General features: G+C 42.3%; 1 protein-coding gene across 1 annotated transcript; it reads left to right on the top strand.

The window, feature by feature from the left end:
• The first annotated feature begins 83,875 nt into the window (after positions 1-83,875).
• Positions 83,876-143,141, top strand: LOC126236512 (juvenile hormone esterase-like). Its single transcript, XM_049945877.1, has 10 exons — positions 83,876-84,052; positions 95,006-95,146; positions 108,446-108,605; positions 108,716-108,901; positions 119,128-119,324; positions 119,419-119,590; positions 128,829-129,001; positions 132,179-132,332; positions 133,222-133,357; positions 142,773-143,141. The coding sequence occupies exons 1-10, from the start codon at positions 83,906-83,908 to the stop codon at positions 142,939-142,941; spliced, it is 1,635 nt and encodes a 544-aa protein (XP_049801834.1). The 5' UTR covers positions 83,876-83,905; the 3' UTR covers positions 142,942-143,141.
• The last annotated feature ends 1,038 nt before the right edge of the window (positions 143,142-144,179 follow it).

Raw genomic sequence — 144,179 nt, 5'->3', positions numbered from 1 at the left:
CAGACTTAATATTTCTGCTCATTAAGATGTTACGGGATGAAGTTCTGAATGAACTCGCCAATATAAACATCGACTGCACAAAATGAGAATGAGTGAGAATAGTAAGTACTGTTCATACATTCTCTTCTACACATGTTGGTCACGAATACGGATACATCGCGAGAAACACCTGGTTGAACACAAATACAGACGCTAGCCAAGCCTCCTGTTGGCGCTGTTGTTTTGACAACGAACGGCTCCTATGCAGTGTCCTCGATACGTTGGAAGTGTCACCCGTAGTCAAGACAGTGTTCTGTGTAGCTAGGAGAGCATTATGTCCAAGCTGACTTTCGAAAATGGACTAACTATTGGTGGTTGTGTGGTAGATTCCCCTGTAACCCTGAGAGTCGAAGTGTTTGGTGTTTAAAGAGTCACCGTATCGAAGAGTTATAACGCATAGGGTAAAGCGAAAAAACGCCATCAGCGAGGAAGAAAGTATGTGTTGAGTCATTGTGACAATTGCTCAATAAATAGGATTATAACGAAAACAACAAAAAGATCACTGGAAAACTGAATGTTGCACTCGCGAACCCTGTCAGCCGTAAAACAAAGCGAACCGAGCTCAATAATTTGGGATTGCTGAACGAGCTGGAATTCTAAAACTACACGTCAGCGGTGCAAATGCCCGTAACACGAAAATATGATGCCGAAGTCATAACACCTTGACCGTGGAGCATGGAAGAATGTCATTGGTTGAATAAGTCTTTTTTCACAGTTTCCAACTTCTGTCAGGGTTTCCGTTCCGAGAGTGATAAACGGTGGAGGTTCGACGATGATTTTGGCAGCCATAGCGTGGTATCCCACTGGGCCTAGGCGTACTCTGCAGCATCATATTACTGCCAAGGCTCATGTAGCCATCTTGGCTGATCAGGGCCATCCCCCGGTACAATGTTCCAATTGGTGATGCTGTGTTCCAAAACGGCAGGGCCCTTGTCACATAGCCCCCATCGTCCAAGACTCGTTTCGTGAGACAGAGAACGAATTTTCGCTTCTTCCCTGTCCACCACGGTCACCAGATCTCAGTATTATTAAGCCTTGGTGATCTGTTTTCGAGAGAAGGATTCGAGATGGCTATCAAATATTCACATCACCTGAACTTGACCCTCTCTAGCAGGAATACTGCTGTAAGATTCCTCTGAAAACCATACAGTACCTCTATTACGCATTCCGAAACGACTGGGTTTTGTTTTGATGGCTAGCTGTTTTCCTACATCACATTAGGCATGGTAATACATTTCTCGTGTTTTCATATTTTCGCTCCCGTCCTGCCCCCCGCCCGACCTCCCCCCCCCCCGCCACTCCTCCCCCCACCCCCCTCCGCGCTTCACGTAGATGCCTCATAATCTTGATAATAAAATTACACAAATAATTCATCACAAAAAATTGTACTTCCCAATTGTAGCAGCACACTACGTATCACAAAATCTTTTAGTAGTCCTTAAACGTGTTTAATACGCAGTTATCATTTGCGTAGTAACATAAAATATCTGACAAGAGGCAAAGACGATTTAAGGAATAAAATAGTTTCTTCTGAGCAACTGAATTTCCTCTAGAGAATAATTATATTGCTATAAGATAGTAATAAGATGGTAAAATGTGTCATATAGAAGACAAGTATGTTTCTGTTTCCTGTTTCTTAAGTAACAGTAATAGTGTCGAAGGTTAAAACTTTCCCTTTTTATTTAACTTACTTGTAGCGTCATCTAATCAGAACTACTACATTCGCATTTCTCCCGCCTTTTTCAAATAATCATAGCAAGTAATACTTATTTTATCTTATTTGTTAATTTCTATGAAGTATAATGTTTGTGTTCGTGCACTTAAGGTTCACTGGAAGAGACTGAAGCGGAGCAGAAGAAATCATGTGTAAATCATTGAGGGTCGATGGAAACAAGTGTTACATGAACGCGATGCGAGGGCGTGAATTCGCAAGAGAAATGACTTTAGAAGACTGCATTACAAGTAGACATTGTTGTTTTTAGGGTTAAGAAAATGAAATACAATACTTCATTAACCCTAGATTGCATAGCCTTCGTAAAATGTACAACTGTACTAGGGCATACAACAGGGCATTTGTTTGCTTATTTTGGCATGTAACATACCATCTAACCCATAACCTATAATTTACGACTTCCTTTAAATAAAATATGGAGATGTTAACCTTACCAAGGTTTGGTAGCAATGTAACATTTTCCTCTTTTAGTGTTAGAGGATTAACACCAAAATTTACATTTTGAAGAGTGTTGAGAAAGTGAGTAATAGTTATAATATTATTACTTTTTTTAATTATCATCGTGAAAGACGTCCACAGAAATAATGCAAAAAACTTCATCGTAATTTAAGCAGCAATAAACTCTAAAGATTGATCGGCCTATGATAATGGTTGATGTAGTTTCCATGTAAGTTACCAAATCTGGTCAACTAAAGGGATTTGGAAATTTCAGTCTATAATAGGAAATAGCTCTTGAAAGACTAGTCGATCGATATTTACTTACCATCTACATTATCTCCTTGGTTTATACAAAATATCTGGAAGACAGAAAAGGTAGAGTAATTTCTGTGGAAAAAACTGACGCCTTTGAAAACGAATTTTTTTTATCCCCCATGGATAACACAACGAGCTGAGCACCTAACAGTGTTCAGTAAATTCAGTGTGGGTGTATTGCAATTTCGCAGTATTATTCAGTAATATTTTGCCTGAAAAGGGTAATACTAATTAATTATTCACCGTTTGTCGTACGATTCCAGCGTTACGAAGAATAGCCATGGTCGATACTTCTAGGGGTTGTCGATATTAATACTTAGAGACATTATCCCGAGGGGAACACGTAACTCCGCGTCTTGGCGAACCTACGGCAAGCTTTGGACCGTTTAAAACGTGAGATATCAATAAAAAACGAAACAAGCATAGGGAACGACAACAGGAGCCGGACCAGATCGTCAAACTTGTTCACTTCCTGTGAGATAATTCTTTGTCCAGCTGGGCTGTTGCGAGTGACGCTGCCGACTCCGATAGTGAAGTCGCCGCCCCTACAGCGGCAATAGCAGCAACAGCATTCCATGTCAAGCAGATGTCGCAGCGGCAGTAGCTGTACATCACATTGTGCTGTCATGTAACAATCATCTCTGGCGGACATATTTGATTTCCTCAGGATAGACTTCGTTCGGACGTAATCTTACTTGATGGACATCAAGTATAACAAAATAAAGCCAGAATTATGTCTTACGGTCAACAGAAACTAATAAAATAATGAAATATTGTTATATTTTGACTAAAGTTCAGTCTTGATCACTCATGTATGTTTTAATGATATAGGTAACCGGTTTCGGTTCTTTCTACAAAACCATCATCAGACCCATGGCTCCCTTAGGATGGTAGGCGGAGCTCTCCTCGCTGCTACGCAGTCAACTGATCTACAGATTAATGAAATATTGATTCTGTCATTATTAGGTGTATCTGAAACAGAAGAACATGAGTGCCGTAGTTCACATTTTGTGACACTACACGCTGCCTGCTCTTAGAAACTTGTTAATCACCACCTCTTACCCACACACATTAAAAATCATGTAGCCTATAAAGTGACGTGATATACTTCATTGAATCCGTACCACATCTGTATACAAAAGTACAAGTAATGAAGTATTACGTGAAACGTGAAAGACTATATCATGATAATCATTTGCATCGAAACCAGTACCAATATACTGATGTGCAATCACTAAAACAGTAAATGACGCTGAATACTATATCAGCATTCAACAACTAACGCAAATGACTTAACGATAACATTATGAGAAGCAGGAGGGCTCAATGGAAGCAAATATTCCTAAGAAAAGATGCAACAGAACTCATTGGAAACAAACGTACAAAGGTCAGAAATGAAAACTGCTCCTGTCACAGCACAATGTCCCGAGAAGAGTTAGCGATTCAAAACAAATGAACTATCTTTGCTTCCTATCTGACAGCTTCAAAGACATTTAAATCAAAACACCTTGACACATTCGCGCTTTTTTACTTCATAGTATTAGTACCCATGTCACGTAATGCATTGTGTCAGTTAAAGTAACATGATACATGATGTAAGGTCGTACAACATGACACTTACCATCATGTCATCCAACATGGCATCTGGCATGTCCTGCAATGTGACAGCAGACTTCAGAATGCTGGAGAACAGCAATCTGCCTTCCTTTTCTTTCAGGCTTTATTAAAGCAAATCTAGATTTCGGCTAGTGCCTAGTCATTATCAGTGCTAAAATTACAAAAAGCATAAGTCTGGCGATAGTGTAGAAAGGTACAACTAGTGGCATAACCTATATCGCTTATACACTCCTGGAAATTGAAATAAGAACACCGTGAATTCATTGTCCCAGGAAGGGGAAACTTTATTGACACATTCCTGGGGTCAGATACATCACATGATCACACTGACAGAACCACAGGCACATAGACACAGGCAACAGAGCATGCACAATGTCGGCACTAGTACAGTGTATATCCACCTTTCGCAGCAATGCAGGCTGCTATTCTCCCATGGAGACGATCGTAGAGATGCTGGATGTAGTCCTGTGGAACGGCTTGCCATGCCATTTCCACCTGGCGCCTCAGTTGGACCAGCGTTCGTGCTGGACGTACAGACCGCGTGAGACGACGCTTCATCCAGTCCCAAACATGCTCAATGGGGGACAGATCCGGAGATCTTGCTGGCCAGGGTAGTTGACTTACACCTTCTAGAGCACGTTGGGTGGCACGGGATACATGCGGACGTGCATTGTCCTGTTGGAACAGCAAGTTCCCTTGCCGGTCTAGGAATGGTAGAATGATGGGTTCGATGACGGTTTGGATGTACCGTGCACTATTCAGTGTCCCCTCGACGATCACCAGTGGTGTACAGCCAGTGTAGGAGATCGCTCCCCACACCATGATGCCGGGTGTTGGCCCTGTGTGCCTCGGTCGTATGCAGTCCTGATTGTGGCGCTCACCTGCACGGCGCCAAACACGCATACGACCATCATTGGCACCAAGGCAGAAGCGACTCTCATCGCTGAAGACGACACGTCTCCATTCGTCCCTCCATTCACGCCTGTCGCGACACCACTGGAGGCGGGCTGCACGATGTTGGGGCGTGAGCGGAAGACGGCCTAACGGTGTGCGGGACCGTAGCCCAGCTTCATGGAGACGGTTGCGAATGGTCCTCGCCGATACCCCAGGAGCAACAGTGTCCCTAATTTGCTGGGAAGTGGCGGTGCGGTCCCCTACGGCACTGCGTAGGATCCTACGGGCTTGTCGTGCATCCGTGCGTCGCTGCGGTCCGGTCCCAGGTCGACGGGCACGTGCACCTTCCGCCGACCACTGGCGACAACATCGATGTACTGTGGAGACCTCACGCCCCACGTGTTGAGCAATTCGGCGGTACGTCCACCCGGCCTCCCGCATGCCCACTATACGCTCTCGCTCAAAGTCCGTCAACTGCACATACGGTTCACGTCCACGCTGTCGCGGCATGCTACCAGTGTTAAAGACTGCGATGGAGCTCCGTATGCCACGGCAAACTGGCTGACACTGACGGCGGCGGTGCACAAATGCTGCGCAGCTAGCGCCATTCGACGGCCAACACCGCGGTTCCTGGTGTGTCCGCTGTGCCGTGCGTGTGATCATTGCTTGTACAGCCCTCTCGCAGTGTCCGGAGCAAGTATGGTGGGTCTGACACACCGGTGTCAATGTGTTCTTTTTTCCATTTCCAGGAGTGTATATTACATTACTTACCAGTATTTCAGTTTTAATACATGCCCCAGTGCGTCAGTCTCCTAATGTTCGAGATCCTATCGCGGTTTATTCAAGAACGAAGGTAGGCTTTGCGGAGAACACATCAGCTGCTGTATGGCACCCTCTTCATGAACCACATAATACGTAACATTCATAGTAAAGCAGTTATGAAATCAAGAATACACCAATAGCTAATGAAATAAAATTTTATTCTCTGGACATCGTCAACATATATATAAACATACCTATTGCCAAAACTGCGCTGGTAATTTAGCTAACTTAATGGAACAAAACGAACTTTCTAAGAGAGAAATAGATAACCTTATCGAGCTGCTTACCATAATTTTGAAATTTAACTACTTTAAATTTAATGGAGGCGCTTATTCCCAAAAAGACGGTCTAAGTATGTGGAGATCAATGTCTGGAATGCTGGCTGCTGGCTGATGTATTTATTAATTTGAGATTTAAATAAATATACATATTACTTTTCTAGGTCCATCAATTCGGAATGAAAATGGCAGGATACATTTGTTATGTTTCGCAAAGAAACTTGTTCCGATGGTATTGTGGATTTTACTGCAAACCGCCCAATTCAACATGAGAGGGCATTTTTCAATTTTGCTTTCAATCGGGTGTCCAAAATCCCGTTGTCGAAAGACTAACATGACCGTGAAACGGTAATAATATGACACACTGCAAAAGCAAACAATTATCCATATGACTTTGTAGAAAACATATATACGAACACAGAAAATAAATACAAAAATAAGCTGCCCCCCTTACAAGAATATGGCTTCTAAAGCAAAAGCTAGGTTTATTAGTTTACCTTGTTATGGAAAACTGAGTACTAGGATTGCAACTCTCTTTAGAAAGTACAATGTGATAGTGTATTTTCGAACGACACATAATCTAGAATGTATTCTGCAACATAATGTAGATACGAGGAATCTATTTCATGCTTCTGGAATTTTGATCGCCTGGACTGTGGGTCCTGTTACTATCGTCAAACGCGAAGGAGGTTGGAAATTAGGTTTGGGAAAGACGTCAGTCTAAAGCTAAGATAGCACGCAGAAATGGAGTATAGCTGCTCATTTACTTACAACAAAACATAAGTTGCCGAATTTGACATTTTAATGTGAGGTTACTGCGTGAGTGTGGGAAGGGCAGGTTTCTCGACATCTTAGAAGAGTTAGAGTTCTTTTTCCATAAAAAAAAGATGTTAGCTACAACCTGATTGATGATCGTCATTACGAAAAGTAGGCAGTTTTGGGAATTATTTGAAAACAGCTTGCTAAGAAGTAGTGAATAATCGACCCAGGGGGTATGAAGTGTAGCAGCGTCTGACACAATACTGTAAGAATAGATGGTTATAATATTGTTCAACCTACAGAACGTTTTCATGTTACATTGGTTTAGAAGCATTTACTTAGTTAATAACAGCAATTCAGTACAATGGTATTATTTTACTTAAATTAAAAATCTGTTTAAAGTGACAAAGGGACCAGTACTCTTTACATCCGTTACGGAATGGAAGATCACACCAACTATCTATGTTGTTGATATTTGGGGCCATCTATGAACTATTCATTAAGGAAAAGGAAGCACATACTTCGCCACGATGATTAAGTAAAGAGAAATATAGTACAAAAGATAAATTATTAAATCAAATCAATTCTAATAGTCGCAGCATACATCATATGCCACCAAGTGCTTTGTAAAGATTGAAAATAAAAATTGTGAATCTGACGTTACCTATGTGTTTTTAAAGAACGACAAAACAATTGTCTCACAAGGCGTGATTTTGGCATTTTGTACATCTAATGTTTATTTCAGTAAGTAAGGCAGTAAATTGAGCCATTTTACCAGTAATTTATTATGTGCTATTTCTAAGCTTATTTTAAGTGTTTTAGTAGAGACCAAAACTGCTTTACTATGAATATTACGTATTACGTAGTCCATATAGCGGGCGCCATACAGCCAACCGATGTGTTTTCTGCAAAGCTTTCTTACTTAAACATTAGTGTTGAATGAACGGCGATACGAGCCCGAACAGTAGGGGACTGACATGCTAGAGCATGTATTAAAACTCTGAAATACTGGAAAGTAATCTAATTTATAAGTGATATAGGTTATGCCACGCGTTGTAACATTTTATACTATCACCTGACTATATATTTGTTGAACTTTTGGCACTGATAGTTGCTATTTACTAGCAGAAATCCACATTTGCTTTAATAAAGTATGAAAGAAAAGGATGTTTGATTGCTGTTCCCCATCATTTTGAAAGGCATATCACAGTCGCTGAGTGCATTCCAAATTCTTAATGGAAGATAATTTCATATGGTTCATGGTGTGGGTTCCAATAGTCATGTCCTAGTTCATGAACCACGGGCAACGTATGAGTGGCCAAGTAAGTGGTCCCGACAGTCGGGATACCAGTTACTTTGGAATAAGGCTGGGCATCTCGGACATATTCTGAGTCGTGGTCACCTTTGTGCTCATACGGCAAGGACTATCAAATCTACCGGTTAGTCCCTCAGCCGTTAGGGGTAAGTAAGGCTAGCAACCTGCTTCCCTGGTACTTTAAATTTGATGCTGGCAACAATCAGAGCAAAATGCCTCGGACCTTTGGAGGTGACGGAGTCCCACCTCTAACTGACGTTTTAGCTGTTAGTGACATTCGGGTAAGGCGTGAGAAAGAAGAGGAAGTGGGAGAATACAAGGTGTACCTGTCAGGAGTCAAAGCAGGAATAGCTCAATGGGGTGTAGGGCTTTACATCAGGAAAGAAATGGAACCCAGCGTAGTTGCAATAAGGTATGTAAACGAACGACTGATGTGGATAGATTTGACAGTGTCCAGTAAGAAAATTAGGATTGTGTCAGTATATTCGCATTGTGAAGGGACAGATCAAGATAAGATGGATAGTTTTTATGAGGCACTCAGTGATGTAGTTGTTAGAGTAAAGGACAAGGACAGTGTTCTGCTCATGGGTGATTTTAACGCCAGGATTGGAAATCGAACAGAAGGGTATGAAAAGGTTATGGGTAAATTTGGAGAGGATATGGAGGCCAACAGGAACGGGAAACAACTCTTGGATTTCTGTGCCAGTATGGGCTTAGTAATCACAAACTCCTTTTTTAAACATAAGAACATTTACCGGTATACTTGGGAAAGCTGGGGAACCAGATCTGTCATTGACTATATAATAACAGATCAGGAATTCAGGAAGGCAGTGAGGGACACACGTGTATTCAGGGGATTCTTTGATGTCACTGATCATTATTTAATCTGCAGTGAAATTGGAATTGTGAGGCCGAAAGTGCAGGAGGTCAGGTCCATATGTAGGAGGATAAGAGTGGGGAAACTTCAGGATAAGGAAATCAGGCACAAGTACATAACAGCGATCTCAGAAAGGTACCAGTTCGTTGAATGTAGTCAATTACAGTCATTGGAAAAGGAATGGACAAGGTACAGGGAGACAGTACTAGAAGTAGCTAAAGAATGTCTTGGAACAGTAGTGTGTAAAAGTAGGATGAAGCAAACAGCTTGGTGGAATGACACAGTCAAGGCAGCCTGTAAAAGGAAAAAGAAGGCGTATCAAAAATGGCTACATACTAGAACTCAAGTAGACATAGAAAGTTATGTTGAAGAAAGAAACAAAGCCAAACAGATAATTGCAGCATCCAAGAAGAAATCTTGGAAAGACTTTGGAAACAGGTTGGAGACTATGGGTCAAGCTGCTGGAAAACCATTCTGGAGTGTAATTAGCAGTATTCGAAAGGGAGGTAAGAAGGAAATGACAAGTATTTTGGACAGGTCAGGAAAACTACTGGTGAATCCTGTGGATGCCTTGGGCAGATGGAGGGAATATTTTGAAGAGCTGCTCAATGTAGGTGAAAATACGATCAGTAATAATTCAGATTTCGAGGTAGAATGGGATAGGAATGATGATGGAAATAGGATCACATTTGAGGAAGTGGAGAAAATGGTCAATAGATTGCAGTGCAATAAAGCAGCTGGGGTGGATGAAATTAAGTCGGAACTCATCAAATACAGTGGAATGTCAGGTCTTAAATGGCTACACAGGATAACTGAAATGGCTTGGGACTCGGGACAGGTTCCATCAGACTGGAAAAAAGCAGTAATGACACGAATCTCTAAACATGGAAACAGAAAAGATTGTAACAACTACAGAGGTATCTCTTTAATCAGCGTTGTGGGTAAAATCTTCTCAGGTATTGTTGAAAGGAAAGTCGAGTATTAGTTGAGGACCAATTGGATGAAAATCAGTATGGGTTTAGGCCTCTTAGAGGTTGTCAGGACCAGATCTTGGAGAAGTTTTATGAGTGGAACAAGGAATTGCATCTATGCTTTACAGATCTAGAAAAGGCATATGACCGGGTTCCTAGGTGGAAGTTATTGTCTGTTATACGAGATTATGGAATAGGAGGCAAACTTTTGCTAGCAATTAAAGGTCTTTACATGGATAGTCAGGCAGCAGTTAGAGTTGACGGTAAATTGAGTTCATGGTTCAGAGTAGTTTCAGGGGTAAGACAAGGCTGCAACCTGTCTCCACTGTTGTTCATACTATTTATGGATCATATGTTGAAAACAATAGACTGGCTGGGTGAGATTAAGATATGTGAACACAAAATAAAGCAGTCTTGCATATGCGGATAACTTAGTTGTGATGGCAGATTCGATTGAGAGTTTGCAAAGTAATATTTCAGAGCTAGATCAGAAATGTAAGGATTATGGTATGAAGATTAGCATCTCCAAAACGAAAGTAATGTCAGTGGGAAAGAAACATAAACGGATTGAGTGCCAAATAGGAGGAACAAGGTTAGAACAGGTGGACGGTTTCAAGTGCTTAGGATGCATATTCTCACAGGATGGCAACATAGTGAAATAACTGGAAGCGAGGTGTAGCAAAGCTAATGGACTGAGCGCTCAGCTACTATCTACTCTCTTCTGCAAGAAGGAAGTCAGTACCAAGTCTAAGTTATCTGTGCACCGTTCAATCTTTCGACCAACTTTGTTGTATGGGAAAAAAGCTGGGTGGATTCAGGTTACCTTATCAACAAGCTTGAGGTTACGAATATGAAAGTTGCTAGGATGATTGCAGGTACTAGTAGATGGGAACAATGGCAGGAGGGTGTCCCCAATGAGGAAATAAAAAAAAAAGTGGGAATGAACTATATAGATGTAGCAGTCAGGGCGAACAGGCTCAGATGGTGGGGTCATTTTACACGCATGGGAGAAGCAAGGTTACCAAAGAGACTCATGGATTCAGCAGTAGAGGGTAGGAGGAGTTGGGGCAGACCAAGGAGAAAGTACCTGGATTCGGTTAAGAATGATTTTGAAGTAATAGGCTTAACATCAGAAGAGGCACCAAAGTTAGCACTTAATAGGGGATCATGGAGGAATTTTATAAGGGGCTATGCCCCAGACTGAACGCTGAAAGGCATAATCAGTCTTAAATGATGATGATGATGATGATGATGAGATAACTTCATGACAGTATGTGTCTTTAAAGTTTAGGATGCATGCATCTCCACTCTGCGATACTTCCTATTACAGGTACTTCCCCCACTCTCGGATACTTGATATTGTAGATACATCCCACTCTCTAGAAGCACACAAATTTGTCTCTGTTTGATCTTACACTCCTCACCATAAATGTAACAGGGGGCGGGTTTGAGGAGCCAATTGTGCCCTCGTGGGAAAAACGTGAGGCCCCCCCTCCAGAAATCAAAAATTTATGTAGCGTTTGCCCAGGAAGAAATCGATGCCCAGAAGTATTGTCACCTCCGGAAATTTTTTTAGCATTAAACTGCAAGATGCAGGTGTGCCAACACCTGTGGCTGAGAAAGCTCACTGTACTGGAGAAGTAGGGTTAACTTATAAAAAGGCGGAAATATGTCAAGATATTTTGATTTAAATTCTTTAAACCTGCCAGATAAGCCCGTTCCCTTCTTTTACGTCATTGACTCCGTCAAGATATTCACCTTTCCTGTGCTGTGATAGGAGGATCTTTCATTCTGGTTGCCAACTTTTATTCTACCATAATTTTGACATTAGATCGCAGCAGCTTGTCAACAGACGTATATGTTCGTTGACTCTGGCGGCGAATGATACGGTATAGGTTTTCTAATTGTCTTTCGAACCATGGTGTTTGATTTGGGTATCGTTAGTCTAGCTCCTCTACGGTTACCTGGTGTCTTCGCATACTATCTGATATTTCGCTCCGTATGGCATTTATGTTTGCTGTTGATTTGTGCACTGATGAACTATTTACTGTTATTTTCATATTTATTGTTATTTTTCATATGTTTGTGTATATAGTGTCATATATATACAAAAAATATGTAACTATAAAACGTAAGTTAAAACATCAATGAAAAATTAAACAAAATTTTAGAGAGTTAAACAGGGCAATAAAAATAATAAAAAAGTAAAATATAAAAAAAAATAAAAAAATAGAACCACAAATCTTCTGCAGGCTTGGGGCCTTGATGTGATGATGAGGCTACTGAGGAAGCAGAAGACTATACTGGACATGATCTATCATATCCGCCTGGTATGGATCTAGGTCAGGATCTGTCATATAAGGCAAGTATGATAGATCTAGTCTAGTATAGTCTACTGCATTCTTAGTAGCCTCACCAGGTCACAAGCCCGCAGGATGTTTGTGGTCCTGACTTTTTTTATATTATTATTTTTTATTATTTTTGTTGTAATGTTTTATTTTTAAAATTGTTTAATTTTGTATTCTTTTGTTTAAATTTTTTGTTTTATTGTTGGATTTTATTCATATACGCATGAGGCTGTATGCACAAACATATGAAAACTAGTCATAAATATTTTATCAGTGCACAAACCAACAGCAAACATAAATACGATACGGAGCGAAATATGAAATACTACGCGACGTTTATGATAATAACGTACGTAACTTGTATGTATTGTGTAGATAAACTTATGGTATGTCCATATTACAACGATAAATTAACTTAAAAGCTTTTTATCTCGCAAGCCGAACGATTCGCGCAATAACTAAGAAACTGTTGAATAGATCATATCTATTTAACATCTCTTATCTTAAAATTCTTATCATTGTTTATTTTATGTATGATAGAAAAAACTGACGTGTATAATTTTGGCGCGAAATATTGCAACAACCAATTCGAATTATGAGTACGATAGGCTGAAATAAGCAGAACGGGGAAACGATCTATGCACGACAAAATACTATCCACTTTTCAGTCATGTGCGAAAATTGACGAAATTAAGCTTGTAATGTCCGAAAATAAATTTTCTATTAGCGAGTATAGCTGTTTTGAACAAAAAGCACAGTGAAACATTAGCTATTGCTTAGAAATAAGGAGACTTTTTTGTAGCAGATTTTCGGGTTAGTTTAATTTTCTCCGTAGTCATCGGTAAAGTTTTCGATTCTCGATCAGACATATATCATTTTTACAGGGATGGACATATATCTGGTTTGGTACATGCACTCTTTTGCACGCCCAAAGAGTTTTACATCAGTTTAAACTAATGATGAATAAAATCTTTAACGTATAAACAACGATATTATAGTCAACTATAATTATATGCAAATGCAGAGCTTGAAACGCAACGCATTTTTAAGAAACGCAGTTTCATGTGCAACGGTGTGATTTTCTGCACGTAAAACCCTAATGAGGCAAGATTTTTCCAGACGCTTCTTGTAACTACCGTAAGAATATATTTTTTATCATCATCTGTATCAATTTAAAACGTCACAGCACGTGCGGCTCGCTTGAAACGGGATTTTACGTGCATTTTATGCGCAACTCTAGACTGTTGTATCATGGCAAAGGATAAAGCTTTCACAAAACAGCAGGGCGATCATTAATTACAAATATTTGTCTACTTTCTTACAAAATTTGAACTGGTTCCGTCAAGTTTAAAACATAGAAGTGGCGTGCGAGAAAAAAGCTTATAAAAATTGGATTTTTTACGCAAAATCTGAATTCAGCTAGATTTTTTGAAACGAGTTTTGGGTTTTATCGTAAGTATGCAATTTTTTGTTATTTCATTCACTTTAAATCGTTTCTACGCTTTAAGCTCTCGTAAGAACGAATTTTTTCGTGCTATGTTTAGCTCTACTTTAAACCGCCGTATCTTGAAAACTGACACAGATTGCTGGATAAAAAAAATTTCTTTTTGACTTTATCTATTAATATACCTCCGTGCAAAGTTCAAATAGTTTCGTACAAGTTCAAAGAATAGAAGTGGCTCCCAGAGAAACGTGTTTTTTTGCTCGTAAAATCCAAACGAAGAATGATTTTTTTCAAACAGTTAACATTACTTTAGACCAAGGTCAGATACACTAGTGGACCAAACGTGAACCGTCAGTCTCTCTCTAATCCGCAGTTATTTCAGTGTGAGTCCTCTTGCCCGTAAAATAAGAACCAGGTTGACTGTTTTTACACGTAAAATACGAACGATGCACCTGCAGATGGTACCATAAACCGCACATTAACTTCAGTCCACTTAAAATCTTTTGCAGGAGGGATTAATCGATTGGCGCAATTTTCCTGGGCGCTTGCTCCGGTTCGTCATGAAAACCTTGTTGCATACACTCTACTGTAGCTACAGTAAGACCGATGATCGGTGGCGGCTGACTCTGAATAAACGAAAAATTTTTTACCCCATGTTCTTAGCTCAAATAAGACTGAGCACCAGGACGCCCCTCCCCGGAAACTGTGTTTCTGCGTGCGGCCTCTCCATACATACTTCCACGCTGTAACGGTAACAGAACGCTTTCCACGCCTTCGTTCACGGGTAAGGCTAAAAGTAGGTGCTCCTTATGTCCCTTGAAAACTCAACGAATCTGCTCATCACCAAATGATGACTCATTTTGTAATTTATTAATTGGAGATAGAAATGAAACGTTGTAGAACTCAGTTAAGATCAGTGTAGCTGTCACCGATTATACGGTCACCCCTGCAACCAAAAGAAAGGAAACAATGTGCCAACGAAACTCAATTGGCTTTCGAATAACTGGTGCATATGTTCCTTCTCATTTCAAAAACTAAATAATTAAATAAGTAAATAAGGAATTGATGTTGATTTACCAACATGAGCAAACGCTCTCTGCAATTAAGAACACAATATCGAAACATTGTACTTTATATAAAGTGAGAGGGTGACATCGATAACGATGACAACACTAACAATAGTTAGGCTAAGCATTTAAGTTCTCGAAACGAAACTTTTTACGAGTGTTAACTTGTAGAAGAGGCATTGTTAGTGTTCTTAGGTTCTCTACACATACGCGCACACACATGCGCGCGCGCACACATACACACACACACACACACACACACACACACACACACACACACACAGGCCGCGCGGGATTGGCCGAATTGTCTAGGGCGCTGCAGTCATGGAGTGTGCAGCTGGTCCCGGCGGAGGTTCGAGTCCTCCCTCGGGCATGGGTGTGTGTGTGTGTTTGTCCTTAGGATGATTTAGGTTAAGAAGTGTGTAAGCTTAGGGACTGGTGACCCTAGCAGTTAACTCCCATACGATTTCACACACATTTGAACATTTGAACACACACACACACACACACACACACACACACACACACACACCACAATACTAAACCATTCACTTATACAAATTTTCTCAAGTGCATTTACGAAAAGATACAAGGCAAATATTAATTACACTTGTATCACAGTACTGCCTTTTTGAAGAGCTACCCTCTGTCGTTAAACTACAGTATCCCATAAAAAACCTAGTTCTCTCATTATTTCGACTGAACGGTAAGGTTGAAAGACTACATTTCTGTCATACACCCTTTTTAACCCGAGCACCTGGTTCTTGGGGTCTTTCAGTCATCTTGTTCCCTTTGGGCTCTCGTGCATATTGTAAATTACCCGCTTTTCCCTATAGCTTGCCCCATTTTTATCAGAAATTCGAACATCTCGCACTGTTTTACACTGTCGAACCCTTTTTCAAGGTTCGACAAATCATATGAGCGCGTCCTGATTCACTGTAAGTCTTGCTCTCATTATCAATCGCAACGTCATACTGCCCCTCTGGCGCCTTTACCTTCTCTAAGGACAAACTGATAGCCATCTAACCGAGCCTCAGATTTCTTTTCCAATCCCTTTATTATTCTTTTCAGAAACTTGGATGAATGAGCTGTTAAGCTGATTGTAAAGCAGTTCTTGCACATTTAGGCTGTTGATGTCTTCGGAATCGTGTGGATGCTGTTTTTTAAGTCTGATGGTATATCACCATACCCATACATTCGACACATCAACCTGTAGAGTCATTTTTTTGCCGTTTCCTCCAATGATTTTAAAAATTATGATGAAATGTTCTCTTTACCTTCTGCCTTACTTGATTCTAAGAATTATGAATTTTAAATTCTGATTCTCAAATTGGGTCAGTTATCTCTCCCACATCGATTGATATTTATTGCAGAACTCAGTCTTTTTCCTCTCTCGCTTCTACTACTAAGACCATATTCTCCCGTAGCCCTTTCATCTACTCCTTGCCATACGACTGTACTCCAACCCCCGTGACTATTAGATTTTCATTTCCCTTCATGTACTGAATTACCCGTTTGTTATTCTCATATACTTTCTCTATCTCTTCCTGTTCGACTTGCGACGTCGGCATGTGTACCTAAACTATCGTTCTCAGTGTTGGTTTGCTATCGATTCTTACGAGAACAACGCTATCACTGAACTGTTCACAGCAACTCTCTTTCAGCCCTACCTTTCTATTCATAACTAATCTCGCTGCCGTTATATTTTCTGCAGCTGCTGATATTACCCTATACTCGTCTGCCCAGAAATCCTTGTCTTCTTTCCATTTCACTTCACTGACCCCTACTATATCTAGACTGAGCAGTTACATTTGCCTTCTCAAAATTTTTTGCTTCCCTACCAAGTTCAAGCTTCTGACATTTTGCCCCTCGACTCATAGAACATTATCCTTCCATGCATTTTCTCTTGGTCATCTCCCCCTTGGCTGTCACCTCTCCGAGACCCAGATGGGAGACTATTTCGGAATCTTTTGCCAATGGGGAGATCATCATGATCCTATTCCAATTACAGGGCACATGTCCTGTGGATACACGTTATGTGTCTTTAACGCAGTGGTTCCCCTTGCCTTCTACATCCTCATGTCGTTGATCATTGCCGAGTCTTCCGCTATTACGGGCAGTTTCCAACACCAAGGGAAAGATAGTGCCATGATCCTCTATCCGCTCCTCCGTCCTCTTTGACATGGCCGTCGGCTGAATGAGGGTGATTTCTTATGTTGTAACTCTTCAGTATATCTGTTCTGTTAAAATTTATCATAACAAGGTTTTAAAGATTATGAGGATTTAGCAGCGCACAGGTGTTGTGGAATGTCCTGTAAAGACAAGACTTTTTGTTTTGAGCTTTCGATTATCAAAATTAGATTGAGTAAGACTCATGAAAATTGCATATTTATACAACACGGGTACGTAATTCATGCAGCATTTTTTGTTAAAAAATCTTGGCTTTGTTTATTGTTATCAACATTACCGATATTCGATGTCACTTGAGTCGTTTTGTACCCGCGCATTCCTGCTGGTCGTTTAAGTTTATTATGACATAATTAATTGTAGATTGTTTTCTTACATGCCATTCGTTATTGTTCTGTTTTTGTTTTTCATACGCAGAACAAAGGAATAAGAAGTTTCCACATACTTTTTTGACTGATCAATCATTACACGTAAGACGTCAGTTATCACAATAATTTCCTCGTCTTTTTATTCATTGTCATTTCCGACGTTATCTCATAATCGAAATGTGACACATCCTGTACACCTGCTCAACTGAATAATACGTCGTTCTTTTGCGTGAGAAACTTTTTCTCCATCCTGATTGACATCTATCTGCTGCTTCTCAACAATTTCCCTATTAATGTCAGCTCTCTTATAACGGAACCCTGCAGCTTTCTTCAGTTTATAAGCAGCCGATTGTCCAGGAAAACCTCCTCATTCCTTACCTTATCTGTCCACCTTTTTTCCAAAGTTCTTCTTTGGCATCATATTTCAAATTCCCCATTTTTTTTCTCATACGCCTGTGTTTCACTACCATACTATGCTGTGCTCCAAAACAACATAAATTTCTTCCTCAAATTGTAGGGAAGCAGCCTACTCACGCCTTATAAAATTCTCATCAGTCTTTCCATTGTGTACCAGCCTAGTCCGCTGTAACTAGCTCTGACGTCATAAATGTTGCGCAATATTTTAAAAATCAAGTAAATAACCTGAAACGTTTCTAGCATGTCAGGAGTAATACTAAATCAATATGTGTTAAATATCAGTTCAATAACTTTAACCATATTCGAAATTTGGACATTTTTCTGTAAAAATCATTGGCGCAACAGAAAAGAGCTAGAGACTTAAAAAATTTATATTTAGATTCCTTTTTCATAATAATTTAATAGAAACAGTACATTGAATCTCACAAATTAAAATTTTAGTGGAAAATCATGATTTTCTGGTTTTTGTCATAAAAATTAAGGAAGCAAGATAGATTAAGTACGCTAATAAATAAGGCTAGGCTATTTAAATTTAAGTAGAAGGGAGATCCGCTATAATCATATAGATGTGAGAAGTTTCAATTAAATAACTATAAAACTATAGCGATAGCGTATCTCCAAAGGGCAAGTTCAGAACTCGTCTACTGCGTGTAGTGTAATTAAATTAATTCTCTCGCCCAAAATATTTGACTTAGCCACGTCAGACTTTTATTATGATTACTTACCTGTGTGCTGAATGCACATTTAAATTGAAAGCTTCATCGGCCATCAGCAAAGGAAGCGATGATTTATTCAATAACTTAAAGTGGTGCATTAGTAGCCCAGCAGCTAATTGGGAGAGCCGATTTGATGAGGCGTTCCCTTAGCCGTCCGCACTGCGGCTTTATACACTCCTGGAAATGGAAAATAGAACACATTGACACCGGTGTGTCACACCTACCATACTTGCTCCGGACACTGCGAAAGGGCTGTACAAGCAATGATGACACGCACGGCACAGCGGTCACACCAGGAACCGCGGTGTTGGCCGTCGAATTGCGCTAGCTGTGCAGCATTTGTGCACCGCCGCCGTCAGTGTCAGCCAGTTTGCCGTGGCATACGGAGCTCCATCGCAGTCTTTAACACTGGTAGCATGCCGCGACAGCGTGGACGTGAACCGTATGTGCAGTTGACGGACTTTGAGCGAGGGCGTATAGTGGGCATGCGGGAGGCCGGGTGGATGTACCGCCGAATTGCTCAACACGTGGGGCGTGAGGTCTCCACAGTACATCGATGTTGTCGCCAGTGGTCGGCGGAAGGTGCACGTGCCCGTCGACCTGGGACCGGACCGCAGCGACGCACGGATGCACGCCAAAACCGTAGGATCCTACGCAGTGCTGTAGGGGACCGCACCGCCACTTCCCAGCAAATTAGGGACACTGTTGCTCCTGGGGTATCGGCGAGGACCATTCGCAACCGTCTCCATGAAGCTGGGCTACGGTCCCGCACACCGTTAGGCCGTCTTCCGCTCATGCCCCAACATCGTGCAGCCCGCCTCCAGTGGTGTCGCGACAGGCGTGAATGGAGGGACGAATGGAGACGTGTCGTCTTCAGCGATGAGAGTCGCTTCTGCCTTGGTGCCAATGATGGTCGTATGCGTGTTTGGCGCCGTGTAGGTGAGCGCCACAATCAGGACTGCATACGACCGAGGCACACAGGGCCAACACCCAGCATCATGGTGTGGGGAGCGATCTCCTACACTGGCCGTACACCACTGGTGATCGTCGAGGGGACACTGAATAGTGCACGGTACATCCAAACCGTCATCGAACCCATCGTTCTACCATTCCTAGACCGGCAAGGGAACTTGCTGTTCCAACAGGACAATGCACGTCCGCATGTATCCCGTGCCACCCAACGTGCTCTAGAAGGTGTAAGTCAACTACCCTGGCCAGCAAGATCTCCAGATCTGTCCCCCATTGAGCATGTTTGGTTCAAAATGGCTCTGAGCACTATGGGACTCAACATCTTAGGTCATAAGTCCCCTAGAACTTAGAACTACTTAAACCTAACTAACCTAAGGACATCACACACACCCATGCCCGAGGCAGGATTCGAACCTGCGACCGTAGCAGTCCCGCGGTTCCGGACTGCAGCGCCAGAACCGCTAGACCACCGCGGCCGGCAGCATGTTTGGGACTGGATGAAGCGTCGTCTCACGCGGTCTGCACGTCCAGCACGAACGCTGGTCCAACTGAGGCGCCAGGTGGAAATGGCATGGCAAGCCGTTCCACAGGACTACATCCAGCATCTCTACGATCGTCTCCATGGGAGAATAGCAGCCTGCATTGCTGCGAAAGGTGGATATACACTGTACTAGTGCCGACATTGTGCATGCTCTGTTGCCTGTGTCTATGTGCCTGTGGTTCTGTCAGTGTGATCATGTGATGTATCTGACCCCAGGAATGTGTTAATAAAGTTTCCCCTTCCTGGGACAATGAATTCACGGTGTTCTTATTTCAATTTCCAGGAGTGTATATAAGAACGCTGCGCGAGGAAGCAAGGCCCCAGTTCTCTCCAGACGCTGAATAACACACCATCTGTATCGGGAGTCGCGTCGCGTCGGTATCATTGCTATAAACAGCCTCGGATGCCGTATTAAGTTACTCGGGTTACGCATAACCATGAAATCATTTTCAAGTGAAGTGTTAATTCTGGGATGACTTTAATCATCTTTCTCCAGTTTGCGTATTTCGTATTTTCACGTGCCGTCGCGGGACAGACATTCTACCATTATTTAGCGTGGCGTTTGATGAGCATATTCATCAAATTATGGCGAGCATTCTCTTAAACAGTTAATTTGGACAGTTATAGTTGCATCAGCGCATTAGACTCTGAACTGCTCTGGTAGTTGGATTGTGTGGTTTCTTTCAGAATATAGCGAACATTTTTACACGATCGTTTTTGATTATGAATCCCAGACAATCTCCTAATTCCTCAGAGCTATAAGCTGTAGCTATAAGTGTGTTTCTCAGATGAAGTGGGCACTAGGAATTCTAATTACAGGCTTCACATTTTGCTAATCACTTTCTGGTTGCCAATATTGTAGTTAGAGAGCCAGTGTTGAGAACGGCAAAAGACAGCATAAATAATAGGAACATTTATATAACAATTAATTCCACCCGCCGCCCCACATGTGGTTAATCGGCCGGGAAATGCATCATTTCTGCAGTTACATTACAAACCAAACATTATATAACAGCATAAAATCCACCAGCCGCTCCACAATTGGTGCATCGGCCGGGAAAGAAACTGAGTAAAGGTGAAAGTGATTTTTAAATGTTCAGTTTCGGGAGTGAAATGCGACTCGCAACTGAGTAATAGAACTGTGATAGTGTTACGTGTGCATGTGGACGACGCAATTGGATTAACAACGCACATGGATAGACGGAGCTGGCACTGAGTCTAGCGGCACTGCCGGCATCGCGAGAAGCCAGTTGCGGACCTCGCAAACACACAGCAACCGTCGGAGTGCCGTCTGTAGTTCAACGCGCTGCGTCGCATCAGTAATCCTGGTACGCCGCGCTGGCAACGCCATACGTCGTGCAGAAGGAACTAAGTTAAGTGAAAAGCTGTTAAAAATTTTACTAACCTGCACTAAAAGACTTTCGGCGATGGAACCGCCAAAAGAAACTGAGGTTAAACTTCAATCAGAATCTATGACTGTTGAGGGAACTGTAAATCCAGACAACAGTTCAAGTTTAAATATGCATGAAAATAGTTATGTTAAGGTGGAATATGAAGTATTGTCTCCTGGCAGTTGTATAAAAAGGGGCAGTGATTCAATAATAGAGATTCCTGTAGTAAAGCAGAAATTAGAAATTGTTAATTTATTGGATGATAGTTTATCTGATGAGTTAAAAACGAAACAGTCATCAGAGGTGGTAGAGTTAAAGAAGGAGAAGTTAGATATGACTGATCAATCAGATGTTTCATTTAGTTTTGATGATTCTGGTGTTGGAGCTAGTTTTTCGTCACCTGAGTGCGATAAAAAGCCAGTTAGTGAGCAACCCAAAGATACTGGGGATATGGATTTAAATGTAATATTACTAGCAATAGCTGCCAGTAATGCTAGAATGACAGCTGAATTAAAATCTGATATAATTGAGGTAAATAACAGGATTGTGGCCAGCCAAACCAATTTTAATAAACGGTTTGAGGCAATGGACAATAAATTAGAATCCAATAAAGCTGAATTAGAAACTTCCTTCAAGGCTAGTTGCAATAAGTTGAAAGAGGATCTGGACAGTTTGAATTATAAAATTGATTACAACCATGAGGATATTAAGAAAAAGGTTGCTCAACAATTTTCTGAAATGTATAAAACAGTAAAATCCGAAGTTGCTGAGGTTCGCAAAGACTTCCAAATGGAAGATGCGAAGCTGGAGCACAAGTTAACAGAAAAGATCGAGGCGGAATCTGAACTGTGCCCAGATAGGTTTAAAGATGTTAATATAAAAGTATACATATGTCAAGCAGAAGTAGACGCAATCAAAACTGATACTACTCATATTGTGCAAAGAGTAGATAATGTTGAAATGAGAATAGAAAATATTAGTACTAACATTGCTAACACTGAGAGTAAAGTAGCTTGAGTAACTTCTGGTAATGGTAGTATGCAACAAGTTGTAGCTGCAAACGCCGCTTTTATTGGGTGTCGGCAGTTCTTGTGGTTCGATCCAGATAAAAATATCCACCCGCTAGATTTCTGGAACGATTTTGAAGATGTGATTCAACCAACTTGGTCTGAACGAGAGAAAATCTCATTTATTAGAAGCCATTTAGCAGGTGACGCCATGCGTTGGTCAGCTGATGTTATGTAGAAGTGTAAAACAGTAGCGGAATTTAAAACATCTTTCATTAATGAGTATTGGTCTAGCAATGAGCAAAATGAAGTGTTGAGAGAATTTTGGAGTGGAAAACGCTTCAATGCAGGCAAGGAATCCATTAAAGAGTTTGCTAGGTCATGTATCTCACGTTTGTCACTTTTGGCCGAAAAGCTAAAACCTGAAATGGTAATACTAGGTCTTGAAGCCAAACTGCCATGGTATTGGCAAACTAGAATTATATCTGCCCCTAGAGACAATCTGGATCGTTTCATTGAGTATTTGGAACGTGTAGAACGTGTTGCTGCCAATGAGGAGCAAGCACGTAATAACAGAAATGCTAATAACACTAGTAGTAATTTTAAGAACGAGCAGAATGGCAACGTAAACATCAGAACAGTAGGTGTTCGCCATCCTAAGAGAGGTAGGAATTGGAGAAATAATTATCAGAACCAACAATGGCATCCAAATGATAGTAATTTTGTTTCGAACAAAATTATGCAGGTAAACAACAGTGCAGAAAGCAATGCGGTGCCAGTTAACTATAATGCAAATAAAGGAAACAGTAGCAGGCCGAGGCAGGAAAACTAGTTCCCGTCTATGAGGACACTGGCACTCATCAGGCGGTTACTTTTCCTAAGCCAGTAATTACAGTAATTGGTAAGACAGATCGGAATACTCAAACTGAACATGTGGATGAGGGGTCGGTAGCATCTAAGGATACAGTAGAAATATTAGATCACTCACAGTATTTGATAGATACCGTGTTGGAGACGCTTTCTAAGTGGGAAGAGGAAGAGAAAGCGCAGCAGTGTAACTGTAGGGAAGAGCTACAAAATACTGAATTGTCAGGTGAAGAAGCAGAAGAAATTCATGCTTATATTTACGATGCGGATGATGTGCTCTTATCTAAAGTGACTGTGCATGATGTTGATACTGTACTAATAGATTTAGGACAGGAGGTAAGTGAGAATGTAGAGGATAGCCTGTTGGGGGTCGATGAAACCAGTAGCTGTGACCAGTTGTCACTTGAGAAGGAACCCGACGATAATAGTGAAAGTGGTTTAGCTGTAACTAGTGTTATGCCCGGTCTGGATGCGCAGAATCGCTCAGACTACAGTAATTTTGGTCATGTTCAGCAAACTAAATGTAATGAAGTCGTGCGGTGTTTCGATTTAAAATTAATAGACCGACTGGAAAAGGCAGCTGAAAATGTAATTCAGGAAACCCCTACACACTTTGACCTAAATGTAATGAAGACAGATGTCGATCACTTTAGTTGGAGATAAATACAAAAGGAACTATTGGATGAGTTTGAGGAACCACCTGTACAAACTAGAATAAGCCACCCTATAATAATAGTGACTATGTTGGGTATCAATGTACGTTGTCTCTTAGACAGTGGAAGTGAGGTGAGTGCGATATCTCAGTCCTTCTTTGATGCGTTACCTGGTAAAGACAAGCTTACAGTAATGAGGGTATCAGGACTAAGAATAATTGGTGCTACCGGCAAGGTGTCAAAAACGGTAAAGCAAGAAGCTTTGCTGCCCTTTAACATTAATGGTAATTTAATTGATCATCCCTGCTTAATTGTAAACAATCTCAGTATTGAGGTTTTAATTGGCATAGATTTCTTGTCAAAATATCAGTGTGTTGTTGACTGAAAGAAGCCAGTTAAAAATGGTCTTGCCGATAACCGGAGTAATTACGGTGCCTTTTATTGATAAACATGTAGTAACTAATGATGAAACTTGGGAGCTGCCTATACGAGTTCTGAAAAATAGGAGATATTGGGACGAATGTGTTAATCTTAGTAAATACCAAGGACCTTTCAGGGTCATTGGAAAACCACATGTCAATGCATATAGGCTACAGTACCCTAAGAGTAAAAAGCTATTAGGTCTCAGGAACGTGATCGACCTAAAGAAGTTCATAGGTAGTGATTGAATTCTGTAGGGAGGAGGTTGTTCTGTAACCTCTACACAGTGTGGCAGCTGTGCAGTCCCAGCTGTGTGAGATCTTCTTTCCTTTTCAGGTCTCACTCATTCTTCATCTTTCCTATCCACCAAAGTTTCGACTCCTTCTTTTCAATACAAAAATTTTCCGTCATGGCTATCAAGCCATGAGTTCTGTAACCATTCTATCCACCGATTAGTGAAAAAAAAACCTACTGTGACATAAACAACAGAGAAGTATGACGTAATTAAGATACAAAGGTATTTGAGTAACAAGTATGTATAGAACCCTGGTAATATTGTAAGTACAAAGTTGTTGTATTATTTGAAATGGTCCACAAACAGTAATTTAAAAAGATATACGAATTCGTGTTCAAGCAGGATCTGAAGTGGCAATGAGACCTATTGTATGCCGTAGAGCTAACTAATTAATAGTAAAAGAGATTGCTTAGTGTTATGAAAAATATGCAGATAAGTTGTAAAAATGAACGCACCTTGTGTAGCAAGGAATGGCAGTGTAATAGAATTGAACCGTGTTTGTGGTTGAGACGTGAAGGACACCTCCCTGAAGTATTTATAAGGTTGGAGCTAGCCGTTATTTGGTGTATTGTGTGACAGGACACACTTACACGTATTGAGGCTATGAGTTGAAGGCGTGAATGCGACCATAGGTACCCTTATGTTAGATGAGACAGAGCAGCTCATGGTGTCCTATAGGTTTAAGGAATTTAGCATTACGCTCGTCCATAATTACTTAATGCACTTTAGTGGTAGGTCGAGAGAGACTACATGTGGTTTCAGCGTCCGATCGAGTGGAAATGGATTGCCACGTGAGCAAACTGATCAGCTGCAATACACTATAGATATGAAATAAATGTGCTATCCTATGCTTTAAATTTTAATGGAGTATTACTTAAGTTCATACACTAGCAAAGTAAGTAAGTACATAATGGCAGACGTGAATTATTATTTATACACTCCTGGAAATGGAAAAAAGAACACATTGACACCGGTGTGTCAGACCCACCATACTTGCTCCGGACACTGCGAGAGGGCTGTACAAGCAATGATCACACGCACGGCACAGCGGACACACCAGGAACCGCGGTGTTGGCCGTCGAATGGCGCTAGCTGCGCAGCATTTGTGCACCGCCGCCGTCAGTGTCAGCCAGTTTGCCGTGGCATACGGAGCTCCATCGCAGTCTTTAACACTGGTAGCATGCCGCGACAGCGTGGACGTGAACCGTATGTGCAGTTGACGGACTTTGAGCGAGGGCGTATAGTGGGCATGCGGGAGGCCGGGTGGACGTACCGCCGAATTGCTCAACACGTGGGGCGTGAGGTCTCCACAGTACATCGATGTTGTCGCCAGTGGTCGGCGGAAGGTGCACGTGCCCGTCGACCTGGGACCGGACCGCAGCGACGCACGGATGCACGACAAGCCCGTAGGATCCTACGCAGTGCCGTAGGGGACCGCACCGCCACTTCCCAGCAAATTAGGGACACTGTTGCTCCTGGGGTATCGGCGAGGACCATTCGCAACCGTCTCCATGAAGCTGGGCTACGGTCCCGCACACCGTTAGGCCGTCTTCCGCTCACGCCCCAACATCGTGCAGCCCGCCTCCAGTGGTGTCGCGACAGGCGTGAATGGAGGGACGAATGGAGACGTGTCGTCTTCAGCGATGAGAGTCGCTTCTGCCTTGGTGCCAATGATGGTCGTATGCGTGTTTGGCGCCGTGCAGGTGAGCGCCACAATCAGGACTGCATACGACCGAGGCACACAGGGCCAACACCCGGCATCATGGTGTGGGGAGCGATCTCCTACACTGGCCGTACACCACTGGTGATCGTTGAGGGGACACTGAATAGTGCACGGTACATCCAAACCGTCATCGAACCCATCGTTCTACCACCATTCCTAGACCGGCAAGGGAACTTGCTGTTCCAACAGGACAATGCACGTCCGCATGTATCCCGTGCCACCCAACGTGCTCTAGAAGGTGTAAGTCAACTACCCTGGCCAGCAAGATCTCCGGATCTGTCCCCCATTGAGCATGTTTGGGACTGGATGAAGCGTCGTCTCACGCGGTCTGCACGTCCAGCACGAACGCTGGTCCAACTGAGGCGCCAGGTGGAAATGGCATGGCAAGCTGTTCCACAGGACTACATCCAGCATCTCTACGATCGTCTCCATGGGAGAATAGCAGCCTGCATTGCTGCGAAAGGTGGATGTACACTGTACTAGTGCCGACATTGTGCGTGCTCTGTTGCCTGTGTCTATGTGCCTGTGGTTCTGTCAGTGTGATCATGTGATGTATCTGACCCCAGGAATGTGTCAATAAAGTTTCCCCTTCCTGGGACAATGAATTCACGGTGTTCTTATTTCAATTTCCAGGAGTGTAGTTCAGCATAAATACACTTCGATGAAGTAAGTACATAATTGCAGATGTGGAACTGACACAACAGCAGAGAACCAATGAATGGATTTAGTAGTCAACTAAACGTAGTGTGTTTTGAACACTCAGAACTATTACCACAAGTTACTCACATGTACAAAGGAGCTGAGAATACAACTACTAATCAAAATATACTCATACTACCTGTAAGAATAAGGTAATCAAAGATGAGTCAGTTAAGTAAATAAAATACAGATTTGTCAGGAATGTACCGAGCATTGGTTCAGTGTTCCGGCCCAGAAATAATAAATTGAAATTGAATAGAATTTATGATTGCCTCACAGTTCAATTTTCAATCCGTGCACTTTGCTCTTGGTCTTCCATTCTTATTGTTCCCTCTTGGTTCTTGTACATGTTGTATATGTACCCATCTTTCCCTACAGCTTACCACTATTTTTCTCAGGAATCGAATATCTTTCACAATTTGACATTGTCGAACGCTTTCTCCAGGTTGAAAACCAAATCAACGTCTCTTGACTCTTCTTTAGTTATGCTTCCTTTACCAGTTGCAACGTCGGATTTTCCTCTCTGCGGCCTCTACCATTCCTAGAGCCAACTAATCATCTAAGACATTCACAATTTTCCTTTCAATTCCTCTATATATTCACCTCTTAAGATGACTGAGCGATAATTCTCGCACTTTTCGGCTCTTGCAGTCTTCGGCATTGTGTGGAATTTTTTTTTTTTCAGTCAGTTGGTATATCGCCATGTGTAGACATACTACACACCAACATTATATTTGTTTTGTTGCCACTTCCCCCAATGATTTTAGAAATTCTGATGCAATTTAACCAATCTCTTCTGCCTTATTTGATTTATTTGATTTTAAGACTTCCAGAGCCATTTTAAATTCTGATTCTTATACTGAATCCCTGTCTCTTCTATATCGACTCGTGTTTCTTCTTCAGACGCGGCATCGGACAAGTCTTCCTCCTCACAGAGGCCTTCAGTGTACGCTTTCCACCTACCCGCGCTCTCCTCCTAATTTTACCACCCTTGCTTTTAATTTCAGCCAATTTCCTATAGGCTGAGTCCGTTTTTGCGGCAATCATTTATTTTTCGGTTTCTTCATATTTTTCATGCCCCATTTTGCTTTTGCTTCCCTGCACTTCCTATTTATTTCATTCTTTAGTGTGTTGTATATCTGTATTCCTGAACATTCCTTTTGTACATCCTTCTTCCATCGATCAGCTGAAGTATTTTTTTGGTTATTCATTTTTTTCGCAACTACCTTCTTTGTACCCATGCTTTTCTTACCAAATTCTGTGATTGCTATTTTTAAAGATGTCCATTCCTCTTAAACTGAACTGCCTACTGAGCTGTTCCTTATCGCAGTATCTGTAGCCTCAGAGATCTTCAAGTGCATGTCTTAATTCGTTTGTGCTTCCGTATCCTCGTTCTTTGCGCTTTGTTTCTTACTGGCTACTCTCTTAAACTTCAGTGAGAAACTAATTTGACACCTTATATCGACTTTTACGTGCTCAAAAATTTTGCATATCCTTCAGTACTATCCGATGGGATTCCGAGAAACCTTTGATGACAACGGAGACACTTTACAGTATATTTCTCCCTGCTACGTCACTATATAAACTACGTTTTTGGCTCACAGCCGTGCATAAAAACAGCATTTTTCCAGAGCTCGTATCTCGAGTTCTCTTATTGATAGAAAGCTATGGTCACGTGTTTTGTATAGCCTTTGGGTTAGGTACCATTTGTATACCCAGTAGACAGATTGTCTTGCCCTAACTATCCTACAGTACAGGGACAAAGTTTGTTATTAGACAGTTCCTCCTGCTTAGGCAAACGGAGCAAATCTGATGTTTCTTTTTACATTATATGTGGTTTATAATACACCTGAGGGGACGCCTGGAGGCACCATTTAGTTCACGGACGTTTCCAGAGAAAACCCGAAAAGCGTGGTTTTTGTGCACCAAAACCGAGTCACGGATTACAAGACGGCGATATAAAACAAATGGCTGAAATATTTACTATATATTTATAAGATCGGGATCTCAAATAATCTTGAAAATTTTCTTGATATCTTTATCTGTTTCCGAGATACAGAGGTTTAAAGTAACGATCTTTGTTCGCATAAAATACGCAAGTAATACCCCGTGTGAGGCGAAAAGGTAGTTTATAAAGTATCATAGCATGGAAAAAATATTTTCTTAAGTATCTCCGTTGTCGACAGAAGGGTTCTCGAAAACCATGTCATTGTAGTGAAACATATGTAAATATTTGAGCACGTAAAATCGGGTCTGAAGGGTAAAATTAGTTTTGCGTTAGTTCGATTTCACATAAGTAAACTACCAAAATTTTACTAACTCACTAAGTTCTTTTCATGTGAGTGACATTCTCGGCAATAGTAGGGAAAAGGACACCAGCACAAAAATGCTTCTACCGGAGCGCAAAGAAGTCTAACATGCGGCTATTTTAAAAGACACGGACTGTAAATGGGGTACCGGCTGCCTCATTCTATCTGCCTCAGCACCTTTAAAAAAACATATTCTCTCTTTTATATGCTGGGAGAGGAGAGAATGGTAGTCGGAAAGAGACAAACCATGCTAGGAAAAGTGTGAAGGAGACAGCACGAATGGGAGAGGAATAAGAAAAGGAGTAAGTGGAATTGGGTGAGGGCCAATAATGATGAGAGACAGAGCCTGTTACGCGACAATGAGGAAGAGAGAGATACAGTTACAATGGCAAGAGGCAGCAGCAGTGTGAAGGAATGAATGAGGTGATAGCAATAACGGAGAGCAAATTGGAGGCGGTGACAGTGAGAGGAGACAGTAGTAGTAGCACAGAGCGAAAGAGAATGGACGTGTATGAGGGACTTACAGTGATGGGCTAGTGGGCGTGGGCGGTTTACAGTGATCGGAGCTTGTGGGAGTCAGAGGTGTTTTTGAGGTTAAAAAGAGCGCGAAGACGTTCGCATGCCAAAATTTTTGGGTACATTTTTATTGGTGCCGAGGAAGGTAGAAGGAAACAGCTAGTACATCGCATTTCAGTGGGGGTCTTTTGAAACAGGAGTGTAGTAGCCGTTTTTTTGCTCCGATAAGAATTTTTCCCACTGGTCTTAATATAATTCGTAATATCGTTGGTATAAATGCTTTTGCTGCTACATCTTTCGGTTTAAATAGTAATGCTAGCCCTTATAGGGCTGGTGTTAATTGCGCTCCTGTATACCACCTAGCAAAAACGCGACGCATAGCTGATCAACCATTGATGCCACGAGGTTGATCCTGTTCAGTGATGTCATCTAGCAGTCGTGGAAGGAACGAGAAGATCCATTGACTAAGACGCTAGCCTTGCGTTTAACGCTTGCCATCATAGAAGGATGAACTGTTGTGGGTTGGTGTACTGTTCACGACGAGATGGAAGATAAATTGAGACTGGGAAAGGAAAACGGCCGCGTTCTTTTCGGAGGAAGCATTCAGCGTTTTCTTACTGCAGAACAGGTCACGTCAAGGGCTACCCACACACACAGGAGTCTACATTCAGTTGTGAGGCCCGCTTAAGACGGATCTGCAATCCTAATGTTCAGAAAGTCCGTGCACTGAAAGCAGAATAGATTAATAGCGACTTCTCGTCAACATATTCTCGCCATCGTCAGCCATGGCTGAACGTTCTCAGTCATATATTTTCCCTGTAGTTGGTAATTTGCTGGACTTCGGCCGTTCACTTACGTGATAAAGTGAAACATGTGAAGATGTCGTTTTGATGTTGTTATACTATACTGCAAACAGTTTCAGTGACTCAGTACACAACTAAGCGTCCGTTAAGGCTTCACAGAAACTGGTTGCAATATAATAAAACATCCATTTTATTACGTCAGTCATATATGGCTTCAAGTCTGAACTAAAAAAAAAAAAATCCTTCTCCTCTCTAACCTGAAATCCCCTGCGGTGGAACTATTTGTTGCTTTTGTTTAAACCACCTCTGTCCTATTTCACATAGAATATCTGCACTTCTGCATACTAAGTACACAACTGTTTCAAGCGTGGTAGTAATGTACACGTTATGATGTGTTTCAATGGCCAAGATGCGTTATTTTATTTACTAATTTAAAGATGTATGTTTTAAAGATTTCGTTACTAGATCGTACAAGTTTCTACTTCTTTTCCTCAAGGCTTTGTCTCGCATCGGTGGACGGTCGGTAGGGTAAATAAAGGATGTGGCCCGGTTAATTTAAACGGTATCGGGATGCCCTTCCCGTCGCCGCTCCACGACGGGACGTGTAGTCTTACCCATGCGAAAGTGAGCGAAAGCTTTCTAAATGTTTGTGTGTAACTGCAGATACTACCCTGGTATTCACGTACTTGGAGTAGGAAATCGCCTAAAACCAAATACGGGCAGGGCGACACACATTCTCGTGAGTTTTTGTAATCACTATTTTGATCATACAATGAACATTTTCACGACCGAATGCCTTAATTGCTGACGAATCTTCCGGGATGTATGGGCTTGGTCAAAGGAACATTCCGGTTCCTGGCGTTTCGTCCAAACCTGCGCTGCACATCTTTGGAGCTGCTCCTGGTGGCGCTGAGTCTTGCCGGCGACTTCCGCCAACATTCAGCGTCGCCGGGAGCAGCTCCGAAGATGTAAGACTCATCAGCTACTAATCATTATTTTGTGTGTGTTCTACATGCACTATGGGTAGGGCAGTACATCTTTTCACTCTGCAGCTCTACATGCTGAGTACCCAACTCTTTCGGCTACGGCAGACATGTAGGCGCTATGGTATTTGTCTGTTGGCATCAGTTAATGTTTCGTGTACTTATTTTTAGTCGTAGCACTCTTATGGTATCATCGCTAGCCATACAACTTTTGCGTGAGCTTTTGTAATCACATTCCTGTGGGAAAGCAGTGACGACCTTTCACTTGTGCATATGTGAAGTACCCTTGAGCATCGGGAGTGTGAGATTTCCCCTCCTTTGCTAGACGTACTCCCCATTGTGGACAAGACAAGGTCCCGACTTACGAATAAAATAAACAGCTTAGTAAAAAATTAAAGTATGCATATATTTTTACGAATCCGCCCAATATTAAAAACAGTTATGAGGTAGTGCAATTGCTTTCCAATACTCAAATTCCGAAAGACGTCGTTTTAGCATCACTTAAGGTAATCAGGTTATACGCCAACCTACTTATCTCAGAATGTCTCGACATAATTAGTGAAAAGCTCATTAGATCTAGAAAAATATATATTGGGTAAATAGCAGAATTCACTGAGTTACTTGATGTGTCACATAGCTACAACTACTTCGAATTTAATAATAAGAACTATCGTCAGGTGGAAGAACTTGCTATGGGGAACACCTTAACAGGTGCTTTAGCAGATATCTTTGTCAACAACGTAGAGAATAATTTTTTGATACATATACAGAAATGACAGAAACAACTATATACTACATAAGATACGTTGATGATGTTGTAATATTGAAACTGACATAGAAGCATCCATTGCTGCCCTTGACAACATGCACCAAAAATGCAGTTTACATTAGCTTCAGAAACGAACAGATCCATAAGTTATTTAGATCTAACGATCAGTAAGCGTAAAGGAAAACCCAACCTCTGTATTTGCAGAAAATCAGCAGTTTGTGACGTTATCAATAACGCTGATTCATGTCGTCCAGGAAGATGTAAAACGAGTTTTCTTACTGCTATGACTCACAGGTTTTTAAAGCTTCCCATTTATTCAGCAAATATAAATAAAGTATAATCCATATTGAGTAAAACACCCATTGTTAACAATTATAATGAAAATGTGGTAGATCAAATTTACAATCAACTGAAAAAGACAGTCCCAAACTAAAATAAAAACCGGACACCAAAGAATAATGGTATGCGACACAAGTAGGTAAAATTGACGTATAAGGGACAAATACCTGATAACTTCGAGCATAGGTTTCGAAAATCCAACGTTACATTAGCATTTGCAACATCTAACACATTGAAACCAAGAATACGTCATCAGATTGGTGAGAAAAAGGAAGACATCTACACAGCTTCTGTAGTATACAAAATGAGGTCTAATGACTGTAATAAATTTTTTAGGGCTAACTGGGCGTTCGTTTTCCATTAGATTTGGTGATCGCATTAACACACAAAATGAAACTGCATTTGGGACACGCATGAAATAAACTAAATATGAAATGACAGATATTCGACAGAGTATCAAGGTGATACATAAAGTACCGAAACGAAGGAAGTTGGACCTCTTAGAGAGCTTCAGATATATACTGGGAATAAAAGGTAACCACTTAGAATACTGAATGACCAATTAGCATCTTACCAAAATTTTTTTAGCATTTTTATCGATTCACAATTCGACGCAAGTCACATTTCGCTTTGGTCCTATGCGTTTCATTTACTCCCACTCATTCATCTTGTATCTCAAATATCTTAAAATGCTCATCTAGATGTCAAGCTACAATACGTAAGTACCCCCGTTTATCTGTATTCACATAAATAATGTAACTTATTATAAATATATGCGTCCTCAATTTATGGTACACAGAGCCCTTTCATATTCGATTACTGTAAATAGTGCAATGTAGTATAATTGACACAATTCTGCTCTATTCGTGCAGTGTACAATAATAACATTACACTTACTATAAATAATAATAATATTACACTTACTATAAATATACTGAAAACCTTTCCTACTTAAGAAAATCGGTTAATGCTTACTTTTAACCACAACGACGTAGATTTCAGTCTACAAAGCCTGTTTCACCACCTTGAGGTAAGCATTTCAACATTCTGCATCTCACAAGTCATGTAAACTGTACGATTGACGCTTAGTAATCATCATGCATGGGAATACATATGTCTTCCACACACTAACGTAACTGTTATCTTCAAAGTGGCCACCTACAGAGATTTCGTTCTGTGTCTTGGAATGTTTTGTAATGGCTGTTGTTTGTACGTTTGTTGCCGCGCGGTCTTCAGCGCCTTGTCACGGTTCGCACGGCTGCCTCCGTGGGAGGAGTCCTCCCTCAGGCGTGGGTGTGTTTGTGTTGTCCTTAGCGTAAGTTAGTTTAAGTTACATTAATTAGTGTGTAAGCCTAGGGACCGATGACCTCAGCCGTTTGGTCCCAGAGAACCTTACCACAAATCTCCAAACTTCCACGGTATAGCTCTGAGGTATAACGGATATCCTACGTCATATATAGTTACGATAATACATAGCTGGATTTCAAGATATAACTGTTCTAATGATTATACCTTACACTGTCTTGATTATATTTTACTGTTTTTCACTAAGACGTTGGGCGCCGTACCAGATTGTATTATACTGAAACTATAAGGGCCACCGCCATAAGTGCCTGTTTCTATATAAATTCATAAGAAAACTGTACTCTTGGCTGAGAAGTGCCCTAATGTTTACTGAAACATTAATGACACTTTTTATGGTTCTGTTATAACGCTGGAATGTGAACATATGTAGTACGTTACTAGTCATGTACCTGCCACTTTCCTCACTTGTAATTCCTTATATCCTTGGGTACTTAATCTGTGTATTGTATTATAGAATGTGTTACTGTCACAGTACTTCTCTGTAAATTATTTTAGCATCACATCTTGATAACCACACTGTCTAGTTGTTATCTAGACATCGAGTGACATCGTTGTCATCGATAAACAAACTTTATATCAGCTGGAAATTGTCTCCTATTATTTCCTTGGTCTAGATTTCACACTATTATAGCTGCACAAGAACATGTACATGTGCGCATTAAATTAGTAACGTAGACCGCGGGTTAACGCACGTTCCTTCCGAAATCCATTACTGTAATATACTAAGATGCTATTACATTTTTGCTTTGTTTTGTGTGTCTGTGTTACATTACAAGTAAACAATTTCGTAAAAAGTTACTGTAACCGGAAATTTCAATACGATGTCTACTTTAACACGAAAAGTATAATACATGATATTACAAGTTGTAAAGTAGGCATTCTGCCATAAGCCTATTAAATAAAATAATCTCATACAGTTATCAACACTGTGTTCCACTTACGTCGTTCATTTAGCCTCCATCAAATATCGTTAACAGCCTTATTAGAAATAATTTTCCGGTCTTACATACTGACGAAGTATTTTTACCATGTGTATTTTCCATTTTATATAACTGGCATTGTACTGTTTCCCACTTCAAAAGATTCAGTTTGTATTCTATCATATGCTGTTGCACGCACGTTTTCAAGAACCTTGAAAATATTTATTACTGTCTGTGAGACTGCTGTCATGTGGTGATACTCCTCTGCATTACTCTTTTGAGATGACTGGTTGTTCTTCAGTATGTAACCGACAGCCAACTCCGACACATGCGGCAATTCTTGAGGTGCCACATTTGTATGACACTTCTTTGCCGTGAAGACACAGTTATATTTTATAATTTTGCAATCACTTTTTATTATGAGGTAGTGCTATCTTAGGCACGTACTGGAATTTTTATATTTACCGTAATAACTTACACAACAGTAATTTTGTTTTATTCATAACTGTAGTCTGTGGGTGCGTCAAAAAGGACTTACGTAAATTCGTTACTTTACGATGATAGCTACCGCAGTGTAACTATTTTTGTAATTTTTGTGATCTTTCAGATATGAAGATGGCAGCTTAGTCCTGTTGAAACTAGTAATCCAATGTACAAACACGCGGTCAATCCAATAAAAAAACGTATTAGAAGCTGGAACGAAATTTTCACTCTACAGCGGAGTGTGCGCTGATATGAAACTTCTTAGCACATTAAAACTGTGTGCCGAACCGAGACTCGAATTCAGAACCTTTACCTTTCAGATGCAAGCGCTGTACCGACTGAGCTACCCAAGCACGACTCACGACCCGTCCTCACTGCTTCCATTCTGCCAGCGCCTCGTCTCCAGCTCAAAAAATTCACAGAAGCTCTCCTGCAAACCTCGCAGAACTAGCACTCCTAGAAGAAAGGATATGGCAAATGTCCCGGGTTCGAGTCTCGGTCCGGTACAAAGTTTTAATCTGCCAGGAAGTTTCATATCAGAAGCTTTTGTTATATTTTATTACAAGAAGCATCAGCACTGTCACATCATCATTCATAAAGTTCGGAGAACTATCACCAAACCCTTGAATCTTCATTCCTCATACCACAGAGTACTGTTCAGCATATCGTGCTCAACATGCTCTGAGGCATCACTGACGTATTTGATTAGTCACAGGCGCTCTGGTCATTCAACCTATGCTTCCATATTTCCACTTCTATTTCACAATCAACAGGCGCTCTTTCAGCTCCAGCCTGTGCTACCTCTACTCCTATTAGCAGTTTCTCCTGGTCATATTTTTTCCCTTCAGGTTTGTTAAGTTCTTTCGTTATGATCCCTGGATCTTTGTCCATAATCCATTACACTGGTTACGACAGTTACCTAAGTTTAGAGCCCCTGCCTCCTAGCTTAGAGGCTTGACTGAGCTTAGCGAGACAGTGAGCGGTATACCGATGACATCATGGCCAATGACCCATCTCACATCCGTGCGGTATCTCTTTTCTGTTTTGATCCGATGAAAAGACAAAAAATCTTATCATAAGACAGTGATGCAACTGTGAAACACCCTTTGAGTCATTGGTTTATCCAGTAACACATATCCTACTTAACTAGAGGAAAGGGCACGGATAGGAGAGGAAAGAGATCGCTGCAGACACAGAAAGAATGAGAAAAAGCTCCTCAATGTCTCAGGCACTCGGTGGACCTCAATACACATATCTGCTAGGGTAGATCCCGGGAGGATTCTTGTCTTACCTACATGACAAGACTTCTATTAATAATTAACGCCAATACTTGTCTCCTATTTATATTTGCCCGTACTCTCCCAGTATCATAGGTGCGCTGCGTCTTAGCTGAGCGCAATCCCAGTCTGCGACGGCTCACCTGAAGATGACTGGCAGGTGCCCAGTTGAAATATCGTGCGAAGTATTGAACGACGACCGGCTGCAAGCCCGAAATTTGTTTTAACAATCCGTACACTGTCTGACGTAACGCTTTCTTGGTGTCCACGTCTAGCATACCACGTCACTGGACTCAGTGCATGGAGCCACTTTATCTAAAACCATATGATAGGCTTTCTAGGATCGTCCATCAGACGTTTTCCTGGAACTACAACTGCTTCTGTTCCAGATATGACAGTGTATGACAAGGAAATGCGAAACATGGCAGACACGCACCTTTCTGTGATTTATGCAGCACACACGGTCAAGATTTACAAAACACGTACTAGATTCGTATGTGTAACAAAAACAATAGGTCCAAAGATATTAAGTTACAAATGCTGTATTGAGTGTATGTGAACTTTAAAGTACATCTTCGCTTAAGCGACGGAATTAATGTAATGGTCGAAACGAAAAGTAAAATTACTTACAATGAATTCTAATATGACATTCTTCTGAATGGCTAAGATCGCAAACAAATATTATACACAAACAATGAAAGATATATAGGTGTGAAATATCTAATAAAATTTCATGTGTGTTTCATTGCAAAAAGATAAGGTATTTATAGAGTGAATAGAGCCAGCATTGAACCAGGTATTAGGTGACTAACAATGTGTAACCTACAACAAAACATATTTGCTTTTATTTTTGTTGCTAAAGCGTTGAAACTGAGTGTAAACATCGAATATAAAGTTGCATTCTATAACATAAAAAGTATTATCGTATTTTCTGTACTGATTAATCAGTTATAATACAGGAGGTAAGTTGTAATTTTAGTACATTGAACACAATCAACGTTCGACATGGGTATTGTATGGTCTACACTTCATTCTGTACAAAAGCTAAACAATATGTGCTTTTCGATACAGTCATAAAACGTAATTTGAACGTGGAATCTAAAGTTGAATTCTGGGTTATGAATATTAAAGTTACACTTTCTCTCTGATATGACATTTATGGATGTGTAAAAAATCCGAAACCTATTGTGACTTAATTTACAAATACTTTTTAAGCCATACTTGTGGCTAATTGGTGTTTAAATTATAAAGACTACAGACGGTCATAATTTTTTGAATTATCCGTGCAAACCATGTGGTTATTCTTCAGAATCATTCTGATTCAATTCTGCAAATTCAAGCGGCCCGCCAGAGACGGTGTCACCAAACGTGCTCTTTGTTTGGTTTCCTAAAACCGAATCAGAAAGAGATTCCAAAATTCGGACATGAAATTGTAATGAGGATTAAACGCGAGCGAAAGACTGGGTAGCCTTGTGCCCTATCATCTGCGACGTAAACCGACTGACAGAAACTGTATGTGTCTGGCGACTTGGATTTGCGCACGCGACAGCCTGATTGGCCAACTTTAATGTCAGTTAACCCGGAAACGGTGCCACGTACTGAATTTATTTCTTAACAGTTATTTCTCATCGCAATCTACCCTGCAACAGCTTACAGACTTTTCAGATTATTTCTGACCACCCCGAATATACCTCATGTTGTGGTTTCCGTGGTCCCCTGTATTTTGCGTTACAATTGTGTTTCTGTTATAGCTTTCCATCTGCAACCATAGAGATCATGAGGTAGAAAGCTATTTACAAAAAAAAAATAAAAATAAAAAAAATAAAAAAAATTTAAAAATGTTACGACGAGGGCAGTAGCGGTAAGCATTATTTTATTGTACGTGGGAGATTGTATGTGTGTGTGTGTGTTTGTGTGTGTGTGTGTGTGTGTGTGTGTGTGTGTGTGTGTGTGTGTGTGTGTGTTTGTGCGTGTGTGCGAGGCTGCACGCTGCTGTGTATGCCTGGGAGTAAGAGTATGTGAGAGTGAGTGTGTGCCGATTTTTCTTTGTGTGTGTGTGTGTGTGTGTGTGTGTGTGTGTGTGTGCGTGTAGCGAAACCTATACAAAAATATTCAAGATGAATGTTTCCCGTCTAGGTCATGTTATAAGACTTATCTAGGAGGTAACTGCTTTTTTGGAATTATAACTTCAAGCCTCTGTTTTAGTGTGCTACAGGAATTGGATGACTTTTGATCACCCTTTCGTCTTAAGCTCAACAAGTCCGAAGCGAAATCGTGAATATAGTAATTATTTAGCTATTTTGACGTAATAATTTGATATACAAACTCGTAGCTCTTCGTTGCGTCTTTTCCGTCACCTTTAATAACCTAATCTGGCAAGAGTCTATAACTGATGAACAACATTCATGAATTAGCAGTACGAACTTTTTCCTTTCACAGATTTCTTCCAATAAATCTCAGTTTGGCATCTGCTTTTTCTACAACTGATTTTACGTGGTCTCTCATTTTACGATTCTCTGAACGCAAGTTCTTCGACATTTACGTACTTCAAGCCAAAGGCTTAATCGAACAGCAATGTATTTTCCTCCTACTTATGCGCAGTACGTAATAGGTGTTTGTGATTAGAGCCAATTGAGAGTCCATGCATCGAGCAACGATCGCGTGTACATCTTGGTGCAATACAATATCTTTCCGATAGACAAGAGTTTGGGTACCAAGGGCCGCTTCATGGGGATCATCAGTTTATCTATAATATCGTCTGCACATTCTGTGAGCAATAACTGTCTTCAAGAGCGACTTCTTGCCACGTCCTTAGTACTTCCATATCCGACGATTAATCTCACTGTTGGAATACAAACAGCGATAAATACCCCATATTGTTTATGCAGTAACTGTATTGGACCTAAGGTTATTCTCTTTTGTTTTCAGGTCTTGTGTAAGGAGTGGAAAGAACAGACACCTCCCAAATAGCCTCCATTCGTAGCATGTTATGGACAACAGTATCTTAAAAGTGAACTGAAATCTTGTGTACATTATGACATACTGATGTCTTAACAATGTTCCATTCTTCCAGTTGAAGAATACTAGGCTTAATCAATGAATGTCAAGTATAGTTTCCTTCAACTTTCAGCTTGGAAGTGAAAGTGATGCCTGAGTCTTTCCCAGAGTGACTGATGAGAGATATATCTCCGCTAACCGAGTTGGGTTACACAGCCGGAAATGTTTCTTTTATCAGTAACGACGGGTATATGTTCTAGATTAAACCACATCCACCTGCGTGGAGCAGATGTTCTACAGCTTACGTAGGTTCCGAAAGCTCTGTGAGAAAACAGATTGATTACTCAGTATGCTAACCTTATTAAAGACATGACAGTATGTTGTCATTAACACGTTACAAACTGTTTGGAAGCCAGAGAGTGAGGAAGCCTAATATCGTCGTTCACAGTGCCTGATGGATAACACTATGTATGTCGTAGAAATATTGTGCAGAAGAACAGGACCGTCAAAATGGGCCATATTAGCTCACATCTTTTCACTAGGAAGTATTTTTATCAATGATGGAACCGGGAAAAATTTGTTCTCCTCATAGTCCCATAATTACCTACCGAGGTGCAGCTTATCTAAAAAAATCTCAGTGGCTTGAAGATTCAGTGTTGTTAGCTGCCTTCACATCTCTAGCAAGTACTTCTGAAGCCCCTGGAAGAAGCACTGGACGTCTATAGCATTTATTGGCACTGTAAAGTCCGAATGTATGGAGATGCGAGACGGTTAGGGTGCGGTCCTATGTATGTATCATTATTTTCACTCTACTTGTGGTAAGGTCCGCATTTAGACTGGATATAACACCCTTGCGGGTTCTCAGTGTATTTCCTCTAAGGATAACGTGTCCCATGGGTCTTCAAGTGCTTCGATTTTACATTACTTCCTGAAGCAACAACCTAGTAGTAGCATAAAGAGGTGAATAAGTATGATACCCCAATGGCGTTCTATGACCTTCAGCATGTAATAAAGTGTAGTTAACTTTTGATATTTGTATTTCCAGTGGTTAGCTTTTGACTCAAGGATTATCGCTGCAGTTTCGTTTTTAAAAATAAAATGTGAACTTTTCGATTAAGCCCCCATTTCATCGGTCTCACATTTCAGCCTTGGCCTACCACAACAACTACTGCAATACTGCAAGTTACATGTTACAATCAATTGAACGTTAGCACCTGTTCTTCAAGTCTAGTCTCCGCAGTGAGCTATAAATTTTCACAAACATCCCCTGGATCTTATCATAAATCTTGACAAGAACGTACATTTCACTGCTCCAATTCACAGCTGTGCTGCACACTTCAGTTTGAGATGACCCCAGACTGATAAAACTGGTGCGAAAAGATGAACTTGGGGGCAAAGGTTTCGGCCCTACTCGATCTCTCCATCTCGAAGCATACTGGTGTGTTAGATCTATCACATGAAAAGCAAAATGTGGCCATGCCCAATTTTACATCTACCACATTCTCCAAACATAGCCGATAGGTGAAATTGTTCCCAGTTAAATGAGGACTTACACGAATATTTTTAATTAGTTTTACTATATCTCATACTGAAGTCAGTGGCGGGGCTTAAACACAGATTCGGAAATGTCTTGCTAAAATCTCATTTAAGGGATTTTTTTTCCTCTGTTGTTGAGTACTATCACCGATGCCCATTTTCACTATTCATTACGGCTTGTAGATTGAAAACGAGTTCATAGAACTGCTACTAATACACCATCGCTAAGGTCAACAACACAAACTCAGAACTGGAGAACTAAGCGCTTACGTGAAAGTGCGTAGAATTAAGTGTCTTCATACGGACTTCATGGTACAATTATTTTTGAACTAGCTGGGGTACCCGGTTTCGCTCAGAAAATTTATATGAGATTGTGTGGTAGTTGGAGAAAAGGATAAATTTTACATTATAAGAGGTAAAGAAATTTTATTAAAAACCCGTTCTAACTATTTACGATACCCGTTAAAGTATAAGATGTAAAAAAATTATTGAAAACATATTCTGAATATTTTCTGTACTAGTTTATATACATCATTTTTCATTTTATTACCCGGGGTATATATGAATAAATTTTTCGAATTTTCTGCTCGAGAACAATCTGCGTATATCTGATCGTCAAAGAAACAGGAGTCTTTGAGCTTGCTGCCGCAGTAGTCTGAAGTTTGTCCTTGCGCTTTGTTAACTGTAAAACTGTAGGCTAATTTGATGGGAAATTGCAGTCTTTTAAACAGGAATGCTAGTGGAGTAAAGATCAGTGGTATTCTGGGGGTAAATAGTGTATGTCCTTTGTACTTTCCAGTCATGAGTTCGGCTTTGATGAAGTTATTCGATAGATGTTTGACGATCATCCTTGTTCCATTACACAGTTTTCGTGATTTGAGATTTCTGAAAAGTATGATCGGAGATCCAATTTTTTATTCGAAGACACTGTAATGGCATTCCTAGTACTTGCAAAGAGTTTAGAAATTCTGTTAGGAAGTTCGCATTTGTTCAACGTTTACCATCGTGTCGATCGATTTGTGTATTGTCTCTTCACCAGGAATTTTCTTTCGAATATTGAAGCTGATATTGTCGACAATGTTATCTTTAGATGCCAAAATTGCACTTCCAAATAGCCATTCCGGATTGGTATTGTTGTGAATTGTGTTTGGATGAATTTTGTCGATGAGTTCGTTTCCAGCTGTGTCTGTGTAACAGAAACCACTGTTGAGTTTAATAAGGGAGGTCGTCTGGGAATTAGGATATGTGACTTCGCCTATTTGTAAAGGTTGTTGAGCAAAGTTTGCTGTGGTTTCGTCTTTCGATAGTTTATCTCTCATATTTTCTGTTAGTCGCAGTATTTTTATGTGTGGCTAGAGATGTGTCTTTTTTACGTATACACTGATCTCGTCTGCTGGTAGACCTATTGACATGAGGATAAGTGGCAGTGCTTGTCAAAAATCTCCTGAGAGCCTGAGTAGAGCTCCGTCCATAATTTCAATGTTTCCTCGCAAGTCTTGTAACTTTCTATCCCCGGGTGCAAGTGGTTCTTACGTTCCACTGTGCATTCGTCTCATAAGATAATTTACCTTGTTTTAGAAGCTCACCACGTCCAGCTGTTCTTGGGATTTACATACTGGGAATTGTTCCCTGGCTATATTCAGCGATAGTTATAGGGCATAATGGGCAGTTCGTCCTCCTTCCATGTGTTTGGCTGCAATGCTGAATGATGCCAGTGCAAGTGCGATGTGTTGTTTAGCTCGTATTTCAGCCAGCAATAGGTTTATTAGAAACGTTTTCCCTGTGCTGCCTTGAGCGTCCAAGTAAGAAATTCCGTCTGTGGTGTTGAAGATCCGGTCCATGACAACGTTGTAAATTTCCTTTTTGCGCTCATTGAATAGTGGTTTTAATTGAACAATGTAGACGTAGTTTATTCATGTTGCGGCGTTTTTCCCTTGTAATTTCGTAGTTCAGCACACTGATAGCATAGTTTCGTGATGCTTGAATCCCAGATAGTACTTAAGTCTGGTAGTTTATTCCTAAACATTTACCTTCTAAACGAATGAGTGTTTCAACGAAAATCTCGAAGTTAAATTCAGTGGTGTCTTGAGGATGAACTTGTCTGATTTGGTACGGTATTTCATCACTCATATTCTTTTTCAAGGAGTCCCATAGCTTTTTTTAGATTCAATTGTTTACATGTTATTAGAATTGTGGCGAATAAGTCTCTTGTTCGTTCAGCTGCGGCTGTGGGTACGGCTTGTTGTACTGTTATGGTACAGTGGTTGTCGTTTTCCAGTATTCCTAAGCGTCGGCATGCTTCTCTGTACGTTTGACATAGGTAATCGTCAACAGTCCTGAGATCTGCGAAGCTTGTTGTTTCCCGTATTTCTTGTAGCAAACAGCAGAAGATGAAACATTCGGGCGTTGTTCCGAGGGACCGTGTAGACTCGGATCTGTGCTCCACTTTCCATGGTTCCTGGATGATGTTCTACTGAAATTCCTTGTTTTCGTGGTCGAAAGATTTTTCCTGCTGTGTTCCATGTGTAATAGGTAGGGACGTCGACACATAGTAATGTTTTCGCGAATAGATCCATTTGGCACAGTTGGTAAAACGCTGTTAATGTTGTGTTCTAAGGTGGTTCGCTTGCAATTTTTGTGGCGGTGTCTTTTGTGAAGTAAACTCCCAGTCCATTCTCCAAATGAACCGCTAAATGTTCGACAGTTAGTTAGCGTTCGTGTGTGGGAAAACCGAAAATCTGCCACCCTCTTTCGTTACTGTTGATGTATCTTCCCATTTAGCACACGAGGATGTCGGTGTTTCTGTTACGTTGTTCCATGTCTTTTGCTACTAGAAATACTGCCAAGTCACTGCTTTTGTTCACAAATTTGCAACGTATTTCATGGATTTCACTGAATAGCAGTATTCAATTTTTTATGTGTGTGTGTGTGTGTGTGTGTGTGTGTGTGTGTGTGTGTGTGGCACATATCTATTTCCACTTCGTCACCGCCTCGTGTTCGTTTTTTTGCTGTGGAGCCATCGTCTTTGGGTGATCGTTTCTGTATTTGGAATAGCCATCGACTTCGGTTTGTGTGTCGTCCAAATATGGGTTTGCTTACTTTTTTTGTGCCGGCCGGGATGGCCGAGCGGTTCTAGGCGCTACAGTCTGGAACCGCGCGACCGCTACGGTCGCAGGTTCGAATCCTGTCTCGGGCGTGGATGTGTGTGATGTCCTTAGGTTAGTTAGGTTTAAGTAGTTCTAAGTTCTAGGCGACTGATGACCTTAGAAGTTAAGTCCCATAGTGCTCAGAGGCATTTGAACGATTTGAACTTTTTTTGTACATTTTCGATCACACGTACGTGGAGAACTGGGGTTTAATGCAACGAATGGTCCTTGAATCATTTTTTCATTTGAATTTCGAAGATTTACGGATGTTCTTGCGGATTGGAAAATTCAGATTGGATGATTTTGTCCATGGGATGGATTCTGACTTGTAGCCATATGAGATTGCATGAGTGAGACAGTCCTCGTTTTTTCCATTCGATTGTGAACATCCAGCGCATAACGGTTCCAAAATATGGTGTTTTGTGATGATTTTAATAATTCTCGTGTGCTTTTGTCGAAAAACTGGGGCTATTATGTCATGTCGATGCATGGTGGCTTGTCGGTATCTAAGTTGTTCTTTGATTTCTGGCCATGAAGAGTTGCATGTGAATGTTATGAAGAGCTCACGTCGTCCGTACTTTCGTGTGTCGGTCATCGCAGCTTAAGTGTATTCGTGCATGTGTCTCGGACTTCCTTTGCATGATGATGGTAGGATTACCACTGTTCGAAAGTCGTCAATGTTTCCGTCATTTATGACTGCATCTCGAAGGTGGAGGTATGCTTCCGTGCGTACTTTCCACAGTGTTTCAGAATACCCCACAACATCGGAGAGTGTTCTGGAATGTTCCACAATGGTATGGGATGTTCCAGAATATTCTGGAATCTTTACCAATATTAAAGACTATTCCCGAACATTCCGGATCATTGAGGTACAATCGAATACTGTCGAATATTCTGGAATGTTCTTGAGTATTCTCGAATGTTCTGGAATGTTCTAGAAATTTCTAGAGGGCGAAACATCATAGTCTTTATATCTTCAAAAGCATGATGTTCAGGTAGAAACGGGACCCTTTTTCACAGGTAGAAGTTAGGAGGCTTCCACATCATATAAGTGCCTTGGTCGGAGCGGGATTCGTTTGTGAATTTTAGCGGCACGCGCATTGTATACTTACTTTTATAATATATATATTAATTTATCATATACATCGTATTCCCGAAGGCATTTCGACAACTACTCAATTTTGTACATACTGTGTCTGAGCTCAAATAACGTGATACTGCATTTGAAATGAAGCAGTGACATTTTATATTTGCCTACACGTTCAGGGACGAAAAAACAGAAACCGCAAAAACACAACACACTACCATGACTAATACGGTGTAGGAAACCCATTCGCATATGAAACAACTTTTAGTTATTTCGGTTTGGTTTTCAAGGGACTCCTTCTGCTAACTAAGGCCAAATTCAGGTAACGATGATGGAGATGGATATCGACCACACATGTTTCTTTCCAAAGTAGACCACAAAGTTGCAACACTACTGAGATCTGGTGACTGTGGTGGTGACCAGGTAGGCGACAGTTCATAATCGTGGTAAAAAAACCGGACGATGCGATTTGTGTGAACGGGGCCCTGTCGTCTTCGAACACAGCATCACTTTTGGGAAACGAACATTATAACATGGGATGGATATTACACCATGGGATGGTCGTGCAATAACTGGCATTAATGCGAACTTGCCGAGTAACCATAGGTACCATGGCATACCGTGATACGGCTGCTCAAATCATCATCGAACGCGCGCCATGTTTTACTTTTGGGGTTGTAAAAGCGGTCAGAAGATGGAAACACTAAGAACTAAAACACCTGCTCATATGACTTTCTTTCATACGCCTATGGCTTCGGCAGCAAGTTTCCTTGTCACGGCCGGCTGGAGTGGCCGAGCGGTTCTAGGCGCTACATTCTGGAACCGCGCGACCACTACGGCCGCAGGTTCGAATCCTGCCCCGGGCATGGGTGTGTGTGATAGGTTATTTAGGTTTGAGTAGTTCTAAGTTATAGGGGACTGATGACCTCAGAAGTTAAGTCCTATAGTGCTCAGAGCCATTTGAACCATTTTCTTGCCACGGACGGACATTTGCATCACTGATGGTGGTTTGGGATTTTCAGTTCTCCCTGTAGTTCCCAGCTTATGGCACACCTCTCGGTGTTAGTGTTAACAGGGTTCGCGAGTGCCACATTCAGTTCTGCATTAACTTTTTCAGCTGTTGTCCTATTTTCCTTCACAGTCCTTTTGAATCACCATCTGTCGTGATGAATCAGAACATACTTTCGTCCGCGTTGTGACTTAGCGGACGTTATTCTGCTTTCCCTGTATGCGCTATAAATCTTCCGATACTGTGCCTGTTCAAGACCAACCACTTTGGCTGCTTTGGTTACGGAAGCACCCACAATACGAGCACCAACAATTTGTCCACTTTCGAACTCACTGAGCTCCGACATAATGCTATCGCAACTGTACAGAACGCTGTATTGACCACGACTGATACTTACAACGTGAGAGCGTACATTCAGCAGTTGCCGTTCGTGATCAAATACAACATCGCAAACTGCCGGCTTTGCTACCATTTTAATTATGCATGTCTCGCAGAGTGCCGTATTTTTGTTCAAACCCTGTAAAATCCACAAAATTTACTTACTGTCTCCTTAATTTTCACTGTGCAACAGTGCATTTACATACACCAAAACCGAGCGAGGTGGCGCAGTGGTTAGACACTGGACTCGCATTCGGGAGGACGACGGTTCAATCCCGCGTCCGGCCATCCTGATTTAGGTTTTCCGTAATTTCCCTAAATCGATCCAGGCAAATGCCGGGATGGTTCCTTTCAAAGGGCACGGCCGACTTCCTTCCCCGTCCTTCCCTAATCCGATGAGACCGATGACCTTGATGTCTGGTCTCCTTCCCCAAGACAATCAACCAACCAACATATACCAAAAAAAGTTTTGCATTACCCCAGTTCCAAAAACTCTTGAAGACAGACGTTGACTAAGGATCTTGCATCATAGACACAGTCCCCTTGACTGTTCAGAGATCTCACTAAACCCAAAGGGGGTCTGACAGCCGATCAGTTCCAGTCATTCCACCAGGAAGGAGGTCACGGCTCGTGTTCTCTGTAGCTCAACCATGCCTAGACCGTCAATACCGCGGTTCGATCGCGTCCGCATTGTTACTTGGTGCCAGGAAGGGCTCTCAACCAAGGAAGTGCCCAGATGTCTCGGAGTGAGCGAAAGCGATGTTGCTGGGACTTGGAGGAGATACAGAGAGACAGGAACTTTCGATGACATGCCTCGCTCAGGCCGCCCAAGGGCTACTACTGCAGTGGATGAGCAATACCTACCGATTATGGCTCGGAGGAACCCTGACAGCAACGCCACGATGTTGAAAAATGCTTTTCATGCTGCCAGAGGAAGTCGTGTTACGATTCAAACTGTACGCAATAGGCTGCATGATGCGCAACTTCACTCCCGACGTCCATGGCGATGTCCATCTTTGCAACCACGACACTGTGCAGTGCGGTAGAAATTGGCCCAACAATATGCCGAATAGATCTCTCTGGATTGGCATCACATTCTCTTCACCGATGAGTGTCGCATATGCCTTCAACCAAACAATCGTCAGAGACTTGTTTGGAGGCCACCCTTTCAGGCTGATGAACACCTTAGACATACTGTCCAGCAAGCGCAGCAAGGTGGAGTTTCCTTGCTGTTCTGAGGTGGCATTATGTGGGGGCCGACGTACGTCGCTGGTGGTCATGCAAGGCACCGCAACGGCTGTACGATACGCGAATGCCATCCTCCGACCGATTGTGCAACCATATCGGCAGCATATTGGCGAGGCATTCGCCCCTCCCCCCCCCCCCCCCAATCGTGCACATCTTGTGAATGACTTTCTTCAGGATGACGTCATCACTCGACTAGAGAGGCCACCAGAATGTTCTCCAGACACGAACCCTACCGAATATGCGTGGGATAGGTTAAAAAGGACTGTTTATGTACGACGTGACCAACCAACCACGCTGAGGGATCTACGCCTAATCGCCATTGAGGAGAGGAACAATCTCGACCAATAGTGCCTTGATGAAGTTGTGGATAGTATGGCAAGACGAATACAGGCATGCATCAATGCAAGATAACGGGCTACTGGGTATTAGAGGTACCGGTGTGTACAGCAATCTGGACCACCACATATGACGATCTCGCTGTATGGTGGTGCAACGTGAAACGTGTGGTTTTTATGAGTAATAAAAAGGGCGGATATGATCTTTGGAGAAAGCAATGGGTGGCCGTTTCTTACGTGTCTACTCTATATCCAGAATCAATGCACAATCCCTCATTTATTCCGTACCTGTCCCACGCCCCGACGAATTACTAGCAAATCTACCTGGGGTAAATCTTCTTTCAAAATAGGGTTCTTACACACTTTATTTCGGATATCATTCAATGAAGCATTAGTAAATATAGTGGTGATAAATGTATTCTTCATATGTCGTTTTTCTATCAGCTGCAACCTTTCAAAGAAATCTAAAGCTGCCTACAGAACCAGTTCTTTCGCATAAAAATTCTGTTCATGAAGTAAGTGAAACAAAAAAATGTTTGAATTCCTAAGCCACCAAACTGGTGAGGTCATCGGTCCCTAGACTTACAGAATACTTAAACTAACTTAAGCTAAGAACAACACACACACCCGTGCCGAGGGACGAGTCGAACCACTGTCGTGAGAGGTGGTGCAACAAGTAGAACCAGACAGTAACAAAGTTATGATTCAAGGGACATAACTCACCAAATTAATAGAGGAGGCCTGCAAAGCAACTTGCACTGATGCAATGTTTTTTGTGCTACAGTCTGTGCGAAGGATATCTACACAAAAGAACTTGGCTTTGATTGGCAAATTCACCACAGCTGCAAAACACTAAAAAGCTACGATATTTTACAATGGAGACTTTTTGCACATGCACACAAACAAAACACTGTAAAACTTGACTGAGAAGAAAGAGTGTATCCATCAAGTGGATACGTATTGCGATAGAACCTGAAAAATAATTGAAAGAAAATCAAAGTTGTCGTCTTGTAAGTCAAATGTTACTATAGGAAAGAAACTGTTGCCCGCTATAAATGTTACATAGTATGCTGTCGGAAGTTAACTATCGGGCGAAATGCTGATGACTTACAACAATCGATCACGCTCGTTTCGAAGTCAATGTCCCCGTAACTTCGAAAAGCATACTTGATACCAATAAAGCAGTAGTAAATTACCTAAAAAACGAATAAATCCAGTGTTCGTTCACCACAAAGAAATGTCCAGTCTGAAATTATTTCACCCTCTTCTACTGAATGGGGCGCTAATCACTTCGGTTAAAAAGAATGTACGATCGAAGACGAATCAAACACTTAATGACGCAAAGATTTCAACAGCAGTCGAACCCCAAATCATATTTGAAGCTAAATCAAAATGCTCTGCAAGAGGTTGCTATCAAACTGGTTTGTGGTTATGGTTGTATACAGGATCACACTGGCGTACGAGAAGAACCCTGAAGAATTTCTTCGTGACTAGCAATCCCGTATTCTTTGTAGTGCTCATGACGTAAAGCAACAAAAAACCTATGCCATTTCAGCAGCCAAGATGTCCGGGTGTAAATGTGAAAGCTCGTGGATCAGTCACAGTCAACACCTTGTTGTGATTATACATTTACCATCGATGGTTATGGGATGGATGTTGTTGGACACCAGAACCATCTTTACCTACGGCTGATGAAAATTAGCAGCCTCTGCCACAACTGCTGCAAATTCTAACCAGATGTCAAGTGTGGCACAAGCCTCAGTATAACGCCACTGCAGATGAGGCGGATAGATGCCTCATCGGTCAGGCTCCATTTCCTCTGCTTCACCTTGTTTATAGTTGTGCAAGTAATACCCGAGAAGTTGTGGTGACATGCAACTGACTCAGAAGGCAAGTTTACCAGTGGGCGCCAGCGCTGCATTACAGTTATCAGCACCTCTTCCAACTCCATCTATCAAAATGGCTCTGAGCACTATGGGACTCAACTGCTGAGGTCATTAGTCCCCTAGAACTTAGAACTAGTTAAACCTAACTAACCTAAGGACATCACAAACATCCATGCCCGAGGCAGGATTCGAACCTGCGACCGTAGCGGTCTTGCGGTTCCAGACTGCAGCGCCTTTAACCGCACGGCCACTTCGGCCGGCCTCCATCTATCCCACCTCACTTGCATGGTGAGGCCTAGCACAGACCAGATGAGATTACGACGGCATCAGTTCTTGAAGAAATCAAAGCAGCTGAGTTATTAATATACAAGGGGCGTTCAGTAAGTAATGCAACAATTTTCTTCTGAAATCAGGTAGGTTTTATTCGGGATTCCCAAGCAACATATTATTCCCCACTCTTTTGGCTACAAAATCCTATTTTACAACTCAATATCCGTTACATGCGACGGCCTTCAGCTACCTTACTGGGAGGACTTCTATGCCCACAAGGTTTTACTGGTCGACGTCGGAGCCAACGTCTTGCTGCATCAATAACCTCCATATCATCGACATACTGTTCTTGCGGAGAGCGTCCTTCATGGGCCCAAACAGACGGAAGGAACGAGAGAAGGAGCGAGATCCTGGCTGTAGGGTGGATGAGGAAGCACTACACGACCTTACTCCGATGATGACAGACGCCTCGCCCTACGACTCACCGTGCTTTTTTTCTCTGCCAGGTCTCCGTAAACATTCTGCAAGAATCTATGAATATCTGCGATACTCTGTTTTTTCGCCAAGGAAACCCAGTAACAGGTCTCTGCTGGGAACGCACCTTCGTTGCAGACGCCATTGTGAAAGCTACATACAGCGCCACCACCTATCGGAGCTTCATGAAGCTATAGGGGCTGTAGCGGGAACATTCCACAACAAATACCGAACTTTTTCAAGCGAAATTGGCCGGGAAAAAATGTGTTGCGTTAATTATTGAACGCTCTTAGTAATATGAACATCTCACTTGATTATGCTGAGCGTTGTACACGCTCAAAGCAACAATGCATCTAAGTTAACTTTTCGCGTACTGTCAGTCCTTGACACTGTTATGATTTGGTAACTTATACTATCCCACGATTCTAGTCTTTGATGTTCTGAATTCAAACGACAATGTGAAATATTTCAGTATCTCCATCGATGTTGACAGTGGAGGGACACACAGCGCAATGTCCTTTTGTTATATAAAGCATTAATGGCATCCTCAGGCTCTACTTTTTTATGTTGGTTATTCATCTAACATTTCGGAACACACAGCCTGTGGACAGTCATCAGAGGTATGTGGAAAACCGATTATATCTATATCGATTCAAAGAAATAAGTACGAGCATATATAGCCGATAACCACCTGTATTAATGTTAATAAGAAGCGTCATAGTTGTGTCTAAAGCACATTCATTCGTCTCAGCTAATTTCATTCAATGAACATCGACATGAATCATCTGTGGATCATCGAGATTATTTAACCAACGGTAATCTGCAACAGCCAACTTCCCCAGCTGAGGCCACCGTGTTTTATCTTTCAACGAGAAGCGATGACGCACGTCTATCATCTTTACTGGACCAGAAAGAACGTCATAATCCCGAAGATGGAAGTTTTTTCCATTAAGAACTTTAATTTCAAGAGTTAAAACTAAATAAAGAAAAGGAAAACAAGAAGGAAATGTTCAGTAAAACAGCATTTTTTGAGAGAGAGAGAGAAAAAGAGCGGTATGTGAAGGGAGATGGGAAACCAACGAAAAACGAGAAGACCCTCACGCTTTTGTGGTGGCGTTCGACTCAGAGGTAAGCTGATTCGAGTTCTGGTGGTGGAAAATTTTCACTGCCAGTATTTAGCCTGCAAGAGGTGGATAGGTGGTGCTGTAAAGATCGAAATCACAGATCTTCACGCCAGTGCCCTGCATTAATTTCCTAGCCTCGCCGCAGGGCCTCATGAACCGAGCTCATGACACTGCTGATCCGTTCGCCAGATGGGGACGTTAAGCTTGGCAGGTTCCTTCGCGCTGTTCGAGGGGAGTAGGCTTTCTACCGGTACCGGGATGCACACACTCCCTTCCCTTCATCAATAACAGCACAAAACCAGTACCACTCTATAAAAGCAGTCATCACGGACACATACCTGACACCTCACAACAGGTTGGAGGAATGCAACGGCAAACCACCTCCACTGGCGCCGTCCCTAGGACGGCGATGCAAGATTCATGTGTCTGCCACTCACGCTCATTTCCTCAATGTACGACTACTTACTTTTTATTTCTGCTATAGCCAAAATTACGTAGTGCCAATACTTCCCTGTCAACAGAAAGTTGAAACAGATCCTGTAACGTACCAACTACGCTCCCGTATCATGTTTCGTACCGTATGTCTTGAAAGGGAAACGTTTTCCAATAGCTTTACGTAAAGTGGTAAAGTTATGTGACAAATTACCAAATTACCAGCGACAGTTAAATGCTTTGAATCGATGTGTATACGACTGATTTGCCAAACACATCTGATAACGACACTTGTATTTGGAGATGAGCTGTATGAATAAGTAGTATCAATAACGTGCAGCCTGACGAAGTAAATAATCTTTCATATAATAATTCTCATTATTTCTTACCATAAATTTTGCGGTGCTTACGGCAATGTACTTGCCTATACCTGAAAGACTATCCTGTGAACGTCAGTGAACCTTATCAGTGAACGCACTTGTGCAATGTTCAAAGGTTTCCACGTTATCGACTAGGGAAACGTTCTTTGAAGTTCGTGTATGAAGTGCACTAATTTCTTCAGGAAATAATGCTATCAGTATTGCGCATATTATCTCGTTTTCATGGCTTCTGGTTTCATCTTCTCTCGACTTGAGGGCTCTTTGAACTAGTATTTACGAATATAGTTTCGTTACAAAAAAGGGCACTGAAAAGAAATAATGCATCATTAAGTGAAAACAGTATTCACGGTGTTTCAGCAACTGTTGATCATTATCGGTGTAGATGTAGATAAAGATGCACGGCATTCGGCAAGTTCGGCTCAGATTGCTACGTCTGTTTTACAAACATAACAAAAGCCTATCTTTACTGATGTGGGCAACCTACACGAAGTTCTGTGTCCTGTTGGGATGGCTATTTTTTTCATAACTAACGAAATACCATTTTAATGTTTGGCTAAATGTGTAGTAATTATTGTAATTATGCATCTATTGTTAATCCCTTTTACTTATTTGATGTTTTTGTTGCAATGTAATGTAAGATATGAATTTGTTTTATTATCTGGTATCAGAGGTCCCATGAGAAATGTCGCATTTTTAAAATTTCTAATAATAACAGTATTTGGAATAAGTAAAGTCGTTGGCATAAGGGTAGTTGCGGGAATATAGAGAAAGCGCCTTTAAAAATGAAATAATAATCATGAATTTATGCGATGTCCTTGTGTGTACATGTCCATACACATAATTTTGAACAAAATTCTTTACAGAGCATTACGATATCTTGTGTAATAGATATTCGACGCAAAAATGTAATCTTCCTGTACTTTTCGTTTTTTCATTTTCTGTAAGAAACACAAAAATGTTAGTTGATTTAGTTAGCCCCGAAAAGGCTACATAAAATTGTCCATGAATAAAGAAGGGATTTAGTAAGCAAAATCCAGCTATTTGAAGACTCTGTCCGTGCGACTTGTGTATAGTGATCGCAAATGCAACTATAATAGGCACCTGATCTCTTGTCAACTGAGAACATGTTTGGGACAGGTGATGTTAAGTTTATCCGTGGTATTGCATCAGTTTTCCCGGCGTCCATCAGCGGAGCATTAATTGTTAACAGGGGTCCATGAGAGACTTTCGTGCTTTTACAATTGTAAAATCTGACAGTATTTGAAGTAAGGGTAGTCGCTGGGATAAGGGTAATTGGCAACAATGACAAATATGTTTGTCGTTTTGGGAAAAGAAGTTTGTTTAGAAAAATCAACTTGTACGACGGGCTGAGCTAATGGATTACAACAGTCGTCACAGTTATTATTTGTGACAATTCTATACCCAAATTATCCGGTTTATAGGTACATACTGCAAAGAAAATGGTATTTATAACAATAAAATATGAAAATGGAGTCTCTTATTCGTGATCAATAAGTGAGCGTCATAATACACTCCTGGAAATTGAAATAAGAACACCGTGAATTCATTGTCCCAGGAAGGGGAAACTTTATTGACACATTCCTGGGGTCGGATACATCACATGATCACACTGACAGAACCACAGGCACATAGACACAGGCAACAGAGCATGCACAATGTCGGCACTAGTACAGTGTATATCCACCTTTCGCAGCAATGCAGGCTGCTATTCTCCCATGGAGACGATCGTAGAGATGCTGGATGTAGTCCTGTGGAACGGCTTGCCATGCCATTTCCACCTGACGCCTCAGTTGGACCAGCGTTCGTGCTGGACGTGCAGACCGCGTGAGACGACGCTTCATCCAGTCCCAAACATGCTCAATGGGGGACAGATCCGGAGATCTTGCTGGCCAGGGTAGTTGACTTACACCTTCTAGAGCACGTTGGGTGGCACGGGATACATGCGGACGTGCATTGTCCTGTTGGAACAGCAAGTTCCCTTGCCGGTCTAGGAATGGTAGAATGATGGGTTCGATGACGGTTTGGATGTACCGTGCACTATTCAGTGTCCCCTCGACGATCACCAGTGGTGTACGGCCAGTGTAGGAGATCGCTCCCCACACCAAGATGCCGGGTGTTGGCCCTGTGTGCCTCGGTCGTATGCAGTCCTGATTGTGGCGCTCACCTGCACGGCGCCAAACACGCATACGACCATCATTGGCACCAAGGCAGAAGCGACTCTCATCGCTGAAGACGACACGTCTCCATTCGTCCCTCCATTCACGCCTGTCGCGACACTACTGGAGGCGGGCTGCACGATGTTGGGGCGTGAGCGGAAGACGGCCTAACGGTGTGCGGGACCGTAGCCCAGCTTCATGGAGACGGTTGCGAATGGTCCTCGCCGATACCCCAGGAGCAACAGTGTCCCTAATTTGCTGGGAAGTGGCGGTGCGGTCCCCTACGGCACTGCGTAGGATCCTACGGTCTCGGCGTGCATCCGTGCGTCGCTGCGGTCCGGTCCCAGGTCGACGGGCACGTGCACCTTCCGCCGACCACTGGCGACAACATCGATGTACTGTGGAGACCTCACGCCCCCACGTGTTGAGCAATTCGGCGGTACGTCCACCCGGCCTCCCGCATGCCCACTATACGCCCTCGCTCAAAGTCCGTCAACTGCACATACGGTTCACGTCCACGCTGTCGCGGCATGCTACCAGTGTTAAAGGCTGCGATGGAGCTCCGTATGCCACGGCAAACTGGCTGACACTGACGGCGGCGGTGCACAAATGCTACGCAGCTAGCGCCATTCGACGGCCAACACCGCGGTTCCTGGTGTGTCCGCTGTGCCGTGCGTGTGATCATTGCTTGTACAGCCCTCTTGCAGTGTCCGGAGCAAGTATGGTGGGTCTGACACACCGGTGTCAATGTGTTCTTTTTTCCATTTCCAGGAGTGTATATAGGTACGAAGCTGGGTATCCATTGTGATCTTTTGCCTATGATGGTTGAAAGTCTCTTTAATATTAAAATTCTCCATAAATAAGTTTAACCGCAAAATAGGTATGTAATGTGTTAGAATCTGGCTAAAAATCCTTTCTAACGATACCTGATTCATCCCTCTACGGTTAATATGTGTTGAGAAAAAGGAATGTTGACTTGAGAAATAATGTGTATGATAAATTTAATTTATATAAATTGGGTGTAAAATATAATTTTATACGCTTAGGTCCGATAAAAAAAATCATCTCTGCTAACATTTTGGGAAAGTAACGAGTGAAAGCAGTTACTCTGTGCTTGGACTGGGTCATGTAATGACGGACTGGTGCTAACGTGGCGTTAATTAATCGAGAATTTCACGGAAGTTCAATGTTAGAAGTATTTTAGAGCAGTGTGGAATATGGTGGAAATTGGAGGACTTTAAGAGGAAAAGAGAAGTACCCAACTGGGACGGAGGACGCAGGTAAGCGTATAGAAGCGGGAGGACTTTCCTGAAAACTATTGCTCCTGAAAACTCCAAATTTCCGAGAAGGAATATGACTCTAAAAATTCAGCAGAGAAGAGGAGCTGCAAGAGGGAAATATTTGGAATAAAGAAGAACAACAAGGACTAATATTTTCAAGATACATAATTTGTGAAGAATCAGCAGAAAAACGGGAGGGCAAAACAAACCACATGCCGAGAAGTAGAGAACCTGAGGGGAGAACCTGAGACAATCTCATCAAAAAGACGCCATTATGTTGTGTTTTCGCTGTGACAGTGCACTCAACAATTATCAGTTTGGTTTATATTGAGGAGAGATTGCGAATGACGCAAATACTAAGAACTGTACTGCGGAAAGTGAATGTTCTCAATTATTTCATGTAGTAAAAGACAGATCTATAAACACATTTGTCAAAATTAATTTAGTCTCGTGTGATGGTCAAACCACGCAGTTATGTGATATTAAAGAGACGAGGCAATAGTCAAATATCATCATGCGGTCATCTACTGTTGGTTATATGTAAAATCATGCGTATTACCCAACATAATTCAATTTCCCATCTTACTCTAAAATAGTTACAATTTTTAACAGTGAGAGTTCCACACTCGTACGATGCATCGGAGTGACAGAGGGAATTTATTAGGCATTATTTCAAATTCCTTTTCATTGACAAGATAGCGACTGTTCTGTTCCTGCAAATCGTAAAACATCTACAACAAGGCGACACCAGAGCTCATCTGCAACAGTGGCGGCACCTGGTGAGACAATAAAGCCTTCCAGTGATGTATTTAATCCGCCTAACATTGTTTTTGCATTAGTTAAATACGACCAAGAAGCCACCTCTGCTGCACGACAATATTTTGATAAGCATTTCTCCTCTCGTGGTCTGCCTGTATCGCTTTCTATCCAATGGCAGCCGTAACAGTTTCATCCAACAGATCCACTTCCTCAGCATAAGAGCGGGAAAACTCTATTTTATAAGTGAATGCCACATTATGTGCAGAACAAGTTTGTACAGACATATGTTTGACAATGGTCTTTCAGAATGTTAAGCTAACCGTGAACACCATAAGATCTTCAAGGAGATTCGTGTAGAAGAAATTAGTCATACCGCGATCTAACCACTAGAATATTTTAACTTCAATGACAACAGCCACGGAAGACTGCCGAAATAAACAATTTAGGTTTCTGTTTAAATTCTGTTTGGAATCCGGCTCTCTCCCTTGTCAAAAAACAGAGGGACAGAGTCAATGCTACCTCACCTGCGAATTTATAGTCTCATTATCGATAGCTCTGACTTTGGTCATCTTTGATGGCACTAGTGTTCAGTGTGTGTTATCTTTCCTGCTTCAGTCCGAGAACCGAGGTTTTAAATTTGCATGTACGCCGCCTGTCCGTTGCAGTTTGTCTTGAAAATGGCGGGGTGTTCTCCCGCCGAAATATCGGCGGTCGCTGAAAGTGTTACCTGGCTGAATTCCCGGAAGTTATTTGAAAATTTTGGAATTAATTGCTAATGTCCTTCGAGGGTGATGAATCTTGTTGTCATATTGTTCTTGCTATGGTAATGGGAAGATAAAAGATAATTACTGTATCTGATTGACAGTAAGTTTCAATGGGAAAATAAAAGATAATTAATGGAACGAATTAACAGTGACTGACGTTCGCGAGACACGATGCAGTTACCTTATCTAGAATGCGTTATCTTCTCAAGTCGTTACATCATCATGTGAGTAATTATGCTGAATAGTGTGACAGAGGGGTGTGATTATTTAGAGCTCTTTAAAACACACATCACTTTGGAGTCAACTTCGATCACAGGTTGCCGAGAGCTACATCTCTGGACTTACAAATTCCTGCCTATCACAATTCATTCTCCGACACAGTTATGTTCACGTTTCCAGGGTAATAGTAGAAACCATTAAAGGTAGTCGACGTGAGAAGATAACTTTTCACCACTTTAAAGAGTTCTCTACATAAACTTAAAACAACAGAAAAAAGATTGTAAAAAAGCAGGACCATTTTGCACTGTCCGGTAAAAATGATCTGAAAAAAAAATTTTAACTAATAAAACGGCGTCACAAATTCGCCAGAAGCTACCGTAGCGGGTATGTATTTATGAACAGCTAGTTTCAGTCAGGGGATCATCTTCATGTCACGGATATGGTTATATCAGGTTAAAGGGAGGTAGCTTGGTCTCAAACACACTGGTATCCCAATTTAAAGCAACAAACCGCTATTTTCCCTTCCAGTGACTAATTCATGATATAATCATACAAACTGTCAAACAGATGTCCGTACAATCGTGTTGCACGGAAGATGGCATTCCGGTCAATGGACAACCACGACAGCGAAGACGTCAGGGCACCCATCAAAAGGATAGTATTTGTTGGGTAGTCCCACATCCACAATCGCTGTGTACACAGTCACCGACGGTACAGTATGGTACAGAGAAAATGCCAGCCAGACTCTGCAGTGGGGAGGCATAAGAAGAATGGAAGGAGGACAGTTGCAAACTGATGAGGTTGGATGGATTAATGTGAATCGTTCTGCTGTTTCTCGCCGGCCGGGGTGGCTGAGCGGCTCTAGGCGCTACAGTCTGGAACCGCGCGACCGCTACGGTCACAGGTTCGAATCCTGCTTCGGGCATGGATGTGTGTGATGTCCTTAGGTTAGGTTTAATTAGTTCTAAGTTCTAGGGGACTGATGACCTTAGAAGTTAAGTCCCATAGTGCTCAGAGGCATTTGAACCATTTTTATGCTGTTTCTCGGATGTGGCGACAGTGTATAGAGACCGAAACTGTATTCCAAAGACCAGGGAAGGGTCGACTAAGTGTGACATCAGAAAGAGAAACCATTATTTGGTTGTAAGGATACAACGGAACCACCTTAGTACTGCACGGCATCTGGCATCTGCCCTCGCCGCATCCACTGGACGTGTTGAATCGAGGAAAACGCTGTACAGAATGCTTCGGCAGAGTGGCCTTTACTGTCGGACACTTGCTGTGTGTGTACCTCTGACTCATCTTGACAGAAGGGAAAGTCTAGAGCGGAGTCATCAACATGTAACGTGGACGGTCGAACTGTGATCTAATGTTCTTGCCGCAGATGAACCCCGATTTGGTCTGGGGAGTGATTCGCGACGAATTCACCTCTGAAGCGAACGTGGAATACGATTTCGGAACATAAACACCGTGGAAAGAGACCAACATCGAGGAGGATCTTAAAGGTGTGCGCAGGGATTATGCTGAACTCTGGAAGAGATCTTTGCTAAATTGTCCACTTGAATCGGTAAGGTTTAACTGCTGTCAGGTATCGTGACTATTTCTTGGGACCTCATGTGCTGTTGTTGCAAGGCCCTATGGGCCCAGACTTAGTATTTATGGACAATAGTGTACGACCTCATAGAGCAAGGCAGGTTGGTGCTTTCTAGGGAACGGAAGATATTGCAACATGGCGTGGGCTGCTCGGTCTTCCGATCTGAATCCCGTAGAGCATGTCTGGGATGCACTGTGGAGACGGGTTTCATCACGCCAGCGTCCACCAACCACTCCCCAAAACTTGCCAGCATCTCTGCAGGAAGTATGGGCGTTATTGCCTCAACATGAGATTGATGGCATCATTCGCTGCATGTCCCGTCGTTGTGAGGCTTGTGTTGCTGCCATAGATGGTCGAACCCTATGCTGAGCACATTAATCAGTTGTCGGAATGTTTGTGCTAATACGTTAAGTTGGAAAAGACTAAGGATATTTTTGTCTACCGTTACTCATTTGTAGTTCTTTTCGCTCTGTATACGTTACATTGTTTCTGCTTTATAATCACGTGTTAATGCTGTTTTATGGCAAAATAAACGCATCCTTGCAAATATTCCGTTTGTTGCTTAAATTTTGGACACTAGTGTATATATTTATTGACCCCATGGATGCGTTTCTTAGCCTCATGTAAACATATCCGTGACTCGAATATAGCGTTGTTTCGTGCCACTATTCCGCAAATACACTAAAGCTCTGCAGCACTGTTTACAGACAATTTTGATGGCAAGTCTTTTCGCGACGGCCACTGAAATTCTGCCACATTTGCTCCCGTACAGAGGAAACACTTATTGAGCGGCAACTCTTATCAGGCATATCATCAGAACAAAAACTCCCGCTGGATGTTTGCTATCACTTGACAGAATGTGATGAAATGATTGATTACCGTGACAAGAGAAAAAAGCCCTCATTGGCGGTACCTTCGTATCTCAAGGAGCAACAGTCTGGCAGTTGATATGAGGTTATAGCTGCACTGTGTTCCCTGTGGTACATTGTTTTTTGGTCATCAGTCTACTGACTGGTTTGATGCGGCCCGCCACGAATTCCTTTCCTGTGCTAACCTCTTCATCTCAGTGTAGCACTTGCAACCTACGTCCTCAATTATTTGCTTAACGTATTCCAATCTCTGTCTTCCTTTACAGTTTTTGCCCCCTAAAGCTCCCTCTAGTACCATGGAAGTCATTCCCTCATGTCTTAGCGGATGTCCTATCATCCTGTCCCTTCTCCTTATCATTTTCCACATATTCCTTTCCTCTCCGATTCTGCGTAGAACCTCCTCATTCCTTACCTTATCAGTCTACCTAATTTTCAACATTCGTCTATAGCATCACATCTCAAATGCTTCGATTCTCTTCTGTTCCGGTTTTCCCACAGTCCATATTTCACTGCCATACAATGCTGTACTCCAGACGTACATCCTCAGAAATTTTTCCTCAAATTAAGGCCGGTATTTGATATTAGTAGACTTCTCATGGCCAGAAATGTCTTTTTCGCCATAGCGAGTCTGCTTTTGATGTCCTCCTTGCTCCGTCATTGGTTATTTTACTGCCTAGGTAGCAGAATTCCTTAACTTCATTGACTTCGTGATCATCAATCCTGATGTTAAGTTTCTCGCTGTTCTCATTTCTACTACTTCTCATTACCTTCGTCTTTCTCCGATTTACTCTCACACCATACTGTGTACTCATTAGACTGTTCATTCCGTTCAGCAGATCATTTAATTCTTCTTCACTTTCACTCAGGATAGCAATGTCACTCAGCGAATCGTATCATTGATATCCTTTCCACTCCTGAACCTTTCTTTTATTTCCATCATTGCTTCCTCGATGTACAGACTGAAGAGTAGGGGCGAAGGCTACAGCCTTGTCTTACACCCTTCTTAATACGAGCAATTCGTTCTTGATCGTCCACTCATATTATTTCCTCTTGGTTGTTGTATATATTGTATATGACCCGTCTCTCCCTATAGCTTACCCTTACTTTTTTCAGAATCTCGAACAGCTTGCACCATTTTATATTGTCGAACGCTTTTTCCAGGTCGACAAATCCTATGAAAGTGTCTAGATTTTTCTTTAGCCTTGCTTCCATTATTAGCCGTAACGTCAGAATTGCCTCTCTCGTCCCTTTACTTTTCCTAAAGCCAAACTGATCGTCACCTAGCGCATTCACAATTTTCTTTTCCATTCTTCTGTATGTTATTCTTGTAAGCAGCTTCGATGCATGAGCTGCTAAGCTGATTGTGCGATAATTCTCGCACTTGTCTGCTCTTGCCGTCTTCGGAATTGTGTGGATGATGCTTTTCCGAAAGTCAGATGGTATGTCGCCAGACTCATATATTCTACACACCAACGTGAATAGTCGTTTTGTTGCCACTTCCCACAATGATTTTAGAAATTCTGATGGAATGTTATCTATCCCTTCTGCCTTATTTGACCGTAAGTCCTCCAAAGCTCTTTTAAATTCCAATACTGGATCCCCTATCTCTTCTAAATCGACTCCTGTTTCTTCTTCTATCACCTCAGACAAATCTTCACCCTCATAGAGGCTATCAATGTATTCTTTCCACCTATCTGCTCTCTCCTCTGCATTTAACAGTGGAATTGCCATTGCACTCTTAATGTTACACCGTTGCTTTTAATGTCACCAAAGGTTGTTTTGACTTTCCTGTATGCTGAGTCTGTCCTTCCGACAATCATATCTTTTTCGATGTTTTCACATTTTTCCTGCAGCCATTTCGTCTTAACTTCCCTGCACTTCCTATTTATTTCATTCCTCAGCGACTTGTATTTCTGTATTCCTGATTTTTCCAGAACATGTATATACTTCCTCCTTTCATCAATCAACGGAAGTATTTCTTCTGTTACCCATGGTTTCTTCGCAGCTACCTTCTTTGTACCTATGTTTTCCTTCCCAACTTCTGTGATGGCCCTTTTTACAGATGTCCATTCCTCTTCAACTGTACTGCATACTGCGCTATTCGTTATTGCTGTATCTATAGCGTTAGAGAACTTCAAACGTATCTCGTCATTCCTTAGTACTTCCGTATCCCACTTCTTTGCGTATTGATTCTTCCTGACTAATGTCTTGAACGTCAGCATACTCTTCATCACTACTATATTGTGATCTGAGTCTATATCTGCTCCTCGGTACGCCTTACAATCCAGTATCTGATTTCGGAATCTCTGTCTGACCATGACGTAATCTAATTGAAATCTTCCCGTATCTCCCGGCCTTTTCCAAGTATACCTCCTCCTCTTGTGATTCTTGAACATGGTATTCGCTATTACTAGCTGAAACTTGTTACAGAACTCAATTAGTCTTTCTCCTCTTTCATTCCTTGTCCCAAGCCCATATTCTCCTGTAACCTTTTCTTCTACTCCTTCCCCTACAACTGCATTCCAGTCACTCATGACTATTAGATTTTCGTCCCCCTTTACATACTGCATTACCCATTCAATATCCTCATACACTTTCTCTATCTGTTCAACTTCAGCTTGCGACGTCGGCATGTATACCTGAACTATCGTTGTCGGTGTTGGTCTGCTGTCGATTCTGATTAGAACAACCCGGTCAGTGAACTGTTCACAGTAACACACCCTCTGCCCTACCTTCCTATTCATAACGAATCCTACACCTGTTATACCATTTTCTGCTGCTGTTGATATTATCCGATACTCATCTGACCAGAACGGTACTGATCATGAGTTAGAGCTTCTCTTCAATACTTTCAATGGTTTACATGAAAAGATTTCCTTCACAAAAGAACTTCAGAATGAAAAAGGTGAACTTAACTTCCTCGATTTAACAATTTCTATACAGAATGTTCCTTGATTTTAACATCTTCCGTAAGGAAATGTATTCAGTTAATGTCATCCCAGCTGACTCAACTCATCCAAAAGCTCATAAACTGGCGTTTTTTCATTCTGCCATTCACCGTATGGTAACTATTCCTTTGTCACCTGCCGATCAACAAAAAGAATTGATTGTCATCAAAGCGATTGCGGTTAATAATGGGCACAATCAGACTGTGATCGATTACTTGTTCAGTAAGAAAACTTCCCAAAAGTGTTCGACTTTGAGCAACAATCTCCCCACTGATAGCAAAGAAGCTAAAAAGTTTATTTCTATTCCTTTCTTGGGTAAAATATCGTATAGGATAAAACATCTTCTAATGAAAAGATATAACTGTAACGTCTCCATCTCTACATTTAACAGTTTAAAAAGAAATCTGGTACATTCAGTAGGGATTGCCGGCGATTGGTTTTCCAATTCAGGGGTTTACAAACTAACCTATAATAACTGTCCTTCACATTATATTGGTCAAACAGGCAGAGCTGTGAAAACAAAATATAAAGTTCACCTATTAGGTAAAAAAGGAGCGAATATACACAGCTCTACTTTTCCTGAACACCTCCTGATAGCCGGTCATACGCCTAAACATTTAGAAGACACTGTTATCTTACACAGAGATGACAAACGGCGTAGATTAGATCTGTGGGAAGAGTTACAAATTGTCAAACATCTAGAGCTCAAGGACGGTAATATAGTGAACGACCAGTTGAACCTTGCTTGTAGACAATTTTTCGAAGGCTTTAAACCTGTACTGTTTATGGTATAACATTAATGCTGCTAACCTTAGTGGTTTATTTCCTCGGGAAGCTATGATGCACCTTCAATGCTTTAAGCTCACTACCCCTTATGTAATGTGGTTTTCTCACGATGTATGTTTGCCACTACATCCGCCCTTATGTGATTTTGTCTGGCTCTACAACTTTGGTTTCCCTGCGAATGTGTATTAACTGGATTGTGCACCAGTGTTCGTAATTCGTCTTGACAAGGGCCATTATTCTCAATTTTAAAGTTCTGACATACATACCGTTTGTGGGCTTCACTAATATAGTAATGTAAATTTTATATTTTGGCTGTATATGCCATTGGGCGTAATTCTCTCGGCGTAAGCGCCACCTGCTTTTTTGATGCATAACTACATTATTTGTACCAATGCTCCCATACTGTTATAACGGGAGTGTTTAATGCCTTCCTCCTTTTTTATTGTTACTTTATCTGAGGACATTATTAATACTGATATTTTACGCGTTGCCTTTGTACGCCGATTGGCACATGGTTCTCGCCATGAGCGCCACCTGCCCTGGTCTCAGAGTAACTACGCTCGCCGATTACACTCAGTCGGTTGTGAGCTCTGCAAGATCCATGTACTAATTTACATTTACGTGACAAACCCTAATTTTAGGGCTGTATTTCATTTTTGACAAATGGATCTATGCCGACGTTTGTAAAAAAGGCGATGGTACATTAGTCCTTACTAATGTAAAATTGTAAGTACCAGTCGTCGTTATCATATTTCTGTAATGCAAGAGCTCTCTAATTTGTCTTAAAATTTATTCTTGGCTTATGTTGCATACTCTTCTAATGTAAGCTATGATGTTCATTGTCCTTAGGCCACCTTCTGAAGAAGACAAATTTATATTTGTCGAAACCTAGGTAAAGAATTCTTTATCCATTGCAACTGGTCGGCTGTATATAATTTTATTACGTGGAACCGTTGCTGTTGTGCAGCTATGTTTAAAATATTGACTTATCAGCCTACCTAATATTCAACATTCTTCTGTAACAGGACGTCTGTTTTGATTTTCCCACAGTTCATGTTTTGTTGTCATACAATGCTGTGCTCCAAACATACATTCTCAAAAATATCTTTCTCAAATTAAGGCCTATGTTTGATACTTGCAGACTTCTCTTGGCCAGGAATGCTCCATTAGTCAGTGTTATGGGTGTAATGTCACCATCTTTGTATATATACATCCATGTGATGGAACTTCTAAGTGTGTGAGTGGTGACTTACATTATGTGCATATATACTCACAAAAAGTGTATTATACAGTTTTCGCTGCTGCAAAATGATAAACAACCTGCACTGGAACCTAATGGCGTGGATTCGTCATTGGCACCACCACCCCAAGAAAGTTTCTTCAAGAGGGGAAACAAAACACGAAATGTAATGTAAAACGTAAACTATCCGTCTGAAGATGAACCTATCGGTTCGAAAACGGTTTCGGCGCAATTTAAATGAATGAAGAGCATTGTAAAAAGTGTCTGGTGGCTGTAATCTTTTGTCTAAGAATCAACCTACATTTTGTACACATCCACGGGCTCAAAATATCAGTTTTAGACAAAATAGCAAACAGGAATGTCATTTCCTTTACAGCTGTTGGCGCAGAGTCGTAGGAGCGTGTTCCAAATTTCCGTTGTGTTGCTCTCGACACCTTTGTGGCCAATTACGAAGTTGAAGAGATGTGGCCAGCGGCGTTCACACAGAAGGATGGCTTGTTGATCGCTCTGTAGAAGCACTGTTCATTCACAGCCCATAGACAAGATTCTCCGACAGTCCACATTCATACTAGGTTAGCATAATATTTCAACCGATTGTCAGAGCGCAAACAACCTCTTCAATTCCATATAAACACAGTAACCGTCAATATAAGCTTGTTTCTCCTATTGATTAATTTTCCGTTAGATAGTATAGAGTCAAAGCGCAAACATCTTCAATTTCATATAAACTCTGTAACCATCAATATAAGCTTGATTTCACCTATTGATTAACTTTCCGTAATGTAGTCCACGCGGCTATCACACGAGAAATAGCCTTCATCCAGTTCAGAATATTTCGGTGGGGATTCAACACATGCCACGGATAGCATCCAATATTAAGTTCCTCTTCTCACAATTGTGAATTCCCCAAATAAGTATGTAAAAAAAGTATGAAGCGAATAACTTGAACACATTACCGCAGCGGAAAGCAACGTTATGTTTTGTTCGGCTTGCATCACTTGTCCTCGGTGAATTGCACTTTGTAGACTAGGACGGAACTCGGTTCCGTGAGAACGAAAATCGACGTCCGGTACTGTAAAGTTGTCGAGGCTGCTTTTTTTAAACGGGCATTGGCAAATTTAAGGTAGATTGTACTCAGTGATACACTTATGGTTTAACAGTCGTCCTTATAATGTTTGCATACATTGAAAAGAATTACTAACGAAAGAACAGCTTTACAGAGAGTTAGGATACAATGAGTGCTGATTACCTGTAGTTAGTGCTACGCTGCCAGTGTGATAGTGATGTGACCAACAGAAGAGTCGTATCATTGACAGCTGTGAGAATTTGACTACGTGGAAATGGTGATGCGTGAGTTGATCAGCCGAGTGTCTAACGCCCGACAAATGGTTCAAATGGCTCGGAGCACTATGGGACTTAACATCTGGGGTCATCAGTTCCCTATAACTTAGAACTACTTAAACCTAACTAACCTAAGGACATCACACACATCCATGCCAGAGGCAGGATTCGAACCTGCGACCATAGCGGTCGAGCGGTTCCAGACTGAAGCGCCTAGAACCACTCTGCCACATCGGCCGGCTAACGCCCGACAGCAAGCAACGTTTCCCTTTGGTATGTCAAAGTATATATTAGACTCGATCAACGGTGGACATTTCTCTTCTCAGGTAATTCCCTTACTAACTTCCAGATCTGCCACGATTTAGTGAGAAACAGGACCATGAAATCATCTATCAAATCGCTGAGAAAGAAATATATTCGTGAAAGCGTCTTTGCCTGAGGCTGTAAATAGAAGAACTCACATATCTCTTTGTCTTTCCACCACGAACTCTGGCAGCAGTGGCCTCATGCCGGAGGTGCAGGTGTTAATTCTAGAGACGACAAACTTCAAACACTTAGGGTTCACGACATCAACGAAAATCAATCCCATCCAGTACAAAACGTGATGAGTAACGACCAAGTAACCCAGAGAGCTTGTTTCGGGTATTTTCGCATTCCTTTTTCCTAGTTTCTATTTGAATCACGGAACGAACTGTTATCAGCATCATAAACATATGGCTCACAATTTTAGACAAACAGTTTTTAAATTAAACTACAGAACGTAGGTACGTTTCAACATTTTATTTCGGTAGTTCCAATGTGATACAAGTACCTTTGTGAACTTATCATTTCTGAGAACGCATGCTGTTACAGCGTGATTACCTGTAAATACCACATTAATGCAATAAATGCTCAAAATGATGTCCGTTAACCTCAATGCCTTTGGCAATACGTGCAACGACATCCCTCTCAACAGCGAGTAGTTCGCCTTCCCTAATGCTCGCACATGCATTGACAATGCGCTGACGCATGTTGTCAGGCGTTGTCGGTAGATCACGATAGCAAATATCCTTCAACTTTCCCCACAGAAAGAAATCCGGGGACGTCAGATCCGGCGAACGTGCGGGCCATTGTATTGTGCCTCGACGACCAATCCACCCGTCATGAAATATGCTATTCAATACCGCTTCAACCATACGCGAGCTATGTGCCGGACATCCATCATGTTGGAAGTACATCGCCATTCTGTCATCCTTCCTCCCATAATGCCGTACCATACATTAACCCGCCAAGGTCGCTGATGTTCCACTTGTCGTAGCCATCGTGGATTTTCCGTTGCCCAGTAGTGCATATCATGCCGGTTTACGTTACCGCTGTTGGTGAATGACGCTTCGTCGCTAAATGGAACGCGTGCAAAAAATTTGTCATCGTCCCGTAATTTCTCTTGTGCCCAGTGGTAAAGCTGTACACGACTTTGAAAGTCGTCGCCATGTAACTCCTGGTGCATAGAAATATGGTACGGGTGCAATCGATGTTGATGTAGCTTTCTCAACACAGACGTTTTTGAGATGCCCGATCCTCGCGCAGTTTGTGTGTCACTGATGTGCGGATTAGCCGCGACAGCAACTAAAACACCTACTTGGGCATCATCATTTGTTGCAGGTCGTGGTTGACGTTTCACATGTGGCTGAACACTTCCTGTTTCCTGAAATAACGTAACTATCCGGCGAACGGTCCGGACACTTGGATGATGTCGTCCAGAATACCTAGCAGCATACATAGCACACTCCCGTTGGGCATTTTGATCACAATAGCCATATATCTACAAGATATCGACCTTTTCCGTAATTGGTAAACGATCCATTTTAACACGGGTAATGTATCACGAAGCAAATACCGTCCGCACTGGCGGAATGTTACGTGATACCACGTTCTTATACTTTTGTGACTATTACAGCGCCATCTATCACAAAGCGAAAAAAGTGGTCCAACTAAAACAGTCATATTTCTTTACGTACTACACGAATATGTAATAAAAAATTGGGGTTCCTATGTTAAAAGCGCAGTTGATATGCGTTAGACCTATGGCAGCGCCATCTAGCGCGCCAACCATACCGCCATCTGGTTTCCCCCTTCAAGCTAGACGAGTTTCGTTCTTTGTCATTTTTTCGTTTGATGCTTATTTCATGAGATATTTGCCCCGGTCACTATCAGTGGACCACCCTGTATATATATGTTGTGCGTAATCACAGTGTGAAGCGTCGTGATTGTTCTCTGCGAAACTGACACGTCCCATTTGACCTTTCAAATTTGTAAGTGTAAGGTTTGGATTTAAAGTTTTAGGAACAGTGTTTTCTTTTTTTAGATTATGTCACAAAAGTAGCTATGTTCCATTTTATTAAGTTGAAACATGTATGTACTCAGTACAGCGATGGCGAGGCATGACAGAATCTCTGACCAGAGAGTTATTTATCGTTGCTTGTCTGCGCTTGACCGCGCGAGTGTTCAGTTGCCAGTTGCACTCTTGTCTGCAGTAGTAGTCAGTCGGTAGTTGTGTGTAGGAGAAGTCGGTAGTAGCTGTAGCGAGTGGACGGTTGTACTGAGCGGGCGTCGACATGGGTCTCTGGTCACGGTTCTGGACAAGGTATATAGTTATCGAAGGTAATGAAGCAGCATGGCGCTCAGCTAATAACATAAATTAATTGTAATTAATTTGTTCAAGAATTTGCCCCAATAATAATTTTTCTACAAAGTAACCTTTTTAAAGAAAAAGATTCATTTAAAGCTAAATAATATTTCCTATGCATTCCCTCCAAGAATCAAAATTAAAAATGGCCAGCATTGCACGGAGCTGTGCCGAAAAATAAGAGCAGATATAGATGCAGTTTACTGAGTTAAGAATTTTGTTTTTTGTGTTCAGATTTAATTATTGCACAGGGCCGTAGGTCAGCACAGCTGCCCTTATAAAATTTATCAGGTTCATCTTAACGTTAATTTTGTGGGGACTTAACATTTTTGCACATTTTTATTATCATTGAGTTTTATTACTGTGGGAAGCTAACATTTGGCACTATTTGCATTTTTATTCAATTATTGTCATTTAAAATTTTGCGGGGATTATTATTCGCTTTTGTGGGAAGACAACATTTGGCACATTGTCATTGTCTTATATTCTTGCGGGGAGATTACAAAGAATGGTTTTATGTGGTACGTCCTATTTACAGACGTAAACTTCCAAAACTGTCACACAGAAACCATTAGGTTCCGCGTTACAGTATTTCATCGCAAAGAAAGTCCTCGGAGCTAAAATATTTAAGTAACACCTCTTTCCTACGGGATTTTATCCGGATCTAGTCAACAAACAGAAACGATACATCGGAGAACAAGTCGTCCAGAATGTTCAGATAGCAACTGCTCCTTATAGATACAAAGCACCAGTGCTCTTACTGGAAGAGGAATTTCTCGAGAACAGGCGGTAACGGCAGTTCCCTGGAGATACAGAGCACCCGTGTGCTTACTAGAAATACCAAGATAATAATGACTCAATCAGGTTGACTCACTGGAAGAAATACCATCTCACCCACCTTTTATCAGAAATCTAACAAACGACGGATTTTTCTGTGAAACAAATGTCCTGGAATTGAATCTGAAATTACCTAAAGATAATTTTCGTTATTGACGACTCGTTATCAGAAATGGAGCACAAGCTTGGTTTGAATGGGCATGGGAAAGTAAATTTGTTATGGGCTTTTTGAAGGAAACATTTCAATATTCACCTTTAGAAATACAGGATAAAACACGTAGAAAGTTTGTGTATAGCCGGAAGGAGATCTGATAGTGACTCGTGTCCTTTATTGTTTTATCCAATGTCAAACCTCACTTTGAATGCAAGACAGTTCACGTATATGGTGTTAAAGCTTCGCTCAAATGATTGATAAAACATAAAAAATTTTAAGTCGTAGGTACTGTCAATACTTTGCAGCTGAGACTGCTAACGCTAGTCACCCCCAGCTCGTCCCAGATTAACAGTGTCGAAGCCCTTGGTGCAAAATATTATCGTCGTAGCTATGTACTCTAATGGAGAAGAGAAGTGGTGATATATAGTTTCTCGTCGCCGGATTAAGGACCTGTGTCGTCATTTACAGCTGAAGCATCTTCAGGCTATCTAATCGAGTGAAACAGTCAGAAGTCAAATTTTAACAGGCAGAACCATTTAAAGGACTGCTAATGTATTTTCTGTAGAAAGAACAGCTTTACTGGCACGCATTAATGGGGAGTTCCTAGAAATGAATCTTTCCTTGATCCAGAAGGAAATTATTTAATGAACTTTAATATCCCAGAGTGATTCAAAGCTAATTGCAGAGATTGCTGATATCTGTTCTGTAGTATAGATGACGTCGTCGTCACAACGACGGCAAGGAAATCAAATCAAAATAACTCCGCAAATGTCCTCACGTGTTCTTGCGTGGCCAGCAAAGGCGATTCACGAAACTGCAGTACCAGAGTTCGATCCTTATGCTTGCGGAACCAAAGAAAGTCAATTCCATTTAGTTTTTTCAATGGTCTCACCTAAGTTGCCTATAAACCTACTTGTTGACTTCCGACTCAGCCCCCCCCCCACCCCCCGCCCCACACACACACACATACATACATACAAACACACGAGAGCGTGCGTGCGCTCGCTCTCTCTGGAAGATTCCACCGTGTCTCTTACTTTCTATAAAAACCAAAAACTAGGAGGAAGATTGAGATGGATGTGGAATTTTACATTGCCTGACAGAATAAGATTGAGAATTTTTCTGCGGTAGACGGTGTTCACAAATTGTGCTTCACCCATGTGCTCTTACCTAGTATAACTAAGGAACTTCACAGCCAAATTTATACACCGCTGGCCAGTGAGATTGCAGTACCAGGTAAGATAGTATATGAGGAAATTGTAGTTATTGTACAATATAATACAACAAATACAGTACATGATCAATCATGCAGGTGAGTTAAGGTATACGTGGTGCGAAATTTAGGATACCGGGTGATATGTCTGAGAGTAAAATGGATGTAGATAGGACCGGTACGAGAACACAAGCGACTTACAATTTGGCGCCCCCTGACCTCCCTCTTTTTCCCTCCTTTAGTTTGATCCGTGCGTTTCCACTATTAGTCCTGGTACACACTCTACAAAAATCTAGCGCCCCTCTCATCTTCTCCCCCCAAGCAGTGGTACTAATTGTGAAACTGATCACAGCTGTGGTGCCCCTGGCGCCGCCCTCCACTCGGCGCAGAATACGTTGGTTTGTATTGCTTGGATCTTAAACGAGCGCTGGTTATCACTCGGCTGGGTACAAAATCCGAGTCTGGGTGAAACATACAGTATCGCACAAAGGTAATTTGCATTTTAACTAGTAAGTTGTTATGCACGTTTATCTGTATGCGGAATCAGAACAAACCCGTTGATCAGACAGTAGACTGCTTGACTTCGCCGCAGCCGGCCGTGGTGGCCGAACGGTTCTAGGCGCTTCAGTCCGGAACCGCGCGACTGCTACGGTAGCAGGTTCGAATCCGGCCTCGGGCATGGGTTTGTGTGATGTCCTCAGGTTAGTTAGGTTTAAGTAGTTCTAAGTCTAGTGGACTGATGACCTCAGATGTTAAGTCCCATAGTGCTCACAGCCATTTGAACCAGTTTTGAATTTCGACACAGTTACGTGTATTGATTTCTGAGTGCAGCTAACCATCGACTTTAGCCTTAAGCGGTGTTTCCAATGCGTTAATAATTATTTTGTAGAAAGGGAAGATAACAAATATCCTAACTACGTAGAGCAAATCTAGTTTTAATAATTTTATATATTTACAGCAATGCCTAAAACTGAAGAGTATTCAGTAGATTTCAGATGAGCTGTCTTAACAGCGCTGATTCAACGCCAAACTCAGTCCTCCCTTGGAACTTCGCTATAGCTATTGAGTATTTGCGCTCCGCTTCAGAAAACGAGGTGTACGGTAAAGAACAATGCACAAAGTGGTAGTCCAAAGCAAAAAGAAGATAGGACATCCAAAGGCAATCAATGGCTGATCCAAAAATTCCGCCCGGGCAATACGTGATGGTCTACAGGCCGTGAAGGATCATGTTTCGACAGTTAAATGCCGCTTAGCAGCTACAGATCTGAATAGCAGGCGACTTTCTGGAATACCTATGGTAAATGAGAAAAATAGGAAGAGGAAACAACAATTTGCTAAGGAGGATGTGTCACGGACCATTAAAGAATGGACACAAAATCTGTGGGGTAAAGAAACCAAGATTAATCTCTTTTCCTCAGGCGACTTACAGAACGTTCGACGGCCGAAAAGCAAGAGGAACGATTAAGTATCAAGTAGCTACCATGAAGCACAGAGGAGGAAATACCCTGGTGTAGGGCCGTTTCTCACGAATTGGTGCAGATACTCTCATCGAAATTCATGGGGCAATGGATAGTATGAAGTGAGGTGACATTTTAACTGACCATGTGATACCTAACGGAACTGTCTTCAGCATGGTAACGATCCGAAGCAGACTTCTGGCCACTTGAAGATAGCCCTGAAGCAGCACAAAATAAAGCGATTTGAGTGGTCCAGCCAAAATCCAGACTTAAAACCTATAAAAAATCTCTGGGACCAGCCGGGCGCATTCTACAAAGAGTTGTGTGAACAATGGAAGAAGATTCCTCAGGCGTCATTGTCGGGGCTATGCAACCAAGTGCTAACCCAAGAACATCATGAATCAAGACTTCATTACTCTTTACCTTACGTCTAGTTTAACTAAACGTTTTTGAACCTATGTAATTTGTTCATTTGTGTTTTATTATTGGTGCAAAGGTTAAGAAAGTAAAACAAGCGTAAAAACACGCCCTGCCACTCCTGTGCTCAGGGCTGCCGCTGGCCATACCATTATTGGCCAAAGAGCCTCTGTTGCCACGCCAGGGCTCATTACTTGTAGCAGATTAATCAACCCAGTCCCGTACGAGTTGGGGCATAGCATGTGCGTTCGTACAAGAGGGTCAATGGCCGGGTAGCCACATTTTAACTATATATGAAAGTTGTATCTGTTCCCGAAAGAACAGATAACATTGTGCAGCTTCTCTAGAATCAAATAATAATTAAATCGACACCCCAGCTGCAAACAGGCGTTGATATACATGATTGAGTACATGTTGAGTGTGATGGGGAAACATCTATTAGGAACACTACGAATGTACCGGTGTGGACATGTTGGGAATGTGGGACTCGCTGGGAGCGTGCAAGGGATAAGTCCCTGCAGGCGCACTGTCCTCTGTGTCCTCGGGGGCTCAGATGGATAGAGCGTCTGCCTTGTAAAAAGGAGATCCTGGGTTACAGTCCTCGTCGGGGCACAAATTTTCATGTCCCCCATGATGTATATCAACTCCTGTTTGCAGCTAGGGTGTTGATTTAGTTATCATTTCATTCTAGACAAGCTGCAAGGTCAGCAATGGTATCTGTTATTTCGAGAACAGATTCTACCTTCATACATACCTGTGCAATATCCTTATTACGGTGCAAGTGCCAGTCGTGGTCAGAGCGCTGATCCGTATAGTCGTGAGTACAGTATGTCAGAGTTAGACTTCGAATGTGGGCAAATTGTTGCTGCTCGTGTGCTAGATGCTTCCGTAAACAAGGAAGCCAAAGCGTTTGGTGTTTCAACAGGCACCGCAGACAGGGAAATCGGAGAGACATAATTCACTAAGAACCTAGTGGGACGAAAGTTTGTGTTGACTGATCGTGATAGACTGTCATCGAAGGGAATTGTGACGAAAAAGAACATGACGGCAGCTGCAAGAGTATCTGAAGCATTAAACATCGCACTCGCGAACCCATACAGGAAATAAAAGTCTGACATTATGTGCAATGCTGCGGGTGATATGAATTGTTATATTATTCTGAAATGCCAGGTTCGCCAAGATTGTTTTGTAAATCATTTTATTGATTACCGGTGTCATCATCGGATCTTGTAACAATTAACAGTAATTAATAATCTTTACAAACATGCAAGTCACATAGGGATGTTGCGTCATTTTACAATTGAATGTAGCAAGGAACATCAGCAAGTAAAAATAATACGCAACAAATATAAAATATACATCAGATTGTGCTGATGTGCTAGCGGACCCGTTCATTTACGTTTTACGTTTCGGTATCTTATGTTTGACATGGTCATGTTCCTCGCTATCTTTCATTTGTAAACGGCGCAACATCACTATGCGACTAGCACGTTAATGTGTTACAAGATCCGATGATGACAGCACAGACCTGTCGAAATCGGTAATCAATGAAAAGATTTACAAGTGTCTTGGTGAGCCTGATATTTCAGAATAATGTAAAAGAACCTCGAAGGGAGCTCTATAAGCAGAGAGTTGCACGGCGAGTTGGGATTGTAAAACACTCACCAGTGGTGAAATTGCCCGTAACAGAAAAACGTGGTGCCGAAGCCGTAAAACACGGACCATGAAGCAATGGAGGAAAGTTATTTGCTCGGACGAGCCTTACTGCACACTGTTAGCAACATGTGGACGAATTCACGTCCGAAAAGTAAAAGATGGCAGGGATTGAATGATGATGTGGGCAGCCATGTCGTGGAATTCCGTGCGCCCCAAATTACCCGGCAAGGTCCAATTACTGCCGAGGACTATGTTATAGTTTTGGCTGATGAGTTCCATCCAATAGTACAATGTTTGTTCCCGTGTGATTACACTGTGTTCCAAGATGACAGGACCCCTGTCCGCACAGCTCGCATCGCCCAGCACTGGTTTTGTGTGCGCGAGGACGATCTGTCGCCTCTCCCCTGGCCACCAGTTCTCAGTATTATTGGGCCTTTGGAGAGAAGGCTGCGTGCTCGCTATACAGCTCTATCATGGTTAACTTGCCACCTCCATCACAGTTAACTGAACTTGCTACTATTGTACATGAAGAATGGTACAAGACAAGCAATTATACATTCTGAGGTGACTGAAAGTTATTTTGAATGTCAACGAATTTGCTACACAGTATTAGGTAATGACTTCCATACTGTCGCAGAAGAAGCTCAGTAGCACAGTCGACATGGTGTAGCGTTTATAAAACTAGACTTATTGCATGGAGTGTCGTCAGTTCAAAACTCGTCTGGACTGTACAATTTTATTTTCTATATTCAGTTCAGTACATTCTACAAGAATCCACAAATGTCAAGAATCATTGTACTGGAATGTTCCGTAACTGTATATATACCACATGTGTTCTAGCCGGAGGCAGTTCGCTCCGCGCTCTTGTATGTGCAACATGCTGAATAAACCTGTCTTAATTTAACTTATTGTTCGGCATTCATCTAATTACACCTTCTTCTACGTGACATTATTCTGGTGGAGACGCTGGGTATTGGAACTTGTGATAGCGCACGTGATCGACAACACAGTGGCTCCCATCAGGCCACGACAGAGCCGATGTTTACGTGGCGAGAACCCCGAGTTCGAGCCATATTCAACAGATCGCAATCTATCTGAGACAGAAGAAGAAGAGGACGTTACGATGACAACAACTGTGCGCCACCACATGAGACATCTTTCCGGGTTCTCTGGTGACGATGGCCAAAATATGTGGCCGAAGGTATATGAGCGTATAGCCAAATTTAACAAATGGGATGACACCGTGTGTTTGGCTAACGTATTTTTCTACTTGCATGGCACTGCCAAGCAATGGTATGTGAGCAACGAAGAGAAGTTCACAAGCTGGAAAGTACTCCAGGCGGAACTGCGCAAGTATTTCGGCGACACACAACGACAGAAGTGCAAGGCGGAAGGGAAATTAAAGTGCAGAGCACAGCGGCCAGGAGAAACTACATGCAAGAAGTCTTGGAGCTGTGTAAAATAGTGGATCCTAGAGTGAAGGAGGAAGATAAGGTTGCACATTTCATGAAGGGTGTTGCTGAGGACGTGTATCAAGCTCTACTCCTGAAGGAGGTTTCGACAGCAGAAGACTGCATAAAATAGTGCCAGTATATCGAGACAATGCATCAAAAAATAATTACACGCAAGAAGTTTGAACGGCTTCCAAACGTCGTATCGATGTCTGTGATGGAGGAAGCAACTGATTTCACAAGTGTTCTTCGTTATACAGTGAGAGAGGAAGTCAAGAAGGCACTTGGATTGCACAACGAGCAAAAACCCGGGGCGCTTAAAGAGGTCATAAGGGAGAAAGTTGAACAGACATTGAACCCAATCTCTTGTCCTTCATTTCCGTTTAAAACGGTGAAAAAGTCGAGACCCAGGCGGAGTTACGTTCCTACAAAACCGCACGAGGAAGCTATTTGAGCACCAAGGAAGACTGACGTCTGGAGGGCCCAGGATAACCAACAAGTATGTTTCCACTTCGGACGACCGGGACATGTGGTGCGCTATTGTCGAGAAAGACGGCGGATAGTTGATGACGCCCGCGCCAGAACACAGCAGACCGACCTTAGCCGACGCCAACTCTAGGACGACGAAGATGAACAAGAATATGTGAGTGCAGGACGACGTAGGTCACCATCGCTGCAAGCTAGCCACTGGAGAGGACGCTCCCCAACACGCCGATGAAGGTCTCCATCGCCGTTCAGAAGCTCCAGTCGATCACCTAGCCGCCGCAACATGGATAACTAAAGGGTGCGACTTTCCTTGGAGGTGAGGCCGCGGAAGAGAAAAATCCTCCGCCATCGATAACTACAAAAATGATAGGAAACCATGTCGGTATCCTCTTGGACGGCCGACCAGCCCAAGCTCTTATGGACTCTAGAGCATCATATTAAGTCATTCCGGAGAAGTACCGTCGCCAGTTGAAGAAAACCCTATTCGTCGACAACAAAAGATCTCTGCTGAAGGTGCCTAATGGGTAATATGTAAAACCTACAGGAAGATTTATTATTCGTGTGGGTATAAGTGGCCATACAAAGCCCTTAGAATTCATCGTCCTACATGAGTGTAGTCATGACGTCATTCTCGGATGGGACTTTTTGAAAGCTTCTCAGACAATTATAGATTGTGATCGCTCGACGATTATACTAGACGAGATGAGAATCTGTGGACAGGAAGACACGCATCAGAGTGAGTGGCGGCTTTGTGTGCTGGATGAAGTGGTCATTCTTGCACTCTGCTCTAGAAAGGTAACTGTCATGTGTCTTGCCTTGCCTCAACCCATGAATCTTGTAGTGGAAGGTAAGAGAAACATACCACTGAAGAATAACTTGGTCATCCCAGCTTCTGTCGTCTCGTTAAAGAACTGATTCGGTGAATTGTGGATAGTCGCCGAGAACTGCAGGACCTTCCAAGACGCATGTACGTAGCAAAAGCTGAGCCGTTAATCGCAGAACAGCTGAGCGGCATAGAAACCTCCCATGCCGAGTCTGTGATCGAAATTAGCGCTACGAGACAAGATCTTCTAGCTCGACTATCACCAGATCTCTGCAAGGAACAACAGAAGAAGCTACTTGACACTCTTCATGAGTTGTTTGAATCCTTCAATCCACAGGTGAAGAGCAAATCGACGGTGAAGCACTGGATTAGCACTGGAGATCATCAACTAATAAGCCAGAGAGCATATCATGTGTCAGCAACGGAACGTCGAATAATTCGCGACGAGGTAGAGAAAATGATGAAGAATGACATCATTCAGCCTTCGCAGAGCCAATGGTCGTCACCAGTGGTTCTCGTCAGGAAGAACGAAGGCAGCTGGTGCTTTTGTGTTGATTACAGGAAGCTTAATAACTGAAAAGGACGTTTACCCTCTTCCACGAATTGACGATACACTAGATTGTTTGAAGGGGGCTACGTTTTTCTCAGTCATGGACATGTACTCGGAATACTGGTCAATCGAAGTAGATGAGGCTGATCGTGAGAAAACCGCATTCATCACCCCTGAGGGCCTGTATGAGCTTAAGGCAATGCCGTTTGGTTTGTGTAATGCACCAGCAACTTTTGAACGGATGATGAAGTGGACGATGTGTCTTTGTTATTTAGATGATATTATTGAGCCATGCACGGCTCGTGTTCAGGCCACTTACTGTTTGTCATCTTCTATTACGGTACTGCCACCTCGTTTTCTTATTCCATTTACTAACGTCACTAACTTCCTGCCTTACTTGTCCATGAGCAGTAGTAACAGCACGTATCGATAAGTGCACTGTCGTACCATCTCTGCAGCGACCGATAGTATTTCCGGGTCGTCGTGTGTCTGGCAGTCAGTTGTAGACGGACCAGCAGTGCAGTCAGGACGCAGCAGCAGTGAAGTTGGGGATGGAGCGCCGGTAAGGTGCGGACAGCCTGTGATCGCCGACCGTTGGCGACACACATGAACTGTCCGACTGAGGGAGATAGGGGTGGGACGACCGTTGGTTGGTCGTCTCATCGGCCGACGTATATTTGGTCCTTTCACCGTTTCCGGGCCTGGGCACTCGGTCGGTTGGCTTGGAGCAGCAAGGAAGTTTCTGTCGCGTGTGCTCTGGCTGGGGCCGCTGGCGGTGTGCACGCGCGGTTGGAGTATCAGGTGCTGCTAGTGAGTGCTACGAAGTTCGTCGGCCATCGATCTTGGACATGAAAGTTGAGATGTCACTTAACCTACTATAGAGCCTCAACTGTTTACATTTCTTCGTTTGATCCTGGTTGTTGCTTTTGGGACATTCCCGTGAGCAACAACATGTGTGCATTCAAGTCGGTCAAGATTCCAGCCTTCTTCCTGCGGAGTTTAAGTTGACTTAGTTTATTCCCTGTTATTGAAGTTTACCAGCGGTATTTTCTGCCTTGTGGCCGTTGACGATCCTATTACCTGCCCTGCTCGTCGACGTAGTTTTCGGCAGTGTATTTTCCTCGTCATGTTGTTGCTGTCCAGCACAGTGTGTAGTTTGATGGCTGAGGTGTTATTGATCGTTGTGGGCACCAATATTCTTTGTGTCGGTGTAGTGAAATCTTGTGGTCGTTTTGCTAGTTGCTTGGAGCAGAACTGATGTTGTTCATTGGTCGGTCGGCTGTCTGTTGGTTGGGTTGCCTTCAGATTAAGAAGTCGTTGGACAGGCTGCTTGTCTCACCTAAACCGGCGTTAATGTTACAATCTCAGGCCGACCCTTGGAAACTTTCGAGTGCCGTTCCTTGTGTGTTACATAGTCATTTATAGGGGCCTTCAGCCGAATTTTGCATGAAATGTTTTAAGATAAGGCCTTCTGCCTTTTGATTGAAACTCTCCTTTTTGCTTAATATGCGCTTCCAGCCAAGTTCCATTAAAATTAAATTGCTAAGGCCTTCGGCCTGTTTAGATTGAAGATTTAGAAAACATTTTTGGGTGAAACCTCCAGAAGGACCTTGTATTTCAATTTCTTGCTTAGGCCTTGGGTCGTGGATTTTGAGTGTGGCCTACAGCCGACCTAATGTTAATCAAAGAATGTCGATTTAAGTTTTGAGTGTTTTGCATCCTAGTAATACTGCGTGTTGATAAAAAAAGTTTCTATGTTGAGTGCAACTGACGGCAAATTATTTGGGCCCCTTTCACAACCTAATCCGCTGTGTCCTGCTAGCCCAGACATTTCAATTATAGTGTTCTCAGAGACATTTGATGGACATATAAAAAGACTGAATGCCGTTCTTAAGTGTCTCCAACAAGGTGGACTGAAACTAAATCCAAGAAGGTGTCTCTTTGGAGCAAAAGAAGTAAAAATACTTGAAAACCAGAAAAGGTGAGAGCTATAACGGAATTTCCTATTCCTGAAAGTATTAGAGATGTGAGAAGATCTTCGGTTTATGCTCTTATTACACTCGTTTCATCAAAGATTTTTGTATCAAAGCAAGACCACGCTAAACGTTGTTAGAAGATGATGCTAAATTTATCTGGGGTGGTGTTCAACAATATTCTTTCGATATGCTGCGAAAAGCTCTGACGACTGACCGTGTACTTGGTCTGAACTACACACAGAAGCCTGTGGGTATGCGAGCGGTTTGTTCTGGTGCAAATTTCGGATGGAAACGAGAACTTTATAGCCTATGCTTCTAGGACACTTACAAAAGCCGAGGGCAACTACTCAACTACAGGAAGAGAATGTCTTTCTGTCATCTGGGCCATGTGCAAATTTCTACCGTATCTCTATGGAAGGCCGTTACAGTTGTTACAGACCATCATTCACTTTGCTGGTTAACAGGCCTTCAGGATCTAACAGGATGACTCCCCAGATGGACACTACAAGAGTATGACATTACCATACTGTACAAAAGTGGGAGAAAAGACCAAGATGCCGACTGTCTCACAAGAAACCCTGTGCAAGACCATCAAGACTTTGATGAAGATAGGGACTGTCTCGCTGCACTCCAGGATCTCTCTCCTGAACATAAGAAGAACGCCAAGATATTTCAAATTAAACTTGCCTTAAATCTGTCAGAGGATGTGAAAGGACAATTTAAGATAGTTAATGGATTAATTTGCAAGAAAAACTTTGCTCCATTTGGAAAGAAGTGGCTACCAGTGATTCCTAAGCACATGTGCTTAGATGTTCTACAAAAATTCCATGACACACCTGAGGCCGGACATTTAGGATTTATTAAGACATACAATAGGACCCACAAGAGATTTTTCTGGCCAGGTTTATTTAGGAGTGTCCGGCACTATGTATCACACTGTCGAGGAGGAGAAAGGCGGTTTCTCAGAAACCACCTGGCCCACTCATACCAATTCCGCCAGCGTGTGGGGATTGACCGCCTCGGACAATTTCCAACGTCTGCTTGCGGTAATAGATGGATTATTGTTTGCACTGCTTATCTGGGACGCTATGCCATTACAAAAGCCGCGAAAGCCAACTTCATCGTGGAAGACATTGTATTAAAACACGGTGCCCGAAGGTCGTTAATTACGGATCGAGGGGAAGTTTTTCAGTCGAATCTTGTGACATAGGTAAACCGTTGGTGCAACATTACTCATCACATGACGACTGCCTACCATCCGCTAACTAACGGGCTCACTGAACGCCTTAATAAGACCTTGGCCGACATGCTATCAATGTTGAGCAGAGCAACTGGGATGAGGTGCTACCTTTCGTGACGTTTGCCTGCAACACCGCCAAACAAGACACCACAAGATTTACGCCATTTTTCCTGGTGCATGAGCATGAGGCGACTACGACGATGGACACTCTGTTTCCGTTAAATCCTGACGACGAGGACGACGACTACATCGGCCAGGTTTTAACCAGAGCTGAGGAAGCTCGGCTGTTAGCTCGACTTCGCACGCTGCAGGATGATGAAAACGATCGCTGATGGTAAGACGCGAGCCACCGCCCTGTTGTGTACCAGCCTCGTGACGTAGTCTTGATATTCACTCCTGTTCGGAAGGTTGGTCTCTCTGAGAAGCTCCCCAGGCGCTACTATGGACCTTATGAGGTTGTAAGACAGTTTTCTGATGTTACTTATGAAATTGAAGATTTCGACCCCGACGTAAGACGACGAAAGATCAGAGATACGGTCCATGTCCTGCGAGTGAAGCCCTATAAGGATCCTGCAACCCAGGGTAAATTCGAAGTTCTAACGACAGGCAACAAGCGGACAGGTGACGAAGAGCGTAGCGGCAAGGGAAGTTCTAAGAAGATCACCGCCAGGGCGAGCATCAGTCATCGGGAGTCGGAGTATGCAGGACCGATGACTCGTTCCCGGACTAGAAGGACGGAACACCGAGACGCTGTTCTCTTAAGGACGGAGCAATGTCGCAGAAGAATCTTCGTAGCACAATCACCATCCTGTAGTGGTTCTGGTACCAGACTGTTGCATGGAGGGTCGTGTGTTCTAAACTCACCTGGCCTGTAAAATTTTAGTTTCTATATTTGGTTCGAGTACAATATAGAAGTATCCACAAATGTCAAGAATCACTGTACTGGAATGTTCTGTAACTGTATATATACTGTATGTGTTCTAGCCGGAGGAAGTTCGCTCGGCGCAAGTGCTGAATAGACCTGCGTTAACTAAAGTCCGTCATTCATCTAATTACACATTCTTCTACGTGACAAGCCCTGCATGTGTCCTGGCTTTACGATACTGTCCTCTCTGGCACTAGTCACATGGGGCGACTGAAGAATGCGTAACGTTGAGTGTAGCCCTCCTACATCCATCGATACTGTATGGATTCTCAAAAGACCATGATCCAGCAGCTGTCTAATTCCGAAAAGTGGAATAGTTCCGTTTACATAACATTATCTTCCCACAAGCAAAAGATGTTCACTAGCGTTTTCTGAGTGAGAACGCCCTTTATCTAATTCTTTCCTTATCTTCTGTATGTAGATAAAAGCATTTTATCTAGTTTGTAGTGTTTTACTGAAGTGCTTATCATTGGGATATCCAACTATTTAGCACAATTTATGCCATAATAATGTTTATGTGTTTTACAAGTTTAAGGGCCAGTAGTTCTACCATAATACTGACAACGTTAATGAGCATAGACTTTTATTTAGTAAAACCCACTGTCTTAATTCATCAAATTCGGTATGTGGATTACTGTCACAAGAATATCAACAGCGGCGGATACACTAAAGCTGAAGCAGATGACTAAGATGAGAGTAAGCTAGTGACGTGCATGCCATGCACTTTCCGGGCCAGCGGTAACCTTCGAGGAATGGATATCTCACTGATAACGGAGCGGTGTCCCGCTATCTCACCCACACTGGGCGCGGCTGGCTGACCACCGGGTCAGACGGCCGGCAGACATGGCACGAGTAGGAGGCGCGGTGACGGTGACCATCCCGCAGGGCACGCTCAGGGGCCGCAAGGCCAAGACGCCCTCTGGCCGGCCCTACAGCGCATTCCAGGCCATCCCGTATGCGCTGCCGCCCGTCGGCCCTCTCAGGTTCAAGGTGAGCACACGTAACAACTACAACTACATTTACTACTATCCAGTAGTTTGGTAAAGCTATAGTAATCTGTTAACGCACTAACGTTTTGAGTCATATCTCCCCTGGTTTGGAGTGACTCGCCACTATTTGTTTTCCTGTTCCAACCTCTTCATATCAGTTATTACTGAAATACATTCAAATTTTTGTTTTATAAAATAATTGTCCTCTACAGCTCACTCTAGTACCATGGACATTCCTTGATGTCTAAACATGTCCTATCCTCCTGTCTCTCCTTGTCAGCTTTTCCAGATGTTGTTTTCACCTCCAGTTCTGCTGGCAACCACTTCATCTTATCAGTCCACCTTTTTTCAAACATTCTTCTACAAAACTACATCTCAAACGTTTTGATACTGTTCCGCTTTTCCCCATAGTCGATGTCTACTTATCATAGCCTCTCTTGGTTCTCAGTACGCTTAAGTATGGAGGCTGCTACGATACAACTCTCAATGCTAGTTTATCTTGTAAAAGCCTCTTTATCTCTGTGAAACTGGTGCAACCAATATCCATTCAAACCTGCATACTGTAGTATGCAGAGAAGTACTCTCTCTACAGTTTTTACGGACATTTTCCTCCGGCATCAAACTGATGATTCCGTGATGCTACATCATCTGCCCTATCACCTAGCTCGAATTGTGACACAAATCTGTTTTCTTATCAGCTCGATTCGGTTCCTATTCGTAAGTTATCCGCTCTTCCAACTTGCGCCGCCTCCGCAGCTGAGTGACCAGGGCGGCTGTATACCCTGCGATGGGACACGCGTTCGATTCCCGATATTGCCAGTGAATTTTCTGTTATATCCTAGCCAGTAATGCCAACCGAGCCCGCTGCCAAAAAGGTTGGCAGCATCAAAGTCCGGACGCCGTCCGCATAAGCAGCGCCAGCGATGCAGGAAATCGCCGCAAGTCTGCGCGCGCCACCGCTGGCTTCTGGCTTCTTAAGCGCTGGAGTCGCGAGCGCTAGGACAGTTCTGGATTCGCCGCTCAGTTGTAGACTCTCCACCGAATTGTGTACTTGCTAGTCAGTTGTGTGTTCATCGCAGCAGAGTTGTTGTTTGTCGTCAGCCGACGCTGACCTAGCCGCACCGACTCGAACTAGACAGATTTCTGTAGACCATGTTCACCACTGTGTTCTGTATCGTCGTTAATAAAGATAAGTACCGACTTTCATTTAATCCGAGTGTTTGGGTTTTCATCCTTCTGTTCACTGTTCCAGCGGACCGGTCGGCCCGCTATTAAAAGTGTGGCGGTGACTTCGTAGGCCGTTTCTACAGCGAAGTGTTGTCGCTACGAAGGCCGTCACAAAATTTTCTTTTGATAGAAGGACTGGCACCGTGTACCCACAACCTCATTGGGCCAGTCGAGGAACTATTCGACCGATTAGAAACGGTGTCAAGGTCAAGAAACACGACAGCGACGGGAGAGCGGTGAGCTGTCCACAGGCTCGTTCCAATGACGGCTTTAGCAGAGGATGACAAGGCGATCCGTCGTGCCCGCTTAGCCCGTCTACGGTTACAATGGGCAACTTTACCTACTTACCCATTTAACATGCAACGCACTTCTGTAGCTTCATATTTCAAAAGCTTTAATTTATTTACTGTGTGGCTGTTTATCAACAGCGTTTCACTTCTATACAAAGCTAACCACCAAATTTTCGAAGATTTAATTTGTATTTTCTGTTACCAAATTTTTTCTTTTTCAGAATCATTTTCTTACTGTTATCAATTTATATTTTGTATCCTTTCTACTTCGGCTGTCGTTAGTTATTTTTCTGTTCATACATCAGAACTCATAAACTACTTACATTGTCGAATTTCCTCACCTAAATCCCTCATCACCTGATTTAATTCACGTACGTTCTATTAGCCCTGTTTTACTTTTATTGAAGTTCATCTCGCTACATTTTTTCAAGTCCCTACCAATTCCGATCAAGTGATATTCTAGGTACTATCATTCTCTGACAGAGTTACATCGCAATCACCAAACTTCAGACTTCTGATTTCTTACCCCTCTCTAAATTTCTCGTTGCTTTCCTATGCTACTTGTTCACTACACGGGCTGAATAACATTGGGGATAGGCTACACATCCATGTCACTCCCCTATGAACGAATGCTTGCCATTCATTTCTTTCCACTCTCTCAACTGCAGTCTGGCTTCTGTACAAGCTGTAGATAACCTTCCGCTCCAAGTATTTTATCCTTCCTGCCTTCAGAATTCTCCGCAGTATATTCTAGTCAACGTTGTCTAAAGTAATCTCTAAATCTTCATACACTGTAAACGAGGGTTTGCTTCCATCACTCAGTATTCCCTGATCAGTCGTACAAAATTTGACTTCACCGATGTTAAGCTCATCACGAAGAACGCTGTCTAACGCAAAGGCGACTAGGCGTATTGGCAACAGAGGATTTATTTCTCACGAATTGTGTACAAGGCGATAAATCTCTCTTCCTTCCCTTCTTCTTCTTCGCTCTCGTTTACATTTACAAACTTGATATCAAATCGATAATCCTCCGCTCGTTGTCTAGAACGACAATGAGAACACACTTGATGTGGTTTGGAAAGCGACCTGCCCACGTCTTCCCTCTTCTCAATACTTCATCATTAACTTAATTCTACAGCTAATCCTACTGCTTCAGATCATTTTTAAAACTGATACAAAAGATGAGGTAGATATTCGATGTATAGTAAACCAGAAAGAGACAAGGTAAACGAAAAAAATAAATGAAAGTTGTGAGACGGCTATGAAACAAAGCATTTAAAGAAGGAATTCGCCGACAGCAGTATAAGACATGTCCTGTTTCAGAAGACAGTTTGGAGGTTCAGGATCGTGATACAGGCTACTGAAGCAGATGGACTAAGAGGAAAGGAGAGAGTACAGGAAAATCTAAGCCGCAGTGATCAACTGAATTTTGGTGCTGAAGGGTCGGAATCGAAGCATTTGAGATGCGGTACTACAGACGAATGTTGAAAATCAGGTGGACTGATGAAGTCAGGAATGAGAAGGTTCTGTGCAGAATCGAAGGGGAAAGGAACATATGGAAAATACTTACAAGGAGAGGGGACACGATAATAGGACACCTGTTAAGACATCATGGAATAACTTCCATGATATTAGAGGGAACTGTAGAGAATAAAATCTGTAGTGGAAGACAGAGATTCGTATATATGCAGCAAATACTTGAGGACTTAGGTTGCAAGTGCTACTCTGAGATGAAGAGGTTGCCACGGGAGAGGAAGACGTGGGAGGGGGGCCGCTTCAAACCAGTCAGAAAACTGATGACTCAAAAACAAAAGCTTTAGAAAGAATTCAATAAATACATTTATTATGTTCAAAATACGATAATATAAATTTTTCAAACGACAATGCCTCTCTCAGCAACAGAATGTACTCGTAACATTTTAGCTCAAATGGTTCAGGTGGCTCTGAGCACTATGGGACTTAACATCTGAGGTCATCAGTCCACTAGAACTTAAAATTACTTAAACCTAACTAACCTAAGGACATCACACACATCCATGCCCGAGGCAGGATTCGATCCTGTGGCCTTAGCAGTCGCGTGGCTCGGGACTGAAGGGACTAGAAGAGAATATTTTAGTCTCAGATTAGTTCTGTATTGGAATTTACAATGAAGTTTATCATCCAGAGACCTCTTATGTTTCCCAAATCGTGGTTAGGACTCACTTTCTTGGATTTTTCGTCTACACTCTCCCAGATAGGACATATAAACAAGCTTCAAAACCTCAACTTTCCATTAACAAGTGCATGTCTTACCTTATAAAGATACACAGAGACATTTCTGCAATGGCAGGAAGACTGAAGTTCCAAATCCAATCCAACTATTATCGGTAAGGTCTCGCTACATTTTTTCTCCATCACGCTCTCAAGAGTCCCACTCAGAAAATCCTTCAGATGAATCTTCGTGTTATAAAAATGGAAAACAGTTACAGTCCGACATGCGATTGTCAAACAGGAGACGTGCGCTGTTCCGGGTGGATAACGATTGAGGAGGTTAACGACCATGATACGGAAGGAAGGAAAGTATCACTTCAGGGGCCCGTAGACGAGGGCATCCGCGGCATTAGCAGAGCGGTCTAAGGCGCTGCAGTCATGGACTGTGCGGCTGGTCCCGGTGGAGGTTCGAGTCCTCCCTCGGGCATGGGTGTGTGTGTTTGTCCTTAGGATAATTTAGGTTAAGTAGTGTGTAAGCTAAGGGGCTGATGACCTTAGCAGTTAAGTCCCGTAAGATTTCACACACATTTGAAACTTTTTTTTTTTTAACGAGGGCATCGACGACGCCAGCAGACACGGGATTTCATTACAAACAATACCCTCTACATGGCCTACAAATTTAATGATCGCAATTTAAGGAACTCATTTGCTGCATTAAAAAATTGACAGGGAACGCAAACCCTCAGCTGAACGAGTATGGGACATGCCATCAGCTGTATCCTTTGAAAAGGAACCAGCCGGGTTATGAACTGAAACATTTCAGAGAAACTATCGAAAAAAAATCTGAACGGGCAGATAGGAATTGGAATTTCTCTTCACCTGAAAGCGAGTCTGTTGTTTCCTTCGAACTGGTCGACTGGAAGTTTATGGCGGACCATAGACTACGACAGCAAGGCCCAGGCGGTAGATCGCAGTTTATATTTCAATTAGGTCGAGCGTCGGGTCGAGTTACTATGTGTTTTCAAGGTTCGTAAAAACGTTTGAAACCCATGTCTCTTCCAGTATTCACAGGCAAAGATTGTGGAAAACACCACTATACTTAATTTTAGGCACGTGGACCATATACAATCAAAAACACTGTGTTCAAGAACTACGACTTCTATTAAAAATTTATTTATTATTATGTAAACACGAACAACCGGAGCTACACATATTCACTAAAAGAATGTAAGTCCGATATTTCTGTTAGGGGTTCAGGATGGTGTCTATGTTATAAGCCTAAATGGTGGAAAGTAAACTTATACCCTATGTTACGCTCTTTATTCTCTAGTTCTCTCTGTATCTCAATATTTTTTTGTTTCTTCTTTTCTGATTTTGCTGTGATATGCATTCTTGAAATTTCCATAACCCGCCATGAAAACGAGTCTCAAATCATCTCACTTCGTGTAACACTCTTCTCACGAAATCGCCTCACGTAGGGCCGGATGACGTAGACAGTTTTTCTTACCATGTGAGGTGTATGGAGGGGAAAAATTGCTTCTTGCCCTCTACCCACCAAGGTCAACTTTTAAATATATTTCCAACCAAGCACAAAAGTTCATTGCATTTGAAGTCAATACGAGAAAAACAGAAGAGGGAGTAAATGAAAACAGGACGGGAGAAATGATACTGTGCCGATAGATGCAAGTCGAAACAAGTAAATGGCATAGCTTCAGAATCACTGAGCTGCTTTGAGAAAGCCAGCCACGACAAATCTGATGAATCCAATATGCGAAGTAACGGATGAAATAACGTCAGATTTAAGGAAGAATGTGATAATTCAAATTCCTAACAAGGCTGGAACAAACAAGTGTGAAAATCACCGAACCGCTGACTTAATATAATGGTTCCAAAAAATGACAAATTATTCACAGAAGCCGACCTCGGGGAACATCAAGTCTGGGTTCTGAAGAAATGCAGGAACACGTGAGGTCATAGCCTACTGACCTTACGACCTATCTTAGGAAACAGACTGAAGGAAGTCAAATCTCCGATTGTACCAGTTGTAGGTTTAAAACAGGTTTTTGATGATGTTAGCTGTGATAATTTCTGAAATTCTGCAGGTAACAGGAGTAAAATACAGTGACTGAAAACTTATGTACAACTAGTGTAGAGACCAGACAGTGGCTACAAGTGTGGAAGGTCGTGAAAGACAATCAGTAATAGAAAAGGGAACCTATAGAATTGTACCCTCCCCCTCGTGTTATTAATTTGTAAATTGAACAAGCAGAAATTTGGGAAAGTGATTAGACTTAGGGGAGAAGAAACAAAAGCTTTGCGCTTTGATGATGACACAGCAATTCTGTCAGATACGGCAAGGTACTGAGAAAGCTGTTGAGTGGAATGGATAATGATTTGAAATGAGATTGAAAAAAAGTGCATCAACAGAAGTAAAACAAGGTGTTGCAATGTTGTCGAATTAAAGTGACGCCTAAGGAATTAGGTTAAGAAGTGAGACAATGAAAGAAGTCAATAGAATAACTGAAGATGGTCGAAGTTAAGAGAATATCAAGTGCAGACTGACTGTAGTAAGAAATATGTTTCTGAAAGAAGAAATGTGTTAGCATTTAACACAAATGTAAGAATCTGGTAGTCTTTTCTAAAGGTATTTGTATGAAGTGCGGCTTTGTACGGAACTCATGAAAAGAATCCAAATTTTTGAAATGTGGTGCAACAGCATAATGTTGAAAAATAGATGGGCATCTGCTAGGGGCTTTCAATAAGTCACACAATACTTATTTTTCTGCACCAGTGTCAGCTTAAAAAGTGCGAATTTTTTTATGTGACATCGTAGAATATTATTGCTACACTCATTGTAGTTTCATGGAGATCCGACAGGTTGTGGTGCTACACGCTGCCTTCAAAATGGCGTAACGGAGGTACGATCCGAGCAATCACTGAGTTTCTTTTTGCGGAAAACCATATCGTCACAGATATTCATAGGCGCTTGGAGAATGCCTCCGGAGACCTGACAGCGAACAACAACACGGTGTCTTGTTCGTCGAGGTGTCTGTCATCATCGTACTAAGGTCACGAAAGCCTGTCTGTAACGTCCCATTCGGCCGTACACAACTGGAACTTGTGGACTCTCTCGTTCTAGGCGATGGACGGAACACCTTGCTACACAGCAGCTACACAGCAGCGTTCACGTCCTAGTCCACCAGTTGCGGTACTCAATAGTTGTGTTCCGGCTGGGTTCCTCGCCGTCATAAAGAGCAACAAAGGATCATCTGAGCAGAATTGCTTCCACGTCTCGAGGCTTAAGGTGACACTTTTATCGAACTTAGTCTAAGGCGATGAAACATGGGTTCATCACTTCGAATCGGAAACAAAGCGGCATATCAGCTCTCCTCCGAAGAAAAGTTCAACGCCGCATCATCAGCTTGTAAAGTCATGGCGACAGACTTCTGGAACTCTGAAGCGGTTATACTGTTTGATGTCGGCCCTCATGATGCAACGACAAAATCGGAAATGTACCGTGATACCCTCAGGAAACCGGAGAAATTATTTCAGCGTGTTTGTCGTCATAAAAATGCAAACCAAGTTCTCCTTCTTCATGACAATGGAAGGCCTCACACAAGTCAATGCACCCGAGAGAAGCTCACAGATCATCATTGGATTGTTCTTTCTTATCCTCCCTACAGCCTGTAGATGTCAGCTGCTGACTTCCTTCTGTGTGGTACAATGAACGAGGCACTCCACGGAAAGCAATTCCTGGATGTCTGGGAGGTTACTGATGCAGCGAGACGTTGGCTCCGACGTCTTCCAGTAGAGTGACACCATGCAGGCATACTGGCTCTCCGACTAGGATGGCATAAGGCCGTCGCGTTGAACGGAGATTATGATGAAAAATAGGGTTTTGTAAAAAAAATGTTCAGATGTGTGTGAATTCCTAAGGGACAAAACTGCTGAGGTCATCGGTCACAAGACTTTCACAACACTTAAACTAACTTATGCTAAGAACAACAGGGAGGATTTGAACCTCCGACGGGAGGGGTCGCGCAATCCGTACCTGGCTCCTCAAACCACGCGGCCTCACCACGCGGCAAGGTTTTGTAAGCAGAAGATTGGGGAATAATATGGTGTACTGGAATCCAGATTAGAATCAACTAGATTTCCGGAAAAGTTGTATTACGTCACTTATCGAACGCTCCTAGTAGAACAACTAATGAGGAGGTACTACACCAGTTTGGGGGAAAATTATATTTGCAGCACAAGAGGCATCCTGAACCATAAGGAATTTTCAGTTAGATAATGGCGGGATATGTGTGTTTGATGGGGTCAGCGGGGAGGGTAGGGGGGGGGGGGGGATTGCGGAGGGAGTCAAACTCTTGAATACAGTAAGCAGGTTCAGTTCGATATTGGTTACAGTTAATATGCACATGATAAACCAGTCTTCGAAAAGAAGGCAACGAAACATTAACAAATGTCATTACAATCTCTTCGTGGAGTTGACTTAATTTTCCTAACTGAGCCTGGATGTTACTGAGGTTCTTCGGAGGCATACCTTGTAGGTTTCACTGTTTTTCGATTTAGTTCGCAGATCTGTTATTATCTTAAAAAGTATTTTTCGTGTACCACCAGTAGTGAATAGTTGTTCTCTCAGCAAATAATCAAAAAGACAAAAGTGATGTTATTATCCCATAACATGGTTGGAGAACATCACTGTTATTACTTCAGCCGGTTCTTAGAAGGATATTATTCGTTTTGCTAACGTTGAGGAAGGAAAAAAAACTACCGAATTCAAATACTAGCTTCTTAAAGCATTTATTCTAGTTTTCTGGCATTAACGATTCATCACCTGCAGGATATCCGCTCCATTGCCTGAATGGTCAGCACGTTGGAATGCCACGCACGGGGACCCGGGTTCAATTCCTGGCTGGGGTGGTAGATTTTTCTCCCCTCAGGGACTGGGTGTTGTGCTGTCCTCTTCATCATTTCATCCCCATTGTCGACGCGCCAAGTCGCCCAATGTGGCGGCGCACTCAGTAAGACCAGCACTTGGCGGCCTAACTTCCCGCCTGGGAACTCCCGGCTACTGGCGCCATACGATCATTTCCATTTCCTACCTGCTAGATATTCTATGTGTAATTCAGTTTCAGCATTCTTTATCTAGGAACAGGCAATATTTCTCATCTCTTGATTGACTTTTTCTAATTTAACTAGCCGGCAGCTGGTGGCCGAGCGGTTCTGGCGCTGCAGTCTGGAACCGCGCAACCGCTACGGTCGCAGGTTCGAATCCTGCCTAGGGCATGGATGTGTGTGTTGTCCTTAGGTTAGTTAGGTTTAAGTAGTTATAAGTTCTAGGGGACTTATGACCTCAGCAGTTGAGTCCCATAGTGCTCAGAGCCATTTGAACCATTCTAATTTAACTAAAAATTACGTGTAGTAAGTCGTTCGACATTGTTCAGGGAAGTGAACAGTCTCTCAGCGTAATGATAGAAGTACACTTTGGAGCACAACAGAGGCACAAGTGACCACAAAGGGCGTATCTTCAGACATGTTTCAGCAGAATATAATTACTTGCCTACCAAATGTAATTAAATTCTCCTCGCTACTTACTTTATAGAGATAATGCCGTCTCCTGCTATGAACCTGTCATGTATTCTTGCTTTATCTTATCAGTTCACATGTTGGATAACGCAGAAGTTTACGATGTGTTTTTATCGTTTCCTCATGACGGGAAATAGACGTCTTTCCACCTGACGCTTGCAGTTTTGGTAATCGTTTCATTTTTTAAAAGTCTCTATTTTAGAAAACTGGAAATTGGTGGTCAGATCCTATGGGACCAGGCTGCTGAGGTCATCGATCCCTAAGCTATCTTAAACTGACTTACGTTAAGGACAACACACACACCCTTGCCCGAGGGAGGACTCGAACCTCTGACGGGGGCAGCCACGCGAAACGTGGCAATGCGCCTTTAGACCGCGCGGCTACCCCGCGCCTTTGTATTTTACTGTGGTTGCTTAGCGCCAAATAAAGGGAGCCAATAAGTGATAAAACTCTTTCTCCGCGATTTTGTGACAGTTAAATAATAAGAAAGTGCTCATAGTACTTAAGTTATCAAACGCTCAAAGAGTTCAGACATCGAAAAATACTACTAAGAAGGTACAATGTAAAATTTCGGATACAACACGCTGACTACAAGGTGAGCCGCTACACTCATTGGGTCGGTCTTCCGCCACTGCGATTCTTTCCATAAAGCCCAAGCTCTCTATGACTGGTTCTGCCAGACACACGCCAAGTCCAGTATATTGATGCACTAATAAATAACAAATAAACAAGTTAAATACGATAAGAAAATGATTGCAACCTAAATACGAAATTGTGTTGTCAACACAGTGCCTAAACTAAGTTGAATACTAGCTGTAGTATTTCGTAACTGACATGATGGATTTGTATAAAATTATTAAACACGTGTACAATGTAGTGACAAAAGTCATGAGGTACTTCCTAATATCGTGTCGGACCTCCTTTTGCCTGGTTTGGAGCTGCAACCACATGGCGTGGACTCAGCAAGTCGTTGGAAGTCCCCCAGCGATATGTTGAGCTATATTGCCTCTAAAGCCGTCCATATTTGCAAAAGTGTTTCCGGTGCAGATTCTGTTCACAAACTGACCTCTCGATGGGATCTGCCCAAAATGTTCAGCAATACGACCAAAACAACTGCACGGGTTACCATAGTCCAACTTCAGTTCACGACTTCAGCCTGTTTCCCCCTTCTCAAATCGTCAGGTTTGCCGAGGCTCTCTAGTATTGGGGTGGCACCCCAGATTTGCACGTAAATGAGCAATTCGCCGACACCTGGCAAGCGAATTTCAGTATTAAAACATCTTCCCTGTACGAAAATATACGTAAAGCATGTCCAAACTAACATTGCATCGTAATTCGGAATTACAAAGGCACTGCAGTGTGGTATTTATCCACTGACACAGGGAAAGCGACTTTCAAGTAAAATGTCTCCCCTGTACGGGAATATAAGAGTACATATCGTAGACGCTCGGGTAATGACGTATGGAGGTTTTGATCTGACCGTGAGTCATCCACGGGTAGCCAAATGGTAGGGCGACAGCTCGCGATAAGCAGCAAATCTGGGATTCGAGTCCCGGTCCGGCACAAATTTTCATAGTCGTCAATCCATTATACAGCAGGTGATCGTCCATTTCGAAACTGACAATAGATTTCATGTACTTGTTTTCATTTTTCAGTCTCCAGAACCACCAGAGAAATGGAGTGGGATACGAAATGCAACAGTTGATCCTAACGTGGCGCCTCAGATTAACGCATTTTTGGATAACCAGTACCAAGGAGACGAGGACTGCCTGTACCTCAATGTGTACACACCTAAGGTAAGTTCCAATGATTTTTGTTATTCACTGAAGTTTCTCATACTTTTCACTGCAATCTTTAATTCGAAATTCTCTGTTTGCGAGTCATCACTAGCTATAACAGTTCCCATATGACATATCAGTCGTGATGTAAATATTGGCTTTCAGTTGATTTCGACAAAATTAATGTAGAGTAATATACTGAGATATATCAGATGGTCAGTAACTCCTTTCTTTATTAGCATAAAGGTAGACATTAATTTTCCACCCGTGAAGTAAGTCTGAAAAGGTTACGCAACAAAATCTCCTGTCCAATAAAACACTGCTTGGTCATCATGACACGTCATACTACTTTGTAAAAATGTTGTAGTGTTCTGTAATAGGATGACCGGAGCAGGTGACATGGTTGGGTTGTAGGGCGTGGCTGGGTAGAAGAAGATGGCTGTTTTTAGGAATCTTCCTCTTTATTGTTGATTCTTCCAATATGTTTTCCGGTAGCTGAGCCCCACCACTCGTGTCGTGGTGGAGACGCGCTGATGCACGCAGCCCAAGGAACGCAACGCTGGGCTCAGTCAGTGGCTATACAGGCGGTAGGAGGTTAGCAGCATGAGGCCTGGCCCATCTCGCCCCCTGCAGACATGGTGGCTCATGACGACGCCGGGAGTCGCCGGTGCAGCAGCGGACAACGCCTTCCACCGGCCGGTCCTCAGGGACAGCGTCACTGATGACGACGACATAACAGAGACCGAACGCCCAATCGGTCGAACCGATACCGACACCCACCTCTGATGCCCTTAAATAGTGCAGACGGCTGCTGAATCCGCCGGTTACGCGGCGCTGTGTTTATTAGAATGTTCTCAATGAGTTGGGTGACGCAACCGCGACACATGCGGCCCGCGCTTGCGTAATTCTGCTAATGCTGCATTCCGGCTGTTGATGGCTGCCACACATGTACACACATACCGACGCTCGTTGCAAAACTGTGTCACCTGCGCCGGCTAGCCTTCGTCCGCCATCTGCCGTGAGGCTGGCGCATCACGCACTGAGACACTCTAAATCACAATTTCTCACTATATTTCCTAAAAATAGTCCCTTGTGCTCTACAGTTCTTATAGGCCACAGTCCACGTCTCCAGAACCGCATTCTTCTGCTTTTGAACACGTCAGAAGTTACTAATTTCCTCGCAATACTTTGTGTAGTGAGTTAAAGGTATGTTCAAAAGGGATCACATCTGTATGACGCACTAGCCACGGTATTGGAGAAATACCCACCTCTTTCAGCATGACATGCGGCAACTGAGTTCTGTGAGGCTGTCCATATGGATGAAAAATTTAGACAACGGTGGTCGCAATACAGTCCAAAAGGAAGCGGTCACGCTAAATGACTTTGCAGGTTCACGATATCCTCGGTCAATGCTAGAATCATCTGGGTTGGGGGGAAGGGGAGGAAAGCGTCAGCCGTGTCAAAAATAATGGCACAGTGAAGTGTCGTTTCCGACTGCACATTGTGTGGGAATCACCGTCCCACGAAATGTGGTCGCTCCATTGACGTCCTTTATGTCACCTCCTGAGGCCTCTTCGTGTCTTTTGGGAGCGGCAATGCGTCTGAAACATTTTTCTCGCCCACCGATAAGAAACAGCGTGTCTTCTACACTGGGAATCGCTACTCTCATCTCTATAGCGTAAACGTCAACAGGAGGGGTGAAATATGGATAAGAGGGTGTACGACGAAATTCCCGTCGTGTGACACATCACCAGTGCCGTTGGGCAGAATAGTGCCGAAATTTGGTGCAATGTGACATTATTAGTCCATCTGCAGTTCACATGAATCTCCGAGCTCTGTCCTTATTTTCGCATGTGTCGACACGCCGCTGTTTGAAGCGTCATTGTGCCAGAGGGTGACGCATTTCGTTTTTGCACCATTACAGAGGAAGCACATTGGAGCCAAATTTCAGGCATCTGCGTCGGAATGCAAGACAATTCGAAACGACATCCATTTAATTGTGTAGTGCAGCATATGCAGGTTGTTCGGAAGCTCCTGTTACAAACTTCTAGGAGCTATCTAATGAAGGGAGTACATAATATTTTGACGACGAACCCATGTCCTGCAACGTAGAAGTTATAGGCGCTGAAGACTAAATGTAAACGGTTTCTATGAAGATTTTACAAACTTTCTAGGATGGTGGAGACGAATAAATGTATCAATTTGAGGTGAGGTTCCGTGGTTCGGAACTGAATGAGTAGAAAGCTACAAGCGAAAATCATTCTGATACCTCTTACAGTGCAGTAGATGCACCGGTACCGTTGTTGCTAAGAATGTACGATAAGCAACTGTCAGACGTGGTAGTATGGTCCAAAACAAAAAAAAAGTCTAGTAGACGTGGGCTCTAGACTGCATATCTGAGGGGCTATGAGAATTTCTCATCTTCGGTGGTGTGGAACACATCTCCTCCGCTGAAGAAGATATGCATTATAGAGCTCACGTCTACTACACACTTTTTTTCTTCATCTGAAAGTTGTGTACCCTGCATTTTTAACAACAACAGTACCGGTACATCTATTCCACTGTCAGAGATATCACACCGGTTTTTGCTTATAAATTTCGACTCTTTCGTTCCCGAAAAGTGGAACTTTATCTCACATTGATACATTTATGTTCCTCCATCATCCTTGAAAGCTAAATCACCTTGTATATACATATATTTACAGGCACAGGCGCCTGTAACTGATGCTCTGTAGAGTCGTTTGTTGACGCGTCCGGTCATATAATATTACGTAATTACTTCCCTCTATTAGTCCTAGAAGTTTCGAACGGGAATTTTCCAACACCCTGTATTGCACAAGTGTTGTTGATACTGTGGCGACGATTCTGCACTGAAAATAATACCTCCAGATCCGTTTCAGACGACGACTCCTGCAATGTCGGAGCCGTCATCGGTAGGTTGGTCTCGTGGTGTTGCAGTTCCTGAGTGTGCACGACCACAAACCCCTCGACATTGACGTATTAACGGTGTAGTATCTTTTGGTTAATACGACGCGCTACACCGTGGCACTCGTGAATCAGTTTCTGATCATTGACCGAGCGAGGTGGCGCAGTGGTTAGCACACTGGACTCGCATTCGGGAGGACGACGGTTCAATCCCGTCTCCGGCCATCCTGATTTAGGTTTTCCGTGATTTCCCTAAATCGCTTCAGGCAAATGCCGGGATGGTTCCTTTGAAAGGGCACGGCCGATTTCCTTCCCCATCCTTTCCTCACCCGAGCTTGCGCTCCGTCTCTAATGACCTCGTTGTCGACGGGACGTTAAACACTAATATCCTCCTCCTTCTGATCATTGAGCGACGTGACACAGTTATTCACACCAAAACACAGTCCCTATGGTGTTCGAATCTGATATCGTGCAAACGCGTTGATGCTGAATGACCGGAACACCACCTGAGTAGGAGTGCGTCCTTGGCCGAGGGGTGGAAGCTCAGGCTAGCAGGCGGCAGAGGACGAGTAGTGCATCCTCTTCTCTGGAGTGCGGGATGTACTTTCCGATGAGCGCTGAGTGAAATAGTTCGTGATGGGGCCACCGAGGGGACCAGTATGTTGGCAATAACGTGCTGAACCCGGCAGCTCAGGAGTTCCCTTGTCCTAGGGGCGAGGTCGGTGGGCGAGCTGCACTTCTTACCCCCCACCACCAATGTCAGCGGAGCCGGTCCGGGGCAAGAGACGGATTCCCAATCTTTTTCGCTTGTCTAATTTCAATATGGCTGACGAAGAGACAAGCGATTGTGCGGCTGGAAGGGCATCTAAGCTTTCTGCTCCCTCCCCACAAGGGGGCCTGGGGCAGAGGAGAGTGTCACTGAGAGACATGCCAGGATAACATAGTACCTGGACTCCAATTTAAGAAATTGTAAGGTAAGCAAGCCTGAGAAATGAACTCACCCCTTGGGCTATTGGTCACACAAAGCTCGAGGGACGAGTTGAGGAGACTGAGAAAGAAAACGAAAGGCTGCGCAAGCAGCCAATCAAACCGGGGGACGGGTGGCCACTCAAGCGGCACCCAATCCTCAGACGACCAAAGAAATGATAGTTAAGGTATCGCAAAGACCGGACACGGCTTTCTTGAGACCCTTGCCCTGTCAAGATACGAAAACGGTTCAGGAAATATTTACGACAACGATAAACCCTGCTAAGGAGAAAATAAGGTTCAACAAAGTCAAGGAAACAAAAAATGTGATATAGTAGTCGTTGAAACACAGTAAAATAAAAACAAAATACTAAATAACCAAAAACTTTGTAGAGCTGTTAAATGCAAACCAATGAAAAAGAAGAATCCCCTCGTTATAATGTATGACATTCCACTCACATTGGATCAAAATGAGTTATGTGAAACTATAAGGTCGCAGAATTTTGACGATATGAGCACTGAAGATCTTAAGAATGCATTCAAGCTGAGCTTCAAAACCGGACGTAGAGAGCAAGACTTTGTACACCACGCTACTGAAGTTTCAGGGAAAATGTGGAGAAAGCTTACGGCTATGCGCAAAATATACATTGATTTCCATGCCATAAATTACGGGACTATTTGGTGATGCCTCATTGCCACAATTGTGGAGACCTGGATTACATACATAAGTACTGTGATCGGAATCCGGTTTGGTCCAGGCGTGCAGCGGAAGACGATATAAAGAAGAACTGCACCAAACCTGGAATCTGTATTCCCTGTACGAAGAGAGGCAAAAAGACATGTAACGCCACTGGGAGGAACTGCCCCACGTACAGGATGTCGGAGCAGAGATTAATATGTAGAACTGATTATGGCTGAGGCCACAACAGCACACAGGATGCCAAACAGAAAACCCCAGTGCGAAAGGAGAAGGGATGCGGAAAGGGCCCAAGGTTTAGGCAGTTCTTGAGAATGGTCGCAGAAGTCCGAGCACGAAGGGTGTAAATGGTGGACACTCGCATTCAGACCGACCCTTGTGAACGAGAGGACGCTCCCTCTCCCTACCGCCAGGGCTGCAGATTGTCAGAAGATCGGGCAAGGCGAGACGGGAGTCCTGTTGTGGCGGGCCGACTAGTGTTTGTGCTGGAGAATACAGCAGAAGAACAACCGGTACAGATTAGTGCTGTTAGTAACACGAATGTCGACACAACACCAAGTCAACTTAGGAGACTGGAAGTAGATCAGTAGATAGTCAGAATCTACCCTAATATTGAATACTCTATGCAGTTATCCCGCCTGGAGTAGCCGGCTGTTCTGATCACAGAACTAAGACATGTGGTGCGTATAGGACACAAGTACGGCGGTTGTATGGATGTGACTAGGTGGTTGTTTAGGTTAGAGCGTCTCAGAAAACTACAGAAAGGGAGTGAGTACGGAAGGGTGTAGAACAAACAGAGGAAAGTAAAGAAATGGTTCTAATGGCTCTGAGCACTATGGGACTTAACATCTGTGGTCATCAGTCCCCTAGAACTTAGAACTACTTAAACCTAACTAACCTAAGGACATCACACACATCCATTCCCGAGGCAGGGTTCGAACCTGCGACCGTAGCAATCCCGCGGTTCCGGACTGAGCTCCTAGAACCGCTAGACCACCGCGGCCGGCAGGAGAGTTCTACGGACATTTTTTATAAAATATTTAAATTATCTAGTAGGTATAGTCGGAAGCTTCTTCAGGTTGCAGAAGGCCTATAACATTGTTTCTAGAAAACCTGCAACACCAGAGGACCGTAATGCGGCAACTCCTGCAGAGGATGGATGACTGACTCACGCACTAATAGTTGACACTGGAATCAATGTAACGTGTTACTCATAAATAGCAAAGAGGTCCATTACTGTGCGAATAGACTGTTAGCTACAATTCAATGGAAATAGTAACAACCGAAAAGTACCTAGTAATAACAGTTCGTGTCGATTTAACGTGGACTGTTCACATATAAACAGTTGTAGGAAAAGAAGACAGTCTGTGATTCATTGAAAATTTCTTAACAACATTTAATGTCGATTTTGTACTCCACTGGTCCTAAGAACTGGTTAGAGTATGTCACCAGCGTCGTTGATATTCTCTCATCTTCATACAATATAGGCTTTCACAGCCGGCGTCTTCTTCAGTTAAAGCTCCCGGGCTGAGAGGTTGCAGTCAATGTACAAAACTGCTTCCTGACGGTGGATGTCGACTTAGCGCCAACAGAATGGGAATCGATTATTTTAAAAAGAGAAAGGTGACGCCATCCAGAGATAGTTGCAGAGTCGGCATCACGTAACGTTTGGTGGTGCCCTCTACGCGATTTATAAATGCGAGAGCCCCTCAAGCCTCGAAAGACGTTTCCCCCAGATGGAGATGAAAAGTCCGGAAGCAGTTTTATACATCGATCACGGCCTCTCAGGACGGAATTTTTAACTGCAGAGGATTGTGTAGTCATTTTCTACTCGTGCTGGGTGTGCGAGAGTTATGGTAACCGTGCTTGCCAACCGAGTAGTCAGATATTTGTGCTCAGATTTTTCGCCTTCTTGAATAGAACATCATCCTGAGTTATGGGATGGGAAACAAAATGAGCGCAGACGTGTAGTCGAGAAGGCTGTAGTTGATTCTACCTTCAGTTGCCCTGTACAGTGACGGTTCCTTTCTACCGGTGGATATCACGCCGTAAAGCGGCCATCACTTGCGCCAAGGCTTAATCTGCTGTTATCACTAAACAGCGTTACTTTTCAACGTTTAATCTTGTGTAAGGAAATTGTATGTGCTGACTGCTATTCGTTGTACTCGTCTTTGTCTGTGTTGTAAAGCTGAACAATGCAAGTGGTATCATAACGAAAACGATACCTGATGAAATGGGTCACCAAATCTGGAAAGGTGTAAGTATGTGACAGTATTTTAAGTAACTTGAACAAATTAATGAGAAATGCAACTTTGTAAACTAAATAATCGACACGATTGAGTTCTTTGTTGTGTAATGTAGTGCTAAAATGTGTGGCACCACAGCACGTGACTTGCGCTTCCGACACACAAGATAACAGTAAAAAATGCTACATAAATTAACCTAACGAATTCTGAAAGAATAGATAACCAAAAAATTTCTATTAAACTCCCGTATTAATTTACGAACGCAGTCTGACTGAATAAATTTCCAAATAATGTGTAGTACACCCGTGAATATGTCTGCACTGTGAGAAATGTCACTCTGCACTGTGAAAAATAAAACTGCCTGTATTTGAAATGAAATCTGAACTGAAATTCACTCAGCCTGATATGGTCATGAATTCTGAAAAGCAACAGCTAACAATAAATGATCGTACTACTTCGACTGTGCTATAGCTGGCCCGAAAAAATTTTAATAGCTTACCCGTGTCAGCGGTAACTTAATGCACTTCGAAGTAAGGAACTTAAAATATGAAACGCCGCAGCAGGTAAGCTAAACAGGAGAGAAGAAGCCTCGCGGCGCGAAATGCAGGGATGTGTAACTACTCTGAACAGATCACGCTTCAGTTTTAAGGGACTGTGTTCTACTTTTGTGATGCGGCGATACATTAATCAAAAAATGAGAAATTCTGAGTTCGCTACATAAATGAAAGTTATTTAAGGTTTAATAAAGGTGTATTAATACAGTGATTTTTACAAAAATTATCCTTTATAAAAAAAGTTTCTTTGCCATGAAATTTACTGCAAATGGTAAAGGAGTGGTAAAACAAACTTTAGAAGCCATGTGAACTGTTAACTTTAATTATTCTCTTCTGAACAATGAACTAACTAACCTAAACCAATAATTAAAAATTCCATGGAAAAACTTCACATTTACATCTACATGATTACTCTGCGATTCACAATTATTTACCAATCAGAGAGTTCCCTGAACCACCTTCAAGCTATTTCTTTACCGTTCCACTCTCTAACAGCGAGCTATGATTTCTCTTCTATTACTATGCTGATCGTTCCTCCCTATATAGGTGGGCGCTTACGAAATATTTTCACAATCTGAGGAGAAAGTAGGTGATTGATATTTCATAAGAAGATCCTGCCCCAATGGAAGACACCTTTGGTATAATGATAGCCACGCCAATACACGCACCTGTCACGTCGGTAGCACTCTGTCCTCTATTTTGGTATAGTACAAAACGAGCTGCCATTATTTGAACTTTTTCGTTCACCTCCGTCGATCCTCTCTTATGCGGATCACACAGCAATACCGCATAAGAGGACGTACAAATGTAGCGTAGGCAATCTCTTTAGCAGACATGTTTCATTTTCTTAGTGTTCTGACAATAAATCGCGGTCTCTGCTTTGCTTTATCCACAACTTTACGTATGTGATCGTTTCAGCTTAAGTTATTTGTTATTGTAATCTCTAAGAATTTTGGTGAATTCATAGCCTTTAGATTCATGCGATTTGTGGTGTAACAGAAATTTAGCGGATTCGGTTTGGTACTCATGTGGAAGACTTCACACTTTTCATTATTTAGAGTGAATTGCCACATTTCGCGCCACACCGATATTTTGTCTAAATCGTTTTGAAACACGTTTTAATCACCTAATCCATTATAAGACGTTAAATGACAGCATCATCTGCAAGCAATCTAAGAATGCTACTCAGATTATCTCATAAATCGTTTATGTAGATCAGGAACAGCAAACTTCCTATAACACTTACTTGTGGGAGGCCAGGTATTATCTCTGTTTTACTCGATGACTCAATTATTACTAACTGTGGCCTTTGCGACAGGAAATCACGAATCTAGTCGCACAACTGAGACGATAGTCCATAGGCATGCAATTTGATTAGAAGTCACTTGCGAGGAACGGTGTCAAAAACCTTCTACAAATCTAAAGATACGGAATCACTTTGATATACCCTATCGATAGCACTCATTACCTCGTGAAAATAAACAGGTAGTTGAGTTTCCCAAGAACAGTATTCGCTAAATACGTTTTTGCTGTTCGTCAGTAAATCGGTTTCTTTGAGGTAACTCAATATTCGAACACAGCATAAGTTCCAAAAGTCTACTGCAAATCGACGTTAGCGATATGTTTACGGATCTTTGAGCGAGCGATCGGTTGTATTTGATTGCTACATAAGGTATTGTAGCATCAGCACACTCTGAAAGGGACCCGGTTGGTGTACAGGCAGAACCGGAGGCCTTCGCTGTATTAAGTGATTTAAGCTACATTACTACACCGAGGATATCTGTTTCTAAGTTACTCATGTTAGCAGTTGTTTTTGATTCGGATTCTGGAATATTTACTTCGCCTTCTTTGGTGAAGGAATTTCGGAAAATCGTATTTAGCAACTGCACATTAGTGGCACTGTCATCAGTAATATCTCCATTATTGTCGTGCAGTGAAGGTATTGATTGTGTCTTTCCATTGAGGTACTTTGCAAACTACCAGAGTCTGTTTGATTTTTCTGTTACATTTCGGGACAGAGTTTTATTGTGGAAAGTATTAAACGCATCTCGCACTGAATTTCGCGCTACATATCGGGCTTCTGTATAATTACACCAAACTTGAGGGATTTACATCCTTCTAAATTTGGCGTCCTTTTTTCGTGCTTCTGCAACAGTGTTCTCACCTGTTTTGTGTACGATGTGGGATCAGTACCATCTCTTATTGATTTATTTGGTATTTTTCTCTTAATATCGGTCGATTCTAATTCTTTGAATTTAAACAGCATCTGGTCTACGCTAACATATTCATATTGGAAGGAGTGGCGACTGTCTCTTAGGAAGACACCAATCGAATTTTTATCTCACTTCTTTAATATCTGTGTTTTGCGTTTACCTTTGGTAGCTTTGGATGTTATGGTGTTCAGTCTCGTTACAACAACCTTGTAGTTGGCATTCCCTGTATCCGTCATTATTATCCCCATTTGCTCACGATTATTTGTTGCTAAGAGACCAATTTTGTTTTCGCAATCATTCACACTTCGAGTGGACTCCATAACTAAATGTTCAAAATAATTTTCTGAGAAAGCATTCAGAACAATTTCTGACGAAGGTTTATGCCTACCTCCGGTTTTAAAGACGTATTTTCGCCAACATTTTGAGGGTAGATTGAAGTCACCATCAACTGTAACTATACGAGTGGAGTACCTATTCGAAATGATTCAAGCTTTCCTTAAATGTTCAGTAACTATATTATCTGAGTCGGGGAGTCGGTAGAAAGAACAAATTATTAATTGATTCCGCTTATCAAGTACAAGTATAACCTTTACCCTTACTAACTCGCAGGAGGTATCTACTTCGATTTCACTACAAGACAGATTACTTCCGAAAGCAATAAACACTCGATCACCAACACTGTTTTGTCTATTCTTTCTGAACACGGTTAGATCTTTTGCCAAAACTTCGGCTGGACTAATTTTCGGCTTTAGCCAGATTTCAGTGCCTATAACAATTTGAATTTCAGTTTTTTTTTTTTTTTTTTTTGCGCTGGTTCTTTTTGAACGTAGCTGCTATTGTTTATAACTCCAGCTCCGTTTTCGATTGTCTTGAGCTACAGCCATGCAGTATGTTTTGATTGAATAAACCGCCATTTTACTGTGTATTACTGTATTTACCTTCTGTACTGGCTAGATTTCGGCTTTTATGCCATTATAAAGTACAATACAGTTACATCTTAAAGGCATGTGTTAGTCTTGTTTACCTGCTTTGGAATTCTTTGGACAGCATCTAAGAACTTTTGGTATTGTACTTGACAGTTGCATAAGAGCCGAAACCTAAATATTACAGATGATAAATGCAGTAATACAAAGTCAAATGGTGGTTCATTCACTAAAAATTATTTCTTTGTCTACTTTCCCCTGGCAGTGGACATGCGGTTCTAGGCGCTTCAGTCTGGAACCGCGCGATCGCTACGGTCGCAGGTTCGAATCCTGCCTCGGGCATGGATGTGTGTGATGTCCTTAGGTTAGTTAGGTTTAAGTAGTTCTAAGTTCTAGGGGACTGATGACCTCAGATGTTAAGTCCCATAGTGCTCAGAGCCATTAGAACCATTTCTTTACTTTCCTCTGTTTGTTCTACACCCTTCCGTACTCACTCCCTTTCTGTAGTTTTCTGAGACGCTCTAACCTAAACAACCACCTAGTCACATCCATACAACCGCCGTTACCCGAGTAGCCGCTTCCTGCTTATAGTGGACTCCTGGCCTATTTAATGGAACCCGGAAACGCACGAGCTTTTGGCGCAAATCGAGAAATTTGCTGTCTACACGGTCGCAGAACCACCTGAGCCTCTGATTGAGACCCTCCAGTCGACTGTGTACCAAAGGACCACGGTTGGTTCTAGCTATGACGCTACACATGGCGCGCTCCGCCTTCATCCCGCAGGCAAGACTGGCAGTCTAGCCGCACGAAAACAATGTGAATCTTTTCCAATCTAAAGCGACGCACGTCGTTTGTTCCGACATGAGCCACCACCTGCAGTTGGCTGCAGCGACACACATCGTTTGTTCCCACATGAGCAGCCACCTGCAGTTGGCTGCACCCTGTGCTCTTCATGGCTTTTGTAAGCACGCTTACCACATCTGGAACGATTCCCCATGGATGTACACAGAGTAATAACTGGCTTCCTTCCCCACCTTGGCAACCACATCCTTAAGACCAAATTACATTGGATCTCCCTATTACCAGTAGATCCACCGTCTGTGAATGTCCAGACCTTTCAGGCCGAGAGGCCTCCTCTAGAACAGGGCAAGCGATTTGATCTGGTTCACGGACTTGGTCAGCCATAGACAGCACACAAAACCTGTCTGTCAGACGAATCGGCGTGGCCCTCTGTCTCTTTTTGTACCTGTCTCTCTCTCTGGAGCGACCACCCAGTCGCCCATAGGTGTGGGGTCAACCTCAGTACTGGCAGTAAGCACGGCAGTCACATCTGTGGACTGATCAGGGGAATACGTGAGAACTGCTGGACGCTTACCAGATTTCCACGTCCCCCCCTCCCCTCCCCCCTTTGCCACGCAGTAAAGCCAATTGGCAGCAAGCTCAAGCTGTGTGACAAAGTCAACTGCCAACAGCTGTGCGCAGAGGGTCACCACCGCAGCTTTCATCTGAACGCAGCAGTCACTTACACTATGCAGTTACTAGAACGGTGGACTGTGCCTTGTAAGCAAACAAACACGCAAGAACTCGAGGGAGTAAACTAGTATACACACAGATAATTGAAAATAAGTCGTTCATGTTTGAAGCTCGTAAATGGAATTCGCAAACAGTGTACTCACCATATCTGCAACAGCAATGGCAAGCGGGCTCTCTCATCGACGGTGTAGCCTTCTGTTATTGAAACACATCATAACCGTGCGCAACCAGGCAGTGCAACAACAACAACATTACCTCAGATCTTCGCTTGTCAAATTAATCTTTACCTAATCATATTATATAATTCGTTATCATGTGTATCTTTTCTCTGCAGCTAACTCAGACCGCTCAGTAGTATAGACAACGTGACTTACAATAGTAATTAGTTCTAACAATCAAGCCTAAAAAATTTTGAAATGTGTGTGAAATCTTATGGGGCTTAACTGCTAAGGTCATCAGTCAATAAGCTTACACACTACTTAACCTAAATTATCCTAAGGACAAACACAGACGCCCATGCACGAGGGAGGACTCGAACCTCCGCCGGCATCAACCAATCCAATTGAGTCTTTTAGTACATCATTACAAAGGAATTCTGATAATCATCGGCGTTGCCTGGCTTCCAAATAATGTTTCCCGGGGATCGTAATAGACATTCTGGCTTCAACGATGGTCTTACTTTATGCTGTATTGTCCTGCAATCACCGAAGGTTGATAACGTAAGGCAGCACGAATCTGGATTCCATAGGCATGCGTTACAGGATGTGCCATCTGTGCCTATAGCTGACTATCGGCACCACCTCTGATACACAATGGATAGATATCCACCTTGTCTGTCAGAACTTCGATTTCTCACTGTCCTCGTTGTGTGCTGTCGTTAGAGGTGCATTAGGACGCACAGATGAGTAAAACTGATCCTCTCTCGTTCTAAGAATTCAGAACTGTGAACACTCTGACATGTGTGCGTTCTGCTTGTTAGACGTGCCACACTTTCTTCAATTGTTCAAATATGTGTGAAATCTTGTGGGACTTATCTTATGGCACTTAACTGCTAAAGTCATCAGTCCCTAAGCTTACACACCACTTAACCTAAATTATCCTAAGGGCAAACACACACAACACCCATGCCCGAGGGAGGACTCGAACCTCCGCCGGTACCAGCCGCACAGTCCCTGACTGCAGCGCCGCAGACCGCTCAGCTAATCCCGCGCGGCGCCACACTTTCTTCAATTGAGATATTTCATGTTTTTTGTCTTTCAGCTTCCGACAACAGCCAATGCCAAACTCTTTCCAGTCATGGTGTGGATTCATGGAGGTGCGTTTACGATGGGCTCTGGAAACTCGGATTTTTTTGGACCTGAACACCTGCTGGAACACGATGTTGTGCTGGTGACAATCAATTACCGCTTGGGTGTACTAGGTGAGGCAACTGCATTCTGCTATGTAGACGCTATGTGGTTTATTACAACTGTTGTACAAGACAATGACACTGTGCTCATAAGACTATGTTATCACCTATTTGTCTTGCAGGTTTCTTATCAACTGGAGATGAGGTGATTCCCGGGAACGCTGGTCTCAAAGATCAAGTGATGGCCCTCAAATGGGTCAAGAATAACATCGCCAACTTTGGAGGAGACCCACAGAATGTCACAATATTTGGCGAGAGCGCTGGCGCGATATCCTGCCATTTGCTACAAATCTCTCCTGCAGCTAAGGGTTTGTCGTTATAACTTTCTGCTTTCCTAGCTGAAATGGGCATTTATTCATGGGTCAGCCCTTGAAAATTTCCTTAATATGCATTTCGTCATGATTCGACGTGGCGCGAAGTCTCAGGCGCTTATCAATGTGTCTGGTTGTGCATTGGTAAGATACTGGGCTTCTTCTACGTTGTATGGTGGTTCGAATCCCCGTACGGCAAACCAGGTTAAGCTTTTCTTCAATTTTCGTTAATGGCTTAGGACAAATGTTGGGATGGTTCGTTTGATAAGATACAGCGATTTACCATCCCTTCGTTTCTTATAACCATCTCAAGCCTCGTCTCCAACGACTGCATTGTTGACGGACGGTCCTTTTTTCAGACGCGTAGGTATCAGACTCATCGTGCTACAAACGATGTGTTGCTTGCGAGCTAAATTTTACTACTTATTGCATCACTGATTAGTCAACAAATGAGTTACCGACAAATAAACATAAATTCTTGCCCAGGATGCTCTTGTAAAACGGTCTTATAAGGACCGACAATCGCTTGGCTCAAATGGTTCAAGTGGCTCTAAGCAGTATGATACTTAACAGCTGAGGTCATCAGTCCCCTAGACTTATAACTACTTAGACCTAACTAACCTAAGGACATCACACACATCCATGCCCGAGGCAGGATTTGAACCTGCGACCGTAGCAGCTGCGCGGTTCCGGAGTGAAGCGCCTAGAACCGCTCGGCCACAGCGGCCCGCTGACAATCTCTCTTCGAGCCGAAAGACAAGGTTAAAAGTGTGACCACTTCAATCAGTTCCCAGCGGGACTCATCAGCAGAAGCAGAGTTCTCCTCAAGATAGCGTACAGTTGCCGCCGAAATATTGAATCGAATTGATTTTACGATCCGGCAGCAAACCCGAAGAGACTTTCAAGACTTATTACGCCGGGAAAGCCTATGATGTCAACTAGTGATAGAATCGCAGCAACACTAAATGAGCTAAGAGTATGTTGGTCTGACAAAAGGACACGAAAAAGTACGTCCTTGAAAGTCAAGGTACCACATCTAATTGGCACATAACTTCCAGAGAATTCTCCATCTAGATAAAACACGATAACAATGCCACACGTCACACGAAAACCAGAATGCGTCAGGTTCCCACGGTAAACCGTTCATTCGTTTTAACTTGTCCGTCTCTTCCGACAAAACTATCTCCAGGTAGTAGCTCCGAGGTCTAATGGGGGCCTCTGCCGACCAATCACTTGCGCACTATCCATGCTGCAACACCGATCGATGTGGCGCAGCGGTTAACAAACTGGACTCGCATTCTGGAGGGCAGTGATTAAGATCAACATTCGACAATCGAGATCTAGATTTTCCATCGTTTCCCTAAATACGAGTCCAGGAAAATTCTGGGATGGTTCCATGGAAGGGACATGGCTGATTTCCTTCTCCTTTCGTTACTAGCCTGAGCTGGTGCTCAGTGTCTAATGACCTCGTTATTGACGGAACATTAAGCTCTAAGCTGCCTTTATCTGTTTCTAAGAAGCACACGCCACTACAAAAATTAAAAAAAAGCACTAAGCTCCATGTAAACTTTCAGTACCGACATAACATCTTTCGTATTTACTCAGTATCAGTAACATCCGACTTCAGAACATGTAAAAGTTTCAGTTATCGCCTACGTCCAAGAGGGTCTACAGCTATCCTCTTACATCTGGGATCACAGACCGATCGACGCTCGTATCTCATGACCACCAAGTATCTCGCAAATTGTTTTTCACTCCATAACTAAACAGTGATTGACTTTAAAGACAAACGCTGTGTTGTTGATTTGTTACCCCTTTTTCCAGCAAAGAACACTAGTCTTGTAAATGCTGTCTACTTTCAGAATTTTTGGAACTTTTATTTCCCACTTACGCATCATCGGTAGAAAGCTTCTGACCAGTATGTGAGCTTACGTCGAGACCAGTAGCTTTCCCAATAGTCTGTTACAGGGTAAAGATCTCTTTTGTGATGACAACAACATTATAGTCAGTGAATGAAGTAAAACTCCCTGCTGATGGTGATGAATCCCTCAACGAGGTTTACTGTTGTAACCGCGACCGGAACGGTCACGGGGTGGCCGTGAACGAAACCGCGGCGGGACCGAACAGGAGCGGCCCGAGAACAAACAAGGGCCCGAGAACAAACAAGATGGACGAACTGGAAACGATGGACACGCACAACGACAGACGAGTGAGCAAGACACCAAGAACAACAACACGCAAGAAGCAAGCGAAAACCTCACGAAATCAACAATGTCCACTAGTACACAGAAATAAGCAGAGTAAACACGATGTCTGTTAGCGAGATGTCGAGAGACTCACGCGAATATCAGGCTGCCTCGCTGAGTGAGAGGCAGGCGCTTGAATACATGGTAGGGTACGTCACGGGCCATTAGCGCGTGCAGCCATGGCTTACGGCGCGACGGCTGCAGAGACCTCTAGTGGTAATCCAGGTCAATGCCATCTGGCACGGATTCGAAACCCGCAGCGCTCGGTACCAGATTTGCTATTGGGCAGTGTGCAATAAAGTGACATTTAAAATAAAGAAAAAATTCTCTGGAACATCAGTTTGAAGAGTGAAAATGACACTTTCAAAATTTATGTAGATGATACCTCCACAAACTCCGAAACATATTTCCTAGGAATGGATTCTGATTACCATTTGAACTCATGTGAACACACAAAGATACTTGGAAAAAAGAATCTTATCAAAATGAAATGTCCTTGCTGTCCTGTCTTCAGTTTGTAAAAGCCAGTGTCTTTTAAGTGTGCAACATTCGTACAAGTACTCAGTTCTTACCTATGTAACTTCTTCGTGGAGAACATACACCCAAACTATGTACACATTTGTCAAAAAACAGAAAGGGGACTTATAGTAAGAAACTACAACAATCGCATTCAGTATAAAGATATGCTTAAAAGAGTGGGACCTTAGCTGCATCAGGGGAGTACATTTACCACGTACAAGTACTCAGTTCTTACCTATGTAACTTCTTCGTGGAGAACATACACCCAAAGTACATTTACCACTCAGTGATGTACATCAAAAATAGCTCATGGAACAAGATCTAAACTGAAGTTACGTTTACCAAGTGAGAATAAAATTCAAAACAGGGCTTTCTAGCAAGGAATATAATTGAACCGTAAATATTTGCTGGTGAGATTAGAGAGATTACCATACAATTTCACTGAGAAGAAAGCAAGTTTGGATGTGGCTGTAGAATATTTTATTGCGTGCACTGAACGGTTCTTTAGGCAAAGCAGAATAAGAATGCGGTAACAATTGTAGCACAAAGAAATAGCAAACAGCTCTGTTAAACCATATCGCGCCACATTTCGACAGTATAACTTCATTTTTCTCTCCTGTAATCTTTACGCCGAAGCACTGAAGTGAGTAATACTAACATCTAATCTCTTTCTGAGATCAAAATACTACTCGTTAAATAAAGACGGTGACTCAGTTTTTTAGGTAGACAAGTGGGAAGCTGAGGTACTCGAAATGAAAACCAAACATGATCGTTACGGTCCTGTTGTCAGCGGACAGTTTTTATATAGTGTGCCCAGTGAATGGTTTTGAGAAACGGATGAACAGTGTATTATTAGCTTTTTACATTCTGAACTATCTTCATAGTAAGAATATATAAAGAAAACAGTATTGCACAGCAGTGATAAATCGAACGAGTTCGTACAAATTTCTTTAATTGGCAGCCCTTTTGTTCAGGTAGTGTAGAAGCAATGATCCCCCAAGGTGGTCATCCTTATCTGTGATAAACTGCTCCAAACCAATTCGGGGACGTGTCCTACAACAATGCCAAACTAGACCTGTAAGTGTGTTAAAGCTTGCATGTATGAATTACGTTTTTGAGATGAAGTGATGGCACTTTGCGGAAAATACAAGAACTGAGGGGGTGCTTAAAAAAGTTGCAAAAGCTATAAATTCTAACTTGATCTTCAGGAAAAGGTGTCCGATACGTAACGGTAGCTTTAGCTTCTGACTGTGCAACAAACAAAACAACGAAAGCAAGAGATATTCTCTTTCAACGCACTATACGAGTTTATACGTCTTCTGGAATGTCAGATGGTCCGAGAGCTACGAGGGTTGTCCAGAAAGTAAGTTCTTGTCGGTCGCAAAATGGAAACCACAGTGAAAACCAGAAACGTTTTATTTACAACAGTTAGGTACACCTTCCACCTACTTCCCTACATAGCCGCCGCTCCAACTTCGAGAGTTGTCATAGTGTTGTATCAACTACCCAATATTCTCATCCTAGAAAGAAGCCGCCTATGCTTTTGGCCAGTTATCTGCACTGGTCTGCAGCTCGTTGTCTGTGGAAAAATTTTGTCTTCATAGCCAGTGGTTCTTGTGAGCAGAGATGAGACTCAGGGGGAGCAAATTAAGGACTGTATTGTGGGTGATCAAACACTTCTCATCGAAAAAGCTGCAGTCGCGTGTTCATTGCCCCTGCAGTGTGCGGCCGAGAATTGGCATGAAGAAGGAACTGCTTGACAGTTGTGTCATGTCGATTGCACGACACAGGCGAAACCTGTAACCAGGCTCTCATACTTGGCGGCTGACGCTATTCCCTACCCATCTTTACGTGGTCACTGGTCACTCAGAACCTGAAAAGAGTGAAGCGACATGATCGACGAGCACACTAGAGACACTGCCCAACACATCTGTGCAAAGATTTATGGGATTTTCCCAGTGGTTTCCATTTCGCGACTGATAGGAACTTTGTTTCTGGACGACCCTCGTATTATGGTAGTATCATTCGCTTTCCCGAAACGTAGCCATGTTTGTAGACCGAACCTGTGTTTCTCGTCGAATGGGCGACTGCTCACATGCTGAAAACATTGAACTGTGTTGTTGTTGGCAAAACAACCTGCTTACACAATTTTTGTTGTCGCTGTACATACCAACTCCAGTTAAATTACATTTTACTAAGTCTGAATAAGAACCATGTATGACACGGATACTCTTCATTGGCACCATCACGAACAGGTATTTGCTTATGTTACGTATGACATATTCACCAATCTCTGAGTACTCGATGTTACCCACGTACATATTCATTTCAGTTCTATTAATCAATCTTCTCCTTCCCCTCCCCTTTCTGTCCATCTCCTCCTCGCCCTTCCCTCTGCCCAAGTCCTCCAACCCCCCAATTCCCTGTTCATCCCTCCGTGCCATCTGCTACTCCCCCCTCCATCTCCTTCTTTTCCCTATCTATGTCCATATCATCTGCTCCCGTCTCCCTGTACATCTTCTTCTCTTCCGTTTATCTTTCCTTCTCCTCGTACCCCTCTCGCCCTGTGCAGTACTATGATATAATTTTGTAGGTATATTCAGCGGAGTATTTGGGTACTGTCTGCTAAATCAATGCGGTAGTTTTTTTACGCATATCACAAGGAAACCCTTGAGTGCGAAGTCGTAAAAGGAGAAGGATGTTCATGGCATTCGACGCCCCACATTTTGTCTACCAAGCAGCCATAATATCGGGTGCTAATGGCACGGGGAGAGAGACTGGAAGTATCCAATGGTGAGCACAAAATGAGGCTACGGAGCGTAGGTGAACTGCTTAGTGGACGAGTAAGTCACGACAGTACTTCAGTGCTAGTGGTGTTGATAAAAACCAGACCAATGGCAACGATAAACAAAGCAAACGTTGCATTATATCTACAACAATAGTTGCCGCAGTTGCCATTTCGTCAGAAAGGAATGCTAGGAATTTCGCAGAGTGAGAAAGAAGTGACAAATGAACTATTAGCGTATTTGAATGATGAGTTAGTGGAACTGTGGTATCGTATAAGCTCGGCTGTGCAGACAATTTACATTGGAAGGGTAACGATGACGATACCTCAATAACAAGCGAAACTGATAGTGAAACAGGTGTCTAGCCATGTAGTTCATTATTTTTACCGGATATGGAGCCACAAATCCCGTCTGCAGTGAATTCGGTTTCGAATAAATCCGCAGCAATATAACGTGTGGTGCATCAGAAAATTACGAATATTGAAGAGAGAACAAGGTCCACATGGTACAAAATCTTGTGTTTGTACGTTTCAAAGATGCGCGACAGTTTACAGAATGTGCATGAAAATGGCCTACTACGTCACGCATATCAAATTGCGCGGTATAAATTAGTGATTTCGAGAGAATCAATGGATGATTGCATAACTTCAAGCAGTACTCTGGAATTCGAAGACGTAAGATAACGAAATTTCAACAAAGCGTCAAGTTGACGATGCACAGCAAACTGCGGAATCGGCCTTGAAAATTTGTGGGGGAGATAAACGAACTTATCTCATCGTTCAGTAAGGAATTGTTTTCGACTCCGATCGGTGGATATATGAAAACGAAATGTATGTGAAACTAAACCGGGAACCCTGGAAAGTAGAGGTACCAAGAGAGTTATATCAAGAACCCATTCGTATGCAATTATGCTGACCTTTAATCTCAGGATGGTAAGTTGGTTGGAAAGTTATTTATTGCGCAATGAGAAGCTAGAGATGCTCTGTTCAATACGCTTCATTCTTGCATGTGTTGTCTTGCAAGGGCAATAGCGAATATTTGCGTCACAGCAAGCCTGCGAGAATGGGTGTAAGAGAATTACAACTGTGGTGTGAGCACTGCTTTTGTACAGTAGCTGGTCAAAATAGCTTGACTTTGCTTGATTTCTGGTCTGCGTGTAAAATACATACCTCTTCAAATTATCCCTTCTGAAGAGACAATGACATTGCAATCCATACCATCTGGAACCACTGCACAAACTCAGATGTTTGTTTTTCTGTGCTTATAAAACTTATTACGGCACTATCTGCAGCTAGTCAGTTTCACGATAAGCCAATGGCCGAGTTTGTGGAGTGCAATACATACGTCAGATAGACGGTTGATTTCTGCAACTCTCGGACACTCCTGATGCAAATGGTGAGTTATTAGCAGTAAATATCTGTCCTGTCATAATTCCTAACACAGCACTTTCAAATGAGCCTTTATACAGACTTAACATGCGACCTCGCTCTGAAGGAGGTTCCTTGTTTATGTAGCGTTATATCTCCTACACTACGTGCCATTCGGCGATATAATTTTGCACACAAATTCAGTGCTATATGCGAACACCGTCTCCATTGACAATAAATGTGTGTGTGCGTGTGTAAGGGAGGGGGGGGGGGGCTGTCAGCCAGAAGAAGTTTTGTAGAAGTCTGAAATTGTGAGTAAAATTTGTTCAAGTCAGTTAAGTGCTCTAGTTCTCAAGCACGGGATGAATAAACTCTGGGTATGCGCGCGTCATGGCGTGCATTTCTTTTTACGCCGATACTAACCTCCTTGACAGTTATTTTATTGTCACTCGCATAGCGATGCTTTCCATACAGTAAGTGACGTGTGTACCAACTTCAGTTGAAACTGGTCTAGTGGTTTCTTAGGTAATGTGGAACATACGTACTCATAATTTTTATAATATGTTAGAATAACTTTATTCGTTTCCAATATTAACGAAATATAGCCTATACGGTGTCCACATATAAGCTGAAATTACCGGTGAAAACCCCATAAAATCCATCCTGTAATTCTGGAGATTAGCGTGTTCATACAGACGTACAGACTGAAAAAGTTTTAGTAAAACATCAAATCACGGTATCTTTTCTCTGATCCAGTTTTGACGGACTGAAGCCGATATGGTACACCAAGCTACACTCGGTTACTTGCTAAGACCGCATGAACATTCGTCTTGTAGCTTTGGAGATTAGTGTGATCATAGACAGACAGGTACGACTGTTTTACAGATTTGTTGTTAGTTTTGATATAGATCTGGCAGACAGTATGAAGATACAACGTGAAAAGCTTGTAGAGGTATTACAGGATACGTTGTACTAAGAAATATCTGTTAAGAAAAAACATTTGATACAGAGTGCCCTTTCCGATTTAATTAGCACTGAAGTTAGCCAATCACTTCGTTGCGCGCGCAAATCCAAGCGGCCTGTCAGAGAAAGGGACACCAAAGGTGTTATTCGTTTGGTTTCTTAATTTAAAGTTATCACTTCCGAAAAAGGCACATGTTAACGGGTAATGAAGATTGAAGAAGTTGTAACTCGCGAGATCGCAGATGTATGTGCGTTACCCCGTTTTACCGGGTGCAACTGCTTAAATTGGCGCGCACGATGACCCGATTGGGTAATTCCAACGCTAAGTAGCTCTGAAATGTCGGAACGTATTGAATTCTTTCCTTAAAAATTATTTCTGAGGACAACCTCCCTGAAACACTCTTACAAGCTCTTCAGACTGTTTGTGTCTAAAGTGTGTGTTACTGAGGTCGGTCTCGAAAAGGTGGAAGGTAAGGAGATAACTTCCCTTCATGGACGAAGTCATTAAAGACGGTACACAAGGACGTGGAGCGAAATTAGTCACATACGTTTCAAACGAACCACTCCGGTATTAGTGTTCAGTGATTTACAGGATCATAGAAGACCTAACTCTGGATTGCTCAGCGCGGACTAAACTTCCGTCCTCCCGGAATGCGAATCTGGAGTCTTACCATGGCTCTGCGTCTCTTGATGTCAGTCCAGCTATGTACCTAGGAAAGAAAGTTGACGTCAGCATGTGTTTCACTCTCTAGTTCCACTTTGAAACATTTAGAGAAATATTCTTCGGAGCCCCACGACAATATGTCACGAATGCATAGTAGTGCAGGTTTGATACGACGTTTATAGGTTTTAAATTGTTCTACTTACGGAAAGATTCTGGCGCCAACTGGCGCGTTTCACATATGTTATGATAATCATAGGGCACCAAAAGCCCATTTCCCAGACCTTGGATCACCATATCTGCTCTCGACAGTGAAGAAAGCAATCTCATGTGACTACCAATTCCAACGAAAGGAGGTCTGTATCAGTAACCTAATGCAATTAGTTGCAATTTTCCGTTGTGTTTATTAAATATCGAAGAAATGTTAAACAAAACATTTAACTTCTAAAATTATCCGTACCAATTCATACAATTCTCCCAAACACTTGCTTCAATTGTAAACAAAGTTAAAGCTAACAACCACGGAACAATAGTTGAATTCATACACGCTGCGTTTGGTACATACAGGAAGGACCTTCATTCTAATTAATACCCTTTATATATCACAGAAACGATAAATTAAATTCCGTCTTCTTTTAATTCTCAGTGCACGAATTTGATTTCAAAACAATAACATTCATGAAACTAAATAGAGTTTCACGTTATTTCCAAGCAGCTAAAATCTGACAACATTTCACGTAATAAAGACCTAAGTATTCATTTTTATGTGAAATGACATTGGGATCATTCAAGAAATTTTATGAACTGTCTGACCGTTGTCTAAACTTCCTGTACCACTGCGGCAATTAGTAATTGTTGTAAAGTTAGTATAGGTTGTCCGCACTCCATAAACAAGTTGTTGTCAATCTGACTGTCTTCTAAACGACTAAAAGCCGTAACGAAGTGAACTCAAAGCAATATTATTCCAATAATTTTGAGTCTTGTATGAAACGAAGACAATGCCAGATGAAACAGGGGCCATCTTGTGGCAAGCTTGATCATACGCGTCGAGTCATTTTTAATGTGCGCATAGTCTGAAAACGGAACGTTCGCCCATGTGCCGCGACTCAAAAGTAGAGGTTGATTGTGTCCCGCTTGGAGCTGCAGGGATGGAGGTTCAGGCGACTTCGTATTCAGCTCGCAGAGTTTTTCACGTTTAAGAACTCTCCCGTGATTACAGTACTACTTTCTCACAAGACCCGCCATGCCAGGTATCCAAACTTTCAATCTGCTAGATTGTTTTCTTTTGTGTTCAAAGTGGCTGACAGAACATATTTTGGAGAATGAATGTTCATTCTGTAACGAGATGTGTCCGAAACGACCTGACAGACTAAAACTACGTGCCTGACTAGAACTCGAACCAGAAACGCTTGTCTTTCGCCGGCAAACACCCTACTGACTTTACTGTGTGCGGTACTATATGTCAAGCAAACTATATGTTTGCAAGCGATGCGAAATGAACAACCTCAGGAATCTCTATCAGATGATCAACTGATCCTAATATTACTTTCACGAGAGTGTCTCGCGGACTTTAAACATACATCAATGAATAGTTGTTCAGTAGTGTAATCTTTTGTTTATTTTTTATTTTATTTTATTTTATTTATTTATTTATTTATTTATTTATTTTTTTTTTTTGCAGGTCTATTCCATAGGGTTATCTGCCAAAGTGGCGTGGCGTCTTTGGAGCTGGTGTCGGCTCCTATTAAGGACAGGACGTTTCGCCTGGCACAGTCCCTCGGCTTCACGGGAGACAATTCAGAGGAACTACTGGCCTTCATGAGAGACCAGCCAGCGCAGAAGCTTGTCGAGAATGTACTAAACGGCCTGACCAAAGAGGTGGGGTAAATGTGTCCAAAATTCGTGAAGTGTTACTACGAATGAAACAATACGTTTGTATTCCGCACTACTGTGGACTGTCTCTGTCGACTAGGAAAAGCAGAGAATGCAGTCGCTGATACCTTTTCCGCCAACCATAGAACCGGACAGCGTGAAGGACGCAATCATCACACAGGATCCCATGGAAATCCTGAAGAGCGGCAAGTTCAACAAAGTGCCCACCATCTTAGGTGTGTGCTCTCGCGAAGGAATAGCATTCATTCGAGGTAGGTACACACGACACAGCCGAGAGAACTACTGAATATATAGACTATAACTTAGTGTCTGATAAATGACCTGTTCGAACGATAAAGTACTGAAGATTTATCTTTATAATATTCGAAAATGTAACATATCATTTGTTTATAAATAGTCATTGGTATTCGCCTCTTCTTATTGATACTGTTGACAGAGGCAGTTTTCTCTCATGTCTACTATTCACTATATGTCTTAAAAAAGAAGGGAAAATGTACTTTCACTATATGATTGTTGAAATATTTTTCTCCCTCGTCATAACACTCTAATGCAGTCTGAAGTATTTGGGAAAACGAAGGAGCTCATAATCAAACCTGTTCAGAACACTGTGCAAGAATAAAGAATCACGTAGCACTGCAATTATAGTATTTTCCGAAAATTATTTTCAGTACCATATGGATCCAAACATGATCCCTTACACGTCTGTGTAGTACAACAAACCTGTCGCCGCTAGATTAATTACAGCTATTAAACGAAAAGTGAGACGATACTTTTAGTTGATAAGTGCAAAAAGAAGATGACTGAATTTATCTTCATTATCACACGGATCTAAACATGTTCCCTTAGACGTCAATCTACTAAAACAAATCTGTCACCCGCTTGATTAATTATTGTTATTACACGAAAAGTGGGAAGATATTTTTTGACGAGAGCGAAAAGATGACTGAAAACGAATTGAAGAGCCAACAGCAGAGCAGCAGCTGTGAGAGGAATTAATCGAAAATTTTTATCAGACAAGTTTACGTAATTTGTCGAAAGCCTTGCGACAGTGAAGGCCAGCAAGTGAATGGAAAAAGGTGGAGGTCACTACAATCACTAACAAGGATCTGAGAACAGGTGCTGTTTGCCGTCAATATGTTGTACACCTCTGTTCATTATATTTAACAGCACGAGGACCAACAAATAAAGAAATTTTACTTATTTCGCAGACAGTATGCCACGAGGAATATGTTCATATCCATACCTGATCTGATGATACACAGGACGCAAAACGTATTACCCATAGGTGCCATCTCTGGCAGCAGAAAGGCTCTAACACTATTTGACTTCGAGTCGAACTGCACTGGGATGACACAATTACGTTGTTCCATTCTTGTTCAACTCTATGCTAGTCGGTCAATCGTAGTGATTGTCGATATTGGCGTACCAATCTCTCACCAACACACAACCAGATGTTTTCAGTGGGTGAGAGATCTCAAGAAAGTGCTGACAAGGCAACAATGGAACAACTTTACGTCAAGCTATATCAGGACAACTGGATTTATATGGCATCTAGCCTTGTGACGTCACGGAGATCTGGAGGATGGAGCACAGCCGTTGTCTTTAACGCGCCAGAATTGTAGTAGCTGTTATCCTACTTATCGGCTTTGGGACCAGAGGCCATGGGGCTGTGTATTCAGCAGTACACTATAAACTCACACTTCCGGTCTCGTATGACGACGCCGAATGAAATCTGGAACGTATTTTATTCTCGGAGCCTCACCATTAGGTTACGTTCTTCGCGATGCTGTACACAGAATAACGACTCGCCTTATAACCTTTCCTCATATACAGAGTACAGTCTGTTGTCATAATGAACACCGAAACAATGGAACTGCTAGCGCTAGCCTAATTTGCGTGATTCCATTTATGTAACCGTTGCATTTTCATAGAATAGTCCCACTAAATGGAGCTCTTCCAATCACCTCCATCACAGTGAAAGAAATTGAATATCATGTTTGTAGGGCCTGCTATCGAGTAGACTGGTCGTCTGGTGCAAGTTCTTTTTAGGTGACGCCACTTTAGTGACTTGCGCGTCGATGGGAATGATATGATGATGATGAGGACCACACAACATCCAGTCCCTAAGCGGGGAAAATCTCCCACCCAGTCGGGAATCGAACCCGCCCCCCTGCGCAAGGCACTCCGTCGCGCTGACCAATCAGTTATGGAGGCGGACCCTGACAGTGTTTTTACGTGATTATTTCGAACAACAAATCTTTTCCTGGAAAAACATAACACGTTTCATTAACTGTTTTTTTTCTGAAATTAATACAAAACTTATTACTTCAAATATTTTTGCTTCTTAGCATTGCTCCTCAGTACTTACACTAAGTGATATGCTCTAGCAGTTCACCACTAACTAATCGCGTAATATTGATTTTTTTCTCTTTGTTATGGCATTGCCACCAATCATCAAACGTAAATTTAGCCCAGGTCTTCATACATTTTCTTCCCTCACTACAGACGAAAGCAGTGTCTGCAAAGTATCTTGATGTATTGCAGACCATATACGATAAATCGTTTGTACTATACACAACGTTAGACGCTTATTTCAGCGTACGAGTATAAGCTTGTTGCTAGTAAATTAAAAAAAATCACATTTCACGTAGTATTAGTGAAAGAACTAGTGAACATTGACGATAATTTTGATGCTACAGTATTACCTTCAGTGACCACTGCTGTTTACACTGTAAGATTCGTTGTGTTCACAATGAATATTACCATGTAGTGCCCTTAGATGATATATTACTGTACCATTCACTGGCATTACACCTAATGGATATGCTTTCTCCTTAACTAAATATGAAAAGTATTTTTTGCGAAATTAGTATTTGCTTTATGTCAAATTCACCAATTCCGATATGTTTTCTGCATTTAACAACACCACTTTCACTATCTGAAAATTCTAACTGATGCAGTCTAAATATAAAAATTCCAGTATATCAAGATAGGAAAACCCTATTATCTCTTTGGAAACAAATCATTTGTTCTATATTTTAGACCACAAACTGACACATTCTGTAATCCGGTCAGTCACAACCAATGTTACTGCAGCTGGAGATTTTCTTGAAATATTGCTTATAATTTCAAGCAAATAAATACGAAAAATTCGAATTATAAGTCTGTTACTGTTTCTTAAGAGGCTCTTGATTAAACACAAACTTTACGGACTACAAAAGCGTAGGTTTTCGCAGCCGGTGTCCTTAGCAGTAAAGTTTTACTTGGAGTGTAACCCTGTCAATATCTGATATAACTACCGACCTTCTGAATCATGTAATTTGAAGGGTTACTCTGATGAAAACTGAAAGCAATGGCTGCCATAACGTCGGCAGTTTTATCACAACATGACGGTATAGTATATTCACAACAATTTCATATAATAAAATATATTCATTACGGCCTGATCTGTTAGTTGTTTGCTTAAATGCTCTGTGAACAATGTTTTACACTTCAGTGGTGCTTCATTAACTTAGCTGTCTCCACATTCCTTGCATTTTCATTCACACAGGGGCTTTTAACTTTCACTTTTTCTCATCACTTTTGATATCACGTTGATGTCCACCAATTTTTTTTAGTTGACATATTCAGTGAAATATTTTAAAAAACCCTCTTCTTTTATAATTGTTTTAGGAAACTTTTATAGAGACTGGCAGTACATTTTTTGCAACAGAAAGTTCAGCTGTTAGAAATATGTATTCCATAGCATCATTGTGATAATTTTCCACTAGGATGTCATGAACCCACTAGTGGGTACTCTTTCGTAACTTCTGTTTGATCTTAGTTAAGGGGACATATATTCCATGCTTATCCCTTGGATATAAACCAACAGAAGCAATTTGTTAAACGAAATACAATATACAAACACAACACTATTCTGTCATCTGGTTTTCCACAAAACATGAGTCATTGACTGAGATACTTTTACCTTCTCAGCTGTTACGTCTGAGAAAATACCTTACCTCGTCGGCACTTGGACTGAAGGTTCTTGAGTACTGAAGTTTCTACTAGCATTAAATTATTCTTCTACTCATGTAGATTGTGAATATCAGCATAACTCAGATCAAAATATTTTTAAGTTACATGCCTTTCCGAAGTCACTTATTCTTATATTTTGTAGTTAATCTTGTAGCTTAAAGCTTCTTGAGTTGTTCATTAGAGAATGAAAGCAGTAGCGGAATAATATACATCCGAGACACGTAGTCCTGCTTGTTCATGCAGGTAGCTGAAGTTGGTTTACATCTGCAGAAACTTCAGCTTAATGTTTCAATATTACTATCCCTTGTGTAACTTTTCTGCACTGTAATGTCCTCTTTTGAAATGGAACAAAAGGCTACGGATGTGCAATATATGTGCAAGTGCGATACAAACTAAGTGAACTGCACCAATAAATCAGAAACAGATTCACCCAACATAAAGAAGATCGCACAAAAGTGCTTCGAGACCAACAGAAGCAAAACGTGTCCCGATAAATATAAAACCATTGAATTTGTTCCTAACGATGATACTTTTACGTAGGAAAATTACAGCTAATTTCAGCAATAATCGAACCGGATGCAGAAATAACTATGTTGTTAGAGGGTATGTATTTTAATTCCTTGAGTGTTTCGTCTTCTGAAAGATCAGATACAGACCGCCACGAATTCCTCTCCTGTGCCAACCTCTTCATCAACATTTGTTGGTCGTAACCCGATCTTTGTCCTCCTCTGCAGATTATACTCTCTACAGTTTCCTCTATTAACATGGAAGTTATTCACAGGTGTCTTAAGGGGAGCAGGAGGTGCCTATGCTGACCATGTTAAAATCACTAAGTTTGAGGAACATTTATGAATAAACTACCAAATAGAAAATTTTGAATATAGAGTGGTTTAGTATTGCAGTTATGACAGAGGGATTTTGGACTATCTTTTCTAGTTTCCTTCCAATTATTTTTTTATTAATGACCCAATTTTTTTTACAAATAATTGCTTTATAATAAAACTGAAATGAAACTACTAAACATATTGCCAAATGGCTGTGTTACAATGTAAGTTTGACCACTAGGAGTGCTGTATAAAAATTTCATCTCTCTAGCTTGAGTGGATTTTGAGAAAATGTTCCTTATATTCGAAAAATTCTAATTTATGGGAAATGGCTATCAAAGTTTCTCAATACGTTCCTGCACTATAGGATGGATTATCAGGGTCTTCTTCTTCATCCTCCAAAAGCTTCCTCTTCTGTCTTCTTTTCTGGCCTGTTGTTCCATCATACTTCATATGCCTTTCTCTTCTTTCTGCTCCTCTTATCCTTTCTCTGTCAATATTTCTTAGTGCTCATACAGTGTTCACCCCAGCTGTAAATCCTAATGCCTTCAGAACTTCACACTTCACACTGTTCCCTTGGTTGTAGGTTGCTATTGCATCATAAATGCCAAAGTGCAGTGTTTTTATGCTTACAAACACCCTTTTAGGAATCACTTTCCAAATCAAATTGTTTACATTCTCATTAGGATTCTGTGTCTTTCCCTGTAGACATTTTTCTAACAATTCTGGCTGTGCTGTCATGAAAAATTAGTTTTATTGCATTTATCACAGCTGCTGGCAAACCATGTTTGTGATCATAGTCCTTTTTTCCATTATATTTGCACCAGGAATCTTTTGGGCACAGGCTGTGTTGAGGGTATTCATTGGAAGAGGCAGTATGAAGGAACAATACTCACACTGCTTTTCGCATGTCACTAACATTACTAGTATTTTGCCTTATAGCGTACCCATAGTATCTCTGTAGACGTTCAATCACCTCATCAGTAAGCCTGCCTCTCCCTCCTATTGTCTTTCCATCACTGAGCTTACTTGAACCCAAAGTTAGTTTGAGCCTTCGAAGCTGTGCACCAGTATGCTTTTCCACATGCCCAATGCATTCCAACTTTTCAACTAGAAATTCTTTTACATATGGTTTCAGTTCCTCTATAGTCTTGAAACCTTTGGAGTCACCATCCCCAAGGTAGTATTTGTACCTAACGTTGTATCTGGGAACTGAACGTTCAAAAATTTGTTTCACTCCATCCACTTCCACTGCTCCACTTGATCCACTAAAATTTGCCTCACAGGTTCCACTGTGCTCTCCTTTGATTTTATTTTTGCACCTACAATGTCTGATAATATTGAAACATCTATCACTTTTGCACTGTCACCACAAGTAGCAGTTACAACCCCATTCAGGGATTTATGACCGCTCTTTTGCCAGGAACCATCTAATGCCACTACCAAATCCCTAGAACCACCATTCATTTCTACAGATTCCTCCACTGCTTCCTTCATGGTTTTCAAAGCCACATCTTCAACAGAGGATCCTACCAGTTCACAGTAGTACCCAAATTTGCTTGGAGGCGATGTCAAGTTCATAATACCACAAAACAGTTTACCAGCAGCAGACCCTTTTCCAATGGATCGAAGACCATACACAAGTCGAACATTCACATCAAACACTCCAGATCGTCCATTTTCACCAAAGAGACTGGCATGTGAATTGTAGAAAATCACTTGATACTTGCAACATGCACAGATTATCTTCATCTCACAAGCTAAATCAAAGTGCTTTGTTATCTCTAGTCCCACTCCTACACTTGAACACATTTTGCACAGAATACTTTCTTTCAGCACAGAAGATAATAATCACATATTCACTACTTCTTTAATATCATCACTGTCAGTAACATATTCACGAAATCTGTCACTTCCACCAGTCAGCTCCTTGCTAGAAGATGTCACAGTGCTATGGCCAGCCATGTGTTGCTTAGCAGAAGAACGCACTGTTTCAGTAATTGTAGTAGCGCAACTTGGTATTAGTGTTATATACACGGTTACTAAAACGTGGCATCGTAACCAGAACAACGCTTTACACAAGAAGTATAATACTACCAACAACAGGCGCAACACTGAACTAATTCGAAACGGTAAACAGCAAAGAGACGATGTTCCGCGCTCTTAGCGCTTCATTTGTCACAGAAAACAATGTAGCCAACCCTTGCACACTCGCTGTATGCGTAACATAAGGCGCTGTATGCGTAACAGGCCGAGAAAATCCCAAGCAGTTCGCCAGGAAGACACTAGAGGGTGTTAGATGCATTCAGCGGCCGCCCATTTCCTCTGCAGGCGTGGGGGAAAATGGTAATAACTCCACTTCTAGGGCGAGTAGAAAAATAATTCAAAGTTTACATTAAAGAGGAATGTTCCAATTAATTTTCGATGGCAAAAAAAAGCGTAATTTTTTGGATTTGACCACCTCCTGTTCCCCTTAATACATATCCTATAATCCACTCCCTTCACCCATCATTGCCCACTCATTCCCTAACAATCCACCTAACTTTCAACACCCTTGTGTATCACCACATCTCAGTTCATCAATATCTGCTTTTCCGGTGTTGCCACAGCAATTGTTCACTACAATGCAATGTTGTGATCCAAACGGTCTGCACATTCGCAGAAACGTCTTCCTCAAATTAGGACTTTTGTTTGGTACTGATAAACTTCGTCTGGCCAGGGATACCTTATTTGTCTGTTCCCTGTGCAAGTCTGTTTTTACACTTTCCTTGCTTCGATACGGTCGCAGGTTCGAATCCTGCCTCAGGCATGGATGTGTGTGATGTCCTTAGGTTAGTTAGGTTTAATTAGTTCTAGGTTCTAGGCGACTGATGACCTCAGAAGTTAAGTCGCATAGTGCTCAGAGCCATTTGAACAATTTTTTTTTTTGTTATTTTGCTTCCAAGGTAGCCGAGTTCTGTGGCTTCATCTACTTACTAGTCACCAATCTTAATGAGAAGTTTCCCACTATCTCATTTCCACTGACTCTTCTTACTTCCGTATTTCTTAGGTTTACTCTCACTCCATCGCCTGTTGTCATTAGACTGTCCATTCCAGTCAACAGAGCTTGTAATTGTTCTTCATTTTCCCTGAAGACAGCAAAGTAATTAGCGAATCTGATTTCCTTTGACCCAGATTTTTAATCCCACTCTTAAACTTCTCTTTTATTTCCGAAGTTGTTTTTTCTATAGATAAAATGAACGGTAGGGGCGAAAGTCTGCTCCCCTGTCTTACATCCTTTTTAATCCAAGTACACAGTCCGTGGTCTTCAAATACTGTTGTTTCCTCGTAGTTCATGTGCATGTATATATAGTTAGTCTTCCTCCTTAGAGTACTCTTAGATTTCTCATAATTTCTAATTCTTACACGATTTTCTATTATTTTCTTAGATCGGTAAATACTACGGATGGCTCTGGTGTTTCCTTAAGTCTTCGCTCAGTTTTCAAGAACAACGTCCGAAAAGCCTCTTCCGAAGCCGAGCTGATCGTCATCTACCAGCTCTCAGAGTTTCATTTCCGTTCTTCTGTGTATTATTCATATCAACTGCTTGGATGCGTGAGACATTAAGCTGATGGACGGTAAATCTCAAATTGTTCTGTCCTTCCTATATCTGGAATTTTATGGATGATATTTTCCGCAATTCTGATGGCATGTCAACACAATCGTAGAATGTTCACATCAACATGAACAAGCGTTTGGCTGCACTTTTCCCCATGATATTAGAAATTCCCGAGGAAATACATCTATCCTTTTATCTTATTTGATCGCTGATCACCTAGAGCTCTGTTGAAATATTACATGTAGATTGACATTTCTTCTCATATCACGTTACAATACAAGTCTACCTGTGGCAGAGGCCTTCATTGTATTCATTCTACGTATTCGCTCTCTCCTCCGCGTTTAAAAGAGGTATTTCCTCTTAGTGATACCACCTTGTCTTTTAATTTCTCTGAAGGTTGAGTTAACTTACAATATTCATAGTCAGCCCTTCCAACTATCGTTTCTTCTCCGATTCATTCACATTTCCTTGTAGCCATTTCGCATTGGAATACCAGCGCGTCTTATTTATTTCATTCCTAAGTGGCTTTCTTTGATGTGTTTCTGCTTTTCTTTAAATATTTTTGTGCTCTCTTCTTTATTTAATAAGTTGAAGTATTTATTTGCGTTACCTTCCTTGTACATATGTTTGTAGTCCAACTTCCGTGATTGCGCCTTTAGGGATGTCCATTCACGTTCAGATTAACTGGCTACTGTGGTATTCATTATCGCACTATCTGCAGCCTAAGAGAACTTCAAACGAACCTCATCATTGCCCAGTACTACGTATATCACATGTTTCTACAGTAATTCTTCCAGACCATTCTCTTTATCTTCAGTCCGCTCATCAGTTTACTACGTTGTGGTCAACTCTACGTCTGCTCCTGGGTACGCTTTACAGTTAAATACAAGATTTCGGAATCTCTATCTGGCGATGATGTAATCTAGCTGGAAACTTCCCGTCTTTCCGGGTCTTTCCCAAGTACATCTCCTCTCTTCCTCTGAGAAATATTACTTCATTTCTTTCATTTGTGACGTCCAGTGCATGAGAATTTTTAATTGCTTTCACCAGAACTGGCGGAGAACAAGGGAGCTATGCGGGAGCTCAATACAAACTTCCAGAGGCTGTTGCCAACTAGCATCCCCGTCAAGAGGGAGGAACGCATCACCATTGCTCGAGACATCAAGAGGTTCTACTTTGAAAATCAACCTCTGGAAGACTCAACCGTCGAAATGTATGCTGACGTAAGTCTCAATCGTTTTCTGTCCTTTGTCTTAGCCAGCTGTATATATAAATGTATGTAGTGTTTTACTACAAACACACTCAATATTTTGTAGTGAAGTTCTTAGACAATTGGTAACAACTTTTTCTACTCAAATATTTATGTGTTAAATAACTCGCTTTAATTTTTCCTCGGAGATTAATATAACTGAATAATGGAAATGGAAAACGCATTAAGTGCCAAATCTCAGATCCCTCAGGAGAATCAAAAACGGTAGTTTTTACATGATTAATTTGTACCCAGAAGATTGAGAAGGTATTCTGACACCACAGAATTATGCTACTCACCGCATCTCCGAAAAAAAAAATGAAACAATGAGACAAATTAAACAAAAAGTACTTCATGAATAAAGTTCCAAGAGCCGTACCAGGAGACTGACTGGGTCTAAGTGCCAATAAGAAAGTTTTTTGCAAGTTGATTCTAGCAAACAAGAAAACAGCAAGCATGCTTTTTATTTACACAAATAGCACTCGGACCGGGTTCGAACCGAAAGGTTTATTTTCATTACATTTGGTGTTGTTTACATTAGCTGTCTACTACTGTTTAATGTAAGCAACAACAAATGTAAGACTACCCGGGGTGGCCGAGCGGCTCTAGGCGCTACAGTCTGGAACCGCGCGACAGCTACGGACGCAGGTTCGAATCCTGCTTCGGGCATGGATGTGTGTAATGTCCTTAGGTTAGTTAGGTTTAAATAGTTCTAAGTTCTTGGGGACTGACGACCTTAGAAGTGAAGTCCCATAGTGCTCAGGGCTATTTGAACCAGCCAACAAATGTAATATAAACATGAACAGCCGCCCGAACATGAACTGTCAATTCGGAAATCGTAAAGGCGCTATTTGTGTAAATAAGTAGCATTGTTACCATGGATGGTTGCTGTTTTCTTCTTTGTAAGAACAGATTTGTACTTTTTACACAGCCACACTCTTAAAAATGTTAGTTTTTGACCAAAAAGTGGGAAGAAAGTTCTTGTTCCAAGTGCCATTGCTACGAAGGCACTACGTTTTATTTGAGATAATGCAAGTACGGAAATACAGCAGTAGATTTTTAACTAGCAGAACTTTGGTTAACAGAAATTACTTCTCACATTCATTTTAAATTTTGAAACTACAGAGGGAACCACAACTTGGCACAAAGACCATAATCCGTCTAGTAACCCATGTTTAAAAAACTTTCTCCATGGTTTGGCACTTTCAGATCTACTGGAAAATCACTATTAATTAGGCTCCTTTTATTGTTTGTTCTTCATTTTCGATCATTGCTTTCGTAACGAAAACCTTTCTTAACTTCGAAATATGCAGCTAGTTCTCTAAATAAATATGGTTATAATCAGAATCGTTGAGGTCTTCAGTGTTTCTCTTTATAGCTGTTCTGTGTCTCCTCTACATTGTACAGTGGGATTCCTGATATCTCTTAATGTTAACGCCTTTGTCTTTCTTTCACTGAAGACTGTTTTCACTTTATATGCTGACTCTGTCCTTCCGACTATCATATCCCTTTCTATTTCTTCATGATTTTGCTGCAGCCTAAGGTTTTAGCTACGTTTAAGTGTGTATTGATTTTAGTGCTAAATGATTTATACTGCAGTTTTCCTTCATTTTCCTGAATATTTGTGTACATCGTCTTTGGTATATCAGTTGAAGTATTTCCTCCGTTACACAAGATTTCTTCGCAATTACCTACATTTTCCTGTCCTACTTTTGTAATTTCTTCTTCAACTTATCTGCCCGCTGTGGACTGAGATAGCTGCAAGTGCAACTCACCATTCATCAGTACTTCAGTAGGCCAATTCTTTACACATCGGTCCTTCGTGGCGATTCACTAGAATTCCGGTTGTACAGTTCATTATTGGTATAACAGTGCTTTTTTGAGACTAAGTAGGGAAAATAATATAGATAGGTAGTAAGTAGACTACAGCTAATTTCTTTACGTAAATGACATTCTTTGGATTTAAGAACCACTACAACCACTACTTAATAATTTTTTTCTATCAAACTATTGCCGAATAGGCCTCCGATCATAGAGAACTCTGTCCAAAGTCTCTGAAAAGAAATTTCAATAAATTCATTTATGTGAATATTTCTTACGAGACGAAATCATGTGTCTCCCTTAGCGTACAAAATAGTGCCCCAGCTTGTTACGAAACTTCGACATCCGTTTCATTGCGTGCGACAAGGTATATAGGAATTCGACACGTTCACTGTCAGCATTGTGCAGTAACGTCTGACAACGATCTCCGCCGAAATTGTTTCCTTTGGTGTAGCCTTGTTGTTGTTGTTGTGGTCTTCAGTCCTGAGACTGGTTTGATACAGCTCCCCATGCTACTCTATCCTGTGCAAGCTTCTTCATCTCCCAGTACTTACTGCAACCTACATCCTTCTGAATCTACTTAGTGTATTCATCTCTTGGTCTCCCTCTACAATTTTTATCTTCCACGCTGCCCTCCAATGCTAAATTTGTGATCCCTTGATGCCTCAGAAAATGTCCTACCAACTGGTCCCTTCTCCTTGTCAAGTTGTGACACAAACTCCTCTTCTCCCCAATTCTATTCAATACCTCCTCATTAGTTATGTGATCTACCCATCCAATCTTCAGCATTCTTCTGTAGCACCACATTTCGAAAGCTTTTATTCTCTACTTGTCCAAACTATTTATCGCCCATGTTTCACTTCCATACATGGCTATACTCCATACAAAAACTTTCAGAAACGACTTCCTGACACTTAAATCTATACTCGATGTTAACAAATTTCTCTTCTTCAGAAACGCTTTCCTTGCCATTGCCAGTCTACATTTTATATCCTCTCTACTTCTACCATAATCAGTTATTTTGCTCCCCAAATAGCAAAACTCCTTTACTACTTTAAGTGTCTCATTTTCTAATCTAATTCCCTCAGCATCACCCGACTTAATTTACTGCATTCCATTATCCTCGTTTTGTTTTTGTTGATGTTCATCTTATATCCTCCTTTCAAGGGTGTAGCCTTACTTTCAAATATATTGGTAGTGATTGTAGAATCGGTAAACTGCGTTTTTAGCCTGGACTAGAGAATGAATCTGTCATGCTGAAAACATGACAACTGCAGTAGTGCTTATGAATGCCGTTAATGAATCGAAGATTTTTTTTCTCTTGTTACAGCTGCGCGGCGACCTCTTCTTCGTGTACCCATCCCTTGTGGCGGCGCGAGTACAGTCTGCAGTCGCAGGGGCACAACCGGTGTATTTCTATCACTTCGACGCCGTCACGAACCTTAATATGTTCAAGAAGATCTTAGCCAAAGAAGATATTGCCGGTAAATACATAATTCTGGTCATAAAGTGTCCTAGCTTGTTTTCTAGCAGAAATTACGAAATAATGATGTGATAATATTAATCGAAATATAAGAGCCGATCAAAAAGTTTCCGTTCTACGGCCGCACATCCCGAATAGGTATACCGATCAGGCAACGTCGACGTGAGCACTGAGGCAATCATCCCATCGACGCAACAGGTTGAAGTTTCCCGTCTGGTACAACAAGCACTCATGAGTTAAAAAGTCCATATTTACCAGCTGCACCTTCTTTTCCGACAGAATTACAAACACTTCGAGGCTTGTTTTATGGGAGCAAAGTCGTGATAATCCCCTGGCCATCAGGACTATTAGGGGGGGGGGGGGGATGTTCGTCCCGAGTACCGAGTGCCATGGACAAGGCCAGCTTCCCAGATTGACCGACGTCTTGTGTCGAACGCGACCACCACAGAACTTGGCGCACCATTCCACACGTTGATTTTCGACGTACATGCTTACCCACACACTTTCTTCATTCTCCAACAGATATCTGCAGGTGTCTGTCACTCGGCAGCCAAGAAAGCAATAACAGCAAATTGGTTCCGTTTGATCACATTTGATAACAACGTCACTGTAGTTCACGATGCCACATTTACCACACGCCGTGGCAAAGACACGAAATCCAAACAATCCAAACAACTCCCCTGCATGCATGTCAGTGGTTATAGACCGGCACTGGAGTCGCACTACGCTGCTTATACGCTGCAGCAACGCTATCAAACTGAAACATTTTGATCGCCTCTTAAAAAAAATAGCGAGGTATAAAAGTATAATAGCATTTCAGGTTGAACCACTTTCAACTTTATAATGAACGAGGTAACAGAACCTGCAGTGATAATCGATTATATTTATAGGGGCCTCTCATGCCGATGACATCGTCTATTTGTTCTCTGGAGAAATGTATAAAGACATCCCCAAAGGACCAGAAACGGTGGAAGGAAAAGCAATAGCTCGTATGACCCGACTGTGGACGAACTTCGCCACTAAGGGGTAAGTACGGTAGCTGAACAATAATATACCTCATGACAATAAATTTCTGTTATTTGATAATGTAGATCTATAGATTGGCTCTTCTTTGTCATCTCGCCTTGCCCCATGACGAGGTATTTAGTTTTTAAAAAAAAAGCCAACTTAAGGACAGAAAACTGTGCTAACCAAGGTATGTAACTCATTTTACAATATATTTTTTACCCCGTTAAAAAGCACACTGGTCGTTTTGGAGCGCTGTGGATGGTGCTGAATTGTTTCCACTGGTCATGTGACTCTCCGCTAAGACGTAAGTCATGGCAGTGAAGTGGTGTGTACGTGCCAGTTAGTTTTGTGGGATCGCAGAAGTGAGATCGGTCGATGTGAAGACGTGTCAGAATGGCAGAGAGGAACTATCATGTTTGGATGTTCCATGACCAAACCGTCAATAAACATCACCTTGGACTGTCTAAGGTACAGTAAATTTCCATGAAACAATGGAACACTTTTGTTGCGCCTTCATTGCTCATAAGCTTGATTATTCCACTGACAGTATAAATCTTCAGTGTTCTGTTGATTGTTGTCAGCCGTCTGAAATGGCCAGTGTGTGTCGACTGCGATTGAAAATGAAGAAAACAGAGTTTCGTGCTGTTGTTGAACATTTTTAATTGAAGGATTGCGCTGCCGTACAAATAAAAACATAATTGGATGAAGTTCAAGCTGACACTGCACCATCGTTGAAGACCTTTAACGTTTCGATTAATGAATTTGAACGCCGTTGGACAAGCACCGAAGACGACGCAGGCTCCGGTTGTCCAGTAGTGGTCACCACAAGAGAAACCATTGAAAAATTTGTGATGCGGTGATGCAATACCGCCAAATAAAAATGCATTACATTGCTCACACTGTAGGCATCGTAGCTAAGCGAGTGCAGAATATGCTGCATGGCTATGAGGAATCTGTGATCGAGTTAGGTGCCGCGATTGGTTGCAGTCGAGCAATACTCATCTGGCAAAACATTTCAACACAACGTCTGGCGATGTTTAATCACCATCCGAAAGACTTCTTGCACCAATCTGTGACTGTTGATGAAAAGTAGACCAATAACTACCCACCAGAATCCGAACATGGGACAGAGGCTGATGAAATTTCACCGAAGAGGGCAAAGACTATTTTGTCAGTTTGTAAAGTGGAGGCCACTATTTCTTTATGGATTCCCATGGAATAATTCAATAAATTACTTGGAAAAGGCAGAACCATAACTGGATCGCTTGAAACTTGTATTGGCTGAAAAGAGAGCAAGGTGGGCAGGCAAAATTGTGCTCTTTCGCCAGGATAATGCACCATACCACATATCAGTGAAAACGATGGATAAGGTACATGGATTGGGCTTTGATTTGTTTCCTCATCCGCACTATTTACTAGAGAGCCAAGTGACTTCTTCTCGTTTTCTGTCTTATAACTTCGGCTTGTAGGGAAGAAAGTTTCATGAAATCAGGAAGTGATTGTTGCAGTCAACGAATATTTTTTGCAGTCAACGAGTACTAAGAGCAACAGAACCTATTTTTCCTATGGGATGAAAAATCTGGAGGATCGCTAGACCTAGTTCATATCCCTCAAAGGGCATTATGTCGAAAAATAAGGTGAGTTGTTCACGAAACAAACTCCTTTACCAGACTTAATCACCGTCGAACTACTGGTAGCCATATACACGCTGTTAAGAGCACTAGTTGTAGAAGTATCCTAACCGATTGAGACCTCAAGCATGTGTTATGCCTTACTACAGTCTGTCTGTCTGAAACAGGAATTGTTGCTGTAAGGAAATGCAAGCCGATTTATACCAACATTGCGAACGAAAACTGCATGGAATGGAAATACGAGTCTGGTGCATCGCAGATAAGCAGTGCTCTCAGCGACACTGCATAATTGCCAGAGAGAGGGGTGCAGTGTGGTCCGGAGAGTAGTTACTTGGCCCCATTTTAAATGATTGAAGGCAACGCGTGCACAGACGGCCTGTAGAAGTGTTTACTCCGCAGTGTGTGGCGGGCTGCGTTTAGGTTGGCGGGTTGCGAGGTGATTTCTTGAACATGAGCCAGGATGTTTATTTTAACATTCTCGGTGACCAGATGTTGTCCATTCATCTACATCTTCATGATGAATGTGATGTAAATACTCCCGTTTTGCAGGTTATCAACAGCCACGTTCGAACGATGGTCATTAAGGGTTCCGATCACTCCTCGACTTGGCCGCTAAGAAAAACGAAATTAAATTCTTTGGATGACATCGAGAACTGTTGATAAAATTTTTCGTGAGGAATAAATCGCTCCAGTTGTAATTGACAAATCCTCTCTTTGGATAAAAACGTACACACGACCTGGGTTTCAGGATGTAAATCCCATCTTGTTTCAGGATGTAAATTTCATCTTCAGGCCCTTAATTGAGTACTCAGAATTACACCGGGCAACCGGAGCCATGTAAGCGCCCAGCCGGGGGCTCAGCAATACCGGTTAACAGCCGGCCGTGCGAACCACAGTGAGAAATCTGAGTACAAATATATGAGTACACACATAAATCAGGGAGTGAAAGCCACCGGAACTAATACCGAGGGCGAGGGGACAAACGAAGTGGTGGAAGTACATCTGTTCTCACACTGCCATTAACATTGATGAACCTTGTTTAACACGCCATCCCCTTGACGACACGGGATAAGGTCAGTAAAAAGAAAACGGTGAACTAAAGATCAAAATTGGAAAAAGTTGGAAATTAAGGAGGTGAGACGTGGATAAGTGTAAGTATCCAGAGATTGTTCAGTTTCAAATTAAGCAGTAGGCAACGATTGACAAACGAGAGAAAGTAATGCAGTAGAAAATAATTGTGTAGCTTTGAGAAATTAAACAGTGAATGCAGCAGAGAATCAAATAAGTAAAAAGACAAATTCTGGTAGGGGTCGCTGGACGTTACACTAGGTATTGAACTGATGAAAGAAAAGAATTTAAAAAATCGGCAAATGAGGCAGGCAAAGAGAATACGTACATCTCAAAAGAGAGAATTGACAAAAGAGCAGAATGAGTAGAGGAAAAGTGTCAGTCCACAGGGCGTTCGAAAATTCCCATTAAGAAATTCAAGGGCTTGTAGAGGGGAGAGAGTACATAAGATTTTGAATGGGAACCCATGTTCGGAAACGTACCGTCCCCGTTCTACGATGGCTTCGATTCAGATGTTTAACTCTTCCACTTCTTGAGGAAGTGACTTAGGCGTAACACAGTACAATTATTAGGTAACTGTTCAAAGGCAACAAACGAAACATCCGTTGATCACTTAAGCGTATTTGGTTGTATTAACAGTGAAACATTATGTGTTTACATTATTCCGAAACAAGAAAGAACCCAGAATACTGTACGTACAGAACAATATTGATGCATTACAACAGCGGGTCGAAGTAGCGACCACCAATATTGTTACAGACGTTGTACCTACTAAGCATGTTCTGGTACCCACATTACGTATCACCTGATGTCTCTTCAGTTTCTGGTGCAGCGGGCAGAGCTCTGGCCAGCAGATCTTCCTCTGTCTTTGCAGGAGTCCCGTGAATTAAACTTTGCATACAATTCTACAAGAAGTAGTTACACTCACGAGCGCAAACATTATGACCACATCCTTGTTAGCTTGTTGGGTCAACCTTGTAACGCAATATATCACCGATTGTGCGTAACATCGACTTTAAAGTTCGTTGGTAGACTTCTGGAGTTATGTGCCTACGCACAAGTCATGTGATTTCCGTAAATACCTAAAAATGGTTCAAATGGCTCTGAGCACTACTGGACTTAACATCTGTGGTCATCAGTCCCCCAGAACTTAGAACTATTTAAACCTAGCTAACCTAAGGACATCACACACATCCATGCCCGAGGAAGGATTCGAACCTGCGACCGTAGCGGACACGCGGTTCTAGACTGAAGCGCCTAGAACCGCACGGCCACACCGACCGGCCGTAATTAACTGCCCACTGATTTCTGTTTGCAGGGGAACTTCCGGATGCTCATCAGGCAACTTTGGTGGCAAAGACATTAACGTGATTTACCTGTGAGTTCCTCTAACTACTGTAGCACGATTCTGCCTTCCAGAAATGGACAACAGTAATAGTGAAAGACGACATCTGTCGTCTGGGAAGACATTAAGCATGAAGGGATGCAGGCGATCCACAGCTGACATGGTGCCTTCCATTACTACCACTCGTCCCATTTTATCACTGCGTCACGTATCCGCGACGCCACTTGGAGGCATCCAAGTTTGCAGTAGGCAGTGGTCAAAATGTTTTGGCTGATCAGCATAAATCCGGCGATTGCGGCCGCCACCCCGTTGGATCACCTCAGCCTATCCATGTTTCACTTGTCATCTGTTGAGAATTCACTGAACAACACGTGAGAAGTGACGTGGAGCCCCATCACGCTGAAAGGTACACGTTAAATGACATCAGGTGACCGTCTGACATAGTGCACGTCTGCCCTATTACATACCAGGAGAAGAAACTCTGAGACTTTTCTCTTTCCCTCAGCAGACGAGGATGCCTTACACATTTGAATAGAAATCGTCGTAGAACTGAAAGGTGCTTTCGTATGGGTTTCAACTCAAAATATTATGTACACATTCCCATCTACGAGTCCGAGAAATTTGCAACGGGGCTTTGTCAATCACCCTGTATAGTCGAACGTATAATTTGTAGACACACAAATGCCTCTATAGGAAAATTGAAGAGGCTTTCGGAGAAAAGAGAAGCACCTTTATGTATGTCAAGGGCCCAAATGAAAAACTACTACGATACTATGTAAAGAATGGGCACCTTCGGAAATCATGTTCTCTCCTTCCACCATCGCGTGACAGGTCGTCCACGGACTCGCTGTAGTCCAGCTACTGAAAAAACTATTCTGTATGTAATACATCAAGAACCTCAGCGAAGTACACATAGCTTAGCAAGGCAGCTGCATGTCTCGCAACCCACGGTCGTTAACGTGCTGCACTGGGCTGCACCCCTATCATTATGCTTCCATGCAACACCTGCATCCCGCAGATCGCCATCAGTGGATCAATGGTTCCAACAACAACAGGAAGCCAACGATGGCTTCGTGAACATTGTAATATGGTCGGATAAAGCAGCATACACTCATGAGGGTATCTTCAATATGCACAGTGCCCACCATTGGAGTGAGGTTAACCCGCATGTCACTCGCGACCGTGGATATCAAGTTCGCTTTGGTATCAATCTCTGGCCTGGAATATTGGGCGACATGTGTTTGGACCCCTACTTGTTGCCTGAAAGATTGACTGCATGACTCTCAAAGTATCTGCCTGATGCGCTGGAAGCTGTTCCACTACAGTATTACTTTCAGTATTACTGTTGTTCATTTCTGGAAGGCAGAATCGTGCATAGGATATGGTTCCAACATGATGGAGCACCTCCTCACTCTGGTATTAATGTGCAACAGTACTTGGACAGAACATTTCCAGGGAAATGGCTCGGACGTGGAGGTCCAGTTGTATGGCCACCACGTTTACCTGACCTAGATCCCCTGGATTTCTTCCTGTGGGGACACGTGGAGGAGCATTTTTACTCTGCCGACGGATGTGGAAGAATTGGTAGCTCGTATTCATGTTGTTCTTGTTACTGTGGACGCAGCTTCGCTGCCAAGGGTCCAGATCAATATGATCCGGCAGGTTGCACAATGTTTGGACATGCATGGAGGTCACTTTTAGCATCTGTTGTATATGGGCGCTCAGATGTCACACATTAGCAACCATTGACAATAATAACGTCCATATTAATGACCGCATGACCTTCACAACAGAGTACGAAAAGTTATTTAAAACTTGTACCGAAAGAAGACCGCAGTTACAAGAGTTGAAGAATATGAAAGTGAAGCAGTAGTTGAGAAGCTACTGAAACATGATTGCAGCCCATTCTCGATGTTATTCAATCTGAACAGCAAACAGTAAAGGAGACCAAGGAGAGGTTTTTGGAAGGAATTACTCAGAGAGAAGAAATTAGCACATTGTAATTCTCTTAGTGCCAGCAAAGGGCTTGGAAGAGCAGTTGGACGCAATGGTTAGAGTCTTTAAAAGAGACTGCACGATAAACATCAAGAAAAGTAAAATAGTGTAAATAGAATGTAGTTCAATTGGATGAGGTGATACTGAATGAATTAGATTAGGAAATTAGACACAGAGACCGGGGCTTCACTTTAACTGCAGCGTGTGTCGCAGCCTCGGCCAAATGGAATCCCAAGTTTGGCCAGGAGCGTCATTCGTTCCAGACTGGGGCGGCTGAAGCACTAATGGCCCAGAGTTCGAGCCCAGCGTACTTCGACCGCGTCCCCCACCAATCCACCCGACTCAGCTTGTGACTGGCTAGTGAGGGAAGGCATTGGGAGCGATAGGATTATAAAAAGAGAATGAAGACTTTTAGTGAAGACATCCTACAGCCATCACCTAAGGGTGACGGCGAGGTACGCAGTCGAAATATAGTGTTACAAAAATGGTGGCCTTCGGATAAACACCCGACAGCAATATAAATGTGCTTGGATCGCTAATGGCGTGCTGTTAACTGAATAGTCAAGACGTGGCTGCTCAAGTCTGTACCAGTCATTAATAGAACGTATTTCGTGAATACCTCCCCTGTGAGACGAGTCTCTGCGAGGAAGGACTGCACATTTCACCTGGTTCTAAGCATTCTGAACTGGGTGTACGGCAGCCGATGATTCCAGCCATTCCACTCTAATGATTCCTACGTCTTGCAGATGGATTCGGCCTTCTCGTGGTTTATATTCTTCAAAGACGAACCATTTGTCACTTTGCAGGACTACATAAGAGGTTAAAATATCCTTGCCCGATACTGCTCGGCTGTCGTATTACTCTCGACAGCGATGAGAAACGTCCAACATCTAACATACTACAGATTCTAAGTTTGATGGAGCCATCTCCCAGCTGATCAGTGGTACTGCATGCCTGCGACATGCATTGGTTCCTCCCCACAGCAAACGATCTTCGATGAAGGAGACGTGACGTCATCGGAGGAGGTTCCATTTCAAGTGCTCCCAAAACACTTATTTGATCATGTTTAGATGGTTGCATATTGTGTTGTGTAGGTGGACACAGATCTCCCAGATTCTCCCAAAACTATGTTACACAGTTCTATTCCATTATCCTCCGAGTACCTACGAGCCATGACATCCGAGTAGCGATCATCAGCTGGTGGTATTGATCGCGCGCAATCGCTGCCAAGCACATATTATCTTTTGTGGCCTACGACGGCGGCGTAATGTTCGAATAGGGCGGCCAATTTCTCTTGCTGGCAACCCTCCTTATCATAAAGTGACAATGCGCATACGGTCTCAGCTTGAAATCTCCTCTTCAGGCATTTCGAGAGAATGGAATATTCCTACAAACACGGATAGTTCCGTTCACGATTGAAGGCACAGTCGGCTCTACCAAACATCACTGACACTGTAGGTTTACTTCTACGCCCATAACTACGATAGAGTTTATGTAGTCAAAAGCTAATCATGTCTTTACTTCACAATACCTCCAGTGAACACATCGAAAATAAATTTATATTTTTACGGTTCTTGTTTTGGTAGCAGACATGTATGAACACAAACTTACTTATTAATATGGGACTGCTCACGCACGGAAACACACACACACACACACACACACACACACACACACAATATTTCGTCTGCTCTTCGATTATCAAACAAGAAGTGAATGGCGTCCTGCAGTGGAAACACCGGTGCTCGTCGAATCACAGCATTTGCATAGCTTCGGCGTGGCCAGTACTTGCATGGTTGCCTGTCCTGCCACACCACGTGCTGTTGTTAATTTTGCCTTTGCCTTTATGGCAGAGGGAACAGGAGGTGTGGTGGGGCCGAGTCCTTGATCAGCAGTCTGATGTCCAGGACTAAATTCCACACACACACACACACACAGACACAAACACACGCACATCACTACTCTTATCAACTCGCAACAGACCTACTGACATACATAGTGATCACATTTCACCAACGAGCTATTCCTGCAGGAGCGGATAATAGGAAAAACTTTTCCAATTACGTGGCTTGTCATACGACTTTTATGTAATCAAACAAGAAATGACTGTTATCGTAAACCGATGCATCTTTTGTTTTTTTCCGTTACGATCAAATACTCATGATACAAAACAGTTAAGTGTGACACATCTTTTGTAACTTCTCTCAGGATTAAACGATGGTTTACACGAAGCGAATACTTTATGTGAATGTAATTACCTGAACACCTTCCTTGTTGAGAAGCTACTTTAATTAATCCATAATCGCTTTTGAATCAGAAAATAATTCATTAAACCTTTTTTTATAATTTCCGAGAACTTGTTACAAATATTCCAATGCTACCGTAAATCTTTCCCCATTTTCATTAAAAATATCACATTTCACTTAGCACCCGTAAAACAGTCATTACTAAGATTATCACTAACTTGTACCACATTTCAGTCACAATACAGTATCTCGGAGAATGAACGAGATTTCCCTAGTGTTAAAGAGTGGAGTTAGACTGGAGATTGTGACGGATACAGTACTGCAAATTGCACGTCACTATGACGCTTCCTTGCCTCTCCTTTTAAAGTTTGTGGGCAAAAGTCTCGGGAAGGCCAGTCAAGTTCAAAGATGTCCCGTATGTAATTACCAGTCCTTGGAATTACGTGAAGTGTATGGCGCAAGTTTAGACACGGTATTTCAGCTGTCTGTTACAGACAATTGTATAGTGAACACGAAAGCACGTCGCGGGTTAACTCACATGGGATGATATCGGCCCAAGACCCATGTGTCATAGCATTTCGGAGGTAATACAATAATTTGGATTTTATGGGTCAACATTGTCTAGGATGGACTTCCAATACCGCAAAAAATGTGTCCACAAATTAATTACCATACAAATGTTTGGACTTCATGTCTCTTCCACAGAGCTATAGATAGTCTACTGATAGGTCGCCGGTGGTTCGAATGTTGGTGTCAGGAATACATTCCTGTACGGGGGTCATATGCACTGCATAGGCATTAGAACCTGACGACCTTGTTTCTTCGCCAGCCCATGTGATTTGGCCACCGAAGTGCATTTCGTGAATAGTCCTATAGCCTGAATTCTGACAGCAGCTTTAGAGAGGGTACCACAACGGATAACCACCACTCTTATCGGCTCTCATTGCAAGGGACACAATGGAGACATTTAGGACTTACCGTAGACTACTGATACACAATTTTCGGATCAGATAATGAACGTCACTACCTTTCCTGCCAAAATTCCTACACTTTTAATTCATAAATTTATCAGTATCGCGTCACCTTGCTTTATTTAAATGTATATTTGTTTATCTGTACGTTGTAACATAATGATTATCATTTTACAGGAATCCGACACCAGATCCTGAAGATCCCATTCTGTCTGTGACATGGACCCCATTCAAGAAAAACAATCACTACTACTTGAACATCACAAAGGATGGACTGAGCGTCGAAAAGGACCTAATAAAGGAAAGAATGGATTTCTGGGACAAGCTCTACAGACTGAGAGCATGATTCCACTCATGACAAGCACCATGAACTGTGCTGCTGTGCACTGCAATAATATTCGCTAGACTCAAAAGTAACTTAACTGATTTATGTAGTGCTGCATCAGGTCCATTTCTTTATGTTGTAATCAATAAAGTAAGTTCCTACTTAGGAAATCCGGAGACCGTAAATAAAAATTCACCATTTGAAAAAACCAAACAATTATTTCTGATCATTTAATGGCAGTATGTCCATGCTGAACAAAGCTCTTCGGAATCTAGCAAACGTGTGGACTGTGGTATCCTTGCAAGCCAAGCCGTCGCTTTATTCAACATAATTGAATTTTAAATTGCTGGTGTACTCACGTACCATCACAATAAAATAAAAATTGTGATTAGTAGGAGGAGTGTGAATGAGAACAGTGGCATATTTAAGTTTACAAAATAATAAAAAGTTTCGTTAAACCTTCAGTAACGACAATTTTTCGGAGAACCAGCTGATAAATCTTACACAAAAATTGCAAACACGTATCAGTTAAGGAATGGTGATTGCTGACAAAGCATGTTTTGAGGTGGAAGCTATACAAATACTCCCCTGAGTTAGCTCCTTTTACAACGCAAGATGATTTTCTTTACATGCCTCCACTGCGAGTCCAACGGTATTCCAACGGAATCAACTACAACCAACTACACCACAACCTATGGTTCACCTGAGAACAGGGAGCTGTGAATATCATTTAACTACCCTACGCTGGTGCAGCAGTACTCTACCTATTCACCTTGATTCAGGCGCCAGCAGAAAACGGTTTGCTGTGGGTGACGAGCGACGCAATGTGACAGTTGTAACGTTCTGCCCTGAACACGAAAATATACAAACTACGCGGTCTGCCGTTCTAATTATCGGAATGCAAGAAACTTCCCCATCAGAGCCATGAAATCATGGAAGATTTCAGTGTGAGATGCATCTGCTCGCTGGTCTGACCAAACCAATTTGACCCCCAGGCACGACGGCGGGTGCTGGAATTGTCAAACGTCAGACAGGCGACTCAGGGTTCACCCTCGTGACACGTGATTTACCTGAGATATAAGCAGATCCTTTGTTGGTGCGTTTGGATACTGCCACAGGCTGTTAATCCGCTACAAGATGTAGACCATAAGTCTCACCCACTAGGGACAAACCCGACGTTCTCCACCAGGGAAGGACCAGGAGAGGAAGTCCCTCGAATAGCCACAACCACCTTCCATGAAGCCTTGGTATGGGAGACA

Source organism: Schistocerca nitens, chromosome 2 (assembly GCF_023898315.1).
Source record: "Schistocerca nitens isolate TAMUIC-IGC-003100 chromosome 2, iqSchNite1.1, whole genome shotgun sequence".
NCBI classification, from domain to species: Eukaryota; Metazoa; Arthropoda; class Insecta; order Orthoptera; family Acrididae; genus Schistocerca; species Schistocerca nitens.
This window is presented reverse-complemented; position numbering and strand designations above follow the sequence as displayed.

Coding starts and splice junctions, on each gene's coding strand:
- LOC126236512 (XM_049945877.1), top strand. CDS start 83,906: ATGGCACGAGTAGGAGGCGCGGTGACGGTGACCATCCCGCAGGGCACG. Junction 108,902..119,127: donor AATCTCTCCTGCAGCTAAGG/GTTTGTCGTTAT, acceptor TTTTTTTTGCAG/GTCTATTCCATAGGGTTATC. Junction 129,002..132,178: donor CCGTCGAAATGTATGCTGAC/GTAAGTCTCAAT, acceptor CTCTTGTTACAG/CTGCGCGGCGACCTCTTCTT.